Here is a 144,179-nt window from a genome sequence, read left to right as displayed (position 1 = left end):
ATTTTATTTTTTTGGCTAGCCTCACTCCCTAGCGTAGACACTATAGTTTCAACAATGGAGTATAGCTTTAAGACCAGGTATAGTTGTAACACTAGAGTATCATTTTGCCTGTTTCTAAATCTTGAAAATTGAAACCATGCAGAATATACTTTTTTTGTAAGTGGATTCTTTCATTATGTGCATGAGACTCATTCATTTTTTATGCAGTTGGGCATAATGTAAAATCTTCTAATATATGAATTAACAACTGTTTTCCATTCTGATATTGATGGGAGTTTCTGTTGTTTCCCGTGTCTGGTTTCTTTCTGTTACATGGCTATTTTGAACAAGTGCTGCTAAGCAGATTCTTATGCGTATGTTCTGGTAAATGTATGTATGCATTTGTGGTGAGTACATACTTACGGGTGGAATTTCTGGATCCTAACGCATAACAAAAGTTTTACACAGTGCCTGCGCCGTATAACACTTCCTCCAGCTATGTAAAAAAGTGGATCTACATTCTCATCAACACTAGATATTTCCTGACATTCTATTTTTAGTCTTTGGTAAGAGTACAGTGGTATTATATTTTGCTTTTAATTCCATTTTCTTAATAATGAGTAATGTTGAGAACTTGATTACAGTTTTGTTGTTCATTTAAATGTCCTCAGTAAAATTAAAATGTCTGTTTTTTCATGAAGTGTTTAATAGAGGGTGATGGATCAGTAGTTAGATGGATGGATGAATAGACAGGAAGGCAGACAGACAAATAGATGAGATGGACATATATAAATGATAGTTGAATAGATGAATAAACCAATTAGATAGATAGATGACAGATAGATGTAATTGATAAATTATATAGATAGATGATAGAGATGATAGATAAACATGATAAATAGATGATAGATAAATATGATAGATATGTATCTTTTGTTGGATATATTTACTATACTTATATTTTTCATTCAGTGGATTCTACTTTTAGTTCCTTCATGGTATCTTTTGTTAGATGGAAGAGTTTAATTTTGTTTTATTCCAATGTTTCCTTCTATAGATAGAAAGATTTTATCCTATTTAAATATTTTTACTTAGTTAGTGTCATAAAGATATTTTGGTTTTTCTCCTAAAATCATTATTATTTCATATTTTGCATTTAGGTGTGCAATATGTCTAGAAAGAATTTGTGTAAATGATGTTAACTGTCAGTAAAGATACGTATTTCCTCATACAGACGTCCAATTGGACTAGCACCATTTATTGTAAAGACCATATTCCATATTACAGAGCTATGTCTGGTACTGCATATCTTTGAGTATTGTTCTTCAGTTTCAAGATATCGTAGCTATGCATTTTCCTTTATATTTCCATAAAAGTTTTGCAGTCACTTTGTTGGTACATATTAGATTGTATATATCAGTAACAAACTACTGAGATTTTTATAGTGATCATGGTAAATCTATAAATTTGATAAGAAATGACATCCTTATTCATGAACATGGTACGTTTTTCTGATTTTGATTTTTAATTCATCAAAATAATATTTTGCAGTGTAGAGTATAAATGACTAGCACATCTCATTAAGATTGTTTTCAAATATATGATATGTTTGATATTGCAACAAAGTTTTTCATTATTGAATTTATATTGACTTGCTTTTCTGCCATATAAAAATTGATGTTTTTATATTGCTTTGTGTCTGGAAACTTTTCTAAATTATTTAAAATGGTATATCTATAGATTCTTTGAATTTTCTATGTGGGCAATGATGGCTTCTATGAATAGTAGATTTCATTTTGAAACATATATAAATATACTAATTCTGAATAAGTATTCTTTTATTTATTAATTCAGAAATATTTATATTATATATTCATTCTGATGCCATATATATATACACACACACATATATACGACATGTGTATCTGCATATCAGAAGTTCTGTATTACAACTATTCAGCTGGATCATGTGTCGTGGAGGCACGGAAGCAGTCACTGAAATTGCATGTCAATACCGTCTCAGGGTGTGGGTTTTTTCTAATAAAACTTTTTTTTTTTTTTTTGCAGAAACAGGCAGGGAGCTGGCCTGAGGCCTATAGTTTGCCCAATTTTGGCTTAAACCCACTAATACAGTACCAAAAAAAAGTCTCTAAAATATCAGTCCAATGTGCTTGTACAGTAAAGCAAGTTATGAAAATAAGATGAAATCAATTAAATAAATGGACAGAGAAAATATTTGAAATCGAAGTTTATTCTGAAAAAATTTGGTATAATCATGGCTTCATTGATCATGATAAAGATATACACGCCATCAATTAGCAATATCAGAAGGGAAACACAGGCTATCCTTGCAGATCCTAGGCATTAAATACACTAAATAATCAGACAAATGTGATGACCTACAGGAAACACACACCTTTTAAACAGTTGTCAAAAAAAAATTACAGTACAGGCATCAAATCAAGCCCATAGTCCATTTTTGTTTGCTCCTTGAGCTGATGATGGTTTTTGCCTTTTGGATAAAGTGTACGCAAAAAGAGAGAGAGAAAGGAAGAAAGAAATATGCATATATTACACAGATCATATTCAGCCCAAAAAGTTCACCTCTGCTTTAAAACCATCAAATTATCAAAGAAAGATTCTGTAAGAAAGAAAAACTCTCACACACTATTTATGGGAATGTCAATTAGTACAGCCACTATGGACAACAATATGGCAGTTCCTCAAGAAACTAAGAATAGAGCTACAATTTGATTCAGCAATCCTACTACTGGCCATTTATCAAAATAATAAGAAATAATTATGTCAAAGGAATACCTGCACTCTCATGTTTATTACGCGAAGATACAGAATCAACCTATGTGTCCATCAGTGAGTGAATGGATAAAGAAAATGTGGTGTATGTACACATGGAATACTATTCAGCTGCAATAAAGAATGGATTGTGGTCCTTGGCACCAACATGGATGAACCTACAAGATATTATGTTAAGTGAACTAAACCAAGCACAGAAGGGCAAATACTGCATGGCCTCACTTATATGGGAAAACTAAAATAGTTGAATTCATAGAAGCAGAGAATAGAACAGTAGTTACCAGAGACTAGGCAAGAGAGATGGGAAGGAGAGAGATTTGTCATTGGGTACAAAGTTACAATTAGACAGGAAAAATAAGTCCTGGTGCTCTTCTGCACACCAGGGTGACTATATTCCACAATAATGCATACTGTACTTCAATATATCTAGAAAAGGGCTGGGCGGGTAATCCTAGCATTTGGGGAGGCTGAAATGGGTGCATCACCTGAGGTTAGGAGTTCGAGACCAGTCTGGCCAGCATGGTGAAACCCTGTCTCTACTAAAAAATAAAAAAATTAGGTGGGCGTGGTGGTGCAGACCTATAGTCCCAGCTACTCAGGAGGCTGAGGCAGGAGAATCGCTTGAACCTGGGAAGTGGAAGTTGCAGTGAGCTGACATCACACCACTGCACTCCAGTCTGGGTGACAAAGCAAGACTGTGTCTCAAAAAATAAAAAAAATTAAAAAAAAATCTAGAAAAGGAAATTTGGAATGACAAGTATTGGAGGTGATGGATATGCTAATTACCCTGATTTGATCATTACATAGTGTCTATAGGTGTGAAAACATGACACTGTACCCCATTAATATGTCCAACTATTATTTGTTAATTAAAAACAAAATAAAACTTTTTAAAGTCCCCAAAAAGAATCTTCAGGGCAGGATAAATGGAAAGAATAAAATTTAATAGCCAGTATCCTTGTCTCATTTCAGATATTCATGGAACAGCTTTCACTAATAAATTATTAAAAATAATTTTAGGCTTACAGGTATTGGAAATATAGTTTGTCAGCTGAAAGAGGTGTTCTCATATTCATAGCATTGTGAAGAGTTTTATTAGAAATCAGTAATGGGTCTTATCAAGTGCTTTATCTTAAACCACTAAGATGATCATATAGTTGTTTATTCTGTTGTGTGGGGAATTATATTGAGGATTTTCAAATGTTAAATCAACCCTGTATTTCTGCAATAAACCTCAGTTAAACAAGATGCATTATTTATCTTATGTACCATAGATTTAGTTTGCTAATATTTTATCTATATTTGCCTGTCTGGATATGGTAGAAATTGTATTTAATTCAATTTCCATATTTGTTATTAGGTTAATGCTGTTCTCATAAAATGATTGGGAAGGTTTTCTTTCTTTTTTCATTCTCTACAAGAGTTTGTTTATGCTGTTTCTGCAGAAAGTTTTTAGATGAATTCACTATTGTGTCCATTGTGTTTGGAGATTTTTTTGTAAAATATCTAAACTAGTGAATAATTTTTAAAAGTTAATAGGGGTTATTGAGTTTCTACTCTTTGCTTTTTGTTGTTGTTTTTGTTTGTTTGTTTGTTTGAGACGGAGTTTCGCTCTTCTTGCCCAGGCTGGAGTGCAATGGCACCATCTCGGATCACTGCAACCTCTGCCTCCCAGGATCAAGCGATTCTCCTCCCTCAGCCTCCTGAGTAGCTGGGATTACAGGCACGCGCCACTGCACCTGGCTACGTTTTCGTATTTTTAGTAGAGACGGGGTTTCACCATGTTGGCCAGGCTGGTCTCAAACTCCTGATCCCGGGTGATCCACCTGCTCTGGCCTCCCAAAGTGCTGGGATTACAGGCGTGAGCCACTGTGCACGGCCTTGAGGTTCTACTCTTTAATTGTTACTTTTTGTTATATTATAAATGAATTTGTCCATGTCATCTAGATTTTTATTAAATAAGCATGTATTTGTACACGGATTCTTTTAATATAGTTTAGTGTAAAATGATGTTACCTTTGGTTTCTTAGTTTACTAATGGGGCCACCTCTATTTGTTTCTGGGATAGTCTTATGGGAAGTTTATGTTATATTACTCTTTGCAAAGAAATAACTTATTGCACTGTTAATTCACACTATTATTTGTACTGCTTATTATTTGTTTAATGTCTCCTCAGAAGTACAATATATTTTCTCCCTTTTGCTTTGTTTGCATTCTATTTGCTGGACTTTCTTCTACATTCGTGATTTAGATAATTCATACTTGTTTTTCAACTTTTCTTTTTTTCTGACATATGTATTAACATCCATACATTTTCACTAAATTCAATTAGAGCCTCATAACACCTGCTTGGACACATTTTCTTTTTTATTATTATATAGCTCTGTATTTTTTCTAAATTGCAATGTAATTTCTTCTTTGACCAGTAAATTATCTGGAAATGTATTGATTAATTTTCAAATAATTGGATATTTTGTTTTGTCTAGTTGATTTCTAAATTAATTTTACTGAGACCAGGGACCATTCACTGTGAATTCTGTACTTTGAAAATTGCCTAACCTTGAATTATGTTCCAGCATATTATCAAATCGGGCAGACGTTTCAAGCATTGTTAAAATGAGTGCATACTGACCAATTTTGTTAATCATATTGTTAAAGTTGTCTTTATCCTTACTTTTTTTTTTTTTTGCTAAATTTATATCAGTTTCTGCGTTCAGTATCATTCACTCTGATTTTGGATATCTCTCTCTTTTCTTTTGTTTCTGTTAATCTTATTTTTGGAGCTTTGTCATTTACATACATAAGAATTAAAATCATTATGTCTGTAATGGATTTCTTTATGAAACCTTATTTTTTGGCAATTCTGCTTTCTAGTCTACATAGGATAACATTAGGATAATTATTCCAATCTGGCTTGGTTAATGTTTACATGATATTCAACATATTTTTCTATTCTTCTGTTTAAAATATTCTGTTACCTTTGTGCTTAATATGCTTCTCTAGTAGGTAGCATATAATCATATTTTACTTTTTAATCTAGTCTGAAAATATTTCAAATAGATATTGAAATATTAGATGACTAACATCTAGCATAATTACTGACATATTTGAACTAAACATATGACATATGTATTGTACCACTATTTCTTTTTTGTATTATTTGCTTTATTGTATTATTATTTGTTTTTTCCCTGCCTGTCCTTTGTTTCTTCTGCTGCTGCCATACCATCTTTCAATAATTTTCATTTTTTTCTCAAAGTTCATATTCATATTTTTTTAGCCATTTACCTTCTTAAGTTGCTGAAGTCAATATAAATTCATAATTTTTCCTACTTCCCTGAACTTGCATGGACTTAGAACACATCGACTAAATAAACCTTAATCTATTCTTCTATCATCATGCATTTTTAAAGTGAAATTTAACTCACAAACCATAAATGTCACTATTTCAAATTGCACAATTTAGTAGCTTTTACTATATACACAATGTTGTGCAACCAACACCTGTCTCTAGTTTCAGAAGACTTTTCATTATCCCAGAGAGAGCCCCAATAACCATTAGCAGTCAATTCCCACTTACTTTTCCCCGGTCTCTGGTAATCAGTAATCTACTCACTGTCTGTGGATTGGCCTTTCCTGGACATTTTGTATAAACAGAATCATGTAATATATGGCCTTTTGTGAGTTTCTTCTTTTGCTTCATATAGTGTTGTCAAGGTTCGTCCATGGGGTAGCATGTATTGGTGCTTTGTACCCATGTATAGCTGAATAATATTCCCTTGCGTGGATAGACTCCCTTTTGTATAGGCATTCATCTATCAATAGACACTTGGGCTGTTTCTACTTTTTGGCTCTCATGAACAATGCTGCTTTGAACATGTGTGTAAATCTTTTGAGTGGACACTTTCATTTTTCTTTGAGTGAAATTGCTTATTCATGGGGTAACTTTATATGTAGCACTAGTTCTGAACTTTTGCAGCCTGATGGTGAGCAATGGAGGAGGTGAAAGTATTGGGAAGGACTATGAGGCCGGAAACCACCACTATTCAACATAAACTCAAGTATTTGACTCGAAGAACAGAAATGGGTCATAGTACCTATCCAAGTCGACTTTTTCAATCTGTTTCCACCAACAAGTACTTCTGCATTTCTCTTTTTCTTCTAAGTTATATATATATATTTGCTGACAAATGTGTTCCTATATACATAATAACATTACTCTCAAGAATGAGAGCAATGTTTTTTGTTTTTCATTACAGGTTTAAACAATTATAATCATGACTGTATATCGATATTGATATATATTGATCATATCAAATATACAATCATAATTATATAATTGATTATATCAATTATAATCATGACTTGATATTTCTATATATTTCTTTTATCCAAATCATTGACTATAATTTAAAAATAAATTGTTTCTTAGATGATCATTTTACATTTTCTAGGAATACCCTTTTATCATGTTCAAATATTGTGCATCTATAGCTTAGAGACAGATATTAATCAGTGATGAATGTGACATAGCTTTTATTTGCATCCATATTAAGCGAGATTGCTTGAATTAATTCACTAAATCATTAGTCTCATTGGTACCAAACACATAGCAAATAAATTCCCAGAAATATAGATAGAACCTCAAACACACACACACACTTGCACACACAAACACCCATTCCATTATACATATGTTAAAGTAGTTGTATGAATTCTCTTTTTCTGCTTAAATATTTTAATTAGATAATGCTTAATTTGCTTTACACAAAGTGATGATAGATCAGTGATTAAACTCATAATTCTGTGAGATGCACAAGTGACCCCTTTAAACGCCAATAGTTACAGACATAATTCGATATAATTAATTAGGTATTACAACTAAGAACACTCATGATGGGTTCAGAGAGAACTTGGCCCCGCCTTAAATTCATGCACATTATGTACTCATTTCTAGTTATTAATTCATTTCCAAATCTCCACATGTTAAAAACAAAAACACAATAACAAGTTTCCGTTTTACCTTTTCTTTGTGTCATATAACTTCTCCCTCTGGAGTCGAGTCACTTCTTATCCTATTATTCAAGCATCAGGACATCAAGATTGTTTAATAAATCATTAAAATTTTATTCCAAATTAATTCTAGAAATTAATTTTATTAGAAATTAAAATTTTTATTAGAAATTTCTCATTCTGTATCTGAATAGACATTTTTAAAATGTGACGATATTTTATTTAAAATATGACTCTTGTAGTTAATTGATATCTTTTTTATTTTTTTTGAGACAGAGTTTCGCTGTTGTTGACCAGGCTGGAGTGCAATGGCACGATCTCAGCTCACTGCAACCTCTGCCTCCGGGATTCAAGCGATTCTCCTGCCTCAGCCTCCCGAATAGCTGGGATTACAGGTGTCTGCCACCACGCCCAGTTAATTTTGGTATTTTTAGTAGAGACAGGGTTGCACCACGTTTGCCAGGCTGGTCTCCTCGCCTCATGTAATCCATCCGCCTCAGCCTCCCAAAGTGCTGGGATTACAGGTGTGAGCCACCGAGCCTGGCCCTATTGATACGTTAATAGTTTAAATGAGCCATTATCATTCTTTCTTTATATCTGTCTGATGAGGTATGCCTTTTAGGTTGTTAAAAATGGTCTGTCCTCTCTAAGTAATAATGTATACCCTGACTGTAAATCAAGTCTCACTGAATGAGCTACCTTTAGGCTGAATAAATACGTAAGGTCCTGGAGTTCAATTACAATATAATGCAGACTATCTGGTCCAATCGCTGATCATAATTTACAAGATGGTGATTAGAAATCAAAAGCAAACATGTTGCAATAATTACATTTTAAATGGTTTTAACAATTTTTAACTTTCATTTTGATTGTGTTTTAAACAGAATTGTCCATTTAACTCTGAGTGAATTGCCATGCTTGCTTTTATGAACTTTTATCCTGAAAAGAAGTTTAAAACAGACATCCCAAAAATGGAGCCTGGGATGAAAACCTCCAGACGGGGGTAGGTTTTAGATGAATGATTAAGGGCAAAATATCAGCTAAACTTTAATGGCAGGTGACAAATGAGTACAAGTTAAAATTGTTCTTGTCAAGTTCATATACAGCTCATTACTTTCTAGCCTTTATTTTTCCCCTGCTGGATCTTGAAGAAAAAGCTTAATTTTAAAATGGCAGGGATAATTTTGTATTCGTTCCTATTACCATTTCTCTCTGTAAAACCGTTGATTTATTCTTTGCTCTGCTATTCAAAAATTATTCTTTAAAAATCATTTTATAGGCTACTTAAAAGTTATCACAACTCAGTGCTATTAATAAGATACACAGCAGCCACAGAGATTAAAATTCTCTTCGTTTTTATTGGATTGAACAAGTAACTCCACACTGAGACAGATGCTGTAATTCAAAGCAGTCCCTTGAGCTGTGAAAACTTGTATGACAGGAGACCATTAAAAACTCAAAGTATTTTTGAAACTTAGAAAATTTTTCTTTTCTTTTCTGCCAGGCTTGGTAGCACGCATATGTATTCCTAGCTATACAGGAGGGAGACTGAGGCTGGAGGATTACTTGAGCCCAGGAGTTCAAGACCAGCTTACACAGCATAGTAAGAACTGTCTTTAAAATTAAAAAAAAAAAATTGAAAGCAATAAAACTTTCAATTTTTGTATGATGATGTTAGTATGCTGACTTACGAGAGTAGATCATTCTAGTATGTATGATATAGGCTTTCAAAGCTGGTACTGTTCTATGCTTCAAATACTATTTTTATTCATTGGGTCTCATGGGATTTCATCACTGAGTTGTAAATCAATAATCATAATGTTGAGAGGAAGGGATTACAAGATAGTTCTTCAAAGTCATCATTGCATTTCACATTAAACGTCATTCCGTTTTGGACTACAATGAAAAACATTGAACTTTGTTTACTTTGAAAACGAGTCTTAGTCTATGAATGCCTAGGTAGGGTCAAGAATGAAAAATGAGAGGAAGAGAGAAGCATCAGGAAGATAAAATGATCGATCTCACAAAACTTGCTATTTTTAGAAAGCATTATTCTAATTTTGAAACCAAAAAAATGGGGAAAAACAGAGTAATGGAATAATAGGATGTCTCATGTGCAAAAGCAACAATTTCAGAGATGATCTAAAACAATTTATTAGTTATAGGAAGAAATATACCTGAAAAGTGCAAAAACAAATTGGATTTGGCCTCTTGTCACTGAAATGATCTACTAAATCTAATAGCATCTATGTTCTTTTAGCCATTGTGTATATTGTATACAAATGTGAAACCATAACTCATATTTTACTTACAATAATTTCTTATAAACAACTGGCTATGAAGGCTTACATGTCATTTCTGTAGACCTTATAAATCTAATTCAAAGGAATTTTCCAGGAAAGATATTGAGATATATGGTTATACATTTGCATATATAATTATATGCATATGCCATATATATGTATATATATGAATAATAAACACATATGTAATTTGAAATTAATTTCTCTAAAATACAATACTCAGGGATTACTAATTTTTATAGGTTTCTTAAAAAGTAGTTGTAAGTTTTGAAACTCCATGTTTTATATGGATATTCAGTTATTTTATCACTATTTATTAGACATTCTTTTCCCATAAAATTTCTTTGGCATTCTTGCCAAAAATCAGTATACTATATAAATGAGGATCAATTTATGCCCTCTTTATTTTTATCCATTGGTAATTTGCCTTCATATACGATAATAACAGGCCCTCTTAATTCCTGACGTTGACAGTAAATTCTGGAATTACGCAGCCTCTTACATATGCAGTTCTTTTTCAACATCACGTGCCTCTTCTTGGTCCTTACATTTCCAGATAATGCTTAGATTACACTTGTCCATTTTTGCTTCAAAAGCCTGCCAGTATAACGAGTAAAATTGCATTAAATATATCAATCAATTTGAGAAGGTTTTGTATTTAACAGCCTTAGGTCTTCTAATCTATCCATGCACATGGTATATATTACAATTTATCTCAGCCTTCTTATTTTCTTAGAGCCATGCTATGTGGATTTCAGTAGAGAGATCTTGGATGATTTTTTAAAAATATTCTAAACATTTTGTTTGTTTGTATGCTAAGGTGAAAGTTTTTTTTTTTTTTTTGAAGTTTTACTTACAATTGCTAGCTGCTAGTAGGTAGAAAAAATGATTTATTTATATTGACTCTGTAAATTGCAACCTTGCTAAGTTCATGTAATGGTTTTATTATTGATTTTGCATGTTCATTAGGATTTTCTGCATTTGAAAACCATATTGTCTTTGGATATAGACAATTTCACTCATTGTTTTTTAATCTTTATGAAATGTGCCTGTCTTTCTTGGGTCATTGCAGTGGCTGAGACTTCCAGCACAATCTTGAAGAAATGAAGTGAGAGTGCATATCCATGCTGAGCTCCCAATCTCAAAAAGACAGTGTTCCATATTTCAATAGAAAGCACAATGTTCATATAAGTTTTTAAATTAGGTGTCACTAATCAAATTAAAGAAATTCCAGGTTGGATTATGGGCTCACATCTATAATTCCAACACTTTGGGAGGCTGAGGCAGGAGGATCACTTGAGCCCAGGAGTTCAACACCAGCTTGGGCAACCTAGTGAGACCCTGACTCTACAAAAAATTTAAAAATTAGCTGAGCATGGTGGCACACACCTGTAGTTCCAGCCACTCAGGAGGCTGAGGCTGGAGAACTTCTTGAGCCCAGGAGTTGGAGGCTGCCTTGAGCTTTGATCACACCACTGCACTGCAGCCTGGGCAATGGAATGAGATCCTGTCTATATTAAAAAAAAAAAAAAAAAAAAAAAGAAGAAGAAGAAGAAAAAGAAAGAAATTTGCATTATTCTTACTGTATGTGGAGATTTTATCTTTAATATTTTTGTGTCATTTTGGTAAGAAATTGTCATTCTGTAATTTACTCTTCTTTGTGATATCTTTGTCAGGAGTTGCTATGAAAATTACGTTGACATAAAATAAGTCTCTGAGTGTTCCTTCCCTATTTTCTGAGATAATTTTTGAAGATGTATGTAATTTCAGCAAAATTGCCAGTGTCAGGAAAAACATTCTGAATCTCTAAATCACTTAAGACATGGGTAAGCACATGGAAAATTATGCCCGGTTATGAGAACTTCCCAATACAAATGAAATCCAGCAACAGAGATATTTATATTCTAATCTAGTTTCATTGTGGCTGTCTTCTGAGCATGGCCCAGGCTTCTGCTTCTACAGAATCTCTCTTTAGCCTTCAGTCTCCTAATGCAGCTTGTTTAACAATTAATTAGACATTCCGGATGTCCAGGGATGTGACATAGTTGAGTGGTTAAATACATGGAGTTCAGACAGAGAAAGGGAAAGTTTCAAAACCTAGTGTGTCCCTTTGCCAGCTATGTTGTCCTGGAAAAGTTATTTAAACACTCTAAGTTAAAGTGCCACTGTCTTTAACACTGGCCTAATAATACCTTCTCAGTATAATATAAACTGAGTGTGTTAATGCTTACTAAACACAGTTCACAGTCCTGCTCATGGTGAAAGATGGTATTTTGTGCAATTTGGTTCATGTTCAGTTGTTTTGAAATAGCCATTTATCTTAGACTTTTTACACTACCCTTACTTTCTGCACAGATTTCTTGTAACAAATAGGTACTTTTTATTTATTTATTAATTTTTTATCTTTTTTTTTTTTGAGACAGAGTCTCCTCTGTTGTCCAGGCTGGAGTGCAGTGGTGGGACCTTGGCTCACTGCAACCTCTACCTCTTGGGTTTAAGTGATCCTTGTACCTCAAGCCCCCAAGTAGCTGGGATTACAGGCGTGTGCCATCAGGCCCAGATAATTTTTGTATTTATGATAGAAATAGAGTTTCACCATGTTGGCGAGGCTGGTCTCGAACTCCTGACCTCAGGTGATCCACCCGCCTTAGCCTCCCAAAGTGCTGGGATTAAAAGAGTGAGCCACTGTGCCTGGCCAACAAAGAGGTAAATTAAAATTGCATTAAATATATCAATTTAAAGTGTTTAAGCATGTTTAAGTGTTTCCTGTTTCATCAACACCGGATCTCCTCAGTACCAAATGAAACATATGGCAAAGTCCAAAAATAGCTTCATATAATGAAGTAAAATTAATTATATTTGAATACAAAGATAGGCAATGGGGCTAATGCCTTTATAAAATACCTTGCGAACTTGGATTCTGAACCTTATATTGTGAAACTGTAGTCACCGCTTAAGAAACATAGTAGCCGTTGCTATTGCTGCCTATTACAAAAACACATGGATCCAATATAGAAACAAGACACTGAAAGCTACATTTAATATCATTTCAATTGCTAAAATTGGCCTTGTCAAGAACTTGAGTAATCTAAGATGTATGCATGTCCTTATAGGTCTATAAACCTATTTCTCAATTAAAGAAGAAAGTCGACTGGTTGTTCTTTTCAGTCTTCCCACGTTGACAAGTGAAGTCAAGCACGATATTATCCTTGTTGTTTTGCTTTTCTTTTCTGCAAATATAATTTTCCAATAAATTCTAAAGCAAGTGGTGAGGGAGGCTGACTTCAGCTATTTTATAAAGAGTCTCATAACTTACATTTAATGTGCTGCCAAATGACTTTTTATAAGTGAACAGAAGTTAACTCTTCTGCAATCGTTTCTGCTAGTTATAAAACATCTTCAATTGCACACTTAGCACCAACCAAGTCATCTTTAGTTAAAGAATGCATTCAAGGCTGGGTGTGGTTGCTCACACCTGTAATCCCAGCAGTTTGGAAGGCAGAGGCAGGAAGATTGCTTGAACCCAGAAGTTCAAGACCAGCCGAATACCATAGCAAGACCCTGTCTCTGCAAAACTTTTTAAAAATTAGGTGTGATGGTGTGTGCTTGTAGTCCCAGCTACTTTGGAGGCTGAGATGGGAGGATTGCTTGAGCCCAGGAGGTCATGGCTGCAGTCAGCTATGATCACACCGTTTCACACCATTGTACTCCAGCCTAGGCAACAGAGCGAGACCCTGTCTAAAAAAATAATAATAACAAAAATAAATAAATACAAACATTCACCCCTTGCCTGCATTTGTCCGCCTGTCTATCTTGTTTTAAAGAGACACATCGATGAATTTATAAATGCTGATTCAGCTGATATTGATGAGGTTGCCCAGGCAACTCTAAAAGCACCGACCCACAGAGCTTCTGTCCTGTTATTTTCCAGCCCTGTAGGACTGTGAATAGTTCACCCGTTAGTTCCCCTACCTGAGACAATAACCTCTGAGAATTCCCCCTCATCGATTCAAAACCATCCTCTTGCCATGCATTTGAAATCTCTCCTGGTTTCCTCTTAGCACTTGAAAAGGACTTCTGTCTTCTTTGAACTTTACTTCCCTTGGTCTTCCCATCAATTATATTCTCCAGGGCATCTTTCGTGACTCAATCCTGCATTCACACTATTTTTGTCTCTGGTCAACATTATCAGCCTTCATTACTTCAGCTTTGCCTCTTTGTAGCTATCCTGGGTTGAAGAGTGCCCTCCTAAACTTCATGTGCTCTGGGAACCTCAGAATGTGACCTTATTTGGAAATAGGGTCTTTGCAGATGCAATTAATTAAAATGTTGACATAAACTCGTGGGCCCTAAATCCAATGACTGGTTTCATGACGCAGAGACAAGAGGAAGAAGAACACGGGAACATGGAGGCAGAGATTGGACTGATGCAGCCACATGCCGAGGAACACCTGCAGCCACCAGAAAATGGAAGATGCGAGAAGCAGCCTCCCCTAGGGCCTTCCATGGGAGCATGAGCCTAAAGACACCTTGATTTTGAGCTCCTCAGTTTATTGCAATTTATTCCAGCGCTCTGGGAAACTTAACGCTCTAGCTAGCTCAGCATTCACTTTCTCTATTTCCATCTGCCATTTCTCTCTTGAGCTCCAGACCAAAATTTGAACTCTACTCAAAGGATTAAAAGCAACTCAAATCAACATTTTTTTTAACTTTTATTTTAGGTTCAGTGGTCCACGTGTAGGTTTGTTATGTAGGTCAATTGCACATCACCAGGGTCTAGGGTACAGATAATTTTGTCACCCAGGTAATAAGCATAGTACCTGATAGGTAGTTTTTCCATTCTCTCCGTCTCCCTTCTTCCACCCTCCAGTAGGCCCTGGTGTCTATTGTTCCCTTCTTTGAACTCGTGTGTACTCAGTATTTAGCTCCCACTTATAAGTGAGAGCATACAGTGTTTGGTTTTCTGTTCCTGTGTTACTTTGCTTAGGGTGATGGCCTTCGGCTCCATCCATGTTGCTGCAAAGGATGATCTCGTTCTTGTTTATAGCTGTATAGTGTATATATGTATACATACCAGATTTTCTTTATCCAGTCCACTGTTGATGGGCATCTAGGTTGATTCCACATCTTTGCTATTGTGAATCTTGCTGCAGTGAACATATGCATGCATTGTCTTTATGGCAGAAGGATTTATATTCCTTTGGATATATACCCAATAATGGGATTGGGTCTGATTAACATTTCTAAAGCAAGAGGCATCTCCCTCCTCTTCCCAAAAACTGTGTGTTCCTTCAGAGCTTTCTATTTGTAATACTTTTCTTAACCCATTTTGGAATCCAAGCTAAAACCTCAGCAGAGACTGTCTTCATTCCATACTCGTGTTTATTTGGACCCCAAATTCCATGGATTCTTGTTTCATAGCTTTCCTCATTTAGATCCCCTCTTTTTATTGACCATTGCAATTGATCAAGATGACATCAATACTTAAAGAGTGCCACCCCCTGCTGGGCACAGTGGCTCACATCTGTAATCCCAGCACTTTGGGAGGCCAAGGGGTCAGGAGTTCGAGACTAGCTTGGCCACCATGGTGAAACCCCGTTTCTACTAAAAGTCCAAAAATTAGCTGGGTGTGGTGGCAGGCACCTGTAGTCCCAGTTACTTGGGAGGCTGAAACAGGAGAATGGTTTGAACCCGGGAGGCAGAGGTTGCAGTGAACTGAGATCATGCCATTGCACTCCAGCCTGGATGACAGGGCGAGACTCTGTCTGAAAAAAAAAAAAAGAGTGCCACCCCCTAAAAAAATATCACCTCTGCATTTTAATCATCCTGCCTGCTGCCAGCACACCCCTCCCCAGGCCTGCCCCTTACTGCCCAGAGGAAAAAGTCGAAACGTTGCGCCATGTAATATACACAAAAGCCAACAGGTTCTGCTGCCTGACCAATCTTGGGGTCTTGAGTTTTCTTGCTTTTCTTGAGATTCATGCTGGGATATTCCATCACTCCAATTTGCTTCCAGGCTCCTAAAGAACCCAATCCTTTGCTCTAGCTTTTAAAATTTTTATTATTATCAGAAAGTTGCCTTTTTTCTGGTCCAAACTTAAAAATTCTTAAAGTCCCACCTGAAATGTCATCTCTTTCTTCAAAGTCTCCCCAACACAACCTCTGTGACAAAATATCGGATCTCTTTCTACCCCTTTGGACCCAATATTCATTATTCATTTAGCCTTACCCTTGATTTTTCTATTGAGAGCCCTTACATGCTCTTCACTCAGCCGTAATCTAAACACTCTTCCAGGAAAAGAGCTCAAACTCATTCACATGTGTTCTCTCGCTGCTCAGCCTAGTGCCAGAGACTGAACACATACTCAATGTTTCTGAATAGAAGAGACTCATGCTGGAGTCAGACCACATCTCTGAAATCCAGTTGTCAGTGCAACAAACTATGATTTAATTGTTTTGACCTGGCAGGAAGGAATATTTCCTTCAAACCTCAAACACAGAAGACCTCAAAATTAAAGCTCTTCAAACGCATAAAATGTCTCAGCAATACAACAGACTCAGGGTGATGAGAGTTTTATGAAGAGTCAGAAGAATCATCAGAAATGGAGTAGATTCTAACATGTGGGGAAGGCTATGTTGTGTAACGTGTGGAACATTGGCCGACTTTCAGCTCCTTGGCTGTTGTCTTTGCCTGTGCTGGGTCTCCACATTCTCCTTGTAATTGTAATGTGTATTTGAACAGAAAGTCATTAGAATAGCAACCTGTAGGCTTTGTATGCAAGCCAGTGGTTTTCTTGCCAATTTTACTGCTAAACACATAAACTTCTAATAGAGAAAAATACCTCTCACTGTGGTGCGAAGTAAGCTATCATAAAGAATAGGTCGTTAGTGGTGGCGGTTTCTAGGAGCTGTGGTTATTATCCAAGAATAGAAGATGCTGAGGAAGCCATGATGGTCTTTGAGGGAACTTATTATTCTCAGTCAGCTACACAGCCAGACTGCCACCTCCAGAACTGTGTACAAAACATCCACCCTTTCTATTTCAATAAAGACAACAAAACACACAAAAATAGAGCCAGGATTCTCTCTGCCAAATCACAAAACTTCTTCACGTTTATGTTTTAAAAAGTATTAGATAGAGGAACAATACATCCCAGAGAGAATTTCCAAGACTGAATGCCAGTTCATTATTTTTATCATTCTACCGTCATAAAAAAAATTAAAAAAAAAAAAACAGTATCTGCTCTTAATATGCTATTTACAGACAGACACTCAGTGCCAGAAATAACCCTGATGTGAAATCGGCGCTTATGCATTATTCATGGTGTCTGGTTTATATTATTTCTGGCACTCATGAGAAAACAAAGAGCATGGTTCCTCTGGAGAATAACTTAGGACTCTTCAAACTTAAGATATCCGAGAGAACAATGCCAAACACCGAAACACAAGCAGAGGTCTGATGGAGTTGTGTGGTTGTCAAAAAAAAAAAAAAAAAAAAAAAAAGGCAGGAAATATACTCATTATGCTACGTTGCTAGATGAAGCAGGAAGGGACATAATGTTCTTTGCTCATCTTAAAAACATCCAAAGGGACAGGGAGGTTTATCATAATGATGTCAAAAAAAGCCCTAATATACCCCTATAACAACGTTACCTTGACAGTCATCTAGAAAACGCACCAAAGCACTAGATGTCAGCCAGGCGTGCAGCACGGTGAAAACAGAAAGGGCTCAGGCTTGGTTTCAAAGACCGCATGGGTGAGCCACTACTTGCATGACCTTGAAAAATCCCATCACCTGCTTCCTCATGTGGAAAACTGGGGAAACGGTCATACCTAGCAGGATTGATAGATGGTTTAATGGGGCACCTAACTTAGGACTGGGGAAATTGCAGGTAATAAATGGCCATCCTTCTTCTCTCTGTCTGTCAAGGAATGTGCAGACTTCAGGGAAACCCCCTTAGAATGCATGAGGAGGGCCTAAAAGTTTTATTATAAGAGGAAGTACCTATCCTCAGATGTGTTTGACCTTATATGGTGGAATGATGGACTGTAAGAGACACAGCAATTTCTAAAGCTCTTCTCGTTAGAAATTTTACAATCTTGTAGCGTTCTGCTCTGGCAGGCAATTTAGGTTTCAGTTGACATCAAAACGTGGATGATGAGTGAGGAAATCTCAATTCCCTTCTTGACTCTGCTTCTTATCAGAATAGTGACTTTGAATGGGCCCCTCCTGGCCTGCTTATCAGACGTAGCTCTCTCCAGCACGGGAGCATGCGTTTGGAAGTGTTGGCCGCCTGTTCTCATGAACGTGCCTTCTATCTTGGTTTTGTAGCTTGCATTCTGCTAGGCAACATTTCGCCTGCTTCTTCTCAGGGTTCTTTGATTTTTCTCTCTCCATGTCAAGATTTCTCCTCCTCATTTCCCAGCAGACAGCTCAAATGTATGACCAACAAAGAAGTCATTAGTTTCCCAAAAGCTCTTTTCCTGGAGTATTCATCAGTTGATTAAAGTTAGCATTACCCACCTGGTCCTTGTAGGGAGAGACTTCAGCAGCAGCCTTGCCCTTTTTGGTTTTCTCAGAATCCGATTCTCACTTTTTTTTTTTAGACAGTCTTTCTCTGTCACCTAGACTAGAGTGCAGTGGGGCAATCACAGTTCACCATGGCCTCAACCTTCCAGGCTTAAACAATCCTCCCAACAGCCTCCTGAGTAGCTGCGACTACAGGTGTACACCACCACACCTGGCTTATCTTTTATTTTTTGTAGAGATGGGGTCTCACTCTGTTGCCCAGGTTGGCCTCAAACTCCTGGCCTCAAACGATCTGCCTGTCTCAGCCTCCCAGAGAGCTGGGATTACAGATGTGAGCCACCGTGCCCAGCCAGACCGTAACGTCTGATTACTTATTAAAGCCATCCCTTGTTCTCTGTTCCCACATGGTGATGTTCCTCCTGTCCATTCCACCTGTGTTAGTTTCTAGAGCTACAGAAACAATATTCCACAAACTTGGCGGCTTCAGACAAGATGAATTTAACTCTCACAGTTCAAGAGACCACAAGTCAGAACTCAAGGTGCTGGCAGGCTGTACTGTCTCTGGGAGCTCTATCAGAGAATACTTTCTTGACTCTCCCAGCTCTGCTGGTTTCTGTCAGTCCTTGGGCTGTGGCCACATCACTGCAACCTCTGCCAAGATCGTGACTGTGCGTCTGTGTCTTTTTCTCCCTATGTGTGTTGTTCTCTGTGTCTACTTTTCTTCTCTTCTGTTTTTTTCTTTCTTTCTTTCCTTTTTTTTTTCTTCTTTTTTTGAGACAGGGTCTCTCTCGGTTGCCCAGGCTGGAGTGCAGTGGTGCCATGTCAGCTCACTGCAACCTCTGCCTCCTGGGCTCAAGTGATCTTCTCACCTCAGCCTCCTGAGTAGCTGGGACTACAGGCACGTGCCACCACGCCTGGCTAATTTTTGTATTTTTTGTAGAGACAGGGTCTCACTATGTTGCCCAGTCTGGTCTCAAACTTGTGAGCTCAAGCAATCCTCCTGCCCTGGCCTTCCAAAGTACTGGGATTGTGGGGATGAGCCACCCTGCCCAGCCTCCTCTTCTTATAAAGACACTAGTCATACAGCATTAAGGTCCCACCTATTGCACTATGACCTCGTATTAACTTACATCTTAATTGCATCTGCAAAGACCCTATTTTCAAATGAGGTCACATTCACAAGTACTGGAGATGAGGAATTCAACATATCTTTTTGAGGGAGACAAATCAGTTCCTAACAAATGAATAAATTGGTATCACTGACTCACTTTTCTCCAAATTCAATTGCATCACTCAACATTCAACATGTCTCCAAGAGTTCTCTTTCTTTAAAGACTCAAAAGCAGAAACCCATGCTTTAAGTTTTCCTTAACCAGCTCCCACAGCATAGCACTGTTTACTCTTCACTTACAAAGTTCTTTAAAAATTGAATTGCAGAAGAATACCTTGTTAGTCTACATCTTTTTTTTTTTTTTTTTTGAGACGGAGTCTTGCTCTGTCTCCCAGGCTGGACTGCAGAGGTGCGATCTCGGCTCACTGCAACCTCCACCTCCCTTAAGAATTGTTCAAGCAATTCTCCTGCCTCAGCCTCCTGAGTGGCTGGGATTACACTGTGCACCACCACACCCAGCTAATTTTTGTATTTTTAGTAGAGATGGGGTTTCTCCATGTTGGCCAGCCTGGTCTCGAACTGCTCCCCTCAGATGATCTACACGCCTCAGCCTCCCAAAGTGCTGGGATTACAGGAGTGAGCCACCATGCCTGGCCTAGTCTACGTATTACTCATCAGTTCTCCAGCTACATCAAGTCTTCAAGATTTGCTTGATCGGCACACCCTGTTCCTCTGCCCCACCACCAGTGCCACTTTTTGTCTATGATTCGTTTCCTAGGATTCTCATAATTCGAATAATCTCTCATCACTTCTTCTGCCTCCTCCCCACAAAAGATTATGTACATTATCTTCCTTCCTCTTGCAGTACTTTCTACACCTTTTATTTTAGCACTTGTGTCTTAGGGAAAAGGAAAATTTGCTTGTAGTCTCCGCACCATGTGTCAGACATGAGAATAGATGCTCTTCAGTCAATTTCTTGCTTACTTCTTGGGAAGATATCTCAGCTCAGTACAGAAGGATTCATCTCACCTCAAAGGCAAGAAAAGTAAGTGTCGGGTAGACAAATGTACTCAAGTTTGCATGGCTAAAATTTGGTGAAGCCATTGTTGCAACCTAAATCTGAGGCTGTTACTCATTCTATCAACCAAATTCACCCCTACATTTGTGGTTATGATGGGCTCCTTAGCACCAAAACAACATCCTATTTATCTTTGTATTCCTAGAGTTCATTAGTGCCTTGAACTTTCCCAGATGGAAAATGAGGATACAATAGATGCATAATCTCTCTGCCTGTTGCATTCTCTACGGGTGCAGGACCTTATTGATGTTCACATTCAAATAATGGTTTAGAGAATTCATCCAGAGTGAAAGCATCTTGTTGCAAATATTGCTTCCAAATTGATCTTTGACCCCTTAAATTTCACCACTGAGGACTAATTTCCATGTATACATATCTGAACCACTCTGAACATTTCTACTGTATCTACCAAAGTAAAAACCTACCAGTTTTTACTTCTAGTTTCTGCTTTGATTTGAAGAGAGAGTCAGATACTCCCCCCACAAAATAAATCAGAAAATACTGTGAAAACTGAAAATGAAAAAGCAGGGAAGTGAGGCAGCATCAACATTGAAATCCAGACTCTGATTAATAAGTACGGCTTGACTGCATCAAGCCATTTCCACTTGGGAGAGCTTTTAATGTTTATTATACACCAATTAAAATGCTTTTCCTCTCAGACAAATTCTAATGGCTTTGTCTGGATAAAGTTGATGCGTGAGGAAATTTTGTTGACCTTGTTTTTAGTTTAAACTTGGAGACATACTGAACTTTATTTAATTGGTATTTGAAGCAAGTTTTGAAGTGAAACAAATATAAATTGTTTCAGTGAGTAAATTAATTACTTAGGTTGGGATACTTTGTGTTCATTTTACCAAGTGTCTTCCCATATATTAACTCCCCGAGTCTTTCATAATACCTTAATAATGCATAATTAAGTGTACTAAGCCATGTATGTACATTTATGTATATATTTAAAATGTACACTGTGAACCCAAAATATCTGCGACAGTTCTCAATCAATTTCGAAAGTTAATTTTGCCACAGTTAAGGATGCACCTGTGACACAGCCTCAGGCGGTCCTGATGATATGTGCCCAAGGTAGTCAGGGTGCAGTTTACTTTTACACATTTTAGGGAGATGTAATACATATAATACATCAATGGACTCATGTATAAGATTTACACTGGTTTCATCGGGAAGGGTGGGACAACTAGAAGTAGGAAGGTGGGGAACTTGCAGGTCATAGGTAGTTTTAAATTTTTTCTGATTGGCAATTGCTTGAAAGAATTATTATTAGGTTGTGCAAAACTAATTGCGGTTTACTTTCCATGGCAAAAACAGCAATTACTTTTGCACCAACCTACTATCAGTAGAAAGGAATATCTGCATTAAGATAAAGGGTTGTGGAGACCAAGGTTTTGCCATGCAGATGAAGCCTCCAGGTAGCAGGCTTCAGATACAATAGACTGTAAAAGTTTCTTATCAGACTTAAGGTCTGTGTTAATGTTAATGCTGGAAGGGTAGAATGGGGCATGTCTGATCCCCTTCTCCTCAGTCATAGGCTGAACGAGATTTTCAGGTTAACCCCGGGATGTCCTTGTCTGAGAGGAGGGGTCCACTGAGATGGTTGGGGCAGGCCTTAGAAGTTTATTTTTGGTTTACAATACATACATACACATATATATATATATGCGTTACCTAAAATATATGTAACACATGTGTATATCATATACATACAGAATATTTTAACACCTATGTAATAGGTACTATATATTCATATAAGTAATATGTAGATATATATCATATGTGCATTAACATATGCAATATGTATGATTAGTATTACTAATATGTTATATGTATCATATGTAATAGTCTTAAGATGTATTTTTACAAAGTAATAATTATGTGGTAAAAATTTCAACACAATTCAATATATAAAATGAAATATGCTTCTTCCACTCCTATTCATAAGAGGCAAATATTATTACCAAGATTTCTTTTGTCCTTCAAAAATATACATATACATATACACACACGCAAACACATACACAAATGCATGTACAAACATTTATTTGTAAAATGTCCACTATCTTTCTCTTTAATATTTTTGCCCTTTTAAACAATACACATGCACACACACACACACACACACACACACACACCACCTACTTACACAAATGCATATACACACACACTTATTTGTACAATGTCTACTATCTTGGTCTTTCATCTTTCTACATATCTGTATAAGAAAGCACTGTGAGGATTCTCTCTGAACTTATCCTGGTTTTGGAGGGTGCCCGATACAATTGAAAAGAAAAACAAACCACTATGTCATAGCAGTTTTTCTTAGAAAGGCAATGTGTCCAGATAAAAATCTTTACCTGCTCAGATTCCCCAGAAGGCAGCATGCCCATCTGGAGCTCTTCCTAACCAATGAGACGCGAGTGGAAGGTGGTGGGTGGAGCTTCCAGGAACTGCCCTGAGAAAAGCAAGATGCTTCTGATTCGTTACACACTCCGGATTAAAACTATTCCTAAAACTGGAACTCTTGCCTCAAAATGTACGTGTATTTTTCATCATGATAGGTATTGCAAAATTCCTCCAATGATGTTACAGTAGTCTATATTCTCATCAGCTATTTATGAGAGAGTTTCTCCATCCACTCATCAATTCGCTGTTATGAAACCTCCTCTTTACCAATCTATGAAGTGAATGTTTAGATCTTAATTGACATTTCTCCCAATGTGATGAGTAATAGCTTATTTGTAAATTAAATCTTTTTGTTTGTTTGTTTGTTTTTGTGTGTGTGTGTGTGTGTGTGTTTTTGTTTTTTGGTTTTTTTTTGAGACGGAGTCTCACTCTGTCCCCCAGGCTGGAGTGCAGTGGCCGGATCTCGGCTCACCGCGAGCTCCGCCTCCCGGGTTCACACCATTCTCCTGCCTCAGCCTCCCCAGTAGCTGGGACTACAGGCGCCCGCCACCACACCTGGCTCATTTTTTTTTTGTATTTTTAGTAGAGACGGGGTTACACCATGTTAGCCAGGATGGTCTCGATCTCCTGACCTCGTGATCTGCCTGCCTCGGCCTCCCAAAGTGCTGGATTTACAGGCGTGAGTGACCATGCCTGGTCTTAAATAGTTTTTTTGTGAATAATGTATATTATCCTTTTTTTCTATATTCTTTATGTATTTGTATTTTAAAATATATATTATAGTTATTTTATATATTATAGACTTTAATACTTAATGTTTTCATGTATGCTCTGATTTTATTGATAGTACTTGCAATCTATTAAAATGTAGCCCAATATACCGACATTTTAACAATAGGTGAGTTCAGTGCTAAAACCATATTTACCACTTTCAGATCATTTAAGGAAAATCATTTCAAGCTTTTTTCTGGCACTGTATTGTACTCCTTTTTACTCTGAAATATTTAATCCAGAGGAAATGAATTTTAGTCTATATAAATGAATGACAGGAATCACTTTTCCCGCCTCAAGGGATACTCACTTACTATTAAAAATTTTCAAATGTGATGGAAGCCTACATCATACACTAGCTTGTTTTATGTTTTGGGATCTGTTCCTGGATGCACTATTTTATTGCAAGTATTTATTCAACTCTTCATATCCTAATCCCAACTCATTATTCAATTTCCAGTTATGCCAAAAATAATAATGACACCATAGCTAAAAATTAGGTACCCCCTACATATTGCGGGTTGTATGCATACTACATACAGGACAATATTTTAACTAGCACTTGTATACGAATCCCTTTCCATTTATACAAAAGACTGACAATATTAGTGATTTATTGTCACAATTGAAAAAATGAGAAAATACAAACACAACGATGCTAAGGAACTTGCCGTATGTCTTGAATCTAGTAAGAGGTAATGCAACAGGTGTACACAGGCATTTGGAGACCTCAATTTCTGCTATGAGCTTCATGCTTGTCTCAGGTATAAATAAAGCACTAATATAAATTAGATGGTAGGGAAAACTCCATGCATTATCAATCTGTTTCAGAATATTCTATTCTTCCCAGTTTATTTTTCTACAAAAGAGTCACCATATCTGATTTCTTTTTCCTTCAAAAAAAGTAGTATTTTAAAAGTAGAACTGCACTCACTTATGGCTTAATTTGTAGATAATTTATATCTAATACCAATAACTTGGGCACAATGATGGTGCTTGTTTTCCTTAATCCACGTAGATTGTATCCTCCTTTATAACATTGGAGTTACAATCATCCTCAGTATGTGAGACAGATAGTCTCCAGGACTCCTACTTACACCAAAATCTGAACATACTCGTGTCCCAAAGCATGCCCTGCAGAACTCACATGAATTGGACCTCAGTAAACTGAGTAAACTCAGTATACTCAGATTTCCCATCTCGTGAATACTGTGTTTTCAATCCACATTTGGTTGAAAAAAAAAAAAACTGTGCCTAAGTGAACTCTCAACTGTATTCTTTATAAAGCTTATGTGAGTTCTCTCATACGTTTACTCCTGAAGTCCTAGGACTATTATAATTTCGTCTTTAGTTTGTATTTGCTGTATTTTCTAAATTGTATGTGTGTATATAATTTGCTATTAATTTTTATGTATTCATTCTTTATCCTGCAGAATTACTGCATAACATCATGGCTTAAGGAAGAAATTTTTTATCAGTTTTGCATTCTTATTAACTGTGAATATTGCTAATGTGTTATTTCTTCCTGATTTTGTATGATTTTTAAAAATTGCTTTTGTCTCAGGTACGTTGTCTAAAACAATATCAAGTCAAAGTGGCTTTAGTGGTGATCACTGTCTCTCTTGAGATGCAATTCTTTCCTGAGGAGGACCAACAACTTTTATTCTGAATGTTTTTCAAAGATGTTTGAAACATAACAACATAGTCGGAAGAATCTCCGGTGGGGAGAGCTATGCAGTATCATAAGGATAACATCTCCGCCAGAGGCAAATGGTAGGCAGTTTCTCACTCTCACGAAAGATGGGAGTTTCTTTGTTTTTATTTTTATTTATTTATTTATTTATTTTAATTATACTTTAAGTTCTAGGGTACATGTGCACAACGTGCAGGTTTGTTACATATGTATACATGTGTCAGGTTGATGTGCTGCACCCATCAACTCGTCATTTACATCAGGTATAACTCCCAATGCCATCCCTGCCCCCTCCCCCCTCCCCACAACAAGCCCCGGTGTGTGATGTTCCCTTTCCCGTGTCCAAGTGATCTCATTGTTCAATTCTCACCTATGAGCGAGAACATGTGGTGTTTGGTTTTCTGTTCTTGCGATAGTTTGCTGAGAATGATGTATCTAGTTCAACCATTGTGGAAAACAGTATGGCGATTCCTCAAGGATCTAGAACTAGAAATACCATATGACCCAGCCATCCCATTACTGGGTATATACCCAAAGGATTATAAATCATGCTGCTATAAAGACGCATGCACACGTATGTTTATTGTGGCACTATTCACAATAGCAAAGACTTGGAATCAACCCAAATGTCCATCAGTGACAGACTGGATTAAGAAAATGTGGCACATATACACCATGGAATACTATGCAGCCATAAAAAAGGATGAGTTCATGTCCTTTGTAGGGACATGGATGCAGCTGAAAAATGGGAATTTCTTAAGCTTGAAGTCCCTCAGCTGCAACACGAACTTACTGCATGACAGGGAGAACGCAGGGAAAACTCACACACTTGAAGTTGAAGCTTATGTTGCCTGCTGTGCATGAGTAATAGTATCTTTTGTCTCTGTTTCAGGAATCTCATGTCTTCCATCAGCATTTATGAAAACATGCTAGGCTAAATGGTCTGTTTGCAAGGAGGGTGATATCTCAGATCATTCACCATTCTTGACAGTCTTGCACTCCTGTATTAAAGAGTTTCTTTAATACAACTGATGATTACAGTTAGCTTGATATATTTATGATTATTTGTCAACTTACCCCTGTTTTATCACCTGATTTTGTTCGTAAAATTCTCCTTTATTTTTCCTCTATATTTCTTATGAGAAAGAGAAAGAGTGTGTGTGTGTATACAGGATAAAACAAGATTTTGAGAGCTTGCTTTGAAAGAAGAATGAGTCAGCATGGATTATGCCTCATCTGTTTCCTTTTTGTTTCACGTTTTCAACCTTAAGATTTTAGGATTGTCTTCTAAATTAATGATTTAAAACTAGTTGAGTTCAGTCTTTTTATTTTTGTTTTTTAACTTTTATTTTAAGTTCAGGGGTACAAGTGTGTATTTGTTACATAGGTAAACTTGTGTTATGGGGGTTTGCTGTACAGATTATTTCAATACCCAGTATTAAGCCTAGTACACACTAGTTATTTTTCCTGATCCTCTCCCTCCTCCCACCATCCATCCTCCAAAAGTCCCCAGTGTGTGTTGTTCCCCTCTACGTATCCATCTGTTCTCATCATTTAGCTTCCACTTATAAGTGAAAACATGGGGTATTCGGTTTTCTGTTCCTGTGTTAGTTCGCTAAGGATAATGGCCTCCAGCTCCATCCATATCCCTGCAAAGGACATGATCTCATTAATTTTTATAGCTGTCTAGTATTCCATGGTGTATATGTACCACGTTTTCTTTAGTCTATCATTGATGGGCATTTAGGTTGATTCCATGTCTTTGGTATTGTGAGTAGTGCTGCAATGTCCATACATATGCATGTGTCTTTATAATAGAGTGATTTACGTTCCTTGGGGTATATGCCCTGTAATGGAATTGCTGGGTCGAATGGTATTTCTGTCTTTAGGTCTTTGAGGAATCACCACACTGTCTTCCACAATGGCTGAACTATTTACTCTCCCACCAACAGTGTGTAAGTGTTCCCTTTTTTTCTACAACCTTGTCAGCATCTGTTATTTTTTGACTTTTTAATAATAGCCATTCTGACTGATGTGAGATGGTATCTCATTGTGATTTTGATTTGCATTTTTCTAACGATCACTGGTACTGAGCTTTTCTTCATATGATTGTTGGCCGCATATATGTCTTCTCTTAAAAAGTGTCTGTTCATGTCCTTTGCTCACTTTTTTATAGGGTTGTTTGTTTTCTTCTTGTAAATTTGCTTAAGTTTCTTAGAGATGCTGGATATTAGATCTTTGTCAGATGCATCATTTGCAACATTTTTCTCCCATTCTGTAAGTTGTCTGTTTATGCTATTGATAGTTTATTTTGGTGTGCAGAAGCTCTTTAGTTTTATTAGATCCCATTTGTCAATTTTTGCTTTTGTTGCAATTCCTTTTGGTGTCTACATCATGAAATCTTTGCCTGTGCCTGTGTCTTAAATGGTATTGCCTAGGTTGTCTTCCAGGGCTTTTATAGTTTCGGATTTTACATGTTAAGTCTTTAATCCATCTTGAGTTAATTTTTGTGTATGGTGTAAAGAAGGGGTCCCATTAAAATTTTCTGCATATATGGCTAGCCAGTTATCTCAGCCCTATTTATTGAATAGGAAATCTTTCACCATTCCTATTCAACATAGTATTGGAATTCCTGGCCAGGCAATCAGGTAAGAGAAAGAAATAGAGGGCATCCAAATAGGAACAGAGGAAGTCAAACTATCTCTGTTTGCAGACAACATAATCTTATATCTAGAAAATCCTATAGTCTTAGACTAAAAGCTTCTTAAGCTGATAAACAACTTGAGCAAAGTCTCAAGACACAAAATTCGTGTACAAAAATCACTAGCATTCCTATACACCAACAACAGTCAAGCCGAGAGTCAAATCAGGAAAAACTCCCATACACGATTGCCACAAAAAAGAATAAAATACCTACAAATACAGCTAACTAGGGTAGTGAAATATCTCTACACAGAGAACTACAAACCACTGCTCAAAGAAACCGGAGATGACACAAACAAAGGGAAAAACATTCCATGCTTATAGATAAGTGGGAAGATTCAATATCATTAAAATGGCCATACTGCCCAAAGCAATTTATAGATTCAATGCTATTGCTATGAAACTACCATTGACATTTGCCTCAGAACTAGAGAAAGCTATTTTAAAATTCATATGGAATCAAAAAAAGAGCCCAAATAGGCAAGGCCACCCTAATCAAAAAGAACAAAGCTGGAAGCATCATGCTGCCTGAGTTCAAACTATACTACAAGGCTACAGTAACAAAAACAGCATGGTACTGGTACAAAAACAGACACATACACCAATGAAACAGAATAGAGAACCCAGAAATAAAACCACACACCTAGTTTACTCTTAATAGTACCTTTAAATAGGTTCAGTCTTTCCCATTACCTTTTTTGCCAGAACTACTCACCAACAATAATTTGGCTGAAGTACACTATCTTGTATTTCACATACTTAATACTTATATAATATACTTATATACATATAATATATACTGATATGTATATGTAATATATATACTTACAAGTATATATACTTATATAATAAGTATGTAAGTATATAAGTATATATACTCATAAGTATGTAATAAATATGTCACATACTTATTATATATCATGCACATTGGATCTCCCTACTTATTACTTATTTCTAGACTTTGTCCATTTTTTGTGGGGTTTTTCAGTATTCTTTTCCTGAAGTATTAGAGAAGATGTTTGAATAACAAGAAAACCAACATTTATGTGTTTTGACATGATATTGAAGACAACTTTTTCTACTGTCTCATTTTTTTGAATGACAACTATTCATGTTGTACCATTATATTTTTCCCTGAGAACAACACAATAAGTGAAAACTACTCTACCTTATCTTTGCCTAAGTAGACATGCTGTGGGACTGTGAAACTGCTTCTTCCACTATTAGCCAATTAGACAACCTCCAGGCTAAATGAGAGAAGGTCAAGAATCTACAGAGAAGTGCCCAAGGCCAATTATGAGGAATTCCTTGGAGGAAGGTTTATATTTTCTGTTGGAACCCAAACATCTGGCATGAAGAATTGAGAGAGATGGAGAAGACAGTTGAAAGATGGAGAAGAAGGCAGCCACCAAAAGGAATGAGAGCATGTCCTTCACTACAAATGAAGTGAACAGCACCTTACTTATCTACTATTATCTTTCTTATTCAGTATCTCCTCTTTCTGAAACCACCCCAACTTCACCATAGAACTGATGGTTATTATTTTGTTAATTTGTATTTATTTATTTTAATTTTATTTATTTTTGTTTTTTTATTTTATTTTTACATTTTTTATTCTTGTTATTAATTAATTTTTTGTTTTTACTGTTTAATTTTTTAAATATTTTAAATTATTATTTTGTTTTTAATTATAAACTTTTTTATTTTTATTTATTTATTTTGAGACAGAGTGTCACTCTGTCACCAAGACTTGAGTGCAGTGGCACAATCTTAGCTCACTGCGACCTCTTCTGCCTTGGGTTCAAGCAATTCTCCTGCCTCAGCCTCCTGAGTAGCTGGGATTACAGGTGCACACCACTACGCCCAGCTAATTTTTGTATTTTTAGTAGAGACGAGGTTTCACCATGTTGGCAAGGCTGGTCTCAAACTCCTGACCTCAGGTGGTCCACCACCTCAGCCTTCCAAAGTGTTGGGATTACAGGCGTGAGCCACCATGCCCAGCCTGTTGTTATTATTTTTAATCAACATAGAAATGATTCCTCCCAGTCTTAAAGCTTGAAACTCACATTGGTCTAATCTGATTTCCTTTCTCAGGAAACTGACCCTCAGGCCTCCCAGGTCGTATCAAGGAACTGAAGCTCCTTTTCCTTACCCACCTCCCTCAATTCCTGTAGATTCCTGCCCCAACGTATAAACCCCCAGTTTGACTTGGTTGCAGAGATGGATTTGACATTTCTCTCCTGTCCCCTTGGCTGCCGCACCCATAAAAGCCTTCTTCCTGGGCAACAGCTGTCTCCGTGATTGGCTTTCTTTCTGGTGAGCAACAGGACCTAAACCAAACCCCCGGTGTTTTGGCAACATTTCCCCTGTCGTGAGATCAAATCAGGGAGCTTAATATACACCTCCTTGAGGATGAAATATATGAGACTTACAGCTGAAAACTCTGAAAGTGACCTCTTGTCCATGGTTATACACTCCCAGCACAGAACAGGAAGGGTTTCTGTGCAAATTGGCATCCAAGAAGACAAATGATTGAAACTGCATCATTTGGTCAATTAAGCTATTGATACCCAAAGGAATATAAATCATTCCATTACTATTCACAATAGCAAAGACATGGAATCCACCCAAATGCCCATCAATGGTAGACTGGATAAAGAAAATATGGTACATATACACAATGGAATGCTATGCCGCCACCAAAAGGAACGAGATCATGTCCTTTGGAGGGACATGCATGAGCTAGAAGCCATTATTGTCAACAAACTAACACAAGAACAGGAAACCAAACACTGCATGTTCCCACTTATAAGTGGAAGCTGACGATGAGAGCACATGGACACAGGGAAGGGAACATCACACACTGGGGCCTGTTGGGGGATGGCGAGGGAGGGAGAGCATCAGGAAAAATGGCTAATGCATGCCAGGCTTCATACCTAGATGATGGGTTGATAGGTGCAGCAAACCACCATGGGACACTTTTATCTATGTAACAAACCTGCACATCCTGAACATGTACCCCAGAATATAAAATATAATAAAATAAAAAAGAAACTGCATCAAAGCCATAGGAGAACCCAAGGACATCTAGCTGAAGGAGACAGTGCCTGGAAAAAGAAAACTTCGAAAATAATTTTTAGTGAAAATGATGTCTCCAAACCCCAGCAATACCCCAGGAAAGAGCAAATCAGGGCTTTGAATCAGCCATACCCTCAACTGTGCAACTTTTCTACAATACCTCCTTCTTATGCCTTACCTGGGTGTGTTGTTTTTCACACTCCTACCTTGAAAGAAACGGGCACTGAAAGGTACCTGAGCAAGCAGACAAAAAGTTGCTTAAGAGTAAGTGGAAAATTAGAAAAATTTAACCACGGCTTTTGACTCCAGTTGTATTTCTGAACCGAGACTGGCTAGAACTAGGGTTTCTTAGTTTGTTTTCTGTTGCTTCTAACAGAATGCGTGAAAGTTGGCAATTTATAAACAAAAGAAATTTACTTCTTACAGACTTGGAGGCTCAGAAGTCTCAGGTCAAGGGGCTACATCTGGTGAAAGTCTTCTTTTTGTAATTTTTACTTTTAGAGACAGGATCTCACTCTGTCACCCAGGCTGGAGTGCAGTGGCATGATCATAGCTCACTGCAGCTTCAAACTCCTGGCTTCAAGGGATCCTCCCACTTCAGCCTCCCAAGGAACTGGCATTACTGGCACATGCCACCACACCTGACTAATTTTTTTTTTTTTTTTTTTTTAAGGCAGCTTCTCTTTATGTTGTTCAGGCTGGTCTTGAACTCCTGACCTCAAGCAATCTTCCCATTTCAGCCTCCCACAATGCTGGGATTACAGCTGTGAGCCCCTGCACCCAGCCTGGTGAGTGCTTTATTGCTGGTGGGGACTTTGTAGAATCCCCAGGTGGCACAGGGCATCACATGGCAAGAGTGCTAATAGTGCTGGCTCAGGTCTCTCTTTCCTCTTCTCATAAAGCCACCACTCCCACTCTCTTGACAAACCATAAATGCAATAACTCATTAATGCATTATTCCATGATAGCAGAGCCTTCATGAGCCAGTCACCTCTCAATACTGCTACACTGGAGTTTACATTTCAACATGAGTTTTGGAGGGGACAAATATTCAAACCATAGCACAGGACAAGCGAAAAACTTTAATTGGATAAGAGTTTTGATTTTCGTGATTAGACTGGACAGGATTTTTAAAAATCTCCTATATCAATAAGGCCTTATTGATATTTCCTAAAAAGGAAAAAAAGAAGGAAAGAGTAAGTCAAGAAATGACAGAAAAGAAAATATAATAACATGGCACCTTGCACCATCATGTCCAGAGTGGTCAATTAACATTGCATGTATCCATTTTCCCTTATTCTACATTTCATTTTGATGTTCTGACTTTCATATAGTTTGCACAAGGACAAGAGCATCTGATGGAAAGATACCTGTAAATGTAGAAAAATAATACACACTCTATTAACGGAGATAAAGGATGCAATTTAGCATCCACAGACAATGCTACAAAGTAGGAGATTGCAGCATTTTTCATTGTGAAGCCCCTGACGTTCCATCTGCATGAAAACTCCCAGCTGCCAAAAATACTCCTGCTGGGTCCGCTAGGAAAACACCAGCAAGCCTACTGAAAAACTCTACTGGGGGTTCATCTGAGAAAACTTTACCATGTTCTGCACATTCAAAGAACTGCTTTTGAACATTCTGCAAATTTTGGCTCCGCATTTAGTGAATTCTGTCTGATGTATCAGAAATATTTGTGTCAAAGGAAGGTTACTCCAACTGGAGGAAAGCCTTTTGACGTCATGGACCCCCTGTTCCTTGCAAATATGAGCTCTTTAAAGTTCATCACAAATGGCACAATGAGGTGACAATTATCCCGATTTTACAGATTTAATGTCAGAGGCCTGAAGCCTGGAATTTATACCCAGCCTGCTGATTCCAGAGTGTCTCTCCACCATACCAGCCTGCCTCTCTTTGTCTGCTACTGGCAGTGTCTGGCCTTAATGAAGATCGTGTGGATTTATATCTGTCTGGCCACTAAGGACACCATTCACGACTGTGAACCTCCTCTTGTTTTTTCCTTCTGAGTGCATTCTTTCAATTTCACCCCATAACTCATTTGGAAATGATGGCTATAGCTCTGGTTTTTACAAGGAGTTAACCCCCGCAAACAGCATTACTTTAGCAATCCATTTAAAGTAAATTCATCTGTAATGTCCTAATATGGTATGTTTTACTCTTACACATACAATGGGCAGTGTCAAGATTATTTCTTCCTTTCTGTGCTCTGAATGTGAATGCTAGGTCCACTATAATATATTAATTATTTGGTAAATATTTTTTCCTTCTAAAAATACGTATTACCTATTTTGAAATGTAATACATACTACATTTGATAATGACTTATCAAGTACATTACATTTATTGCATTACATGTATAGTACATGTGAGTGTGAATGTGAATCCTAGATTCACTATAATATATTAATTATCTGATAGATTTTTTCCTTTTAAAAATACATCTTACCTGTTTTGAAAGGTAACACATGGTACATTTGGTAATGCATTATAAACACATTAAATTTATTATATTACATGCATATTACATTTGTAATACATATTACAGATTATATAGCACATATTTTCATTTTTCACAATAGACTGTGCCAAGTCACAAAGTAAATGTAATTGGAAATGTGTTGGTTTTTCATTAAAACTCTATATCAACATGGTAGAAAATTTCCCTTTTCTCCCCTTTTCCTCGTTCCCTCTTTTTCTATAGTATCCAGTCATAAACATCACATATATAGTATGCCTCTCCATTTATGCTAGATTTGATACTTTTCCTTATAAAGTTGTTAAAGTTTCAATATGAGCTTCTTTAAGAATTTCACATTGAGTAGATTCATTTTCTCCATCTTATCTTTTAACTAATCATTGCTAATGCATAGAAATGCTTTTGGATTTATTAATTCTCATATGTTAATTTGATTGTCTTGAATTGTCTATGTATTTAATTATATTGTCTTTAAAAATGTAATTATAATTCATGCTTTCCCAAAATTATCTCTCTCTTTCCTTTTGAAGTCTTGTCTTAGTTCAGGCTGTTAACTAAATAAATTGAGTGGCTTACACAACAGACATTTATTGCTCACGGCTCTGGAGGCTGGAAGTTCAAGATCAAGGCGTGGCAGATTGACTTCTCTGGTGAGGGATCACCTCCTGACTTACTAGGTCCTCACATGGAAGAGAGAGCGAGCTCTGCTCTCTGGTCTCTGGTCTCTCGTCCTTTTTTTGTAAGGACACTCATCCGATTGTGGGCGCTCCACCTCCAAATGCCATTACTTTGGGGGTTAGGGCTTCAGCATGGAAACTTCAGGGGACACAAGAATTCAGTACATAGGAGATATGAGTGAATTCGAGGTTGCAGGAAAATGACAGGAAGAGGAATCCTTTCATTTGCTGCCAGTTTTAAGGATGACATCATTAAGTGATCCTCTAGATGTTGGTTTAAGGAGAAATAGTTGGCTTATTTAACAAACGATTTCATTAGGCCTCATTTTCTAAAAGGTTGTTTTATCTTTAATGCATGCTTAATAGTAGTAAATTCTAAACTGCAATTTAAAATAATATTTTGTTTATATTTAAAGCATGATAACAATAATGTTTGAGAACATTTTGGAAAGGTGGTGATGTAGGAGAGAGAATCTAAAATAAGCCATAATTCAATAGGCAGAGATATTGCAATTAACATTTTAATTGTAACTACTTCCTGCACACACTTGAAGTGCTTCAAAATGTTGACCTAAATATGTAATATTTTTGAATATTCTATTTCCTCATATTAAAATTTTATGCTTCTGGGATGATAATGTTTTTGGCCACATGACTCATTCTATTAAAATTCAAATTAAGTCATATTTTTTCTAGGTTTTTCACATCATTATTTACAAGTAATATTGTCACATGAATTTTATTTCTGTGGTATATCAGACTCTGGTACTAAGCTAAAGCTAAGTATATTTTCTGAGTAAAATTTCATTTTTATTTTGTTCTTTAAAAATTATTTCATCAGAGCTATTTCTTTATTAATATTTTAAAAACTGTCCCACTAATATCTGACCCAGTGTTTTTAGTAATGGCAAGCCTTTCGTTGTAGGCTTAATTTGTTGAGGTCAATTGTTGATAACATTTTATACTTCTCTTTGAATCAGTTTGATGTAGATCTTTGATAAATCCATTTAATTTAAGGCCAAAAGTGGTGTTGTTTCTAAATGTTACTAACATTTACATTTATAACAAATTTGGAATTGATCCATTTTTTTCTACTATATCAATATTTTGCAAACTTTAAAAATCACTCAGAAATCATTGTGGGGTTTGAAGGGCTGGGCTTTGTTTCTTTCTTTCTTTCTTTCTTTCTTTCTTCCCTTCTTTCTTTTCTTTTTCTCTCTCCCTTTTTTATTCTTTCCCCTCCTCCTCCCCCTTATCTCTGTTTAATTTTCCTCCCTCCCTCCCTTCCTCCTTTCCTTCCTCCCTATCTCTCTTCTTTCTTCCCTCCCTCCCTTCCCCCCTCCCTTCTTTCCTTTCTCTTTCCTTCCTTCTCTTTCTCTTTCTTTATTATCCATTCTTCCATTCCCTTTTACCTTCCTTCCTTTCTTTCCTTCTTGGCATTCAAGGAGGGAATTTTTTCTTGTTGGAATGCTATTTGACAGATGTTGTCATTCATTTATGTCCTCTGCAGCTGAGTTTAGCTATGAGCATAAAGTTGTAACAAGCTGCAGGTGAAGGAGCGATAAGGAGACCTCCATTGCACATTTACTCCTGTGCAATAATAGGAATAATTTATGACCCCTCTCCTCTTTAGTGAATGTTCGTGTATATTTTAACATAAGACTAGCAATCTTTGACAATGTGAATGCACAATTTACTGGATACCTCGTTGGAAATGATGTTATTGCTAAGTTACCTTTGTCTTAGTGTTCTTAAATCTGCAGGCAGCATTTCTCAAGAGTACTATTTGTCCACCACAGGGAGCTGCAAGCTGTTCCTTTGGCTCTAGCAAGAAGAAAAGCTAAGCCCATTCCCCTTTAATCTACAGCATTCAAAAGCTCTCTTTTTGCATTCATCCAAGACAAAAGATTACAATAAAATAAAATTTAAATGCATTCACTAGACTTACGGATGCCTTTAGACCTTCAGGCATACATGTTGAATGTTATTTTACAACTGCAAACATAAATCTCAGAATACTTTCTTTCCACAACTGCAAACAAAAATCTTGGAATACTTTCTTATTCCACATGACTGAAACTCCAGGAGCAGAATTCTCTGCTCCACCATGCCTTATGTTAATACCACCGTCCAATTTGTCTTTTTTAGGTTGATTCGATAAGTACTTAGTGTGCGCCAACACACTCCTCTACTTGGTCAGACTTATCAGGGAATGGAACAAATATTACATTCTTCTGATTCTTTTTTAGCTCTTTGAGGAATCACCATACTGCCTTCCACAATGGTCAAACTAATTTATACTGTCACCAATGGTGTACAAGTGTTCTCTTTTCTCCGCAACGTTGCCAGCATCTGTTATTTTTTGACTTTTTGATAATAGCCATTCTGACTGGTGTGAGACGGTATCTCATTGTGGTTTTGACTTGCATTTCTCTAAGAATCAGTGAGATTGAGTTTTTTTTCATTTCCTTGTTGACTGGATGTATGTCTTCATTTGAAAAGTGTGTGTTCATGTCCTTGCCTACTTTTTAGTGGGTAGTTTGTTTTTTCTTGTAAATTTGTCTAAGTTCCTAATAGATGCTGGATATTAGACCTTCGTATGATGCATATTTTGCAAAATTTTTCTCCCATTCTGTAGGTTACCTGTTTACTCTGTTAGTTTCTTTTGCTGTCCAGAAGCTCTTTAGTTGAACTAGATTCCAGTTGTCAATTTTCGCTTTTGTTGAGATTGATTTTGGCATCTTTGTCATGAAATCTTTACCAATTCCTATGTCCATATTGCCTAGGTTGTCTTCCAGAGTTTGTGTAGTTTTGGGTCTTACATTTAAGCCTTTAATCCATCTTGAGTTGATTTTTATATATGGTGTAGGGAAGGGGTACAGTTTCAATCTTTTGCATATGACTGGACAGATGGATATTTAAAGTAACCATAATAGCAATGTATTAAGAGATAATAGCATATATGTAAATAAAATAAACACATGGCAGTAATTACATAAGGAATGGGAGGGTGGAATTAAGAATACTCTCTTAAGAGGCAGCTCCATTGTCCAGGAAGTAATATCATGGTATTCAAAACATGACTTGTATTAACTAAAAAGATATATTAGTAATGCTCAGGAAAATACTAAGTTGTTTTAAAGTGTAATTTATATGCCAAGAGAAGGGAAAAATAATATTGTTTAAACTGCTCAGAATATCCCATGTATCCCCAAAATAAATACATCTACTATGTACACACAAAAGATAAAAATAATTTAAAAAAATATTCAACAAGAAAGCACTGACAGCCAAAAATGGGGAAAAAACAAACAACAGATATAATAAATAGGATTACAAACATGTTAGAAATTCATCCAAGTCTGTCACTAATCACTTTAAACACTCATGCTTATGTACTTCAGTTAAAAGGATGTGACTATAATGGTAGATTTAAAGAAAAAAAAAACACCCAATATACGTTTCTAAAGAAAACTCATTTTGAATTTAAAAACACAGATATGTTAAAAACAAAGAGATGGTGAGATATGCCATGCAAACACTAATCAAAACAAATCTGGAGTACCTAATGAATTTCATACAAATCAGACTTCAGAACAAGGAAAATTATAATGGATTAAAGTGCACTTTCTATAATATCAAAAAGGACAATTCTTCAAGAAAACATATCAATGCCAAATATGTATTTGCCAAAAACAGGAACATAAAATTGCATGAGGTAAGAACTGATAGAACTGAATTGAGAAACGGAATAATCCACTAATTTAGTTATATACATTTAAAATCCCCTCTGTCAGTAACCGACAGATGAAACAGCAAAATATCAGAAAACGTATAGTTGAACTGATCAGCACTATCAATTAACTTTTAACTCACATTTATAGAATAAGTCATACAACAATAGCAGAATACACATTTTTCTCAGGCTCACATGGAATACTCACCAATACAGAAAACATTCCGGGCAATAAAACACAACTTAACACATTCATAGGCATAGAAATCATACTAAGAGAGGAGAAAGTAAAAAACTGATCACACAGGCAGTTAGGGTAGGTTCTTGGTAAAGCTCCTTCAAACAAAGAAGATCCTGAAATAAAACTTCAGGCCCCAGATAAGAAAGAGCCTGAATCCTTGAATGGAAATGTTTACTCTGTGAACCCAGGTGAACAAATTCCACCCCTTTTTGGCACATTTCTTTCTCCTCGGCATGCCTTAGGCTCTTGCTTTTCACCTATTTTACATATGCCTACCTTTCTGTAATTGGCTGCAGGCTAAGTCTTCATTTACATAGGGTGAGTCATCACATCAGCTGCCGACTGGTCCCGGTCCAAGATCCTGGGCCAAGCCTTCACTTCTGTCTCCAATCGGTTCTTTACACTCTCATACCTCTTCCTAAGTGATACTTTCTCCAAAACAGCCTGCAGCCCAGTCAGCACATTCTTCCCCATCCCAGTCCGTAAAAACCCCAGACTCAGCCTCATAGTTGGCAACCTTCTTTCAGGCCCCCTCTCCACTGCAGAGGGCTTTCCTCTTTTGGTTGTTAAACTTTTGCTCCCACCTCACTGTTTGTGTCCACACTCCTTAATTTTCTTGGTCATTAGACAAAGAACTCCAGGTGATACTTCAAACAATGAGAGACTGCTACCTTGTGGTGCATTCGTGAGACTGTAACAAAACAAAGTATATTCTCAGCCTACAATAGAACTAAACTAGAAATCAATAACAGAAAGATAGATGGATATTCCCAAAATATGTGGAAATGAAATAATACTCTCTTGAATAACACATGGGCCAAAGAAAAAATCTGAAGAAAATGTTTTAAATATTTTGAATTCAATGAAAATAAAAAAATACAACTTATTGAAACATACGGAGTGCAAATGAAATTTTAAAGCAATAAATGCATATATTAGAGAAGAAAGATCTAAAATCAATAATCTAAGCTTCCACCTTGGCAAAGTATAGAAAAAAAGATACATTTAAATTTAAAGCAAGTAGAAGGAAAGAAATAAATCAAGGCATATAACAATAAATTTTAAAACAGCCTACAGAAAAAAAGCAGCAACCAAAAAAAGGTTATTTTAAAAAATCAGTAAAATTTAAAGACTTCTAGGTATACTATCCAAGCAAAAAGAGAAAAGACATACTCTAGTAATATCACAAAAGAAAGAGAGGTTATCATCAATGATTTCATGGACAGGAAAATGTAATAAAAGAATATTATTAAAAACTATGCCCACAAATTTGATAATTTCAATGAAAAGAACAGAATTCCTGAAAGACACCAATTGCTAGAACTCATACAAAGACAAATAGATAATTTGAATAGGCTTATATCTATAAAGAAATAGATTTGGTAATTAATATCTTTTCCAAAAATGTACCAGGACCACCTAGTTTAACTACAGAATTCTACCAAACCTCTAAAGATTAAACATGTAGTAGTCTGCTTGGGCTGCCATATGAAATACTACAAAATGTGTGTGGCTTATATAACACAATTTTATTTTTTTGCAATTCTGAACACTAGAAGTCTAAGATTAAAGTGTCTACAGGTTTGGTTTCTTCTGAGAACTCTCTGCTTTCTTGTAGATGGCTGTCTTCCCCCTGTGTCCTCATATCGTCTTTTCTCTGTGCAAACCCCAGTCATAATGGCTAACGGCCCCATCCCAATGACCTCATTTTAGCTTAGGGCCTCTTTTAGGGCTTTATCTTCAAGTAATGTCACATTCTGAGATACTGTGTGTCAGGACTTCAATGTATGAAGACTGCAGAGTGGCAATCCCACTCATAAGAAACAATCCCAATTTCCTGAATCTTTTCCATGAAATAAGAGCAAAGGGAACTTTTTTTATCTCATGCTATGTGGCAAGTATGATCCTAATACCAAAACCAGATAAAGACATTGCACAAAAGAAAAACTGCTGGCCAATGTCTCTCATAAACATAAATGCAAAAATTCTTAACATAAGTAATAGTAAATAGAATTGTACATGATAAACCAGATAAAGATAATGTACACAACTAAAACTACAGGCCAATGTCTCTTATAAACATAGATGCAAAAATTATTAACATAAGTATTATCAAATAGATTACTACCATATGTAAAAATATGTATACACAATGACAAACTGAGGTATATCCTATCTATACAAGGCTGGTTCACATTTGCAAAATCAACAAGCTAAAGAAGAAAAGTCATCAGATTATATAAATTGAAGTAGAAAAAGCATTTGATATAATTCAGTACCACTTCATGTAAAAAAACAAAACAAAACAAAAACCAAAAAGAAAACCCCAAAAACTCTGAGCAAGTTAGGAGTAGAGTCCTTAATTCCTCAATTTTATGAAGAATATCTCCTCACATCCTAAAGCTAATAACTTACTTAATTAGGAGAAACTGAATATTTTTTCCCTAAGATCAAGAACAAGACACGGATGTCTCCTCTCACTATTCCTAGTTCAAATTGTGATGGAGGTTCTAGGTTACGCAATAAGACAAGAAAAAGAGATACAAATTATATCAATTGGTAAGGAAGATAAAAAATTGTCTTTTTCCTTATAAATAATATGATTATGTACGTGGAAAATCCCAAAGAAAAAACTGCTGGAAGTAATAAGTGATTACAGCAAAATCACAGAATACAAAGTCAACGTAAATAGTCAATTGCTTTTCTATTCACCAGCAATTAGTAATTGAAATTTAAAGGTAATTAAAGGATTACTTAACACCATAAAAAAGCAATTGATTATTGGAAATAACCAGTGAAAAATCTACCCTTATGTTAGCGCTTTATGTATATGTATAATAACAAAATATTATAGACAACCTCAAGTCTATTAGTAGAGAGATGGCTAAACAAACCATTTTATAGGTATGATCATTTATAAAGCATAACACACAGAATTATAATACTGATCTGCATGTACTGTGATGCACCCCAAGCTACATTATATAGTATATAAGTACCATATAATGTTATTGATGAAATGCATCAGCTTGTCCATATGTTGTCTACAGGTATTTATACGTATACCAAATGATGATAGCTATCTCTCAAGAGGTGGCAGGGAAATGAAACCCTACAGAATAATAAAAAATTTGTAACTTTCACATGATTTCTAAGAGATAACTAGCATCATCACCTTCCTTACAGATGGGGCAATCAAAGCTCAGAGAATTACTGTTAACAGTGTTACCATCTACATAATCAGAATTACACTTGGTCTGCGAAGTTTAAAAGTTCATGCTCTTGCACCAGAGCCTCCTCATTTTATATTCATAAAGCAAGTAAAATGTATCCCAATGAGAGGTATTATCTAGAAGTAAAATATGACAGCATCATTGGAAGGGATATCATTAGAAGATCCATTTCCATATTCTAGGGCCATTTCTGATCTCAGTAAATGACCCATAATAAGTGATTTGTAGATCTTGTTATAAAACCTCCTAATAAAAATTCCTATAGAAGTATCCAACTCATTTCAACAAGAATTCATTAGCTTGTTTTACCAATGTAAGCAAGTTTAGAATTAAAGTTTCATAGCAAAGCGTTTTGGAGATCACAGGAGACCACTTGCAGGGCTGAGATGAGAGACACAAATTTAGAAATGAGAGAAGAAGACTTCAAAAAGTAGAGACTGGGCTCTAAAACAAAGGATGTTGAAGACCTGTAGCAAGGTAAGAAATAAAACAAAACAAAAATCAAGGATGTGCTATTTTCACTTTGGATTTTCTTATTTTTGTATATTCTTATTTTTCAGTATATCCCCCAAAATATACTGAAAAATAAGGATATACAGCCACCCTCAATAGAAGCCAGTCATGATCGCATACCTAAACTTTAAATAAGTGGGGTTGAATGCACAAAGAAATCTATTAATATCAGACTCTTTCTACTATCAGAACATTTCTACTAGCTAGGATACTGCCATACCATTTGAATTTTAATTTTCAGTTTAGAACCTAAGATTACTTCACTCTTCCTGGATATTACTTCGTCTATTTAAGAAAAATTTTGTCTTTGTTTCCTTTCTTCCTGCCTCCCACTCTCCCTCTTTCCTTCCTCACTCCCACCTTCCCTTCTTTCCTTCTTCCATCCCTCCCTTGATCATGTGAATTTTGTTCTGGCATAAATTGAATGACTCATCTGCCACAAAGTTGAATTCTAACACACGATGGTGCTTGGTTTCACATAGTGTAATCACAATTCTGTGCATTTTAAAATTACCTTAAGCAACACTGAGATCCACAACAGCAATGGAAATCATTAACATGTAGAGAATTACCATCGGTTGCCAAAATTCTTTCCACATCGACTGCCTATACTCGCGTCCTCTGCAGCCAGAGGTTGCTTTGTTTCCTCCTTTGGAAGCTACAAAAATTGCAAATGGTTGTATGATATTTAAAAACTACAGGGATGCCATCCGCCAAAGAGAATAGACTGGGGCCGAACAAGTGTATATTCTGTGAACTTAGTTTTCCAAAAAGTCCGGTTGAGTGTTCAGGGTCCAACTAGCTACCAAGTAATATGCCAGGGTCTGCAAACTGTAGAAGGCCAAACGATGGCAAACTGCTCTTCCATGCATTTCATCAATTCATGCATTTTTTCCTTTAAATAACAAGCCAGTTTTACCCTTTAGATTCAGCCAGCACAGCTTAGGGGATGGCACATGCATAAGGTATACTGCCAGAGTGGTGTACTTTGTAAAATAGAAAGAAATGAAAACAAAATAGAAAGAAAAACAAAGCAGATGATTTGCTAGGAACTCTGTCTGACTTGTAGTCTCTCAGCCCATAACATTGTCTCTAGCGAAGAAGAAGAGTTCATCTTGGGCTGTAAACAGACAGTAAATGGTAAGAAGTCTCAGGTTCTGAGACTTGGATAACCACAGTAAGAATCCCCCATGTTAGAGCATTGCAGAGCTCAGCTTTCCAAAGTGGAGATTTCTACCGAAGAGACAAGTTTACCGGTGTAGTGAGGGAGTTGGGTTTACGGGATTTTCCATTTTGCTTACCTTCTGTGTGCATGAAGATTTTCATTATCAAGTATACTATTGTCAGATCTTGACAAAATTCAGATTGCATAAAATGTTAAAGGGTATCTACAACCATTTTTTAAAGCACAGTTAAAAAGCTCTTCTCTTCTTCCTACCCCGTTTAATTCATCAACCTAGAAGATTTGGTTAAAGCCCTCTCTTTAACAGTTTAGAAGTGGTGTGTTACCATGGACTTTTGTTTGAGTGACATAAAATAACTCCTTGAGTAGCTTTGCAAGGAAGCATGTAACACTTTGCAAGAAAGCATGTAACTCTGTGTTCTGCAAATAACATCACAAGGTTGGGCACGGTGACTCACACCTGTAATCCCAGCACTTTGGGAGGCTGAGGTGGGCGGATCACCTGAGGTCAGGAGTTCAAGACCAGCCTGGCCAACATGGTGAAACCCTGTCTCTACAAAAATACAAAAATTAGCTGGGCATGATGGAAGGTGCCTGTAATCCCAGCTACTCGGGAGGCTGAGGTGGGAGAATTGCATGAACCCGGGAGGCAGAGGTTGCGGTGAGCCGAGATAGCACCATTGCACTCTAGCCTGAGTGACAGAGCGAGACTCTCTCTCAAGAAAAAAGAAAAAAAAAGGAACACTAACACCAGGAGGCCTTGGGATTATCCACCTATTAGTGCTGAGATTGAGAAGCTGTTAAAAGTGATCCTTCTTGCTCCAAGCTTGTGCAGGATGTTCTTTGGTTACAGCATTTTGTTGCATATTGACCATGTCCTTCATCTTCTCTTAGCTTACGTGTCAATTCACACTCATCGGTTCAGTTCCTGGTGTCTATATGAAGAGACTGGCTGCCAAAATCTTTCATCACTCTGCCTGCAACTATGAAAAAGTTAGTTCTAAAAAATGCAACCTTGCTATATTGACTACCAATAGGATTGGTTCAATTCTGTTCTATGTTCCAAATTGATATGGTGTGCATCTTTGCCATGCAGGGTTTGTAGGGGTTATTGCATCTCTAACTTCCCACCAATGTTTGAAAACATATTTAGATTTGTAGAACTTTATTGCTTCAGGCAGAATAAAGCATGTAGTTCTAACGGAAAGGCTCATGAATTCCGGCAATATCACTGAAAATCAATGGCCTTTAAGAGTATTTCCTATTTCTTACTATGGCTCACAATTTAAGAATAACTCGGCCAGGCGCAGTGGCTCAAGCCTGTCATCCCAGCACTTTGGGAGGCCGAGGCGGGCAGATCACGAGGTCAAGAGATCGAGACCATCCTGGCTAACAAGGTGAAACTCCGTCTCTACTAAAAATACGAAAAAATTAGCCGGGCATGGTGGGGGGGCGCCTGTAGTCCCAGCTGCTCGGGAGGCTAAGGCAGGAGAGTGGCATGAGCCCGGGAGGTGGAGCTTGCAGTGAGCCGAGATCGAGCCACTGCACTCCAGCCTGGGCGACAGAGCGAGACTCCGTCTCAAAAAAAAAAAAAGAATAACTCTGGCCAGGTGCGGTAGCTCACACCCTGTAATCCCAGCACTTTGGGAGGCTGAGGCAGGCAGATCTCTTGAGCCCAGGAGTTCAAGACCAGCCTGGGAAACATGGCAAAACCCCATCTCTACAAAAAACACAAAAATTAATTCATCATGGTGGCGTGCACCTGTAGTCCCGGTGACTTGGGAGTCTGGGATGGGAGGATCTCTTGAGCCCAGAAGATAGAGGCTGCAGTGAGCCAAGACCATGCCACTATACTCCAGACAGGGTGACAGAGCAAGATCCTGTCTCAAAAAAAAAAAAAAATGAAATAACTCCTATTGCTAAAGACGTATATGCTTATCAGGTTGAGACAGTGAATTCTCTCCTTCCCAATGACATTTCAGAATATTTGTTCACGGGACAGAACATATCAGGGATTGGTACTGGCTAGAAATTTCTGCTGAGTATTTATTACCCCATGGTAATAATTGTAAACCACAATTTAGAAGGTGTTTTTGAAAGCCACATTATTTTCCAAAGAGATAATTGGAAGATGGAAATGGAGGATCAAAGAATGAAATGCAGCTAAGATTTCTGAGAATTTCTAAAAGTTGAATTTTAAACCACATTTAAATTTAAATTTAAATTTAAATGGCATTCAAGATTCAGGACCCAAGAAAATATGTTTAGACATCCAAGCATGTAGATCATGTGCTACTAATATGACTCCAATAGAAATAATTTCTAGAAAATATGCTTCAAAAACATGACGATTGGATGCATACAGTTAGTTGTGATGTAAAAAGCAATATTAAGCCACAAACTGGTAACTGCAGTAGTAAATGTACATTTAAAAATTTTATTTTTAATTTTTGTGGGTACATAGTAGGGGTATATATTTTATGGTGTGCATGAGATATTTTGGTACAGGCATGCAATATGTAATAATCACATCATGGAGAACTGGATATCCAACCCTCAGGCATTTATCTTTTGTGTTACCAACAATTCAATTATACTCTCTTATTTATTTTATTTATTTATTTGTTTGTTTGCTTTGAGATGGAGTCTCGCTCTGTCGCCCAAGCTGGAGTGCAGTGTGATCTTGGATCACTGCAACCTCCACCTCCCAGGTTCAAGCAATTCTCCTGCCTCAGCCTCCCAAGTAGTGGGATTATAGGAGCCCACCACCATGCTTAGCTAATTTTTGTATTTTTAGTAGAGATGGGGTTTCTTTCGCCATGTTGGCCAGGCTGGTCTCAAACTCCTGACCTCAGGTGATCTGCCCACTTCGGCCTCCTAAAGTGCTGGGATCACTGGCATGAACCACGGTGCCCAGCCTCTTTTAGTTATTTTAAAATGTACAATTAATCATTATTGACTGTAGTCTCCCTGTTATGCTATCAAATACTATGTCTTTCTAATTTTTTTACAGCCATAGTAGTAAACATAAATGTTTAATTTTGTAGAGTATGTAGAAAGGTAGATTTAAAATACTGCATGGAAGATAGAAGATGAAGATGATGTTTAATGTGTTTTAAGACTCTTGTTTTTCAGGAGAAAATTAGGGATATTGATTAATTTTTTATATATATATACATGTTAACATTACAGAATTAACCATTAAAGATTACATGATTAAAAATGAAAGTGAAATCCCAAACCAATAGAAGGGGAAAAAAGGCTGATGAACATTATCAATCTAAGAGATGGTACCAAAAAAGAAAAAAAAAAGGAGGAACAGAAAAGAAAACTGAAGAAAATCATCATGTTATATTAAAGGTATGAAATGACCAAATGAATAGTCATATATGTAAAAAAAAGATGGAGAAAAAAACTATCTCAGCAGTTGAAGTGAATGAACTAGAGCTATTATATATGAGTTAATGTTATGTGAAAATGGTGTAAGCAGAATATAGATTCAGTTGAATGTAAAAAACATAACAAAGAGAAATCCTATCTATGATTTATGGTTCCATGTATGAGTATTTTGAAAATGTTCTCATTTGAATTGGAATGATACAAGACTGATTCATGAAAATGGTTTTCTGTTGAAAGAGGGAGACAGATTTAGCATAAGGTTCAAGGGATACTTCCTGTAACCATTTTAAAAATACAAATATCTAAACAGAAAGTTAATATTTACATTTATTAATTCTAGATGGTGGCTACTGGAATTTCATCATTCTTGTTTCATTTTTCTGTACTTAAAAGTATTTTAAAACATACAAACATATATCTATAGCAGGTAAGCATTAGAGAAACAGGGCAATGAGTTAAGAATGAAATCCACCAGCATGTGACAGCTTGAAACCTCAGGCTTTTCTTTTCCTTTTTAAAAATTTTTCATTTCCATAGGTTTTTGGGGAACAGGTGGTATTTGGTTACATGAGTAAGTTCTTTAGTGGTGATTTGTGAGATTTTAGTGCACCCATCCCCTGAGCAGTATACACTGAACCCAAAGTCTTTTATCCCTCACCCCATTCCCACCCTTTCTCTCCCAAATCCCCAAAGTCCATTGTATCATTCTTATGTCTTTGCATCATCATAGCTTAGCTCCCACTTATGAGTAAGAACATATGATGGTTGGTTTTCCATTCCTGAGTTACTTCACTTAGAATAATAGTCTCCAATCCCATCAAGGTTGCTGCAAATGCCATTAATCCATTCCTTTTTATGGTTGAGTAATATTCCATCATATATATACCACAGTTTCTTTATCCACTCGTTGATTGATGGGCAGGGAGCTGGAGAAACCACAGGAATTTCAATGACAAAGTGTGGTTGCAGCAAATATTCAAAATTGGAAAACAACAACAAAATATTTTGGAGAGAGATCATGATTTGGGCCACGTCCTCTCTCACTTCCAAGTTGACCTAAGCATGTGTGGTGATTAATAGAGGCAAAATAAGAGATAGCAATAGAAGACTCAACTGTTAATAAGTTTGTTAATTCTGGAAGCCCAAGTTGTGAAAATGTGGACAATATCTCAGACTTCATCAAGGTTCTGGGGAAAAAATGTACTAGACTAGGTAGGCACCTGATTCTTGTTGAAGGCTCTCCATAAATGCTGGTCAAATCAAGCAGGATTTTTCATTCATCATCTAACCTTCTCTGGAAACCATGAGGAGTCATTATAACAAGACACAACCTAAATGTTCATCAATGATAGGCTGGATAAAGAAAATGTGGTGTGTATCCACCATGGAATACTATGCAGCCTTAATAAAGAATGAGATCATGTCCTTTGCAGGGACATGGATGGAGCTGGAGGCCATTACCCTTAGCCAATTAATGCAGGAGCGAAAAACCAAATACTGCATGTTCTCTCTTAAGTAGGAGCTAAATGATGAGAACACATGGACACAGAGAGGGGAACAACACACACTGGGACCTTTCAGAAAGTGGAGGGTGGGAGCAGGGAGAGGATCAGGAGAAATAACTAATGGATACTAGGCTTAATACCTGAGTGATTAAAAAAATCTGTACAACAAACCCCAATGACACATGTTTACCTCTGTAACAAACTTGCAGGTCCTGCACATGTACCCCTGAACTTAAAATAAAAGTTTTTTTAAAAAGGACACGAATCCTAATATCGTAGGGTATACTATGTTTGAGACTAGGTCATCCAATCGCATGCCTGGTATTTATTATGTCATCTCTCTTTATTACATCACAACATATTATGTGTTAGCATTACTGCTTGAGTTTTACCCTAAGCTGATCAAAACACTTCTCTTTATCTGCTGGAGAAGATATAATGCATGGTCCCATAGCGTTGCTCTGAGGAGGCACAGCAAAGTTGCAACAGTTTGTTTCTAATAAATCATTGTTAGTAGTTTTCTCTGAAACCTGAGTCTCCAAAGGGACTCTACAAAGGAGAAATATAATCATGGTGTAAAAACAAAAACAAAAACAAACAACAAACAAACAAAAAACGCTGCCGGGCCCGGTGGCTCACACCTGTAATCCCAGCACTTTGGGAGGCCGAGGCGGGTGGATCACAAGGTCAGGAGTTTGAGACCAGCCTGGCCAATACGGTGAAACCCCGTCTCTACTAAAAATACAAAAATTAGCCCGGCGTGGTAGTGCATGCCTGTAGTCCCAGCTACTTGGGAGCCTGAGGCAGGAGAATCGCTTGAACCCAGGAGGTGGAGGTTGCAGTGAGCCAAGATTGAGCCACTGCCCTCCAGCCTGGGCGACAGAGTGAGACTCTGTCTCAAACAAACAAACAAAACAATGTATTATATGAAAAGGCTCAGGCAAAAAAACCATAATAATATTTAAAAATGTAGTACTGCAGATTGCATGCAAGAATAATTTAAACAACCACAGGTAAGTGACCAAAGTGATATTAGAAGTCACAAATTGAGTGGTATTTTTAAAACGACTGTCATTCCACAAAATGCCAACAGAGATGCAGGAAAAGGTTTGATTATAAAGAAACAGCATACTTTGTAATGTTATTTCAGTTTGTTTGCTTTTTTCATTATAGTTCATAAACAATAAAATGCATAAATGTCAACTAATGGCATGATGCATCAGGTTTACTAATTATATGTATGGAGGGTTAATTGGGAGTGCTAACTTTAGAACGTTAGATAGACCTTTTTTTAATTCTTTCAGGTTTGAGTGAATCTGATTCAACAATTTATGCACATATGAGAGTGTTTTGGCTGTTTGACTTAATCCTGAATTTGGATTCTACTGGGGCATTAACCACTTTTTTTCAGTGAGGTTTTTGAAAAAAATAAGTTATTCTTCAGCCACCTTTACATAAGTATTAGCTTCTTTGTAAGAAACCAAATCCCATAATGTTGATTACTGAGAGAACTGCATTTGCATCTGAGTCCTGTTGAACCACAAATTGAAAGTATGTTTAATATTAGAATCCGATGTAAATGAAAAACCAAGGGGAAAATAGCTCTGGAATGAGACTCTAAATGAAGAGTATCCTGTTGTAATTTTAATTCTATTGTTGAAAGAATATTATAAGCATATTCTAAACCTACTCTATCATTTTGGGAGCTGTAGTTTGGATACCAGAAAACTAGCTCTCTCTCTCTTTTTTTTTTTTTCCCCCATCAGCTAAAGAGCCAGGATTGTTGATTTTTTTAAGTAGGACTATCTATAAAGGCTAGGATCCCTAGAGTGGACAGTTCTCACTCATCTCAGGAATGTCAGTTTACAAAATGCACAACCTCTCGTTGTTCACCTAAATTCACCTAACTACTACTCCTGGAATACTAAGATACCAGGGCTTGTGTATCTTTCTGTCTTTTGAGTCACAAGTTCTTCTTTTAGCTTCAATCCATAAATATTCTGTAGTCATCCCAACAGGTAGAAAAATATTAATCAAATGGAAAGAAATTCTGCCACTAAAGCTCGAAAACCATGGAAAACATTTACCATGAAATGTCCTTTTTCAATACACTATAAACAACATACTTAAACAGGTATCTAAAAACTAATATCCTTGGAGAAGCAGATAAATTAGATATAGTCCAAAAACTGGAGAGCTTGACAGTAAGGTTCACATAGCCCTTCAATGTGCACATTGTCTTCTGAAATGTTAAGTTTAGGGTCAGTTCACTGAAAGGCCATATAAATGATATGTTTAGCATCTGTTTGCTGAAAGGCCATATAAAGTCCATTCAAAACTATAGGTTTCATTATTTCTAACTATTTTTTGTACCCATTAACCAACCCCCCAACTACCCTTCCCAGGCTCTGGTAACCATCTTTCTACTCTCTCTCTCCATAGTTCAATTCATAGTTCAATTGTTTTGATTTTCAGCTCCCACACATAAATGAGAACACGCGAAGTTTGTCCTTCTGTGTCCGGTTTAGTTCACTTAGCATAATGACCTCCACTTCTATCCATGTTGTTGCAAATGAGTGTGTTTTGGCTGTTTGACTTAATCCTGAATTTGAATTCTACTGGTGTCTTAACCACTTAACCACACAAATGATAAATACTTGAGGGGATGGTACCCCATTTGCCCTGATGTCATTATTACACATTGCATGCCTGTATCAAAATATCTTATGTAACCCATAAATAGATGCACCTGCTACGTGCCCACAAAAATCGACAATAAAAAATCAATAAAACAAAACTGTATGTTTCATCTGAGGCATTTTCATTCTCATCAAGTCTGTCAATACACTTTTTATTATCAAGAGCACTGACCGTCTTACAGCCCCATGTAATGTCAAAGAGATAAGACTAATTATTCTTTTTAGTAACAAATTTATTCTATGTGCGCCTGTCTCACTACCCTTCTAGCTCTCTGTTTTCCATATTTTCCCTCAAAGCTTTATGATTGTGCTGGAAAGTAAGAACTGCAGGGAGATACTCAGAAAGGTATGGATTTTGGAGCTAATCCAACCTGCATTTGAGCATTCTTAGTTGTGTGACTGAGGACGTGTGGTCAGCCCATTGTGAGCTTTGGTTTTCTCTTCTATGCTGAAAATAAATCGTGGTCTCTAACGCACAGAGGGAATTGTGAGAATCAAATCTTCTACATTTTCTTGCCCCAAGCCTGGCACCTCTTATATGTTTCATATGTTTATGGGTGTTCTCATAATTATGATTTTAAAAATAATTGTGGTTATCTTGTATCTAAAGTAAAACTCACTCTTTTTATTGTAGAGTTTGACAAGTTTTGATACAAGTAGTAAACATATTGACAATGTAACCCATGCGTAAAGTAGTGCCTCAACCTACACATCATGCTTTGACCTTCTGTCATCAACAAATGACAACAAATGAAGTTGCTGTCACTTCAGCCAACTGGTACCACTAATCTAACCACTAATCTCTCCATATAGTGCATTATCCAGAATATTTTATAAATGGGTAACACAATACACACCCTATTGCCACTGGCTTGTCTCACGTAGGTTAATACAGTTGAGGCTCCCCCATTGTTGAGTATATCAGCAATTTGTTCCTTTTGTATTGTTGGATGGTATTTCATTCTATACATATACTCCAGTTTTGTTTTGTTTTATTTAATCCTCAAATCCAAGGACATCTGTGTTGTTTCCATTTTTTCATGATTACAGTTACAGCCACAATGAATACCCAATGACAGGTTTTTTTAAATGAACATTAATTTTTTATTTCTCTTTGGTAACACTTAGGAGGGGATTTCTGGGTCATATTGGGTCCGGCAGTGATATGGACGGGAGGTAGGGAAATACTGTGTAGAAGAGGATGGTTCCCTGGCAAAAGCCACATCCTCAAGCCTGGAAACCCATGGCCCTAAATGGAAACAGGCATTCCTGTTTTCACACCCAAATGTTGCCTTTTGGCTCACAACACTCCCCTATTTTGTACCCATATAAGCCCCAAACCCCAGGCTCCATGAGCAGAAGAGTAGAGGAGTAGAAGAGCAGCACAGAAGAGAAGGAGAGAAGAAGAGAAGAGAAGGAACATCTGAACATTGAGAGGAGTTTGACTGGGGATGGTCAGAGAGGACATCAGTCACAGGACAGCCAAACTCCAGGGGAAGATCATCTTCCCACTCCATTCCCTTTCCAGCTCCTCATCCATCTCACTGATAGCCACCTCCATCTGGCAATAAAATCCCCTGCATTTACTATTCTTCAATTTGTCTGTGTGTCCTGATTTTTCCTGGATGCCAGACAAGAACCCGGGTACCAAGAGGGTACTGAGCTGGTTAACACTTAAGCAGTGTGGGGATGGCAGAGCTAAAAGAGCACTGTAACACACCCACTGGGGCTTCAGGAGTTGCAGGCACCCACCCCTAGAAGCTACCATGGGGTCAGAGCCCAAAATTACTCACCCCAGCTCCTGCACCTGCCTGTCTAAGTGATTCCCCTTCTATAAGGGGTTTGAGCCAAGGCAGCAGGACAGACATGCCACACTCCTGTCACACGTCCTGCAAGGTAGGTCAGGGAACTCTCCTGTTTCAGTAATACTTGCATATTTAGTTTCATAAGAAGCCACCACTCTGTTTTCCTGCGCCTGTACCATTCTGCATTCCCACCAACAACATACGAGGGTTCTCTGCTATTTCCCCTCCTCACTGACGCTTCATATCATTAGGGTTTTGTTTTAGTATTTTTGTTCTTGTATGTTGATTTAAATTTTAGACATTCACACTCATGTGTAGTAACATTTCCCTGTGGTTGTAATTTGCATTTCCTTATGGACTAAGGATGCTGTACATCTTTTCATGAGCCTATACTCTGTGTCATCTTTGGTAAAGTCTCTGTTCAAACAACTTGCCCATTTTTTAAGTGGATTGTTGGTTTGGTGTACCAGACTGTGCATTTCTTAAAACGGAATTTTTAAAATAGGCTTGATTGAATGATTGCCATGGAGTACAGGAAGTCCCTGTGCAACTCTCAAGCAGTTCCTCTCATTATTAACATCTAATGTGACTGGGGTGTACTTGTCAAAACTAAGAATCTGACATCATTGAAACAGCACCCCTAAGTACACTTCAGACCTTTGGTCAGATTCCACCAGCTTTTTATGAACTTTTTTTTTTTTCTGTCTCAGGATTCCATTGAGGGATCACACTGCACTTACTTGTCACCCCTCCCCCATCTCCTGTCTGTGGTCCTTTCTCAGCCTTCCCTTGCTTTTTCATGACGTTGACAGTCTTGAGTACCGTTCAAGTAGTCTGTGGAATATCTACCGTGCCACATTTGTCTCCTGTTTGTCTTCCTCTCCCAGCCCACCTACTCAATGTCAATCTTCTCTGGCAACACCCTCACAGACACACCCAGAAACAATAAATTACCAGCTGTCTAGGCGTCCCTCAATACAACCAAGTTGACACCTAATATTACCCATCACACCCTACAACTGGACTTTTCTGACAGATTCAAGAAACTTTGGATTTAGTTTATGATGTGTCCTTGGTTTTGCCGTGATTGTTGGAGCGATGATCTTCTTACCAGCTTTCTACATCCTAGTTTAAGCTAGAAGTCTAAACTTTTTATTTTGTAAAGAAGGGCTTCAAGTGGATCTGTTTAAACACTAAGTTTAAATTGCTGGCTTTCAGTAAAATGTTCAAGTGCATTTTTTAAAAATAGACATGTCCTTTAAAACAATTAATCTGGGTGAAGTTGTAGTTTCTGTCCATAAATTTATTATCTGTCAGGAATATTTATTAACATGGAGAAGGGGCTAGAGACCAAGCTGATGGGTAGGTGACCTTAGATCTAGCACCAGAGGTGGAAGAACAACTTCTAGAAAGAACTGAAAGTAATCTCCTTTAGTCTCCATAGGGCGACACAGTATGCAGTCTTTACCACAAAGTAGGTGTTCGATCTAGCTTTAACGAATGAACGAGTTACTTAATTAATAGTCTAATGCCTGTACTGTTATGTGTGGAATAAAAATCCAGCCATTATGAATTACAATGTTGTCTATAACCACTTCACTGAATCTGGAAACTAAGTGAATGCTCCAAAAATATTCCTGGTTATGTCTTTTTCCTAGTTCTAACCTGGTCGTATTAGCATTTCAGATTCATCTTTGATGGGTGAAAATCTAATTCTTTGCTCTCGACTTTTTTTGGTGGTGTTCCATTTTTTTAATGCACAGGAACTCAAAATTCTGTTCAATTCAGTGAGGGTCCATGAACTTAACTAGGCTAAATGCATCTCTTTACAGCTAGATTCAACTTCCAGCCTCAGCTGTGCTTCTCTTTGTCACACCCAGGTAAACATTTCTTCATAAAAGTTTTACTTGCTCTCCTCCTCAGCATGTTTTTGGAGAATGCCCCTTTTCTGGAATCAATGCCCATCACCAAATATCTGTCTGGAAAGACTGCATTTAGATATTTACATTTTCATGGCACCCTAAACGAACAAATACAGATGATTGAAGCATTTGCACTGTTTGAACAAATACCAGGACAAAGTTGTGGTTTCAGCACCTCAATATGAACGCTCATTATGCATAATTGACCCTCTCCAGGCGTTGGCAGCTGCAGGTGTAGTTAAAACAAAGCAAAGCCCTTGAGGGGGTCACTTGAAGATGCCAGATTTTTAAGGAAAAGTTCCCGTCTCAGCAACTCAAATCAACATCGCCACCTGCTGGCCGTTGTCTGATATGGCATGCCCCATGAAGATGGCACGAAGAGGTTTTGCAAATGTGCATTGAACAGTAGCAAGGCAACTTTTTACAATGCATATTAACATGTCCCGCGTTTAAGTATCGTGCTCAATGCACGCATAAAAATAGTGATAGCCCGTGCGAAAAGCATCATAGGTGACCACGGATCCCACATTTCTAGAAATACATAGAGTATTTGTTCTCGGACTTACCTGCATATTAGCATCACCTGGAACCTTTAAATTTTCACATTTCCGCAGGTGCATTTCAAAACACTTAAGTAAGTCTCTGATAGTGGGACTCAGAGGCATTTCTTCCTCCAAAGCTTCCAAGTGATTCTAAGGTGCAGCCAAGCTTAGAAACATAATTGAGCTTTTCTCTACTGCACGGCTTAGCTGAGAATGATGTTGGCATTTGAGCTACAGATTACATGGCCGGATGTCGAGGTAGGTCTGTTGTAATTAAAGACAGGTTTGGAAACCTCATTGGGTTAAAAGCCAGGCAGCAACATTTCTAGCATTACTTCTGTGAATTATAGCTGCTTGATGTGGGGCCAATACACACTTTCATCAAAACCTATTTCCTTTTTTTTTTTTTTGAGATAGAGTCTCGCTCTGTCTTCAGGCTGGAGGGCAGTGGCGCGATCTCGGCTCACTGCTACCTCCTCCGCCTCCCGGGTTCAAGCGATTCTCCTGCCTCAGCCTCCCAAGTAGGTGGGACTACAGGCACGTGCCACCACGCCCAGCTAATTTTTGTATTTTCAGTAGAAACGGGGGTTTCACCATGTTGGCCAGAATGGTCTCGATCTCTTTATCTCGTGATTCTCCCGCCTCGGCCTTTCAAAGTGCTGGGATTACAGGCATGAGCCACTGTGCCAGGCCCTATTTCCCTTTCTTTAAGGGTGCATTGGGCTGTGTGCTTTTTAAGGGATTTAACAGCTCAGAGTTCTGCTTATCTCTTTTTGTTTGAAAATAATTATGACATGAATCACAGCAGAGACGAAACATTGCAGAGTTAGTCTGAGTTAGCAGGTGTATTTCAGAGCATCTATTTCATTGGCAATAATGTTATATGAGGACATACAGAGCAGGTCATTAACAATGTTCAGTACTTTAAAGAGTGCCCGCAATAAATAATACTCCTTGAACCAACTCGGTTTTTGAAAAAACAGGAAGAGTCCACTGATCATGAAAACCTCCCTTGACTTTCTTGTCTAAAAACTTTTCAGATAGACTAGAATAAAGTTCTACAGCTAAAATGAACATAAAATCACCTGACCTATTTGCTTAACCTGCAAACACCCAAGAGGTTCACCTTGCCTGCTGCCTAGACAGAGCCCATTCATTAAGACGGGAATTGCAACAGACAAAGAGTAATTCAGGCAGAGCTGGCTGTGCGGGATATCTGAGTTTTATTATTACTCAAATGAGTCTCCCCGAGCATTCAGGGAGCAGAGTTGTTAAGGATAACTTGGTGGGTCAGGGGAAGCCAGTGAGCCAGGCGTCCTGATTGGTCAGAGATTCAATCATAGCAAGTCAGAGCTGCCTTCTTGCGTTCAATCAGTTCTTGGGTGGAGGCCACAAGATCAGATTGTAGAAGGACGGGTGCAGACAAAACCTCTCAGACACCGAGTTGTAGAAGGAAGGGCTTTATTCAGCTGGGGGCATCGGCAAGCTATCGTCTTAAAATTCGAGCTCCCCGAGTGCACAATTTCTGTCCCTTTGAAGGGCTCACAACACTAAAGATTTCATATGAAAGGGTCGTGATTGATTAAGCAATCTAGGGACTACGTGACGGGGGTTTCATGCACTGGTAGTCAGAGAGAAACAGAACAGAGCAAGGAGGTTCACAATATTCTTCTACACAATATAGAATGTCTAGAATCTATGGATAACATCGGTTTCTAAGTTGTGAGTTGATTTTTAACTACTAGGTTTAGGCCAGGCAGGCCCAGGCCTGGTTTTGGGCCTGGCACCGGGCCGCCTGTCTTTGGTTTCACTTCCTTGGTTTTTAAATTTTTTTATTATTATTATTTTTAGAACAGGTACTGAGTATAAAACAGTGTGAGACGGTCTGTCTCTTTCCTCAAGATGAGCCAGTTGAACTATCTGGGTGGGGCCGGCTGATCCATCAGGTGCAGGGTCTGCAAATCTCTCAAGCTCGGATCTTAGGAGCAGTTTAGGGAGGCTCGGAATCTTGTAGCCTCCAGCTGCATGACTCCTAAACCATAATTTCTAATCTTGTGGCTCATGTTAGCCCTACAAATGCAATCTAGGCCCCAGGCAAGGAGGAGGTCTGCTTTGGGAAAGGGCTGTTACCATCTTTGTTTAAACAATAAACTAGAAGCTAAGTTTCTCCCAAAGTCAGTTTAGCTGGTGCCCAGGAATGAACAAGGACAGCCTGGAGGTTAGAAGCAAGACGGAGTCAGTTAAGTCAGATCTCTTTCACTGTCTGAGTCATAATTTTACAAAGGTGGTTTCAATCCAACAGATAAGAAAACAAGTGGAGGAAAACAAATTAAGTGGAACATCCAACAGCCACTTACCAGTACAGGAGTTTACAAAAATCAACTCTCAGGCTATCTTCTGGGATTATAAAATAGACAATGGTGAAAACACGGATAAACCTGGAGGGATTATGTGCAGTGAAATCAGCCAGGCACAGACAGACAGGTACTGCATGATCTCACTTCTATGCGGAATCTACGAAAGAAAAATTCATAGAAGTGTAACCGCCAGAAGGGCTCCTCCTGCCAACTGCATAAGGAAAGACCAAGGCATTGCAGTAGAGAGAGTTTAATAGACAGGGGGCTGGCCAACCCACGTGGGAGGTGGAATTCATCCTCAAATCATCTTGTTCAATGCTTGGAGATCAGGCGTTTTTCAAGGACAGTTTGGGAGAAGAGGTAGAGGTGGACAGGTGACTGGTGCTTGCTGCTAATTGGTTGGGGCAGAGATGAACTCATAGGGGTTGAAGCTGTCCTCCTGTGGGCTGGATTGCTTCTGGGTGTGGCCACAGGGACTGGGTTGTAGGTCCAGGTGGAGTCACGGGTGTTAGACATGTAAAAACACTGGCAAGATATCTCAAAAGGCCAATCTTCAAGAGTGGTGCAGGAGTAATTGGGGAAGTTGCACATCTTATAACCTCTGGAATAACAGCTGGCAATCCTTCATGTCTGCGCCTTAGCAGGAATCAGGCTCCTCTCCTCCCTGCAGCCTGAAGGCCTCCCATCAGCTTTTCAAATGCAACTGCATTTGGGGGCAAGCCCTATTATTATTTAAAATGTAGCCTAAATGTCTTCCAAAGTTAGTTTGCCCCAGTAGCCCAAAAATAATTAAGGGAGAGGCAAGATGGAGGTTGGGTTAGCTTAGCTTACTGTTAGAATTTTCTCACTGAGATCATTTTTGCAAAGGTAACCCTCAGAAGCAGAGAGTAGCATGATGGGGGCCAGGGACAGAGGAGTGAAGAAAGAGAATGAGGAGATGTTGATTGAAGAGGAAAGTTCCAATTAGACACAAAGAATAATTTCTTGAAATCTATTGCACAGCATGGTGGCTATAGTTATTAATAATGTAATGTATATTTCAAGATTACTGAGGGAGCCCAGTTTAAATGTTTGGCCCCCACACACAAAAATACAAATAAGAAAGTGAAGTGATAAATGTGCTAATTAGTTTGATTTAATCATTTCATCATGTATGCATCTGTCAAAACATCACATTGTACTCCAGAAATAGATACAATTATTATTTAAACATAAATCAAATAAAATAATACTTTTATTTAATAATAAATGACTTAATAAAAATAATTTTACAGAAAATGTAAGATTTCAGATTCTTCAGCCTCATTCTGTTACCAGGAGAGGGTTCTTGGATCTCACGGAAGGAAGAATTCAAGGCAAATCCATACAGCAAAGTGAAAGTGAAAGGAAATTTTTTAGGAAAGTAAGGGAATAAAAGAATGGTGGCCAGACGCGGTGGCTCACGCCTGTAGTCCCAACACTTTGGGAGACCGAGACGGGTGGATCACGAGGTCAGGAGATCGAGACCATCCTGGCTAACATGGTGAAACCCCGTCTCTACTAAAAATACAAAAACAAAAAATGAGCCTGGCGTGGTGGCGGGTGCCTGTAGTCCCAGCTACTCGGGAGGCTGAGGCAGGAGAATGACGCAAACCCGGGAGGCAGAGCTTGCAGTGAGCCGAGATGGCGCCACTGCACTCCAGCCTGGGCCACAGAGCCAGGCTCCGTCTCAAAAAAAAAAAAAACAACAACAAATGGCTACTCCACAGACAGAGCAGCCCCCCGAGGGCTCCTGGTTGCCCATTTTTATGGTTATTTCTTGATGATATGCTAAACAAGGGGTGGATTATTCATGCCTCCTGTTTTTAGACCATAGAGGGTAACTTCCTGATGTTACCATGGCATTTGTAAACTGTCATGGCGCTGGTGGGAGTGTAGCCGTGAGGACAATCAGTGATCACTCTCATCATCATCTTGGTTTTGGTAGGATTTGGCCGGCTTCTTTACTCTAACTTGTTTTATCACCGAGGTCTTTATGACCTGTATCTTGTGCCAACCTCCTGTCTCATCCTGTGACTTAGAATGCCTTAACTGTCTGGGAATGCAGCCCAGTAGGTCTCAGTCTCACTTTAGCCAGCCCCTATTCAAGATGGAGTTGCTCTGGTTCAAATGCTGCTGACAATTCTACCTCCTGTAAGTTATGAGACTGTGAATAATTTGCTCATCCTGCTTGATGCTGTATTTTTTATATATAAAGTGATATCATTTTAAAGAAACTTGCTGGCAGATTGGATGAAATAAGGTATAAGAAAATGTTTTTATAAAAAATCTGTAATGTGTTATAAAGTACCATTGACATGTAAAGTGCTACGCCCACCTAAGTATTCTATCAAGTAAACCGGAGAATCTGAAGATTTATGTATACACAATTTAAAGCAAGTACTTATTCAGAATATTATGTGTGCAACATACTGTGATGGCCATATTTAAACACAAAGTGGTTAAGTCCCCGAAAAAGTATATTACCTAGATGAAATCTACAAATGTATTATAAGAATGGCAGGAATAAAACCAGTTTATCCACTCCTATCGATTGGTAATGGGACAAACAGAAAAACATTCTTGTTAGATTAACACTGGACTAAAACAAAGTTCAAGTTTGATAAATGCCCCTCTATAAGATTTTATATACCGGCAGTGAGGTTTTGGTATTTTTTTTCCTGTGTGATTAGTCTTCTTGGCAAAATCCCAAAATTATTTTATAGGTCTTCAAATATGTTTCACCCCCCTTCAAATAACTTACTGTTTCAGCTTTTTACCAATGATCAGGTTTTCACAAACCTCTTACAATATTTTTGCAAGGTATAATATTGTTGTGTAAATCACAGCAAACTAGACTTCTATTTGACAAACCCCATAGACAGTGGTGGTTCCAGAAGACTATAATAACCTTATTTTTAATGTACTGTGTTTCTGTTTAGATATATTTAGGTATGGAAATACCTACCACTGTGTTCAATTGTCTACAGTATTCACTACAGTCACCTGCTGTACAGCTATGTAGCCCAAGTGTGTAGTAACCTAGACCATCTAGGTTTGATATTCACACAGTGATGAAATCGCCTCACGATACATTTGTCAGAATGTAACTCTGTAGATAAACAATGCATGACTGTATTTTAGATGCTTCTACTTATCAGCTGATATTGGAGGGGAAAACATTGAAGGATATTCTGATCTTTGAGGATGTTGGCAGGTGAGAGGGATACTGTTTCTCATTTGCCTCCAAGTTGCACAACTCCATGGATAAGACCCATAAATCTATATTTGCCAGTCTTCTTGGCCGGGCGCGGTGGCTCAAGCCTGTAATCCCAGCATTTTGGGAGGCCGAGATGGGCGGATCACAAGGTCAGGAGATCGAGACCATCCTGGCTAACCCGGTGAAACCCCGTCTCTACTAAAAAATACAAAAAACTAGCCGGGCGAGGTGGCGGGCGCCTGCAGTCCCAGCTACTCGGGAGGCTGAGGCAGGAGAATGGCGTAAACCTGGGAGGCGGAGCTTGCAGTGAGCTGAGATCCGGCCACTGCACTCCAGCCTGGGTGACAGAGCGAGACTCCGTCTCAAAAAAAAAAAAAAAAAAAAAAAAAGGTTTTCAAAAACTCACCATCCTAATTTAAAGTTGACTGAGCTGCAAGCCTTTTCAAAGGTGTGTCTTCTCCAAAATTGACTATGATGAAAACTGCCACCCTATTCATTCATTTATTATTATCCTGTCTCCTTTTTTGGTTTTCGCCTCTTTTAGGAGTCTGTCTCTTCTTTGCCATCAGTCCTCTGAGGGTAGGAATCTGCCTCACATATTTTGATTTCCCCATGGCCTTTCACTTAATAGATGTTCAATAAATTGCTTCATAAATAAATGAACAAAGGAGGGAAAGAATAAGGGAATAGGAAACGACCTGAGGAAAAAAGTGAAACAAATTTGTTGAAAGTTCTTTTGCTTTCCACGCAACTATATAACAATTATTCATACACTTAATCTCTACTGATTTCAGAGATATTCTCATGAATGAAAAACGCAATTTGATCAATGCTTACCCAGGGAAATCAAAAAAGAAAGATTGTTCTTTCCTTACCTAACCTTGGCTATAAATAGATAATTATTACTTTGTCACAGAATTTGGGCTATTTCTACTGTTGGGGAAAACTTCAATGCAGTTCCTTTCACAGGCAGCAGAGTCATGATAAAGTAGCCCTTTAAGGCAGTCATTTCTTTTCTCTTCAACAACCCAAAATGTCTGCTCAAAAAACAGACTTTGGAAAAATCTAAAATGCAAGTTCCACATTTCCAGCTATTCACAGTTGAATTAATAAGCTTGGTCCAGTGAACTACAGTGCAGTAGATGGAAATCATTTACATTAACTTTGTTACTCTCTGGTAGAAAATAATGTGCCTCAATCCACATCACTATAAAAGGAGCCAGATCAGATTCACATAAAAAGCTAAAAACCAACACACAAGCCATAATGCTAGTGTGCCTATTCTGAGTAAGCAAATCAGGAGCTAATCTCACAATGCTTTGAGCTTCTTGAGTAGTTTCTTTTGCATAGTTGTAGGTATACAGGGCAATGAACAATGAGAGGCTATTTGCTGATTAACTGACCTCTGAGATTTACCCAGAGGGCAGTCTCTGCTTTTGTTTTCAAAATTAATGTGTCAATGTCCTCTAGCCAAAGCCCACCAAGAACACACAGGTACTTGAAAAAGTTGGGTTTATTACTTGGTTCAACAAGAGAGAGCAATCAACTTGGGTGTAGTTAGGCTAAATAGAGGCATCTTCAAAGATGTCATTGGATCCGAATCCCCAGAACCTAGAGGTATATGACCGCATGGGGAAAGGCACTGTGCAGAGAAGATGTAGAAAGGACTTGAGATGGAAGATCACCCTGCGTTATCTGGTTGTGCCCAATGTAATCACAAGAATCCTTATGAAAGGGAGATAAAGAGAGGTTTGGACACACATGGACAGGAGAAGGCAATGTCAACATGGAGCAGAGAGAGTTAAAGATGCTGGCCTTGAAGACTGGAGCGACGGAGCCACAAACTGTCCTCCCCTAGAGCCTCCAGAGGTCAAATACCCGGGACTTATTCTGGCCGCACTTGCAGTAGGCTGGAAATACTGTTAAAATGTGTATCTATACCTATATATATACACACACATATATATTAAATACATGTATATTTATAAATATATAAATATTTTATGTAATATGAATAATGTATAATATAATATAAAATATATAATATAATCTGTATTAATTATAATCTTGTATATTTATATATGAATAAAAATGTATAGATATATTAATATTTAGATACAATTTGTGTTATATAAATATGTATTAATGTATATGTTAATATGAATACATTTATATTTTAGATATTTATATAAATATAAGTCTATATTTATTATATAAATGTAAGTATATATTTTTATATATCTCTTTTATTCCAATGAATTTATTGCAGTAAAAGTTTCGCTTTCATTGCAATAAAGCACATATAATATACAGCTTACCGTTTTAACCATTGTAAAGTATATAGTTCAGTGGCATTAAGGATATTCACAAAATCGCTCAACCACCACCTCTATCTAGTCCCAGAACACTTTCATTACCCAAAAAGGAGCCACTCGCCAGTTCCCCTTCCCAGCCCCTGGCAACCTCCAATCAGCTTTCTGTTCACATCAAAAAATGAAAACCAAGACACAAACCAAAACCCAACTGTGAGTTCTGTGTAAGTCAATCAGGAATTTATTTCACAAGGCTTTGAACTCCTTAAGTAGTTTCTTTTACATAGTTATAGGTATAGAGGGCAATGAAAAATAAGCAAATAAGGACGTGGTGTCTCACCCTGTGATTCCAGCACTTTGAGATGCTGAGGTGGGTGGAGCTCTTGAGGTCAGGAGTTCAAGACCAGCCTGACCAACATGGTGAAACCCCATCTCTACTAAAAAAAGAATACAAAAAATTAGCTGGGCCTGGTGGTGCACGCCTGTAATCCCAGCTACTTAGGAGGTTGACGCAGGAGAATCACTTGAAATCCAGGAGGCGGAGGTGGAGGTGGAGGTTGAGGTGAGTGGAGATTGCGCCACTGCACTCCAGCCTCGGCAACAGAGCCAGACTCCTTCTAAAAAAAGAAAATGAAATGAAGGCATAGAGGGCAATGAAAAACATGTACGTGTGTGTGTGTGTATATATATATATGTTTGTATTTTTTATGATAAATGCTTTTTATTACATAATATTTAGTAGTCATGCTCAATCAGCAAGGTCAACAGAAACTTGTAAAGGTTCTGCTAAGTAATCTTGCACACTAATCCGTACACATTTTTCAATGCAGTAACATTAAAATAATCCTTAAATCCTTTATTTATACAGTTCTGCAAACCGGGGAATAAATACAGCCATGAACACACAAGAAGTTATTTTCTTAAAGCCAGTAAGACTAACAGAGACTAAAATGTATTGATAAGCCAAAGACTGACCCTGATCCTAATAGCATGAAACTCAAAGTAGCTCTTGGTTAGAAAAGTGCGGTGGAGGGTACGGCAAAGTGACACTCTATGTTCTCCTCCGTCGTCTATCCTTATTTTGGGCATTTCATATAACTGAAACAATGTCATACGTGGCCTTTGTGTCTTTCTTCTTTCACTGACCATGATGCTTTCAAGGTCCTTTCAGACCAGGGAAACCTTATCTATCACTGATGAACATGGAAAGTGACATGGTACAGGTGCTGTGGAAGACAACTTGAAGATCCCTCAACGAGACAAACACAGAATAACTGTATGACCCCAGAAACATTCCTGTTTTACTATGTGTTTTTCCTGGGAACACTCTCTAACAAATTTTCTATGAACCTCTGTTCTGAATATGCTTCTAGGGAACGCAAAGCAAACACCAACGCCAATGCACCCACTGAATTATGCAAAAAAAAAAAAAAAATCACATTGCTAACTGTCAGAAACTCTCCACAAAGGGTGTAGCTAAAGCTTTCCAACTGTGCTCATCCTATGGTTGCAAAAATTCAAAAAATAACAGACATTTTGTTGATCAGTGAGTATAGAGATCTAAAAAGAAGATACACCATGTCATGCTGTCATAGGGCAATTCTCACCCCATACATCACAACTTCCAAAATGTTCTGATGTTTCTTTTCTTTTTTGAGACCGAGTCTCGCTCTGTCACCAGGCAGGAGTGCAGTGGCGCGATCTCAGCTCACTGCCAGATCCGCCTCCTGAGTGCAAGCGATTCTCCTGCCTCAGCCTCCCGAGTAGCTGGGACTACAGGCACATGCCGCCACGCTCAGCTAATTTTTGTATTTTTAGTAGAGACGTGGTTTCACCATGTTGGCCAGAATGATCTCGATCTCTTGGTCAGAATGATCTCGATCTCTTGACCTCATGATCCACCCGCCTTGGCCTCCCAAAGTGCTGGGATTAGAGGCGTGAGCCACGGCACCAGGCCTGATGTTTCTTATCTCATTGTTGAAGCTAAGCCATCCTTCACGTCACACTTTTAATACAAATCACTGCTTAGTTTGATTTCTCTTCTTCCTGTATTGAATGAGAATTCGTCAAATGTCTACATGCCTATTGCAATGCTTGCTGCGGGTTTTTAAAGACCTATCCTTATATACCCTTGTGACATTTCATGGCATAAAACGTACATTTAAAAATAAATACATATATTTTTTAAATAAATGGGTATATATTTTGAAAATAATTATACTTTTAAAAGATAAGTATAAACATTAAAAAATAAATACATATATTTTAAAAGTAAATATATTTTAAATATATACATTTTAAAATAAATATATCTTAAAATATATATTTAAATATATATTTTATAAATAAATATATAATAGATATGTTTTTAAAAATATATATTTAAATATACATTTTATAAATAAATATATGTATAAAAATATATTTAAATATATATATTTTAAAAATAAATATATATATTTTGAAAATGTTGATGATTATAAAAATGTTCTTGGGCCTAGATAGAGGAGCTGGTTGCAGGACATTGTGAATGTACTAAATGCCACTGAATTGTATACTTTGAAATGGTTAAAATTTTAAATTGTGTGTTGTGTGTATTTTATTGCAATGAAAGACAAGGATACACACAAACACTTAAATATTTTAAAAATAAATTTCAGCAATATAACAAAGATATATAATTGTATCTGTATTATGTCTGTTTTATATATAAATAATATCTATTTATACAATATAAATTGTATAAATATAATTATACAATATAAATATATAACATACAAATAAGTAATATATCTAATATATAGTATACATTAGATATATACATACACATGTAGGTATATATGTGTGTATTTAGTAGTATATATATACACACACACAGGGAGTGAGAGTGATAAAGTGTTAAATCAACAGAAGACAAGTAAGGTAGCATATAATGTCTGATACCAAATATGTGACTCATTTCTCTCTGTTCAAAGAAAGAAGAAAATTAGACAACAGAGCGATGCCGCCAGACATTAAAAGTGATTATTTTAAGGTGTTAAGTTCATGAATGTTTTGTTTTGTTAAAAAAATTTTCTTGACTTGGTAGTTATTCGGGTTATGAATACAGAAGTTTGAATTGAACTGGAGCTCCTTGTGGATAAGAAATATTGACTGCTGGAAAAGCAAATCCAATAAGACTGCGTTCGGTTGACACCTCTCACAGAGAGTACAGATATGCCCCAAGTCTTGGTAAACCTATAGGATTTTATTTGAAACTTGGCAACACATGCTGAAATACACAATCATATTTATTTCTGGAGAAACATGTATGATCAGGAAGTATCATCTCAAGAAAATTTTAGTAATAACTTAGAGATTCTTAACCCAGAGCAATAATGAAAAATATAAAATGAAAACTACCTGAAAATACATAAGGACATTTAATGTGGACATACCTTTATATATTCCAACTGATTGCTTGTAAAATCAGAATCATGTGAGGGTTGAGGTTTGATCTCAAATCATTGGGTGTAACCTCATTTAAAATCTAATTTAAAAATCAGGGAATACATAGCAAAACAGGTTTTGAAAACATACTGGCTTGAATTAATGTCCTTGAGATGAATACACCTTTCTTTGAACTAATTGTAACATTTCAAGATTTTGCTTAACGACGTGTCCCTTAAAACTCAAGGGCCAGTTTATGCATAATGCAAAAAATAGATACAATACAAGAGAGAATGAAATTGGAACTGCAAAAGAATGAGAAATTTGGAAAAGATTAGCCTTGTGTCCTTGAAGTGTCCTGGAAATTCTTGGGTATGTACGAATCCTAGCGCTCCCCTGTAAAAGCATTAACTGAACCACTAATTAAACCTAGGATGATTAAACTCATGTTTCCATGAATTAGCCTTTATAATAGCAGGCCTTCCGACTAGGTTAAGCAGAAATGAATTTATTACCTTGTGGTTGTTAGTTAATGGAATTTGTGAGCACTTTAAAAGTTAATATGGATGTTTCAAAACCAAAAGTAACCCAGGCAGGAGAAATATCCAAGCCAAATGCAGAACTGTCCCCATAAAAACCCCTACTAAGAGACTCAAGTCACAGAACCCCTGGCCAATTACAGCTATCATCACTCAGATCTCACTCTGATGTAGCTGTCTGACATCACTTAACCACAATCAAGATCCTAACTCAAGTAAAAATGGGGGAAAATACAGTCTTTAGTGATCACCTTCTACTATACATGCAGACTTCCCAGGGCTGAAGTGACATGGAAAGACACAGTATTTCATAAAAACATTCCCATAAAGAAATTCAACAATACATCCATAAAAGAGCGAAAAAAAAAAAAGTTAATTTCAGTAACTTCAGTAAGAACCTGTTAAATATTAATCACAATGGGTGTGAATTTCAACTGTGTCCTATGAGAAATACATGTAAATCCTAATAATATATGTCTTAGTCAGTTCACGTTGCTATGACAGGATACCATAGACTTGGCAGCTTAAACAACAGGCTTATATTTCTCACAGTACTGAAGGCTGCAAATTCAAGATTAAGGAACCAGTAGATTCAATGTTGGGTGAGGGCTCACTTTCTGGTTTGCAGATGGCCACCTTCTTACTGTGCCCTCACATGGAAGTGGAAAGAAGTTCTGGTGTCTCTTCCTCTTCTTATAACAGCATTAATCCCAATATGATGTTCCATTTTCATGACTTAATCTAAACATAATTACCTCCCAAAGACCCCACCTCCTAGTACCATGCCATTAGAGATAAGGGCTTCAACATATGTTTTGAAGAAACAGAAACCTTCATCCATAGCAAAATGTATTAAATATTTATGAAAATGTGTAATAATTCTTGCAGATACATTATCAAATAAAACTGAAGGACATTATAGCCTTGTGGCTTTTAAGAAATATATAGACATAATGACACAAGGCACATTCTCAAATAAGACTGGTCCTGCAAAATTCTACTGCTATTTAATTTGCAATAAGAAGATAAATTCCATCAAGGGGAAAAAATCAATAGCAGAATCTACAGCAATTTAAAAAGATTAAGGTTTTATCAAAAGTACAAAAGTGACTGCATTTTAAAAAAGTAATCAGCTTGTGATTCCAGCAAGTGGGTTTAACTGGCAAGAATTAGCAATTTGGGGAAGAAACAATCTTTGTTTTGCACAGATTACAGCAGGAATACAGAAAAAGAAATGGTAACAATATAAAATAGATTGAGAATAGGCATATTACAAATTAGTCTGAAAATACCCATTCACTCACTCAAAGCAACATATATTTATTGATCAGTATTTATTTATAATTGCCATATAAAGATAGTAAAAATGGATATATCAATATAGACCTCATGCACTCTTAAGGAAATAATAGCAAAATAGAAACATTTTCTGTGATGGTGGAGGGAATTTTAAAGCCCCTTGGAGTTCATTTTGTTTTATTAGTGGAGCTGTTACAGAGAAATAGAACATTCATCAAATAGTCAATCAATCAAATAAAATCACCTGATTATCCAAGATGCTACCTAAAACTCCAAAACAATGTGGAAGAGGGATTATAGTTAATCACAAAAGATTTCCTAAAGGCTCTAAGTAAATGCTGAAATCATTTGTTATATAGGGCTGTCCAACACAGTTCCCACATCCAAACATGGGAGAGGAGAGACAATGAACAAAGGTCAGGTGAGTGGATTTTATATTCCAGTGTAGATTATATTGAAGTTGTACAGGGCTTGGAATACTAGAAAATATTCGCTGAATGACAGAAGGTGATTTTTAGAGATTGGCATGTTAGGAACAGAAAAGAAGAAGGCAATACAACTTTTGTAATGAAGATTCATGGTTTGGCCATAGCAGGGAGAGATGGAGGAAGGATGAAAGCAAGTTTCCTAAGGAGAAGAAGCATAGGAACTCAGGGGTACTGCCAAAAATAAAGATGAGGGCCATGCTAGTTGTGATGATAATAAGCAAAGAGTTGAATCATTCAAACACTTAGTACAAAGAGTTGGGTGGAGACAGACAATTATAGCAAGGGCGTTTGTGCTAGAGAATGAAAATTGGGTGCTTTCAAGTACAGAGAGGAAAATGGATATGTAGCAGCTCAAATAAACAAAGAAGACATGCTCATTCAGCCTCATAGAATGAGAGATGAGAAAGAAACATGATATGTCTCTTCCTAAGTTACCCCAAAGCTGATGCACAATTGCAGAAGGATGTCCTTATTCCTCTGCAAGGATCCCAGAGGGTGGAGGCAACAGTGTTTTCCCAAGGAACAGGGCTTCCGCAGACATTTGTTGGCCTTTATGGTTCAGGAAATAACATACACGAGTTTGTGTACTTAATTATCAGGTATCACACATTGATCGTATATGGACCACAGGTTTGAATTCCAGAATTGTCATAAAGAAAAGCAAGTTAGGTTCTGTTTCTCGTTGACATGTTACATGCTCCAGTCAAATGAAAGCTGTCAAACTCAAGCACAATCTCTGCATTGAGAAACATTTGGAGATTATATTTAACAGTTTGAATATTCTGAGAGGTAAACAGGAAGTGATCTTATTATTCATCAATAGAGGAACCAATAGTCTGTGCGACCAAGAGATCCTGTCTCTAAGAAAATTAGTCAGGGCTGGGTGCGGTGGGTCACACCTGTGATCCTAGCACTTTAGGAGGCTGAGGCAGGCGGATTGCCTGAGCTCAGGAGTTTGAGACCATCCTGGGCAATATGGTGAAACCTCATTTCTACTAAAATACAAAAAAAAAAAAAATTAGCCAGACGTATTGGTGGGTTCCTGTAGTTCCAGCTACTTGGGAGGCTGAGGCATGAGAATCACTGGAACCTGGGAGGCAGAGTTTGCAGTGAGCCAAGATTGCACCACTGAACTCCAGCCTGGACAGAGAGAGACTCTGTCTCTAAAAACAAAACAAAACAAAACAAAACAAAAAAACAAAAAACAGTTAGCCAGATGTGGTGATATGTACTTATAGTCTCAGCTACTTGGGAGGCTGAGGCTGGAGGATCACCCTATCCCAAGAGGTTGAGGCTGCAGCAAGCTATGACAATGCCACTGCACTCCAGCCTGGGCAACAGAGCAAGGCCCTGTCTCAGAAAAAAAAAAAAAAATGGAGGAATAAATAAAGTACTTATTGTTTAATAATATAGAGACTTATCAAGCAATGGTTGATATATATATGTACACATGTGGATATATATGCATGTGGATATATATGAATATATGTGGATATATATCATATATATAGTCCAAAAGGTTACAATGAAGCATAGAGAGAAAACTAATATATCACACTTGATACTGGCATTGCATATCAAGTAGGGGAAATGGTCAAATTAAGTAATGGTGCTGAGAAATTTAGTTTTTCACATAAAAACATAAATAAATGAAAATATGCATGTCACTTAGGTTTCTGTAAGTACTCTCTATGATGTCAGTACAATGGTGAAACTGCCTAGTGATGCATTTCTCAGAGTGTATCCCCCTTATTAAGCAATGTATGCCTTTCTGTAAATACATATGCTCTTTGATTTATGATGGGGCTATGTTCTGATAAACCCATCGTAAGTTGAAAATACTGTGTTGAAAATGCATTGAATACATCTAACCTACTGAACATCATGGCTTAGGCCAGCCTACCTTAAAATGTGCTCAGAACAATCACATTAGCCTACAGTTGAGCAAAACCATCTCGCAACACAGTTCACTGTGGAGTAAGGTCGCTTACCCTCATGATCTCAGGGCTCACTGGGAGCTGTGGCTCCCTGCTGTTGTCCAGCATCCGGAGAGAATGTCCTACCGAGTATTGCTAGCCCCAGAAAAGATCAGCACTGAAAGTTTTAAGTACAGTTTCCCCTGAATAGAATCATTTTTACACCATCATAAAGTGAAAACACTGTAATTTGGAGAAACTCTGTGTGTGTATAAGCACACACACACACAAACACACATTCACATCTCAACATGAATATACCTGAAAAACCTAATGTTAAGTTTTAAAAACAAGTTATATAAGATATGTATGGGTTGATATAACTGATGGAAGATTTAAAAACAAAATATACTTGAGGCCAGGAGTTTGAAACCAGCCTAGGCAACATTGAAAAACTCCATCTCTACTAAAAATACAAAAAATATTAACTGGACGTGGTGGCACAGGGCTGTAATTCCAGCTACTTAGGAGGCTGAGGCATGAGATTCATTTGAGCCTGGGAGGCAGAGGTTGCAGTGAGCTGAGATCATGCCACTGCACTCCAGCCTGGGTGACAGAGTGAGACTCTGTCTCAAAAAATAACAAACAAAAACAAAACAGAAACAATATGTGTGTGTGTGTGTGTATACATATATAGGTTTCATAAGATTATAATAAATATTATATGTTTTAGGTTTTGGACTTACATAGAACTGTAGAATAATTTACAATTGGAAGTAAGTATATATCCAAATGCCTAGAAAAGCCATAGATAGAAATGAGTGAAATATATATATATACACACACACACACACTCTAGATATATAGAAAGAGATAGTCTACATACATGTGATATATAACATATGTATATCTTACATGCACATATATACATATAAATACACATACATATGAGAGAGAGAGAGAGAGAGAGAAGAAAGAGATGGGGCCAGAGACCTGGGTTCTGTCCAAGGCAAATGATGGAAGCCACCATGATGTGAAATACATACCTTTGTTGTACAAAGCCACTCAAAATTTACAGTATATAAATAAATGCAGCTGCTATTTACTACAACTTCATACAGTTCTACGTGTTTGAAAAATGCAGTAATGTCCTGGGTCCTTTTATATTGATTTCAATAATTTTGAGTAAATTCTCAGAACTTAAGATACAGTCAAACTCAACATTAAAACGTAAGTATATTCTAAAACAAAGCAACATTTTTTCTACTGAAGTATTCGAGCAGACCATTGAGTTTTCCTAATAGCCATGTGGCCTGAAAGTATCCATATATCAATATTATTCTCAAAATGTGAAATACTTTTGCAATATGTACCATGCCATGATAGAGTAGTCATGGTAAATAAGTTACTTATCAATCTCAGTAGAAGAAAACAAGGTTAGAAAAAAAAAAAAAAAACTGGAAATTTTCTCCTGAAGTCGTGAGTACTAGATTTTAAAAGAAAATATAATGAAATAAAAATAGATCAGCTTTTAGAATCTACACAATATATGTCAGTGGATTTATTCAATAAGTTTATATTTTCTTTAGTGGCATGTGATTTTCTGATGATAGGCCAACTTCTGGTTTAAATGCCAAATCTTGTAACATCTTAGTAAACACTGAAAAGATAAACAAAAACTCATTTAAAATTGAAAGTGCTCATGTATTCATATGCTCAGGAGATTTTTTAAAATGAAAAGGAGAGTTATGCATTTAAGGATACTTTAAGGGGTAATTATTTTCTAAACCTTTATTTCTCTCCTGCCCCCATTTAATGAAGAAATAAGTCCTGTCCTTGAAGCTTGATGTTCTCATGAATATTCTTCAACAATTAGCCACTGGGGACCCCTTAAATTGAGAATTCTATAAACAGTACTTGAAATTACATATTCAAACAGTACAACCACTAATTCTTTTAATTGTTTATATTGACCTTCTTTTTCCAAGAAAATCATTCTCCCATAGAAAGTACAACATAATCTTTCCCAGACTAAAGAAGAGTCAATTAGATTTAATTTGTTCAATCAGAGATGATAAACAGATTTTAATTTGCCTTACAAAAGGAAAGGCAACATTATAGTGACTTTTGGTGGTGTTATAAAACATCCTATTGAATTGCAGTTGAGGGAAAAGATCAATGTGCAAGTATAGCATAATTGTTTTACTTAAAAGTGTAATTTTTCACATGGATACTTTTGGCCACTTCTAAACTCAAGAAATGACATGATAATCTGTTCACAATCAACAAATATTTACAACATAGAGAAGTTGAACTCAATATTTTTTCATTGTTTCTAATTAGACAGTTGTAAACCAATAACCACACCCACAATAAAATTAGCATTTTGGGAAGATGTAATGCTAGGAAGCCGGTAATGTACCTAATAAGTGAGTCACTTTGAAGAATGACAAACTCTGTCAATTTCAAAGCCATATTTATATTTTTAAATGTTCTTCATTCCATTGGCTTGCAGAAGGGATTGATATCTTTAAAACATAGATTTTCACTTTGGGAGGCCAAGATGTGAGGATTGCTTGAGTCCAGGAGTTTGAAAGAAGCCTGGGCAACATGACAAAATCTCATCTCTACAAAAAATACAAAAATTAGCTGTTTTGGTGGCATAGACCTGCAGTCTCAGCTCTTTGGGAGGCTGAGGTGGGAGGATTGCTTGAGCCTGGGAGGTGGAAGCTGGAGTGAGCTATGATTGCAACACTGCATGCCAGCCTGGACAATAGAGCAAGACCTTCTCTCAAAAAAAAAAAAAACAAGAAAAACAGCTAATCAACAAACTATGTATCTGCTCATTAGTTTATAATGGGGATTCAAAGTATTATTCATTATCATGTTGAATGAAAAGAATCAGTGTCACACAGGAAAAATTGGAGAAAAAGAAACCAGTACATGAAAAATTAGTCACCCATTCTCCAAAATTATTCACAATATATCCTAAAGGGATAGAACAGAGGAAAAAACTTCAAAGGCGCTCATATTGAGTTTGCATCCTTTTTGCATACACTCTGTGATCTAGAATGATATAGGATATTTTTAAGGAACTGGCTTTCTTGAAAATACACATTCAATATATGTTGAAATTTCACAGGTAATAGGTGGACATTTAGGACATACCATTGACTGGAGATGTATGTTTGCAATACTAGCCTGTTGATGCCAACTTAAACAATTTAAAAACTTCTACAGTGCTTGGAGAAATTAAATGCTGGTGTACTCTTATTCTTAGATAAATACTTGACCACATGGAGTTAATATAAAGTCGCTTGAACCCGGGAGGTGGAGGTTGCAGTGAGCCGAGATCGTGCCACCACACTCCAGGCTGGGTGACAGAGTGAGACTCCGTCTCAAAAACAACAACAACAACAACAACAACAAAACATCTTCCTAGGCTATCAAATCCTTAATAGTAACATCACTGTTTGCTAACATTTTGGAGGCAATATAAGAAAGACAATCTGCAAGAAATCAACTGTTTATAAATATGTTTAATCTATTTGAAAGGCAGTGAGATTGCATCATGCACTAATCACACAATCCTAAAATCCCACTTCTAAGTGTCTATCAAAGAAACATAAAAACGTATGCCTACAACAACTTGTACATGAATTCAAAGCAGCTTTATTCACAATATTAAAAAAACACACAAAACACTAAAAACAAACCATAGATTCATCAACTAATGAATGAATAAACATTTATCCATTTCACACAACGAAAACTCTTCAGCATATCAAAAGCAAAAAAAAGTAATAAATACGACAACATAGATAAATCTTAAAAAAAACACTATGCTACGTGAAAGAAATCAGACCCAAAAGTACGCGTACATGCAAGATGCCATATATACGAAATTCTAGAAAAGGCAAAACTAGAGGAATGGGAAATGGATCTGGGCTTGTCTGGGGCAGGGAGTTATGAAAAAGGATTGATGGCAAGGAGAATAAAGCAACGTCGTAGGATGCTTCAGCTGGTGTGCCTTGTTTGGCAGGGGTTACACAGAATAATAAAATTAACAGAACTCATAAAATTTACACTTTAAAAGGTGTTGTATGTAAATTGTGCCTCAGTAAAGCTGGAAACTGTACTATAAAGCTGAAAAGTGTATATTTTACATGAAACTTTCATGTTTAACTTTGTGCATTTTAATTATCTATTTGTTTATCCATCTACCCACTTTATAAGCTCTCTATTTACCTATCCATCTATCTATATATGTATCTATCAGCCTATCATCTATCTATCTATCTAAATTATCTGTCTATCTATCATACATCCATGATCCACTATCTATCTATCCATCATCCATCCATTCATTATGTATGTGTTTATGTACCTATGTGTCTATTTCTCTATTCATCCATTATCTCTTTATACTATCTAGCTAGCTATCATCTATCCATCATCTATTTATCCAACATCTATTTATCTATCTACCATCCATCCATTTATCTGTGTATCTATCTATCCATCATTCACCCATTTACTATTCATCTATGTCTATCATCTATCTATCTCTTTATCTCTCTATGTATCTATCTATTCTATAATGTACCCATGAGCCATCTATTTATCTATCTGTCATGCATTCATTATGTATGTATGTATGTATGTGTTTATATAACTATGTGTCTATCTCTCTATTCATCCATTATCTACCATACATCCATATATTTATTTATCTATCTATTCATTCATCATTTGTCCATTATCTATCTATCTATCTATCTATCTATCTATCTATCTATCTATCTATCTATCTATCTATCTATCTGTCTATCCATCCATCTAGCTGTCTACCTAACCTATAATCTATCTATCTATCTATCTATCTATCTATCTATCTATCTATCTATCTATTTTTCACTCTGACCTAAGTGTCATCCATGATACATAGAATGATTCTGCTCTACCCCTATAATGAAAAAAATCAGGTTTGCAGTCAAGAACCGGGGTAATCTTGCCTCCAACTTCTATTTAACCTCCTTCTCCCCTACAAAAGGAGACTCAGTCACCTCTTTGGTATGTCCAATTAGCTTTCTAAGTGTTTTCTACAACCTGTCTTCATATGATAGACTTCAAATAAAAATTGAGTCTCGTCACGACCTGGAAGGTTGGATTATTCACAAGGACCTATTTTCCATGCAGGACTTATCTTTTCCATCTTGCTCTTCTCCCTCTTTGACCACGTATGAGCCTTTTAACTGAGCTATATCATGTATATCTATCCAATTTAGCTTATTTCTCTTTTACATATGAGAAAGTGGGTTCGAAGAGATTAAGAAACATATCTACATAATGAGTGAAGGTCAGAGTCAACTAAATTGAAACACTGTGCTTTGCCCAACACAATAAAGTGGGAAGTAGAATACCATGTCTTACATAGCCCATGTCTGCAGTAAAATGCATTGTGTTCATTTTATACCCAGTTCTGGATATTGCTAGCATTTTATTGTGTCAAAGTCTATCACTGATATTTCCTTATAGCATCTTCTCTTTAAAAATGCATCATATTTTCACCTAAAATATGAAAAAGTGCTATTAAAAATTTATGTTATTATGGAGTAAAGTTTTATTTTATGCTCAAGCTCTGTTGGCCTTACCATAACTATCTAGGTGCTTTTGTCACATAGTGCATGGGGTTCTCCTGTTCAAATTTTAAGCCTGTTGGTAGGAAACCTCATTTCTATAAGAAATCAAGGGTAATAACCCCATTTTATAAATTTTCATCACAACCCATGTTCTGTTCAGGTAATCTGAATCAAATTGTATAGATACGACATAAATCTTACACACTACGAGATATATTTAACAAAATAAACAGTTTAATTTTTCTATATTGATCTATTTCTTTCCACAAATAGCATTTAAGTGAACACGCAAATTTAACTGAACATGGACAAAAACTTGAATTGATAATCTTAAATAACACTAATGCTTCTTGCATATTCTGATATACCTAGAGGAGAAAATTCCTCAAAATCTTTCTTTTTAAAGAAATCTTTCCTTTATTTTAAAGAAATCTTTTAAAAAACTTTTATTTTATTATAAATTATCTAATTATAATTGTATATATTTATGGGGTAAAGAGTGATGTTATGATATATGTATAAAATGTAGAATGCTTAAAATCAAACTGAATAACATAGGCATTATATCAAATACTTTTTTTGTGTGTGGTGACAACACAGGAAATGTACTCTCTTGCAATTTTGAAATATACATAATATACTGTTGGTGAGCATGTAAACTTCACAGGCATTATGGAAAGCCACATGGAGGTTTCTCAAAAACCTAAAAATAGAATTACTATACGATCCAGCAACCCCACATCTAGGTATATATCCAAAGGACCTGAAATCAATATGTCACATAGCTATCTACACTCAAAATCTTTGTCCTCATAGACCTAAATTTAACTATTGGTATTTAATATTGTCTTAGTCCATTTGGGCTGTGTGATGGTAATTAATTGTCAACTTGATTGGATTGAAGGATGCAAAGTACTGATTCTGGGTATCTCTGAGTGTTGCCAGAAGAAATTAACATTTGAGTCAGTGCACTGGAAAAGGAGGACTTACTCTCAGAAAGACCTGCCCACAATCTGGGTAGGCACCAACCAATTGGCTGCCAGCTTGGCTCGAAAAAGCAGTCAGAAGAAGGTGGAAGAACCTGACTTGCTGAGTCTTCCAGCCTTCATATTTCTCCTGTGCTGGGTGCTTCCTGCCCTCGAACATCGGACTCCATGTTCTTTGGCTTTTGGACTCTTGGACTTACACCAGTGGTTTCCCAGGGGCTCTCAGGCCTTCAGTCACAGACTAAAAGACTGCGCTGTCGGCTTCCCTGCTTTTGGTGCTTGGACTGAGCCACTACTGGCTTCCTTGCTCCTCAACTTGCAGAAGGCCTATCATGGGACTTCACCTTGTGATCGTGTGAGTCAATACTCCTTAATAAAATCTCTTTAATATATATATCTATCCTATTAGTTCTGTCCCTCTGGAGAACCCTGACTAATACAGGCTGCTATTACAAAATATCATAAACTGGGTAGTTCATGAAAAACAGACATTTATTTCTGACAGTTCTGTTGCCTGAAAAGTTCAAGACCAGGGTGTCAGCATGGTCAGGTTCTGGTTCTGGTAAGTGCCACTTTCTGGGTTGCAGACTGCTGACTTCTCTCTGGATCCTCATATGGCGAAAAGAGCAAGGGAGCTTTCTGGGTGCCTTTTAGAAGGGCTCTAATCCCATTCATGAAGCCCCACCCTCATGGCCTCATCACCTCCCAAAGGCCTCACCTCCTAAACCAATCACATAGATGATTAGGTTTTCAGCATATGAATTTTGAGGGAACACAAACATTTAGGCCATAGTAAGATATTATGTCATGTCAATAAATTATTGAATGAGCAAAAAATTCTTGAATGAGCAGTCCCTTATATTAACATCATCAATACTTTACCATGAATTACTTAAATACAGTATACAACTGGCAGATTTTCAAGCAGTGATGTTGGGCAGAATATAAAGGCAGTGAGTTCTGAGACTTTGAGAGAACCCAAAACCAGAAGAAGCAAACTTAAAACAGAAGACACAGTAATACATGTTATGAATAGTCACATAAGTATGGTGTTTGAGGGATTTCTTGGATGAGTTGTGTATTAGTCTGTTCTCATGCTGCTAGTAAAGACGTACCCAAGACTGGGTAATTTATAAAGGAAAGCGGTTTAATGGACTTACAGTTCCAAATGACTGGGGAGGCCTCATGATCATGGTGGAAGGCAAATGAGGAGCAAAATAGTCACATCTTACATGGAGGCAGGCCAGAGAGTGTGTGCAGGGCAACACCCCTTTATAAAACCATCAGCTCTCATGAGACTTATTCACTATCATGAGAACAGCACAGGACAGACCTGTTCCCCTGATTCAATTACCTCCCATCGAGTCCCTCCCACAACACCTGGGAGTTATGGGACCTACAATTCAAGACGAGATTTTTGTGGGGACACGGTCAAACCATATCAAGTTGCAAAGTGCCATTGTACAACCTCAGAACAGTGATATATCTGTCAGATACACAAGGTGATGCTTCAGTAACTAACAATCCCCCATCTCCACAGTGTAAGTCAACCAAGGTTTGTCTCTCACTCACTCTTCCTCCATAACAGGTTTCCAGGTGACAAGGAGACACTGTCACCCAGAGAATTCAGGGATACAGTCACATGGCTGTGAAATCTCATAAAAAAATACTGTAAAATTTTCAAAGTACTTAGCAACAACAGTGTCACTGTTGAAAACATTAAAAGTATTTTCAGTAGTTTTGCTGATAGAAGGCAGGAGAGGAAATGGTATTTAAGAAAATGAGCACCAAATAATCACATGTCTTTAGAGAATTGTAGATGAGGAGAGGGATTCATTAGGCACTATGATGGGTGTGTAGGATAGGGGTTTGGGAGGACTTAGAAAGTTGAACATATTTAGAGTCCAATTCACCATTATAATGGAAATTGCAGCCCTTGTAATTGTATTCCATAATATTTTTCTTCCTTCTTTTGCCTCTTCACTATATTGCTGAATTAAAATACAATAGTATTGAGGCTATTTGCACACAGAAGCACTCACTTTTAAAACATTAATTATCTTTTCTTAAATATTTTTGGTGTATAATTATAAGGGAAGATTGTTGGGAAAATATCATCAGCTTCACGAATTTTTGTACTTTATTCATTTCTCTATTGATTGAGTCAGGATCATCAGTTTTAGAACTGAGTCAATGAGAGAGGACTGATTTTGTTTCTTATGTTAAAATTTTCATTTATCAGCTGGCAGAATAAAGCAGGTAGGCACCTACTTGTTCATTATATTGCAGTGATACATTGGCTGTCTTTCTGGAGACAAGGAGATGTGGAATGAGTGAGATCATGATATTGTGTGTGTGTGTGTGTGTGTGTGTGTGCATGTGCCCACACAAAAACATTGGAGCCACAGTAAATATTTGCAACTGCTCCTCCTGAATTTACAAGACTACAGTGCATAACAGAATGGTCAACCTTTTATTCTCAATATTTATTAAAAGTTTCTTTTTGTTTTCATTCCTAAGAAGTAACTTTCCAAATAGAATTGATTCCCAAGTATGATTAGAGAAAAAAAAATGTTCAAAAGCACAGAAACAAAATTTTGAAATATAAGAAAAAGGACACATTTATTTAAATAAGATCATATGGTATATATAAGGTTGATGCAAAAAGTGGTTTTTGCCATTAAAAGTCATGGTAAAAGTAGTAACTATATCTATACATCTATAACTATAGCTACATCTATATTTATACTACATCTATATATATAACCATATCTATAACTATATCTATATGTCTACAATGACATCTATATCTATACATCTAGAACCACATCTGTATCTACACATCTATAGCTCTATATAATCACATATATGACTATAACTATATCCATACCTATAACTACATCTATAACTATAAATGTATCTATAACTACATCTATATCTATAACTACATCTAAACTATATCTATTCTTCATATATATCTATAACCATATCTATAACTACATCTATATCTGTAAGTACATCTATATCTACAACTACATCTTATCTATACTACTTCTGTATCTATATCTATGACTATATCTATATCTAGAAATATATCTATAACTACATCTGTATCTGTAACTACATCTATAACTATAAATATAACTATAACTACATCTATACCTATAAATATATCTGTTTCTATAACTACATCTAATCTATAATTACATCTATATTTATAAATATATAACTACATCTATATCTATAACTACATTTCTATCTATAAATATATTTTAATTATATCTGTATCTATATATATATAGATACCTATACCTATCTGTCTATAGATCTACATCTAGATTCCTATATCTATCCAACTACCTATGTATCTATACATTTGTATCTCTATCTCTATCTAACTACATATCTATAACTATCTATAACTACAACTACATCTATAAACATATCTACATGTATATTCATAACCATATCCATGCCTATATCTGTACATGTATTCATATATTTATACATTTGCAACAATATATATCTACATCTCTGTTATCTATGTCTATACCTATATCTATGTAGTTATATTTATATCTATCTATATCTAAATAACAGCAGTCATCTGTCACTTAACAATAGGAGTGTATTCTAAAAAATGAGTTGTTAGGCTGACTTTGTCATCATGGGAATATCCTAGTGTGCACTTCCACAAACCAAGATGGGACAGCCTACTACATACCTGGGCTGTATGGTGTAGCTTATTGCTCATAGGCTACAAGACTGTACAGCAGCATGTTCCTATACTAAATACTATAGGCAGTTGTAACACTATGGTAACTATTTCTGTACCAAAACATATTGCAGGGTAGTTGCAGAGAAAGGTACGGTAAAACAGAGAAAAGGTATGGTAAAAATATGGTCCCATAATCTTACAGAACCACCCTCATATCTGTGGCTCATTGTTAACCTAAATGTAATTATGCAGCCCATGATTCTGTATCTAAATCTATTTATATGAATACATCTGAGTCTATATAACTATATGATATCAATTGGATGTATGTTCCCGCCAAATCTCATGCTGAATTGCAGTCCTCAATGTTGGAGGTGGGGCCTGGTGGGAGGTGTTTAGGTCATGAGGACTGATTTCTCATAGTTTGGTGCTGTCCTTGAAATAGTGTGTGAGTTCTTATGAGATCTGCTTGTTTAAGTGTGTGACACTTCCTCCCTAACCCACTCTGTCTCTTGCTCCTACTTTTGCCATGAGACGTGCCAGCTCCTGCTTTGCCTTCTACCATGAGTAAGAGTTCTCTGAGGCCTGCCCAGAAGCCGAGCACATGCCAGTACCATGCTTCCTATATAGCCTTCAGAACCATAAGCCAATGTAGCTTTTTTCTTAAAAATCACCTAGCCACAGGAATTTTTTTATAGCAATGCAAGAATGGACTAATACATATATCTGTCTATAACTATCTCTATCTCTAGTTCTATCTCCTTCTCTATCTCCATCACATATGTCTTTGCCATAACCATCCACAAATGAACAGTGGGCATGCTATTTTTCTGATAAAGCTTTGCACTGTAATGCCATTTGGAGCTCCCTAGTGCAGGCTTTCCTAGAAATGAATTTTTCTGTGTTCTCCCTTATTCAATTCCTTTGTTATTCATTCATGTAGAACAGCAAGACTGGCTCCTTGCCTCATTGAGCCACTGAGATTCTCTTGAATACTCTGGGGTCCACTTCCACCCACTGGCCTACTTTTAGGGCTTTTCTGGTTGGCCGCTGCCAACATCTCTTTGCAACTGTATCCATTTTCCTCCTGATAAAAAATCTGTAGGGACACAGCAGAAGAAATAATACCAATCACAATCTTTTCCTGTATTGATGAAGACAATAGATGCATGGAAGATCTGAAAGTCAGACCCTACCTTGTGGTCAAACTATTGAAAACACATTGAAGAAAACAAGAAGATTCTTCCACTTTAAATATTTTCTGTATTTTTTCCTTATAGAGTTGATTTTTCTTTGCCTACTTTGAGGCTTTTATAACAATAATTAAGACGGTGTCAGCAATGAAGATATTTCCTATGTTAAGAAATTACTACCTTTGTGTTAGAGCAGTATCCTTCCTTCCTTTCTTCCTTCCTTCCTTCCTTCCTTTCTTTCCTTTCCTTTCTTTCCTTTCTTCTTTCCTTTCCTCCCTTCCTTCTTTCTTTTCTTTTCTTTCTTCTTTCCTTTCCTTTCTTTCTTTCCTTCCTTCCTCTTTCTTTCTTTCTTCTTTTTTTCTTTCTTTCTTTCTCTTTCCTTTCTTTCTTTCTCTTTCTTTCTTTCCTTCTTTCTTTTTCTTTCTTTCTCTTTCTTTCTTTCCTTCTTTCTTTTTCTTTCTTTCTTTCTCTTTCTTTCTCTTTCCTTTCTTTCTTTTCTTTCTTTCTTTCTCCTTCCTTCCTTCCTTCCTTCCTTCCTTGCTTCCTTCCTTCCTTCCTTCCTTCCTTCCTTCCTTCCTTCCTTCCTTCCTTCCTTCCTTCCTTCCTTCTTTTTCTCTTTCTTTTCTTTCTTTCAACAGAGTTTTGCTCTGTTATCCAGGCTGAAGTGTAGTCACACAATCTCGGCTCACTGCAACCTCCGCTTCCCGGGTTCAAGCAATTCTCCTGCCTCAGCCTCCCGAGTAGCTGTGATTACAGGCACCTGCCACCATGCCAGGATAATTTTTTGTATTTTTAATAGGTATGGGGTTTCACCATGTTGGTCAGGCTGGTCTCAAAGTCCTGGCCTCAAGTGATCTGCCCGCCTTGGCTTCCCAAAGTGCTGGAATTACAGGTGTGAGCCACCATGTCCAGCCAGAGCAGTACTTCTCAAACATTATTTTGTGTGTACATATGCATGTGTATGAATGTGTGTGTGTGCATGTCTGTTTACTCATGCAGCAAACATTAGAGCTACAGTGAATAACCCAGCTTACTTTACCTGAATCGTACAGGGCAATATTGCATAGCAGAATGGATGGCAATGCATTTTAATATGTTGCACTTAGGTGTCTTCAAGACGGCTCCTATTACTATAGGTCTTGGTGGACCTAAGCTTTTCATCATCTCCCAAGTGACACTGATGATATTAAGAAAAGAAAAAACCAAAACCAAAAACCAAAATCAGGGGCCAGAAAGTTATTAGGTTGGTGGAAAAGTAATTATGGTTTTTGCCTTTTTTTTTTTTTTTTTTTTTTTTTGAGACGGAGTCTCGTTCCGTCACCAGGCTGGAGTAGGATGGCATGCGCGATCTGGGCTCACTGCAACCTCCATCTCCCAGGTTCAAGCAATTCTCCTATTTCTGCCTCCCAAGCAGCTGGGACCACAGGCATGCACCACCATATCCAGGGGTTTTTTAAAATTTTATTTTATTTTTGGTAGGGATAAGGTTTTGCTATGTTATCCAGGCTGCTCTTGAACTCCTTAGTTCAGACAATCCTACCACCTCGGTCTCCCAAAATGCTGGGATTACAGGCCTGAGTCACCATACCCTGCCCAATCTGTTATTTTTTTACAAACTGTCTCTCGTCCTTTTATGAAAAGGACTGTTGTTGCAAAGACCCGGTGCTCTTATTTGTATCTTTGAATATGTTAAGTACACTTAATTAAATATCTTTTTCTGTTTCCTTGATCAACTCTTCACTTAGAATTCTTTGGATTATCAAATGTATAATTTCTATTGTATGGTGGGCATTAATTTCAAATGGTCATTGATTTTGAAGACACATGCATCAGTTTGGTTTATAGCTCTTGAACGCATCAATAATGCTTAGTTGTTGATGTTAAGTATGTGTTCATCATTAAGTCGATATTCTCTTATCTGTCTGATAGAGCCCTTGTTTAGACTTTCTAGTGTGGGATGCACATTTAGCTCTTGGCAGATTTTATGCTATTTAGATGGGTGATAGATGTTAGCCTTCAGACTCTTCATTTCTTCAAACTCTTGGTTTAGGTTCAGGGATACATGTGTATGTTTGTTACATGGGTAAATTGCATGTTGCAGGGGTTTGGTGTACAGATTATTTCACCACCCAGATAATAAGCACAGTACCCAATAGATAGCTTTTTTTCCTCATTCTCCTTCCTCCCTCTATCCTTGAGTGGTCCCAGTGTTTGTTTTTCTCTTCTTTGTGTCCATAGGTGCCCAATTTCGAAGATAAGTTTGCATGTTCTCTGTTCTCACCTGGAGTCAACCATCCCCAACATTGCTAATCTAATTCACATGAGTTGCTACAGGACCCATAAGTCCAGATTCTGCTGTTGTAATAGCCCAGATTCTCATACCTCGTAATCTGCCTTCTCCTTTTTCCCTTTCCCTGTTTGCAGTGCGTTGATTCTTCACACTTAACAGAACTTTGGTGCTTCCTCCAAGGTCTGGCTTCTTTCTACCTGTTTCCTGTCTATTACCTGTATGTCTGGTCTTCCAGAGAAGTCCTCATACTAAATACAGTCATTGCTATATACGAAAGTATGTGTACATTAATATTAGGTTGGCTGCACCAACTTAATACAATTTTAATCATTTCTATATGTTCAGTGCAGAGAGATATAGAACACACCATATACTTAGTTTATTATCAGGTTATCTTCATCAACTCACTCTTCATCTTTGCTCTCCTTCTGTAAATTAATTAGAACAAATGCGTTTCTACCTAGATATAGCCATTTCCACATACTTCAATGTAGTTATCATGTTTTCTGCTAATCCCAGTAGTATCTTCCAGGTGGAAAATTCTTTGAGGTCCTTCAAACAATTTTTTTTTTTTTATGGATTGCTCAATCATGGTGGCCATTTCAACAAAATAACTTAAAGAAATCTTTTAACTCAAGGGAACTAAGCTATGACCAATTTGCAGTTTCTTTTGTTTCCTGAAGTCTCTGGGTGCTCCCAAGAAGATGAAATCTTTTGAGCATTATGTACTTCACAGAGCATCTAAATTAATGGAACATGCTGAGGGCTTTTTTTTTTTCCTAACGCATCTATATGCATTTATTAGAGCCTGATTGCCGCAGTTGAATTGGTGTAAAGGGGTAGGTCTTTACCCAGACAGGATGGCAGATCACAGACATAAACACACACCCTGCCAGATTTTATGAGGGGGAAAATAACCCATTCCAGTAAGATGCTATCATGGATTTACACCAAGAGTTACTGCCTAGAAGGACTACAATGCAATTGCCTCTCCCACATATTTCTAACAGAACCCCTTGGCAGATTGAGCCCAACTCTCTGTGGCTGTATCATCCCACACATTCATTTTTCTTCGTCCTGCTTTGGTGCCATACAGATTCTTTCTGTGACTCCCCTTGTTCATGTTTCTTTGCCTCCTTATAGGATTTTAGATAAAGATAGTTTACTTCACAAATGTCAGTGTTGTTTAACTTACTCGTGCTGGACTTGGTTTTCTGATACATTTTGCCATCTGTCAAGAAGCCACAAGCACAGACTTATGCTGTTCATCTTTATTCACTTAACAGAGTAGTTCTTTTCCATGGAGGACCCTGAGATTGTATGACACTTTTCAATTTATGCAGAACTGTGCAATCATCTTTTTTGAAACTAAACCATTTTGGGGAACTGTGTGAATGCTTGCTGGGCAGACACCTCAGAGGTGGTACAAAGTGGCATAGACAGCCTTAGATGTGGCATCAGACTTTTCTGAGCTTCAGACCTAATGGAGCATATTTCTTTTATGGCTACTTATCAGGGCTGTAGTGAGGGAATCTGAGAGGATGTGTCCCACAATTCTGCGTAAATCAAAAACTCTCCTACAATCTCAGGGCCTTCTGTGTAAAAGAACTACTCTGTAAGTGAATGAAGATGAATAGTTCAGGTCAGTGCTTACAGCTTCATGACAGATGGCAAAATTGCTCAGGAAATCAAGTCTATCAAAGCTGTGTCCAAAATAGTTCATAGATTTCAATTTTATGACTGAAGGACCGCTTTAAATCAAAATCATATTTTGCTAGAAATATTAGTGTTGTTGAGAAAGTAGCAAACTTGGTTCCAGAAATCTCTTGGGATATATATATATATTTCCTGGGTAACTTCTGATTCCTATTCATAGAGCTGAGTCTCTCAAATTTGTGCAATGAATTTATTCCTCAAATGAAAATAACTCATCAATTTTTTGAGAGGGGTTTGGAGGAATAGGTGAAAAAAAAAAAAAAACCACATACACACACAGGCATACACATGCACACACTGCTATATATATAGAGATAGAGAAAAATTAGGTATCAAGAACTGGTTAAGGAAGATGAAAGGTAGAAGAAACCATGGCTAGTCCTTTATTTTCAAAATGATTTCCAAAGTGGACAATGGGCCCAAAATCTTGTCCTCAGCCTCCCAAAGTGCTGGGATTACAGGTGTGAGCCACCGTGAGCTGGAAACCATTGTCCTAAGTGAATTAAGACAGAAACAGAAAACCCTTTACTGTATGTTCTCACTTATAAGTGGGAGCTAGACATTGTGTACTCATGGACATAAATATGGGAACAATAGACACTGGGGGCTACTAGAGGGGAGAGGGAGTGGGGCAAAGGTTGTAAAACTAACTGTTGGGTACTATGCTTAGTACCTGTGTGATGGGATCAATTGTACCCCACACTTCAGCATCACATGATATACCCAGGTAACAAACCTGCACATATACCCTCTGAATCTAACATAGAAGTTGCAAAAGAAAAAAACATGTAGAAAATGAAATCCTCTTCCTCTCTATTTTCTGGAAATTGGATTCTGCTGGACTAGGGGCATCAGAACTTTATTGAACAAGAAGCCCACAAGACACAAGTCTTCTGAAATTTTTTCCCACCATGGTAATTTCCTCCTGGGCACCTGTTTTCCTAGATAGAACAAATGCATTCTCTCTTCAGGACATAGTGAGGCATGAACTTGCAACAGCAGCTTATGTTTTCAAACTCAAATCAGGATGACAGCAGAACCACTGCAGATAAATGACTCTTCATTTGAGAGGATGAGCAGTTTATTCTGAAAGACATGGAAACCTAAGACTCAGGAATATTAGTTAATGTTTGGAAGTACTTATGCTTAGAAGAGTGTTGAGTAAATCCTTGCTCTGCCTTCAGTAAGTTTTCAACATTATTTCTTTGTATCTAATCAAGTCTTATTGTTGTATCTGGCAACATTCATCTGCAACACTCTAAGCCTCTTTAATAATTTAAAGCAAAATAAAAATGCATTGAAGTAAGCACTACAGTACTTGCTTTTACCATAAATCCAATAGATTTCTGTTGAATATGTATTGCTAATTCTATAAACACCTTCAAAAATTGTTATGGTCTACATTAGCAAATGAACTGGGTACATATTAACAAATGTAGCTTGTCCTGTGTACATTTTAAATAATTTCATTCCAGGATAATTGGTTGTAAGGTGTTTCAAATTATACTCTTTGAGAAAAGCAGATCAATTTCAATTTAAAGAAACATTAAGAGTTGCAGGCTGTGCCAAGAATTGATGTTCATGTTGTAAATCAAATCTCATTTTCTGCTCAGAATTACTAATTTATTTTCTTGTTATCCTAATGCCTATTTAATCACAAATAAAAATGGGTATATGGTAAGATGTGCCTGTAAAATTTAATTTGCAATTTCGGACATATAACATATTTTAAATGTTACATGGCCAATCTCCTTTTCTTGCTATCCACACAATTTTGATATGTAGCTGATTTAAGAGGCATGAGGAAATTTACACTAAAAGTCTACATTCTGAGGATTGTATATGTATGTGTGGAGGTGGGGGTCTCACTATGTTGCCCAGGCTGGTCTTGAACTCCTGGATTCAAATGATCCTCTCTGTCAGTCTCCCAAAGTGCTGGGATTACAGGTGCAAACCAGACCCTTGAGGATCTTCATGTTGGTTATCTTGACAATTTTAAAGCAGACAGCATCTGAACTCTTCTTCTATCTTCTAAACATGTTCCAAATTCTACCACCTCAAGGATTTTTTCTAGAAATTATCAACGAAAAAGGTTCACATATGAAAAAGTAATGCCTAGCATTTAGTAATTCCTAATATTCTAGAGACTCTTGTTTGATGGGGATTACATTATTTTAACCTAAGCAATTGTTAAGTTGTGAAAACAGAGAAGGCTACTGCTAAGATTGACAATTAATTGAGACAGGAATTGTGCCTTTATGTTGCCTAGTTGGGTCAAAATTTTGCCTTAAGAGTGGATATCAGGGGAACCTGCTCCCAATATTTCAGTGTAGGTTCTTTCTATTTTCCCTAAGTGTCAGCTAGCTGAGAAATAAAGAGAAAGAGTACAAAGAGAGGAATTTTACAGCTGGGCCATCGGGGGTGACATCACATATCAGTAGGACCATGATGCCCACCTGAGCCTCAAACCAGCAAGTTTTTTATTAAGGATTTCAAAAGGGGAGGGGGTGTAAAACAGGGAGTAGGTACAAAGATCACATGCTTCAAAAGGCAAAAAGCAGAACTACTAATAAGGGTCTAACAAAGATCACATGCTTCTGAGGGAACAGGACAAAGGGAAAAAGCAGAACTACTGATAAGGGTCCAACGAAGATCACAAGGCAAAAGGCAAAAGCAGAACTACTGATGAGGGTCTATGTTCAGCGGTGCACATATTGTCTTAATAAACATCTTAAACAACAGACAACAGGGTTCGAGAGCAGAGAACCGGTCTGACCATGACTTTACCAGGGCAGAGTTTTTTCCCCACCCTAGTAAGCCTGAGGGTACTGCAGGAGACCAGGGCATATCTCAGTCCTTATCTCAACTGCATAAGACAGACATTCCCAGAGCAGCTGTTTATAGGCCTCCCCCTAGGAATGGATTCCTTTCCCAGGGTATTAATATTAATATTCCTTGCTAGGAAAAGAATTTAGTGATATCTCTCCTACTTGCATGTCCATTTATAGGCTCTCTGCAGGAAGAAAAATATGGTTCTTTTTGCCCAACCCCGCCCACGGTCAGACCTTCTGCTTGTCTTGCCTTGTTCCCTAAAAATCGCTGTTATTCTGTTCTTTTTCAAGGTGCACAGATTTCATATTGTTCAAACACACATGTTTTACAATTGATTTGTACAGTTAACACAATCACCACAGTGGTCGTGAGGTGATGTACATCCTCAGCTTACGAAGATAACAGGATTAAGAGATTAAAGACAGGCATAAGAAATTATAAAAGTATTATTTGGGAACTGATAAATTTCCATGAAATCTTCATAATTTGTGTTCCTCTGCCACGGCTCCAGTTGGTCCCTCCATTCGGGGTCCCTGACTTCCCACAACAAGTGGAAGTATCATTTCCTCCTATAACAAATTATACGTTCATAATTCCACAGTTTAATACATTATCACTGCATGAGAGTAAACTGCTACATTTTTTATTTGACAGTTGCCACAAAAAGTTTTCCTGGGCAGATATCTCCATTGTCAGACACTTCTGAAGGGAGTGATGCTATTTTCTAGCTTTTTAAAAAGAAAGAATGAAGAAGAAGAGCACAGTTTGGGGAGCTTTTGATATGGAGACAGGAGATTTCTAAAGCAGTTAGAATATAAGACAAATATAATCTATGTTTGAAAGTAGTAGGAATTCAACTGAAAAATAAATCCCCATGAACAAAAGTGCTGTACAGTCCCAAGAGTATAATCACACTGTAATTGCATGGCCCGACAAATATGACACTGTAATGGTGGATCCATGTCATTATACATTGGTTCAAATCCATATTCTGTACAACACCAAGGGTGAACCCTCATGTAAACTACGGACATTGAGTGACAATGATGTGTCAATATAGGTTCATCAACTGTACCAAATGTGCCACACTGGTGGGGGATGTTGATAACAGGGGAGACACTGCATATGCGAGGGCAGGAGATATATGGGATCTGTCTGGACCATCCACTCAATTACGCTCTGAACCTAACAGATATCTAAGAAAATACCTTATAAATGATATATAAGATACTATGCAATCACTTAAAAAAAGATAGTAAGAACCTAATAACAACTTGAAATAAATTAATTCATTCATCAAATAATTTCAATGATAATGTGTTAGTTGATAAAGACTCAAAGACAAAACACCAAGTTGTCTAGGAGATGGGAATGTTTATGTGATATTGTACTTATTGAGTCTATTACATTAATTGCTCTCATGACTGGCAGTTGGGGATCAGTTGATTTCTTTATATTTTCTAATTAAGGATATCTCAGAATCTCACATTATTTTTTTTAAATGAATGCTTAGTCTTTCACATTGTTTCTTAATTTCTGTTTTCATCTGTCAAAGAGGGTGGAGTGCACGTGTGTGTGTGTTTGTGTGTGTGTGTGTGTGTGTGTGTGTGTTTCCTGGGAGTTACATCTCAAAAGGCATAGGTGTCATTCATTTTTATACAAAAGTGGAACTTAGAAACAATAAAACCTGGCTGGGCTCGGTGGCTCACGCCTGTAATCCCAGCACTTAATGAAGTCAAGGTGGGCAGATCATGAGGTCAGGAGATCAAGACCACCCTGGCTAACACAGTGAAACCCTGTTTCTACTAAAAATACAAAAAAAAAAAAAAAACTAGCTGGACGTGGTGGTGGGCGCCTGTAGTCCCAGCTACTCGGGAGGCTGAGGCAGGAGAATGGTGTGAACCCGGGAGGCGGAGCTTGCAGTGAGCCGAGATCATGCCACTGCACTCCAGCCTGAGCTACAGAACAAGACTCTGTCTCAAAAAAAAAAAAAAAGAAAAGAAAAGAAAAGAAAGAAAGAAACAATAAAACCTGGCAGCTCAAAACCAAGAGAATTCTGTACTAGCTTAATTATAGCCTATGCAAATGATGGCATGCACATCAGACCCAAACAGCATTTAAAATTCTCTCCTTTCAGTGTCTGCCAAAGAGAATGGCATACACCACAAAGTAAAAATTAAAATGCTTGCAAGGGCATTAATAGGCATTTGCTAATGGCAAAATAATGACCTCAGACCTTATGAAATGTTTCCTCATAGAAAAGAAATACATAGTCTCTGACTGTTACCTCTGGTCAAAACCTCAGATCAGATATATACATCAATTTGAATGGCAGTGACCTAATGTAGCCTGATAAAGCATGCCAAAACTGGGATCCCTATGGAACCATCCCCGATGGGGAAGTGTACTCATGAGAGAGGACTTTCTAATTACTGGAAAATGTATCTTTGTCTTGGAGAATGCACAGGGTTTTACAAATCACTGTGTACTCTTTACATACCATGCCCTTTCCAATATTAGTCCTAATTATAGGGGGAAAGAACGTAAGCCTTTTCTTGGATCAAGAACCACCCAACCCTCTCATCCTTTTACATTGCTCCTTTATTTTGTCAGCTGTCCCCATCGATCTCCTCAGCACCTCCATTCTTGCTACCCACTCAGCTAGAAGGTTGGTTGCTATAGTTTGGATGCTTATCTTCCCAAACCTCATGTTGATATTGGATCCCCAATGTTGAAGGTGGAGCCTAACGGGAGGTGTTTGGGTCCTGGGAGTGGATTCCTCTTGCATGTCTTCATGCTATCCCTGCAGTAATGGGTGAGTTCTATTAGTTTCTGCAAGAGCTGGTTCCTTAGGAGAGCTTGGCAGCTCACTCACTCTCTCTATTACTTCCTTTCTCACCATGTGATCTCTGCACAAACCATCTCCCCTTCTGCCATGAACAGAAACAGTCTTAGGCCCTCACCAGTACACAGTCTTCCAGCCCCTGGTATCATGAGCCAAATACATTTTTTATCAATTACTCAGACTCAGTTATTCTTTCATAGTAACACAAAACACACTAGGACATTAGCCAAGCTCAGTGAATGAAGAGAGTCACTTGCTGAACATTCTAGGTGCATAAGCATTTGAAGGCTCTAAAGCGTCTGTTGTGAAGGTGGGGTGTCTTCATGTATTTTATCTGAATGAGGTTTACCTGCAGTGCTTGTTGAAGTACCAGAGTTTTTAGGAGCATTTCTCACCCATCATCAAAGAACTAATTCTCTTGGTGTAGAATGCAGGGATCTTTATTTTAGCAAACTTCCCAAATGGTGTAGTGAACACTACATTAAGAAAAACTTTTCCAGAAGGCAAACGATAAACTTTTTACCTTCAACCTGATGATGTGTGTGCTCGGGTCTGCTGGGTAGAAATTATATAAGGAGGAGAGGGCATGGCCTTCGTCTTGTGTCTTAGGAGTCAACGATAGCCTTCTCAATATTCAGAGTCCTTCTAATTTGAGTTTTCTATTTAAAATTATTGTTTATCTCTTGTAGCCACTGTATCTGTGAGTGGGCAGGTTAGATCACTCTCAGTCCAAGCTGAGGCATGAAGAAAAAGTGTGTTCCTTGAGAGAGGTAAGATTTGGTACAGACATTTATGTAGATAAAAAAAAAACTATTCATGACCAGCTTTGATTGAATAAATACGTGATTCACATTTTCATTAGTCTCAAACTGCCACATATTAAGATATTTGTGTTAAATACTCAATATATGAGTTTGTTTGGAAATGACACTAGTTCCTTTCAGTTAGAAAAATGTGGAGAAGAGCTCTGGCCTGAGAAGCTCTTGGCCTCTGATGTACACAAACTCACACACAAACATGCCATAACCTCAGTAACTTTCAGTAGTCTATATTGACCAAAGGGATTTCTAATTTCTGGGTATACTTTAACTTAAATTAAATCATCTCAGCATTTTGGACTAACTTAATTTATACAAAAATAAACGTGTGGAAACCACAGAATTCACATCTTTGCCGTTTCTTAGTTTGTAAGCCTAAGGCACCTATTATTTTAAGCCAGGCACAGAAAAACAAACAGCGTATGGTCTCATTCATAAGTAGAATCTAAAAACGTTTATATCACAGAAGTAGAGAGTAGAATGGTGGTTAGCAGGGGATGTGGGGGGTTGGGGAGATGTTTGCCAAAGGATACAAAATTTCAATTAGACAGGAGGAATGAGTTCAAGAGATCTGTTGTACAATGTGGTGGTTACATGTAATAGTATGTTGTATTCTTGAAAAATGCTAAGAGGGTGGATATAAAGTTTTCTCACCACAAAAATTATAACTATGTGAGGTAGTACATTTGTTAATGAGTTAAATTCAGTTATTCCACATTGTATATATACTTCAAACCATCATGTCGTCCTTGGTAAATGTATGAAATTTTCTTTGTCTATTCAATAAAGACAATAAACATGTAAAAATATATACCTTTCAGAAAATATTCACCAAACCCAAGTTACAATGTTAGTCAAATGTGGTTTCAGAGTGATCAAGTGGAAAAGCATTTAGAAAAAAACCTATATATATTATATTATGTATAATATTATTATATTATTATATAATTAATGTAATTCATATTATTAATTATTATTATAATTATAATTACATATATTATATATTATAATATATTGTATATATTATATATGTATTATATGTTATATATATATTTTGGGGAAGACTAATATAGACATGCAAATGCATACATGATTAACTGGGCAACTTTACCTAACTTTTTGAAACCAGCTTTCTCATGGATGTGTATAGGAGTAAAAATAAGAGACTTACTATTCACCCAAAATAAATCATATGTATCTTCTATGTGCTGGTGGATGTGTGTTAGGGCTAAGAACTGAAAACTCTCCTTCATGATTCTTTACTTGACCGGAAACATTTCTGTATTCCCAAAATCCAAGCATATGTCATTGCTGCTCTCAGCACAATAAACAAATTGCTACATTAAACATTTTTTAAATGGGTTGGGTGTGGTGGCACATGCCTGTACTGCTAGCACTTTGGGAGGCTGAGGTGGAAGGATCACTTGAGCCCAGGAGTTCAAGACCAGACTGAGCAACAAAGCGAGACCTCATCTCTATAAAAATAAATAAATAAATATGTAAGAAAATAGCCAGGTGTGGTGGTCGCTTGAGCCAGGGAGCTGGAGACTACAGTGATCCGTGACTGCACCACTGCACTCCAGCCTGGGTGACAGAGGGAGGCCTTGCCTCAAGAAGTGAAAAAAAAGAATTTTTGATACAGTTCCCAGAAAGTGGTTTTTAGGAAAGGGATACCCTATTCCCTATTTTTACCTTTAATTCCCCTTTCCTTTGTTTATTGTAAAAATTCACAGAGTACACCATTAAGACCCTGCTCTCTGGCCTGAGAAGCTCTTGGCCTCTTGTGCTCACAAACTCACAGACACAGACACACACACACACACACACACACACACACACACACACACACACAGAGGCATCACTCCCAAGCATGCTTATCAAATCCTGTATAGGGGGCTCATGCTTTGGGTACCTATACACATTGTCTCCATCACTCATTCTCCCAGAATAAACTTCTTCACAAAGCGTCTCTGGCAAACTGCTACATCTGGTTTATATTGGCACATGGATGTGCAGAATTTGATGCGTCATAATATCCGAGTCATGCAAACTGATTACTGGCCTTTGGATGGTGCCTTTCTTTGAGTTTTATTTAGTTATTTAATTTGATATTGCATACAATGCAGTAAGCATCTGCAAACCACCACACCAAACAAAAGTCAGTACCATGACAATACATTAATTTATTCAATGATCTCCTCACTAACCCATCTTTCCCTTCTAAGTTAATCATCATGATTGTCTTAATTCATTTGAGCTGCTATAATAAAATATCATGGATGTGGGTGGTGATATGGTTTGGCTCTGTGTCCCCACCCAAATCTCATCTTGAATTGTAATCCCTACATGTCAAGGGAAGGACTTGATGGGAGGTGATTAGATCATGGGGCTGGTTTTTCCCATGCTGTTCTCATGGTAGTGAGTAAGTTCTCACGAGATCTGATGGTTTTTAAAGAGGCTCTTCCCCTTTCACTCTCTCCCTCTCTCTCCTGCCACCAAGTAAGACATGTCTGCTTCCCCTTCCACCATGACTGTGAGTTTCCTGAGACCTCCCCAGTCATGTGGAACTGGGTCAATTAAACTTCCTTTCTTTATAAATTACCCAGTCTCAGGTTGTATCTTTATAGCCGTGTGTGAAAACAGATTAATACAGGTGGCTTATAAACAACAGACATTTATTGCTCACAGTTCTGGAGGCTGGAGGCTAGGATCAGGTTTCCAACATGATAGGATTCTGGGAGGATCGTCCTGGATTCTTCGTGGTTGCAGTCTGGCAACTGCTCATTGTAATTGTATCCTTCTGTAGCAGAAAGAGGGCCAATGAGTAATCTGGGGCCTCCTTAATAAGGGCATTCATCCCATTCATGAGGGCTCCACCTTCATGTTCTTATAACCTTTCAAAGGCCCCACCTTCTAATATAGATGCTCCTTGACTAACATGAGGTTACATCCAAATAAATCCATCGTAAGTTGAAAATATTGTAAATAAAAAATGCATTTGATACACCTCACCTACCAAACATCAAAACTGAGCCCAACCTATCTTAAACATGCTCAGAACACTTACCTTAGCCTACACATGGGCACAATCATCTAATCCGATGCCTATTATTTATTAAAGAGCTGAAGATCTCACGTAATTTTTTGAATCCTCTGCTAAAAGTGAAAGATGCAGTATGCATGGATACTTGAAGTACAGTTTCTACTAAATGTGATCACTTTCATACCATCATAAGTCAAATCATCCTAAGTTCCAATTGTCTGTACTATCACCTTGGGGATTAGGACTTCAGCATATGGGTTTTAGGAGTGACAAAAACATTCGATCCATAAAAATCATGAATCTTATGTTTAGGATATTTTTCCTTCCTTTCTTTCTCAAATGAGGCTTTGTTTGACTGGCATATACTTTTAAACATGCATATGCTTTTATTTTTATTGCCTTAAATTTTGCCAAAAAAACCAAAGAGCACACCTCAGTTTGGAATCTTGTTGAGCTCATGATTTTAGTTGAGTAAAGCCACTGCCGCGTTTTCCACAGTGGTGTGCTATGTGTGATAACAAGTGGCACGTGAAGATTTGTTATGTGAAGACACATGTGCTATTATCAGAGGTGACCTGCATGGTCTCTGGAGTTGGTGTTTGTGAGCCATGCTGCTATAGGCATTGGGCTACATTTTTCCCATTGGCTACTGTATATGTTTCAGTTGCTGTTGGGTATACACCTAGGAGTGCTGTGGTTAACTACAGGCTCTGGGGATGTTTAGCTTTACAGATCATGTTAAGCTGTTTTCCAAAGTTGTTGCACTGATTCACTCTTCTCACTCAGAATTCATCAGGGATACTATGGATTCACATCAGAACTTAGGCTTGACTATCAGCTGATTTGTTTCTATTTGCCAAACTTGTAAAATATTATCTGGCACATATCCTCATCTCATTTCTAATTTAAAGATAATGTGGCTGAGTGTGGTGAAGCTAACACCTCTAATCTCATCACTTTGGGAGGCCAAGGTGGGAGGGTTGCTTGAACCCAGGAGTTCAAGACCAGTCTGGGTAACATTGTAAGATCCTTTCTCTACAAAAAATAAAAATAAAAAATTAGGTAGGCATGGTGGTGGCCACCTGTATTCCCAGCTACTAGGGGAGCTGAAGTGGGAGGATTGCTTGACACCAGAAGTTGGAAGCTGTGGTGGTGAGCTGAGATCTTGCCACTGCCCTCCAGCCTGGGAAGCAAAGTGAGACGCTGTCTCTGAAAATAAAATAAGTGTTAATAAAAAAAGGACAAAGATTATGTGCTTCCATTTAAAGCAGTGTTTTCTCTCTTTTTTATATTCTTTTAGTCTCTTAAGTAAGTTCCATTTGATTTCTAATTTGCAGCGTATTTTGAGATATGAGAATTAAATATTATCAATGATTTTTCTTGTTCCATTTAGAGGATCCTATTTTCTCTCCTAATCCGAACCTGAAATAAATTTCATTTCTAGACTCTTTAATAAGAAATCTCTGCTGCACAGAGACAAACCCAGATGGGTCATGATATATTATTATTTATACACTGTTGCGTAAAACTTGTTAAAAATATCTTTAGATGTTTGAAAGTAAATTCATAAGTGAAATTGACGTTTTTTCTTTTGAGACGGAGTTCTTCTCTTGTTGCCCAGGCCAGAGTGCAGTGGTGCAATCTCGGCTCACTGCAACCTCTGCCTCCTGCGTTCAAGTGATTCTCCTGCCTCATCCTCCCAAGCAGCTGGGATTACAGGCATGGTGAAATGGATTTTTGATTTTCTTTTCCTTTTTCAAAGTCCCCATCAAGTTTCAGTGTTAAGGATAACACAACAGCCTTAAAATATGAGTTGGGACTCTTGGTTTCCTTTTTTTTTTTTTTTTTTTTGTGGTTGCATAAAACTGGGATGATCTGTTTCTTGAACATCCCATAAAAGTCATCTGGGCTTGATGCTCTAAACTGTTGAAAGACTTCAAGCCACTCCTTTTTTACGTCTTGGTAAGCCAGCCTTCACAAAATTCTGGAACCTTCCCTTAACCTTTGCCCCATGTCAAAGTGTTTGAAGTGTGATATTTTGTTCTTTTTAATCTGTATTTTATCTCTAGTTTTGCCCCTTCTACATTTATGTTTATGTGTTTTTGTCTCTTTACTCCTTAGTCAGTATTGCCTCACATGTGCCTCTTTTCCTAGTTGTTTTTCAAAGAACAACTATTGGTTATATTAAGTTTCTCAACTGCACTATTGGAAACTTTCATAATTTATATTTTTTATTTCTTCTCTTATTTGTCTCTTTCCCTTCATATTCTTGTGATGTGTGCTGTTGCTCTTTTTACTGAGTTTTTGTGTATGGGTGGGGGGTTTGTTGTTGTTTGTTTTTTGAGACAGAGTGTAGTTCTGTTGCCCAGGCTGGAGTACAGAGGTGTGACCAGGGCTCACTGCAACCTCTGCCTTCCAGGTTCAAGCGATCTTCCCACCTCAACTTTCTGAGTAGCTGGGACTACAGGAGTGTGCCACCATACCTGGTTAATTTTTGTACTTTTTGTAGAGACAGAGTTTCACCATGTTGCCTACTCTGGTCTCTAACTCCTGAGCTCTGGTGATCCACCTGCCTCAGCCTCCCAAAGTGCTAGCATTACAGGTGTGAGCCACCATGCCCAGCCCTTTTTATTGTTTTCATGTGAGCACTTGGATCATCACTTTTGAATTGCTTTGCTTTTTGCTTAAAATTTCTAAGGATATAATTCCTTCAATGAACCAATTTTACTTACCATAATATTTCAATATTTAGTATATCCATTATTATTTACTTCTAATAATACTTTAAAATTTTGCACAATTTCATCTCTAACCCATGAACTGTTTACCTAAGCATGTTCATATTTTTATTTAGTATGTGGGGATTCATTTTCCACTTTCTTATTATTAATTTATAAATTAAACTAATGTCAAAATAATATGAATTAAGAGTTAGACAGAAAGTATTGTCTCCACGATACTTTTTCTTTGATATGTGTGGAGAGTTTTTTATGGCCTAATAGGTGATCAATTATTGTAATACTCTAAATGCTTAAGAAATAAAGTGTCGATTAACATGGTCCATCTTACACCCACACACCTTATTATTAGATACTTTCATGCATTGCTTCAAGGTATTTTAGTTCTACCTACAATGCATACTACTTTGGTGATCAACTCCATGCAGGTCTTATTGAGTTCAGCCAAGTACATTAGCATCCTTCTGAAGTTGCAGAATTCTGTAAGCTCTCAGGAACAAACAGAAAATGTTGAGGGAGTTTATACATTTAGGGGCCAGTTTAGCAAACGAATTATGGGGACTTAAAGTCAATGCTTGTACATTTTACCTTTTCATCCACAAATGTGCAGTTGTGAGAAACAATTTGTCAGTTTCCAAGTCTCAGTGGGATGAAGCATCAGTCACCAAATTTGCTAAAAATTGCTTTTATTAGCTCTTCCACTTTTCCTGTCCTGTTGCAGGTAGCTAGGCATGAGCGGAGCAGGAGAGGGCTCTTCCCCTGCCCACCAGGAATGTCAGGCAGGAATAGGGTGATGGTGTGACAATGATCATATTAACTCTCTAAAAGGGATAAATTGGCAGCTGGCACCAGGAAGAGGCCATTTTCTAACTGTCCACACCCATTGCACTAAAGTGTCCATTGAATGCAAGCACCAAGGAGATGCAACTTCCCAGCCATGTGCAATAAGAGACAAAATGGCAGAGTGTGACCTTCCAGGGGCACTCCACCAGAAAAGGAAAGAAAGCCTCAGATGGGCATGCATAGAACTTGCTGAACACACTGCGTGTGCTCACTTCCCAAGGCTAAGGAGGGCACTGCGCATGTGGAAGAATGAATTGTCAGAGGTGCATCAGTTTGTGTCTGTTTTTTCCCAGCTTCTCTCAAGCTCCAAACTTCTATGCCACCTGGATTTTGTGTCTCCCAATCTGAGTGAAGACGGGTAAGGAGGAGTCACTGTGTCATACCACAGCCACGGTGGGAGAGAACTAAAAGCAAGTGTTATCTTGCCTTCTCTTAACATGTAAAGCCATTCAAGGCTGCCCCAGGATAAAGCCACCCTCAACTGCTTCACCCCATGAACACCCATTCATTGTGCCCTGCATCACTCAATTTTGTTTTTACTTCTTGTCCTCTCCACTTTTGAAGAACTGATCATTGGAGAAGTGGCCAGCAGCTTAAGCAGTCCAGCACCTTGTTCAGAACACCCACTGTTTGATGGACGATTCTGCTCGGTGCCTTTGCGCACCACTTACGTGATTCATCTCCCTGGAGTGCTCATAAGCTACAGTTCCCCTAGCAGGTGGAACAGAAAGCCCTTTTCACCAGGTAGTTAAACAGTCCCTTGTCCTTGCAGTATCTGGGCTCATTCTGTTGGTATATGCATTGAATATTGTATCTTTTCATATATAGCCTTTTCTTCTAGAATAGGAGGTCAGTCGGAAGTGATAGCTCACATCTGTAATCCAGGCACTTTGGGAGGCTGAGGTGGGAGGATGGCTTGAGGCCAGGAAGGATTTGGAGACCAGCCTGAGCGATACAGAGATACCCCATCTCTAAAAAAAAAAAAAAAAAAAAAAAAAAAAAAAGAAAATTGTACCTGTAGTTCCAGCTACTTAGGAGGCTAAGATGGAAGGATCACCTGAGCCCAGGAGGTCGAGGCTACATTGACCTATGTTCACATCACTGCACTCCATCCTGGGCAACAGAGTGAGACTGTGGCTCCAAAAAAAATAGATAAAATATCCATTAAAGATCACCGTCAGAAAATATATTTAAAGAATTTAGGATCTATGTCGAAATGACAATGAGAGGAACCCCAGAAAGTGAAACAAAACAAGGCAAAAGAAACAAAAGGTATGCCTAAATGCTCCAAACTGCTCAATCTATGGAAGTGATTTTGGGGGAAAAATGCACACACTGCAAGCATTTTAGTTCATTTGTTATGGATAGACACGGTCGGGTAACCCTAAAAATTAAAGTAATCACTTTACAGACTTGCATACAAAAACAAACATCCTCTGACTGACTTGTCCTTTTTATTTTCCAGGGACTGCATGTCTAATTGGCTGGGGGCCTTAGGAAGAGCTTATATTATTTTAACCTTTTAAAGCAAGTAATGTGAAGAAATGGATAATTACCACAGAAGAAAAAAAAATAATGACTACATTTACTGTTAATATTTTTATGATTAAATAGAAGCAAAGGTTAGTGACCATTAGATCAATTCCAAATAATTATTTGCTAGTGTATAATATGAACCTGTGTGTAAATTATTATAATATTTTCCAACGTGTACTAGATCGTTATTATTTGACCTATAACAAAAAATAATAAGATGTGGAAATGACTCAGACACCAGATTTTGTACTAGGAGCAGTTTCTTTTAAATTCCAATTGAATTTTGGTTCTTGCTTGTCCCAGCATGCACTTTGAACCTCTCAGCAGGACCCTGTGATTTTAGAGTTGAAAATCTCCAGATACAAGGTCTCTGTTTAAAATACTGGCTGGTGAGGCAGGAGGAGGATCACTTGAACCCAGGAATTTGAGGTTGCAGTGACCTATGACTGCACCACTGCACTCCAGCCTGGGTGACAGAGCAAGATCCTATCTCTAAAAGAATAATAAAAATAAAAATAAATAATAGAGGATTGCTCGAGCTCAAGAGTTTGAGACCAGCCTGGACAACATAGGGAGACCACAGGTCAACAAAAAATAAAAAGTAAAAATAAACAGATAAATACTGAGTGGCCCCAGTGAAATGATTTCTTTCACTGGAGAAATCATTCATTGTATTTCATTTTTATTGTGCTTAGAATAGTGCTTTAAAAATATAAATGTGTTGGATTGGGTTTTTCAAAGTAGTTTTACCTAAATCTACTCATGCAAATGAATGTTCTCTGCCATGTCAGTTCCCCATGGAATTTGAAATCCCCTTCCATTGATCTTGCCAAATTTCAGAGACATGAAAGCCTCCTCCAGATATTATGATGTGTTTGTACACATATGCTCTATCCACAGTCCTAGCACATCCTCTCAATTTGGCCACACAGTCACATTATTGAAGGACAAAGATCCATCTTCAATTTGTTCCTTCAACCTCACCCAAGCTATATCTTGAGTCCAACCTAATGTTTTCCTGCTGGAAACTTGCAGAACAAATATAAGATTCTCATAGGTGTAATCCATGATCTTCTCCAATATGGTATCCAACATGACCGACCGTGAAACATCACAGATGGAATCTAGAAGGAGGTACCACCAACATGAGCTAAAAGGAAGCTTAGTTTTGTTGCTCTTCTGTTTAAATTTGACATTATCTGCCCTCCCACCACTTTTCTGACGTAGACATATATTCCTCATCATTTTCATGTGCAAGACCCTCTCAATCCCAACTCTGGTCTCTGCATACTTGTATTGCCTCCACAAATGTGCACCTGCCTTCCCAAAACCCATTTCTCTAAAACGCATGCCTTAATCACTTATTTTGATTGTGCCAAGTGATAGAGAGGACACACAGAAGAGTAAAGACTAGGGTTTTTCTCCTTGGGCTGCTCATAGCAGTTGAGGTACAGGGTCATATTGCCGGGTATTGCAGTAGAGGCTAAACCAATCGTGCCCAGGAAATACTCAGGCATGGTGACAGTGACATGGATGGACCACAAGGCAGGGCTCCCTGAGGTTCACAATTCAGATGGAACCCTAGATGAGTGCAAGTTTAATCCTAGACAGGGGCTCTTTTTGCTCCTCTGGGAAGCAGCAAACCTGACTCATCCCTCTTTCCTCCCCTCACCCTGCTGATGCATTTCTGCAGTGACCCTGCTGTCTATATGGGGATTTGATGTCCAGCGGGTCCTTGATTCTGGCTGCTTTACTCTGCTGCCCACCCAGGATAGCCTGTCCCTGTGCACGCTAGCAGAGCTCAGACCCCAGGGCAATGCCTGCCCCACCACAGCAGACAAGTCCTTCCCTGACCCTGCTGTCATTTATGAGTCATGAGCACAAAACATGGTGGCCTTTGTCCCCAGCCTATAAATGCAAACGTTCCAGTCAGCCAACAGCCAAAACATCACATTGCCTACATCACAACGCTGCTTATTTATTAAAGCAAAACACAACATTTGACGTGGTTGTTCATGGAGGCATGCAACCAAACACAGAAAAGGAAGAAACAGAATTACTCACTACTGATGGGTTCTATTTTATTAACAGGTGAAGACACACTATTAATTTTACGATTGAGAATGTTATGAATGAAGAGAAACTGACAACTGTATAATTAGTAAGAGGAAATCTGCTTAATAACAATTTCTTGATTATCAGAGGAAAAAAAATCTCATAAAAAGGGACCATCCTGGCCATAGGATTTGAACATAACAAGAATGGTGATGATATTTGGAGACATTTAAAACCATTTACATACAGAAAGGTAAATAGACAAGTCCAATTCCACTAACAGGTCAGCCAGAACATGTTTATGGGAAGCTAATTTACATTTCAGTGACTTTATAAATATATATTCTGTAACTGAAATTAAAGGCAAAAAACATTTCTTACTATTCTGCCCTCAAACTCTCCATTTTCTGGGTCCTTGGTCTTTGCTTTCCTGACCATCATTAAATACAGAAGCACCAAATACAAATCTCAAACAGACGTGTGTTAAATGACCTGGTAAAATAACCTAATCATGTAGCTGGACTTCCTAAAATATTTCATGGATATAATATTTTTCAAGATCGCTTAATGCTGCAGATTTGGTTTCAGTGATTTAAGCACTATCACTAATGGCAGCACTTTTGCTTTCTCTCTGCAGTGCCTCCTTTAAGAAGGTATCAGGTTTAAACCCTGGAGAAAGACATCCAAAAAACAGGACAAGACTGCGGCAACCAAGGAAGCCCTGCTATGACTCTCTGCTTCGAGCCAAGTCAAATGACCCCTCGTTGCTCCTTGATCACAGAACAGGTAACAACCCAGGAGGTGCAGGTGTAGTTCAATGTGCTTTGTGGTACTTGGATACACTCCCTGTACTTAGGAAGGTACCCAATCCCATCTACTTCTGGCAACAGGTGTCTATGAGCACACTCTCAAAAATGTTCTCACTCACCCTTTGGGGTCATTCTGCTTTTCCATAAACTCTGGATAACTTTTAAGAAGAACAATGGCATTTAAGAGTTTGTAAAAGCCTCTCTTCAATCAGACTTATTTATTTACTCTAAGAAAGCCTCCTAAAATGTTTTCTCAAATGTGCTATTTCTAATGTAAAAGAAAAATCAATAAACCCATATGCATTTAGTCTTCATATGAGAACTCATATATTTTGGTATCATTTGAAATGCAAACTCAGATTTTTGTTTCTCCCTCAAGGAAAATTACAAGGAAGGCCATGGACCCTCCATAAAATATGTTAGCTTATTTTGTTTTCAAAAGAAAATGTAATTCTTTCTATTTTGACTTCATCCCTATTTTCAACCTTCCCTTTGGGAAAAAGGAAAGGCAGGAAGAAAATTTTGAGGGGTGTAATCACCAGAATAAGACTCAATACTAAAATATCCAGATAGAAATTACTCAGTTGTTTTAAACTTGAGGGAATATATGTGACATACTTATTGAATATACAGATATTTTCTGAGGAATCAATAGATAAGTTACAGCTTCTTAGACATGCTCCTACTACTTGACTTTTTTGGTAAAAATGTTTTCAGTTCTCTGATTAATTGCCTGACTTCTGCAAATTGCCTGACTTCTGCAAATCGTCTGACCACATCATTTATATCAGTTGCAACAAAGTGCTAACAGCCTGACAGGCAAAGTGATTGCAGTTCTTGGGAAGCTTATTGGCAAGTATGTCAAACTGAAATTTAAAAAAAGAAAAAAGGAATTAAAAGAAGTTGTTTAGCTATCATCTAAGGCAAAATGCTGTTTAATTGCTACTTTGTTTGACATATATAATTTTAAGGTTTTTTCATCAACCTATGCAAGAAAAAAATACATATATATATAAATATATGTATATTTACATATGTATTTATATTTTAATATTTAAATATATGAACATGTGTTTATATACGAGTTTTAGAAAATATATAATATATAAATATTTTTATACAAATACATAAATAATATATTAAAATATATTCATATATTATATATGTAAAAATTTAGGAAAAAATATATGTTCACATTATCCATGTAAAATATAAAATTTATTTTATATATGTTATATATTATATCTATATTTATATATTATACTTATTATCTCTCTATCTGGAGATCTGGAGTTAAGTTATCTATAAAAGCCTCATAGATCAGTGATAAGTCTGTGCATGTAAACAGAATGCTCATTCTTTTCCTAATGTCTATATTAAGGAGGCAATAACAGTTTGACCAGGTAGAAAAAAAAAGTGTAGAATTATATTTTAGAGATAATGTTAGATTGGTCTTAGGTAGAAATTTGTAGTTTTCTCATGTAGCATGCAATTGGAGTGATCTAGTTAGTACCATTATTTCATATTGACAGTTAAAAAAAAAAAAAAAGATGTCTTCTGAGTTCAATTTTATTTGCACCTTTAACCCAAACACTAGCAGTTAAGATTAATTATGTCTACTTTCCTATAATATTCGGTCTCTGACACAATTAATTCCTACTGATGTCTTCAGTTCTTTCATTTTGAGCTTGATCTTGGTCGAGCTCAAAAATGTGGATGTTGTCTTAGCTACTAAATCTCATGTGATAAGAGATTAATAAGACAGCTATACAGCAATGGCCTTCTCCTATAAGATCATTTCTGAAGACTACGGGTTTCTCCATCTATGACACATTATAAAAGCCCCAAAATGGTTGACGTCTTGCACCCTGCCAAGTTGGGGCAAAGGGGGATTATTCTGCTACCTAGACTATTCCAGACCTTGCTTCCGTGCTCTGATTCACTTTCTTCTTCATATCAGAATTTGTAAGATATTTCTCTGATTTGTTAATATACAATTCTCTACCCCCCAAGCTCAAACCCATTTTCTTTACTACTCAAGCTCAGTTCCGATTCAGGGTACCTTCAAGTCTGACATTTATCAGGCCCAGAGAACTTGCCGTCATGCCTGAAATTAAAAATGAAATCCCTTGAGATATTGTCTCTTTTTTTTTTTTTTTTTTTTTTGAGACAGAGTCCCGCTCTGTCGCCCAGGCTGGAGTGCAGTGGCCGGATCTCAGCTCACTGCAAGCTCCGCCTCCCGGGTTTACGCCATTCTCCTGCCTCAGCCTCCCGAGTAGCTGGGACTACAGGCGCCCGCCACCACATCCGGCTAGTTTTTTGTATTTTTTAGTAGAGACGGGGTTTCACCGTGTTAGCCAGGATGGTCTCGATCTCCTGACCTCGTGATCCACCCTTCTCGGCCTCCCAAAGAGCTGGGATTACAGGCGTGAGCCACCGCGCCCGGCCGAGATATTGTATCTTAAGAACAAAAAATAAAAATAAAAAAGTCTTTAGATTTCTTTAGGAATTGAATTCTAGAGTAAAATAATCTGTTCCCACGGACTTCATCTAATTTTTGTTCTGCAGTAGTACTTTATATTTATTACATAAAAGACAAAAAAAAGCACCCTAACATTATTTAATAAATAACTCTAAGTTTTAATTTTTTTAAACAATGATAAGAATTAGAAATGTAAAATTAAGTATGAAAACAATAACAGCTAGCCAAGTACCTTTTATGAAAATTTAAATAATGAATTTCATTATTCTATTAGCTTCCAGAAACCTCTTCATTATTAAAAATAAATTGTTATAGATATGACCTGAATTCTTTTAAATTTTTTATAAAAAGTTTTATGACCTAGACTATCGTCTAACAGGCTAAATGTTTTCTGTTGTCTTGTGAAGAACTATTTTTGGGTTGACTCTTCTTTCAATATTAATTAAAGTCAAGTTGATTGATAGTGTTAATCTAATCTCTTTTTTCCTTACTGATTTTTCTATCTGCTTTTTCTGTCAATTATTCAGGAAAGGGTATTTAAAATTTCCACTTAAGTTGTGAATTTCACTGGTTGTCCTAGTACATCTATAAATTTTTGATTTGTGCATTTTCAGGCTCTGTTATTACGTGCATAAAAGTTTAGGATTTTATATTCTCTTGTTAAACTGACCCTTTTATTGTTAAGAAATAACCCTTATTACTGAGGATATTCTTCATTGTGAAACATCCTTTTTGCTATATTAATATAGCCACACCAAATTTTATTTGATTAGGACTAGCATGATGTAACTTTTTCCATCATTTTACCTTTAATCACCCTGGGCCTTTATATTGAAACTGTGTTTCTTTTAGGCAGCGTACATTGGGTCCTGCCTTTTATTCAACTTGAAAAACTCTGCTTTTTATTGGTATTTTCAGAGCATTTACATTTTAGGTTATTATTTATATGGCAAAGTTTGAAATACCATCTCCTATTTGGTTTTCATTTCCTTGTCCTACTTATTTTTTCTTTTTTTTTTTTCTATTTGTGTTCTTTTCTACCAATTGAATTAATTTTATAGTTCTATTTTGTCTCTTTTTAAGCTTGTTAGTTGTAACTCTTTGTATTGTTTTAGTGGTGGTTGCTTTAGGGTTCATAGTTACATCATTAACTCATCATAGCCTATCTATTTTCAAGTGATATCCCACTTCACGTTACTGGAGTATACTCATCTAATAAGAAGAAGATTACCAGAATACACTTGCATATCTCTCTTCCTGAGCTTTGTGCTAATGTCATTAATTTTACGTTTACACATGTTATGAACTCCAGACCAGATCATACTTGCTTAAAGGATCAATTATCCTTTATAGAGATTAGTAACAAGAAAAACATGTATGCACTTACTTATGATGTCTGCATTGCTGTCATATTTCTTTAAACAATCAATATCTTTTAAAGAGATTTAAATAAATAAAAGATCCTACACATTAATGCAGTCACAAATTCTAGTGTTCTTCATTTCTTTGTATAAATCCACATTTTCATAACCACACCTGATATCATTTTCCTTCTGTTTGAAGGATGCCCTTAACACTTCTTGCAGTGTGGTCCGTGCTAATCAATTCTTTCTGCTTTTGTATTTTTGAACATGTCTACATCTTCTCTGATTTTAAAGAATATTTTTGGTAGTTGTTTGATTCTAGATTACGTTCCACTCCCACCCCCTCTAGTTCTTTAGAGACATCATTCCACTGTCTTCTTGTGGGCATTATTTTTCACATGAAATTTGCTGTAATCATTACTTTGACATATGGTATGTAACCTGTCTTTTCTCTCTGGATGCTTGTAAGATTTTCTTTGAATCATCACTTTTCAGCACTCTGATTATGGAGTACTATGCATTTCTCCTAAATACTGCTTTGGCATCATCTACAAATTTTATGTGTTGGAATTTTATTTGTGATTTTGGTGCTTTGAGTGGGCTGAGCTTCTTGAATCTATGGGATTATAGTTTACATCAAATATGAAAATGTTTTGTCATTATGTCTTCAGATATGGTTTCTGTGATTTCTCTTTTTCAGGAATTCCAATTACATGTATATTAAGGTACTCATAATTTTCCCACAACTCATAGATCTTCTATTCACTTTTTAAAATCTCTCTTCTCTGTATTTTTTTTTGGTAGGGTTTTTATTGCTATGTCTTTAAATTCACAAGTCATATTTTTCCTGCAAATTCTAATCTCCTGTTAATTCTGCTCAATGCAATTTTGATCTCACACATTGTAGATTTTATATCCAGATGTTTGATTTGGGCCTTTTATGTATCTGTGATGTCTTTATCTAACTTTATGAACACATGAAATACAGTTATAATAACTGCTTAATGTCATTGCATATTCTAACATCTGTGTCATTTCTGGGACCATTTTGATTGATTGATTTTTCTTCATCTTATTGATTACATTTTTATACAGTTTCCCATAATTAGAAGTTTTTCTTTGGATGCCATACCTTGTAAAATTTACCCATTTGGAATTGAATAGTTTTGTATCCTGTAAGTATTCTTGAGTTAACTTCTAAGATGCATATGTGATCAAATAGACACAGGCATGTCTACCAGGATAGACTACATTCTAGACCTGAAAATACATTGTATTAGTCCATTTTCATACTGCTATGAAGAATACTTGAGACTAGGTAATTTATAAGGAAAGAGGTTTAATTGACTCACAGTTCCACATGGCTGGGGAGGCCTGAGGAAACTTACAATCATGGCAGAAGGTGAAGGGGAAGCAGGCACCTTCTTCACAAGGTGGCAGGAGAGAGAGAGTGTGCACAGGGGAAACTGCCACTTTTAAACCATTAGATCCCATGAGAACTGCCTCGCTATCATGGCAACAGCATTTGGGAAACCGCCCCCATGATTCATTCACCTCCTACCAGGTCCTTCCCTCGACCTGTGGAGATTACAATTCCAGGTGAGATTTGGGTGGGGATACAGAGGCAAACCATATCATACATCTCAAAAAATTAGAAGAAAAATCCAAATAACACAATGTATGTTCTCTGACCACAGTAGCGTTAAATTACAATCAATAATTAAAACATGTCTAGAAAATGTCCAAATATTAGAAACTGAATAGCACAATTGTAAATTATCAATGGAAGAGTCAAAGAAAAAAAATCAGAAATCAGAAAGTAATTTGAACAAAATGAATATGAAACCACAATGTATGACATTTGCAGGATAACACTAAACCTGTACTAAGAAACTTATGGCTCTGAATGACTATATTAAAAAAGAATGAAGATTTTAAATCAAGGAGCCCTAGCTTTCACTTTAAGAAACTAGAAGAGGAAAAGCAAGTTAAACCAAAAATAAGCAGGAAAAAGAAAATAATATAAGGGAATGAAAATGAAATAAGGTAGCCAAAGAAATACCAGAAAGCTTGGAGTAAACAATATACCAAAATGATGTTCACATTCTGTATTAATTAGAGAAATGCTAGTTCAAATGAAAATAACGTAAGAACTGTTAACATCATTGAATTTGCAAGCATATAAGTAAGATTGCTAAACTCAACTCTTTTTTTCCCTTTTTTTTTCCTCTAACCATGGCTTTGTAGAGAAGAATTTTTGTCTACTGCCTCCAAGTAAGACTGCTGTGTTGTGCTCTTTCTGACCTATCATTTCTTCTTTGCTGAGATCTTCATCTTCCCTTTATGCTAGTGTTCCTCCAGCTACATCCCTCACTTCACGCTGTTTCCTCTCCACTCTGTCTCCCAGGGCACCTTACCTAAAACAACCAGCTTAATTATTACTGAGGAGCCCAAAGATCACCTGGTGGCCATCAAGCAGACCATCCAGAGGCCAGACTCCTTATCTGGGGAATTCAGAAGTAATTAGACTCCCCTATTCTCTAAAGCTGGTATAGAGTATCAGGCTTCTTTTCCCCCAAAATTGTAAGTAACTAGAATTTCTACTTACTCTAGAATGCATGCATGTCAAAACTCATCGTGCAACCCTTGCTGACATTAAGGCACCAAAATGTCTACAAATGTCATCATTTATCATGACCTACATGGCTACTATGGTGCAAATTACCATTCAGCTCCTGCTTTAAGGTCCTTAAATATTGATAAGGAAAATCCACCACGGAGAGCTCAGTCCTCTCTTGCTGAGGCACCCACTGCACTCTTCTGCAGAATTCTTTCCACCCAATAAAACTTTCTTTTTTAAACCCATACTGTTCTCTGTAAATTCTGTTTACTACCCTACTACCTGAGAGCTAACCACTTCCCAATGTTAGGGCTCTGACACCTTGCCAGGCAATTACCTCTTGGGTAGGGTTCCCTCCAAACTATAGCATATTCCAACATCTCACTGAGATTTTGATTCAATCCAAAGTCCATCCAATGTCAAATATCCGTGTCTGCATGCAACCTCAGCTCAACAAGTGTACTGTCACATTCATGGTTTCTTTATTGATTAAAAACCCACCGTTTTTTCCTAGAGTGGGCAGGTACTCCATATAAAGAATTGTACAAATGCAAATAATCTTTTGGTTCTAGTCTGTCAGTAGTGAAAGTGTCTAAGCCATTTTGGGTGTAAAAAAAAGAAAGGTGGACCTGGCGCGGTGGCTCATGCCTGTAATCCCAGCACTTTGGGAGGCTGAGGCAGGCGGACCACGAGGTCAGGAGATCAAGACCATCCTGGCTAACATGGTGACACCCCGTCTTTACTAAAACTACAAAAAATTAGCAGGGTGTGGTGGCACACGCCTGTAGTCCCAGCTACCCGGGAGGCGGAAGCAGGAGAATTGCTTGAACCCAGGAGGCGGAGGTTGCAGTGAGCAGAGATCATGCCACTGCATTCCAGCCTGGACAACAGAGTGAGACTCTGTCTCACAAAAAGAAAAAAGAAAAGAAAGAAAGTTGTCATCTAGTTACCTTTATTATAGCTAAGAACTACATAACATTATATAAGCCTCATTTACTTGTGCATATACTCATGAGTTTACATGTGTAAATATGTAAATATATGATAAATATGTGTATACCTCTATATGCATGTATTTATATCATATATGTATATTATATATACACACACATATATTTGGCTTATTGTATTTTATATGTGTGTCTGTATATATACATACACGATACAATTTAAGCAATGCTTATAATACAATAAGCAAAAACATCTCAGCTTGAATTGCAATGGCAGCATACCTTGGTCCATAAAATTTATAATATTTCAAAAATTTCTAGATAGTTGGAAAGCAAGAACTGAATAGTATAAAGGAGATCATTTCAGTAATGCAAAATTTTCCCCATCAAGTAAGTTCACAGAATGCTTACCTCATTAGAGAAGAAGAATTTTCAAATTCATAGATGCATATTAATGCACTGAGTGTTCCTGTTCCCCTTCCATATCCTAAATTTATATTTCAATTTACAGCCTTCCTATTTATTCTGCATTTTTATGTTTCCGTCTTTTATTTCCAATTCTAAAGAAATAATTCAATCTTTACCTAGTTAGTTCATTATTAGTGGCCTACAATGTTTGTTAGCACACAAAACTATGCATACCAGAAGGCACCTGTGGGGATGATTTAAAATTAAGCTGACATGATAATTATCAATGTGATACCATTTCACTTATGGTTTCCAAAAAAAAAAAAAAAAAAAGGCTTCAGGAACAAAAACAGAAAAGATGAGAATATCCTTTAAAACACTATTAACTTCAAAGCCTTGAATAAATATATGCCATAAAAACCTAGATAGCATCCTTAATTATGCTTCTAATTGTTGTCACCTGAATCACCAAGGGCAAAAATGCTGTCCTATTTCCCCAACTCTTCACATATTTTTGTTTGAAGCTTGTTGGTAATTCTAGGGAGTGCAGGAGCATCCCCTACAGGAAGCGCCAGGGCCAAGTTTAATTTAAACGTTTTCACGGTATCTTTTTCATCTGCTAATTTGTATTCACCCAGTGTGTTAACAGTAATTGTGTGGAGAGAATTAGAGAGGGCTACTGCAGTGGTTTGTGAATTACATCAATGTTTCAGCCCCTAAAAGGATTCTGCAATTTTGTCAAAGGATTTCAAAGCACATGCTGAAATACATACTACAATTTGTATTTGTTTGTTTGTTTCTATATACCATGTTTTGTTCATACGAGGTTCTCAAACATGTGTCTCTCTCTTTAGAATTGTAAAATTAAGCTTACATGTAGTTAATCTTAAAAAAGAGAAAGAAAGAAAAAAGAAATTCAGGGAGGAGCACATTCCCTTGTATTTCACGGTCAGCTTTAAATGCAGTCTTTCCCTAAAGCAGGAGAAAACGAATCAGTCCAAGAGCAAAATAAGTTGTAGAACTCTGTGCATGGTGTGTTTGTGTGCAGGTGTGTGTGAGCGTGTTTGTGTGTCAGTGTGTTCATGTGAGTATATGTGAGTTGGCAAGTGTGTGTTTGCAAATATTCTATCAGTGAGAAAAATCGAGTTTGCAAAAATTCAATCATCAGTGATAAAAATTATAACAGTAAGCTGAGCTAACCCACCCCTGATCTTGCCTTTCCCTTAATTATTCCTGTGCTATTGGGCCACAGGAACTTGGGAAGACACTTAGGCTACAGTTTAAATTATCATAGGCCTTGCCCAGAAACCCAATCACAATTGTAAAGCTGATGGGAGGCCATCAGGCTGCAGGGAGAAGAGCCTGATTCCTGCTAAGGCGCAGATATGAAGGATTGCCAGCTGTTATTCCAGAGGTTATAAGACGTGCAACTTCCCCAAGTATTCTTGTAAATAACATCACTATTGTGGAACCTAAGATTGGCCTTTTGAGATAACTTTTCAGTTTTTTTGCACATCTGATACCCATGGCGCCACCTGGACCCAGCAACCCCCCTCCTGTGGCCCCAACCAGACGCAATTCAGCCTTCAGGACAGCTTCAGCCTCCTAAGATTTCATCACTGCCTTCATCAATCGGCAGCAAGCACCTGTTACCTACTACCCCCACCCCTTCCCTTAAACTGCCTTTGAAAAGCCCCTAACCTATAAGCTTTGGATGAGATGATTTTTTTTATGAGAAAGGGGTCCCAATTCAGACCCCAAAAGAGGGGTTTTAGACTTCACACAAGAAAGAATTCCAGGTGAGTCCATAGACTAAAGTGAAAGCAAGTTTATTAAGAAAGAAAAGGAGTAAAGAATTGCTACTCCATAGGCAGAACACTGGTGTGGGCTGCTTAACTGGATATGCTTATGGTTATTTCTTGATTATATGCTAAATAAGGAGTGGATTATTCATGAGTTTTCCAGGAAAGGGATAGGCAATTCCAGGAACTGAGGGTTCCTTCCCTTTTCACACCATATAGTATAGGGTGACTTCCTGACATTACCCTGGCATTTGTAAACTGTCACAGCGCTGGTGGGAGTGTCTTTTAGCATGCTAACACAGGATAATTAGCCTAGAGGAGCAGTGAGGATGGCCAGAGGTCACTTTCATGGCCATCTTGGTTTTGGTGGGGTTTTGGCTTGCTTCTTTACCGCATCCTGTTTTATCAACAAGATCTTCGTGACCTGTAGCTTGAGCTGACCTCCTATCTCATCCTGTGATTAAGAATGCCAGACCTCCAGGGAATGCAGCCCAGCAGGTCTCAGCCGCATTTTACCCAGCCCCTATTCAAGATAGAGTTGCTGAGGTAGGAGAATCATCTAAGCCTAGGAAGTCAAGGTTGCAGTGAGCTCTGGTAGAGGCTGGGTGATAGGCGTAAGACCCTGTCTCAAAAAAACAGAAAAAGAGGAGGGTGCCTGACTCCAGAGTCCCCCAAGAATGCTTTTCAAGACACTGTTATTACAGATCAAGAGACTTATAATCTTTACTTTTCCAAGTTAGCCTTAATTTTTAAAACAACATAGTACTTTTAAATTGTGGTAAAATATACTTAACATAAAACTTACCATTTTAGCATTTTGTTGTTGGTGATGGTGGTGTTGGTGGGGGTGGTTTCGTTTCTTTTCTTTTCTTTTCCTTTTCTTTTTTTTTTTCTTTTTTGAGACAGAGTCTCACTCTCACCCAGGCTGGAGTGCAGTGGCGCAATCTTGGCTCACTGCAGCCTCCGCCTCCCAGGATCAAGCAATTCTCATTCTTCAGCCTCCCAAGTAACTGGAATTACAGGCATGCACGCCTGGCTAATTTTTCTATTTTTAGTAGAGATGCAGTTTCACCATGTTGCTCAGGCTGGTCTCGAACTCCTGGCCTCCAGTGATCTGACCCCCCTCGGCCTCCCGAAGTCCTGGGATTACAGGCTTGAGCCACTACGCCCAGCCCATTATAGCCATTTTTAAGAGTTTGGTGGTATTAAGTACAGTACATTCATATTGTGCAACCATCACCACTATCCATCTCTAGAACTCTTTTCACCTTGCAAAGCTGAATCTTTGCACTCATAAGAGTGCAAACAATAAGTTCAAATTTCTCACCCTCCACTGCACCAGCTTCTGGTAACTGTTTGGGTGAAGGAAAAGGGACAAGATGGAGGAAGGTGAACAAGATGGAGCAGTCCCTGTTGTTTCCGGGTTCTTCTTCACAGATTTTCCCGCGCCCGGGGAAAGAACCAAATCAACTGAGCATGCGCAGAATGACGTCAAGCCAAGGACACCGAAATTCAAGAAGCCACTCCTACACACACACCCCGAACTCCTCCCCTTCCAGTTCCCAGGCATAAAAGTCCGCCGCCGGCCGGAGCCGGGGTGACTTCTTCGGCCCCCTCATTTGTGGACCGGAGAACATCACCCGAGAGCGCCGGTGCGACTTCCCTGCCCCTCCCCCCACACCTGAGGACCAGAGAACTTCGCCCGAGAGTGTGTGCATATTTGCAATAAAAGACTGCCACTTTCTTATGTACTTTGGCCTCATGTTTAATTACTTAGCTCTCCTAAATTAAGTTACATTAAATTAAATCAAAACAGTTGGTGCAGAAACCCGACCCAGGAGGAGACCCTTCCTCAACATCCCCTAGGGGTCTAAGGAACCTCCTCCCCAGCGAACCGGCTCCCAACCCAACCAGCCACCAACACCGAACAAGTGTTCCAGCTTTCCACTGGTGCCGCTCTGGGAATTTCTTCTTCGGTGAGTACTCCCCTTTGTTAACCATCTCCGTCCGTTTCCGTGTCCTTGGCCTAGAGTCGTACGTACGCCCAAGGACATAGCCACCCTGTGGCGCAGTGAGGCCTTCAACCCGGAGACGTCCGTCTTGAAGTTCCTCAATTCTCCGTTAGTGGCTCCAGGAGCCCCCGGTCCCCAGCAGCGGCAAAGGGCGCTTTGCCACTGCGTGAGGTCGGTTTCCATTTCTGGTGGTTAAACAATGGGAACCTCACAATTGAAAATCCCTACGAACACCCCTTTAGGGTGTCTCCTCCAAAACTTGGAAGCCTTACATCTAGCTCAAAATTTAAAACAAAAGCGGCTAATTTTCCTCTCCACTGTGGCATGGCCGCAGTATAAATTAGACAACCAGTCTCAATGGTCACCAGACGGCACACTTGACTCTAACATTCTATTAGATCTCTCTAATTTCTGCCAGAGGCTCGGAAAGTGGTCAGAAATTATCTATGTGCAAGGCTTTTACGACTTGCGCTCTCGTCCAGACCTGTGCGCCTTGTGTTAAATGGCCCAGGTCTTGTTAGCCTAAACCCCTAAACCCGGCCCTTGGCCCCCACCTCAGCAACTGAGGAGGACTCCACCTCCATTTCAGATGGGGCCGACGGCAGGCGACCTCCCTCCCGACTTTCCAACCCCCCTCCCTATGGACTTCCTACCACCCCTCCCGACGCTCCTCCTTCAGCCACTCCTCTCACCCCTCCCTATGGAGCTCCCACCGCCCCGCCCGACACTCCTCCCTCAGCCACTCCTCTTACCTCTCCCATTTCCATCCACACTCACTCCAAGACCGCGGTAGCGGCCCCCATTAGTCAGCCCTCTACCAGTCAGCCTGCCTCAACCCCCTCTACCAGTCAGCCTGTCTTAACCTACCCTACTGGTCAGTCTGTTCCAACCTCCCCTGCTAGTTTGTTGCCCCCTCCCCCACCCCAAGAAGTTGCTGGAGCCAAAGGCGTGGTTAGAGTCCGTGTCCCCTTTTCCTTGGCTGACCTTTCCAAAACTGAAGAACGACTTGGCGACTTCTCAGCCAACCCCACCTAATATTCCAAAGAGTTTCGATACCTAGGCCAGAGCATATAACCTTACCTGGCATGACTTACATGTCATTCTTACTTCCACTTTTAACCCAGAGGAAAGAGCGTATTCTTGCAGCCGCCAGGCAACATGCACATCAATGGCATTTAACTGACGCCACTGTCCCGTTAGGAGAGATGGCTGTCCCGTCCATAGAACCAGATTGGGATTACCAACCGCAGCAGCCTGGCCGCCATAGGAAGGACATTATGGTTCAATGTCTCTTGGCCGGTATGCAGGCAGCCTCTAACAAAGTGGTCAATTTTGATAAACTAAAGGAAATCATCCAGCACCCAGATGAGAACCCGGCTTCCTTCCTAAATCGCCTTACAGAGGCACTAGCCCAATTTACTCGGCTAGACCCCACCTCCCCAGCCACAGCAGCTGTCCTAGCCTCCTATTTTATCTCCCAGTCAGCCTCAGATATTCGAAAAAGCTAAAAAAGGTTGAAGATGGGCCTCAGACTCCCATACAGGAAAATTGGCCTTCAAAGTTTTTAACTCCAGAGAAGAAGCAGCTCAGGCTGCAAACCTAGACAAGGAGAAAAGAAGGGCTGTGCTTCAGGCGCAAGCTCTAGTGGCTGCCCTCCAACCCGTGTTGCCCACTTTGCCGGCAGGGAAGACACAGAGCAAGTCTCCCAAGGGCTCCTGCTATAAATGCGGAGACCCAGGACACTAGGCAAACCAGTGTACCCAGGCCAAGCTGGCCACTCCGTCTCGTCCATGCCTTAAGTGTGGCACAACTGGGCATTAGGCAAAACAGTGTCCAAATCCTCGCCTGCCTACCACGCCGTGCCCAACCTGCCAACAGGAAGGACACTGGAAGTCTGATTGCCCCGCCAGCAGGGCAGGCATTGCGCCTCAACGTGGTGCCTCTCCTCAAAGGCCGGAAGGCTCCTTCCAGCTCCTACACCTGGACGACGACTGACGGTGCCCACACTCGGAGACCCTGATCACCGTCGCCGAGCCTAGGGTAACTCTACAGATAGCGGGTAAGCCAATTTCTTTTCTCATCAATACGGAGGCTACCTATTCTGTTTTGTCAACCTATGGAGGTCCTAGCCAGCCATCCACTATCTCAGTAGTTGGGGTAGACGGTAAACCATCTAACCCTCGCCAGACCCCAATGCTAAGTTACTGCCTGGACTATGCATGCTTTGCCCACTCTTTCCTCATCATGCCCTCTTGTCCCACCCCCTCTTGGGACGAAACATCTTAACCTAACTCAAAACATCTATTCCCCTTCCCTTTCTCCAGGTGGCCAGGTTCTACTCAAGGATCAACACCCTCCTCAAATTTTCCCGCTTCCTCACCATTCTTCATCTTAACTGACTTTTCCCTCATAAACCCCATAGACACCCTCCTTCCCGACCCATCCCCCAACCAGTAGGTTTCCCAACTTTTTACTCTCATAGAAGACCTAGCTTGGCAGGGTGCCCTTTGTGATTTCGGCAATGTTGAACTTACCCTCTACACCTTTGTCATCATTATTATGGTTCACTCTAATTCCCCTAGTTACTCCTACTAATCCTAACTTTGTATGGAGATTCTAAACCTGGTCTACAGACAACCAGATACACTCAGTCATGCAGGGCACTGCAGATTGTCCCCCCCCCCCACCCAGGGTTGTCACTCTGCCCTCTCCCTAAATAAAATGTGGACTCATTAGGCCAGGATGAAGGACAGATACAGGGAAGGAGACGCTATAACCAAAAGGCAGTAGAAAGCCCAGACCTCCCCAAGGGCCTCTGCGGCACTCAGTCCCTGTTGAGTCAGAGATAGGGAGAAGCCAGGAGGTAGGGGAGTTGGTGAGGGGAGCAGCCTTAATGAGCGGGAGGTGGAGAGACAGAGACAGAGACAGAGACGGAGATGGAGACAAAGAGATACAGACAGAGACAGAGAGAGGCAGAGACGGACAGAGACAGAGTGAGACAGAGTTGGAGAGAGAGACAGAGATAGAGAGAGACAGAGACAGAGGTGGAGAGAGACAAAGACAGAGATGGGGAGAGACAGAGATTCTTTTTTGCTACTCTACGCCAAACTCTTCATGGTGTAATTGCACATAAGCTCCCAGCAGGACCCAGACGGCCCCTGTTGGAGGCTACTTTTGGTGTAACCAAACTCTATCTAAAACTCTTAACCATACCTCCATCACCCAGTCCCTTTGCGTTCCGGTATCTTTAGTGCCTAGCTTAACCCTATATAGCGAAGGAGAATTGTCTGAACTAGCTTCCCAGCTCAGCTCCAGCAATAACATCCAAAAGCGGGCTGTTTTTCTTCCCTTAATTATCGGGGTTTCCCTAGCTTTAACAATTTAATGCCCCCTTAACCCCCGGACCACCGGTATGGCTACTGCCTGTAGTACAGCAGATGCTTCCATTCCTAATTCCCATACTAATCCTCTGCCTTATGTTATGTCTTGCTCCCATTCTAATAAAATTTCTCCGAGCCAAGGTCCAAGAGATCACCCGAGTCACCTTCAACCAAATGCTCCTGCATCCCTACACCCAACTGCCAACCTCAGACCCTAACTACGCCCCTTAACAGCAGGAAGCAGCCAGACAGACCACGGCGCCCTAAATTCTTATAATCAATAAGAGGTTGGACACCGAAATTCAAGAAGCCACTCCTACACACACGCCCCGAACTCCTCCCCTTCCAGCTCCCAGGCATAAAAGTCCGCCGCCGGCCGGAGCCGGGGTGACTTCTTCGGCCCCCGCATTTGTGGACCGGAGAACATCACCCGAGAGCGCCGGCGCGACTTCCCTGGCCCCCCACACCTGAGGACCAGAGAACTTCGCCCGAGAGTGTGTGCATATTTGCAATAAAAGACTGCCACTTTCTTATGTACTTTGGCCTCATGTTTAATTACTTAGCTCTCCTAAATTAAGTTACGTTAAATTAAATTAAATTAAAACAGTAACCACCATTCTACTTTCTGTCTGTGTGAATTTGCCCATTCTACATATTGCATAGCAGTCGAATCATAATATTTATTGTGCTGTGTTCTGGCGTCCTTCACTTAGCATAATGTCATCAATATCTTCAAAGGAGTCAGGACCGAATGGGAATTTCATCTTGGCCAGGTGCTGCTGCGAGGTGCTCATGGAGTCGTGACTACCTTTTGCGGAAAGTACAATCTCTCTTTCTCACAATGCAAACCTGCGATTTCTAGATGAGAATTAGTTACTCTATCTCTGGATAACCTACAATAAAAAATGAATATCTCATATTCGTTCTCAGAGCTGAACTAAGAAATACCACATACCAGGTGACTTAAAACAGCAGGCATGTATTCTCTCACAGTTCTCAGGTCAGAATTCCAGAATCAAGGTGTGGACAGGGCCATGCTTTCTTTGAAGGCTGTAGGGGATGATCTGTTTCATTGCCTCTCTCTTAGCTTCTGTAGGTGGCCAGTGATCTTTGGAGTTTCTTGGCTTGTGGCTGTGTCACTCCAATCTCTGCCTCCATCTTCACATGATCTTCTTTGTGTTTGTGTCTGTCTCTTTGTCTCTTCCCTTCTTATAAGGATACCACTCATCTTGGGGAACAGGTGGTGTTTAGTTACATGAATAAGTTCTTTAGTGGTTATTTCTGAGACTGTGGTGCATCCATCACCGAGCAATGTACACTGTACCCAATGTGTGGTCTTTTATCCCTCACTTCCTTCCCACCGTTTCCCCGAGTCCCCAAAGTCCCTTGTGTCATTCTTATGCCTTTGCATCCTCATAGCTTAGTTCCCACTTATGGGTGAGGACATAGGATGTTTGGTTTTCTATTCCTGAGTTGCTTCTCTTAGAATAATGGTCTCCAACTCCTTCCAGGTGGCTGTGAATGCCATTAGTTCAGTCTTTTTTATGGGTGAGTAGTATCCCATGGTGTATATGTGTGACATTTTCTTAGGATACCACTCTTGGATTAAGGTCTCACCCTACTCCAGTATGACTTCATCTTAACTGTTTATGTCTGCAAGGACCCTGTCTCTAAAAAAGGGTACATTCTGGGGTCCAAGGGATTAAGATGTCAACAGATCTTTTTGGGGGGATCACAATTCAACAAATAAAAGCCTACATTCTTCCTCATTATATTTGGACATCACAGGCAGTTGAGCTTTCTTCTGCCTTAAGAATATGGAATGGTGTAGGTCAAGCTTGGCCAACCCATGGCCTGTGGTATGCATGCGGTCCAGGACAGCTTTGAATATGGTCCAACACAGATTTGCAAACTTTCTTAAAACATTATGAGATATTTTTGCATTAAAAAAAAAAAAAACTCATCAGCTATCATGAGTGTTCGTGTATTTTATGTGTGGCCCAAAACAATTTTTCTTCCAATGTGGCCCAGGGAAGCCCAAAGATTGGACACGCCTGGTGGAGTGGCTTCCAGGCAAGAGGTTTCATAAGCCTCACACCATAGCTCTGTTTTTACTAGAGCCGACACACACTCTCTCTTGCTTTTAGCAGAACTGACACACACAGGTAAGATCAATGCTGTGGATAGTTTTGAGGAGGCCCCGAGCTTATCATGAGGGTAAAATGTGCTCAGCATCAGCAAGTGTCCTTCCCACCTCTGGACATGTTTGAGTCCAGAGAATGTCACCTTTATGTCAGGGACACAGTTTCTCCCAGAAATTTCATTCTTCAATTTTTAAACTCTTTGTCCTCTGGGTTGAATTTTATGCCATTAACCGTGAACGTTTTCCATTTCATGCTAGTTTATAGTTTATAAAATACCTATAATGAAACGCTCATTTTTTACCTTCCCAACAATTCTCTGTGAAATAGGTTGAACAATTATCACTCTCTTTTCAGTAATGTCATTGAAACCTAGAAACGCATTAAATAACTTGGTAAAAGTCTCCCAAGGTTTAGAGTTGGACAAGGCACAAAAATTCAGGTTATCTTGAATCCATTCTATGACTTGAAATTATTGTTATAGAAAAAAGTATGTCATTGAAACAGAGAAAAAAGGAACATTTATATAGTTTCTGTAGATGTCTGCTTAGTTTTACATTAGTAATCCTTTCTCATCATATTAGCACCTTTATTTAATCATTTGTTCTTTTTCTTAGGACACCAAAGCCCTATTTCCTTCTTTATTCATCTGGAGACAAAGTCTTGCTCTGTCACCCAGGTTGGAGTGCAATGGTGCGATCTTGGCTCACTGCAACCTCCGCCTGCTGCATGCATTCAAGCAATTCTCCTGCCTCAGCCTCCCAAGTAGCTGGGATGACAGGCATGCACCACCATGCCTGGATAATTTTTGTATTTTTAGTAGAGACGGGGTTTTGCCTTGTTGTCCAGGCTGCTCTTGAACTCCTGGCCTCAAGTGATCTGCCCGCCTTGGCCTCCCAAAGTGTTGGGATTAGAGGTGTGAGCCACCATGCCTGGCCTTTTTTTAAATTTGTGTTTTTACTTTTTGTAGGGCATTTGCAAAAAGGCATCCTAAAACATAGGCTATCACATGAACTTTTTACTCAAATCCTTTGGTGTGGCGTGAAATTAAGTTGAAAACTAGCACAATGATTGTAAGCCTGATTAGTGATATCTTGCTTCCACACTAAATTACACAGTTGAGAATTTTACAAAGGATTGTACAGGAGACAAGAGTTGGTCATTCAAGCAACAGATGGTTCCACGTACTTATTTGTGTTCAGCTAAAAATTAAGAAAAAAAAAAAAAAAGTTCAACAAAGATTAAAGATTTTGTGAGAGCGATAGATTTTAGTAAAACTCTTTCATTATTTTCCCAGGAATTCTCATGAAACAGTTTTAGCATGTGTATGTTGGGGGTGGCTGGAGATACAGACATTTGCTAATAAAGTTTCTTTTGAAAATATTTATTGATATATTTATACACATTTCTGGGGTAGAAGTGCAATTTTGTTACATGCATAGGTTGTGTGGTGGTCAAGGCAGGACTTTTAGGGTTTTCTTCTTTGCTAAAATTGAATAGGGCTGGACTTTCTTCCACTATTTTTTATGGTGGTAAAACATACATAATGTGAAACTTGTCATTTTAAGCAAAGTGTGCAATTCTGTAGTATTAAATATATTCACAATGTTTTGCAAATATTACCTCTATCTATATCCAAAATATTTTCTTACTCCAAAAAGAAAATCAATACTATTATGCAACAACTTCCCATTTCCTCCCTCCCTCCTTCAGCCCCCAGTAATCACCAGTCTCCTTTCTATCCCCATGAATTTGCCTTTTCTAGATATTTCATATCAGTCAAATCATACAATATGTGTTCCTTCATGTCTGGTTCCCTTCACTGAGCATAATATCTTCAAAGATCTTCCATGTTGTAGAAGAACATGGCATGAGTCAGAGCTTCATTAATTTTTATGGCTGAATAATATATTCCATTGTGTGGCTAGACTCCATTTTGTTTGTTCATGTATTGGTTGATGGACATTTGGATTGTTTCTATCTTTTGACTATTGTGAATAATGTTTTCATCTCTTTGCATCCCTGTTGTTCATTTTTGAAGTTATATACCTAGGATTGAAACTCCTGAGCCAGGTGCTAATTCTGTGTTTAACTTTTTTTTTTTTTTTTTTTTTTTTGAGATGGAGTCTCACTCTCTCACCCAGGCTGGAGTACAGTGACACGATTTCGGCTCACCACAGCCTCCACCTCCTGGGCTCAAGTGTTTTTCCCATCTCAACCTCGCGAGTAGTTGGAACTACAAGCAGATGACACCACACCTGGCTAATCTTTTTAATGTTTTGCACAGATGGGGTCTCACTATGCTACCCAGGCTGGTCTCAAACTACTGGGCTCAAAAGATCCTCCCACATAAGCCTCCCAAACTCCTGACAGTACAGGTGTGAGCCACCATACCCTGCTTGGAATAATGTTAAATCAAGGGATTCAGTGAATCAATGTACCTGTTTTATAAATGTAACAATGTGGCCAGGCATGGTGGCTTACATCTGTAATCCCAGCACTTTGGGAGGCCAAGGTGATCACCTGAGGTCAGGAGTTCGAGACCAGCCTGGCCAACATGGTGAAACCTCGTCTTTACTAAAAATACAAAAATAAAGCAGGTGTGGTGGTGAGTGCCTATAGTCCCAGCTACTCGGGAGGCTGAGACAGGAGAATTGCTTGAACCTGGGAGGCCGAGGTTGCAGTGAGCTGAGATTGTGCCACTGCACTTAAGCCTGGGCGACAGAGTGAGACTCTATCTCTGAAAAAAAAAAAAAAAAAAACCATGTCACCGTGCATGTATGTGTGTGTGAATCTGTGTCATCTGTAGCAAACTATAGCAAAGACAAGGTGGGGAATAAGGAATTCTAGGAGTAAAACTACATTACATGGACCATGAGACATAATTATTTAATTGCATCTCACAACTGTGTAAGATCTCCTAAATGCATGCATTGACCTACTAAATGTTAAAGGAAGTACTGGAATCTGCAAGACACTAAGCTACTTGGTCACAGAGAGGGGTTAGAACTAGAGCATCAACTCTCCACCTTCTGTTTTACTGTATTTTTCCATTAGTTCTTCAAATGTGTAGCCAACTATAGTCCATTCCACTGTGAGGATTGTCTGTCTGTGCCATTCACTGCATCACTTGATTCCTCTTCCTGAGAAAGTCAACGCGTTAATAGATTATCACTCTGGTTTGTCATTTTGAGTATCTCATTTTCATTTTAGAACACCAGAGTGGCTCTCTCCTGGCTCTTCATTAAACAATCATTAAAATCACAGGTTTGAAGGTGTCCATGCCTGAGCTTCAGTTATCTAATTGCTGTCATTTGCTGAGTGCTTTTGTTACCTGAGTTCAGAGAACAGATGCTCCCCAACCCCAAACCAAACCAGACCAATTTGCAAAATCCCTTTTTAATAGCACATTTCTCTGTATATCTGTTGTTATCCATTTCTTTGTTTCTTTGGGGACACCATACTGATGGTAGACAAGAAACCAAAATTCCCATCTTGGCTCAGTTTTACAATCAAGGTGAGCCTTTGGTAATATAAAAATATCTCTCTTCCCTATGACCTCCCTTCATCCCCCTATCCTCTCTCTTCCCTCCCCTTAACTTCCTTCCTTCTTTCCATTTTCTTTTGATAGTCCTTCCTTTTGATTTCCTTCCTTTTTCCCTCTTTCCTCCCTCCCTCCCTCCCTCCCTTCCTTCCTTCCTTCTTTTCTTTTCTTCTTTCTTTCCTTCTTTCTTTCTCCTCCTCCTCATCCTTCTTCTTCTTCTCCCCCTCCTCCTCTCCTTTCCTTCCTTCCATCATTCCTTCCTTCCTCCCTTATTTTCCCCTTCCTCCTTCCTTTCTTTCATTCCTCCTTTCCTCCTACCTTTTCTATTTCCCTTCCTTCTGTTTTCTTTTGTCCATCCTTTCTTTTTTCCTCCTTCCTCCCTTCATTCATCTGTCTCCTCTTCTTCCCTCACTCTTTCTGCCTCCCTCCTTCTCTCTCTCTCTCTCTTTCTTTTCCTCCCTCCTTCTTTCTCCTCCTTCCCTCCCTTCCTCCCTTCCATACCTATCTAGAAGCTACACATATCTTGCTCATTTATGGAATAATAAGCATGACAAGTGTTATCTCCCCCTCACCGGGTGGTGTGGAGGTCACGATGGCGAAAATGACATCACTACTTTTTTCAATCTTCATTTCCAGGTGTGTGGCAAATATAAACTGCTCACCACAAAGTCTGACAAATAATAAGTGTTTTGGGGAAGAACATTATTATTCGATGGATGAGGTAGATGTAGCTGACACCCAAGGCTACACAGACAAATGGACAGAATTACATTCTAGGAGAGGGATGAGGCGCAAGCTTACAAATTCATACCTGTCAGAGATGAGTTGCTGGAATACAGCCCTGACTTTGATATTGGTTTGCAAACCTGTGTCTCCCTGTTTGTGATTCTTTTCAGAATGTGAGGATTCATAATGTTTACTTTCCAGTTCTCCTCTAATTTGATAGACTGTTTTATTCGAAAATACTTTTAATCAGGGTGTTCTCTCTCATCTTCCTGTCTGGGACCTACACTCGCAAGTTTGGGTTCCAATAAAGAAACAGATAACTACAGACATACAGAGAAATGTCTTATTAAAAAGGGATTTTGCAAATTAGCCTGCTTTTGTCCTGAGTAGGGGAGCATCTGTCCTCTGAACTCAGACAACAAAAGCACTTAGCAAATGACAGCAATTAGTTAACTGGAGCTCAGGCATGGACACCTTCAAACCTGTGATTATAATGATTGTTTAATGAAGATGCATGTCAGTTGTTCCAGACACCCCATTCTCAGAATCCCCTTGTTCCTCACAGCATTGACCTTGGGGCTATTATCAGTTGCATATTTTTTTCTCTGTCATCATCACCACATTAAGAATAACTTTAAGTAATATCTTTACGCCAGATAGCTTGTGATGAGATAAAGGCTAAACCTGGTCTACACAAATTGAGTGTGGCTTCCATGGAATGTGTAACTACAGTTCCACTGATGGATTCTCCCTACAGGTTAGGGATATGACTCATTGGGGTGGCGATGAACAGTAATTAATCTGAGTCTCCTCCAAGGAGAAACGAAATGTTGCTTTGGGGGAGGCCTTTGACAGGGCACAGTTGTAAACTTCGAGAAGATAACAATTACAGGTTTACACTCTCAAAGTGAGAAGCCCGTCCCTGGAAGAGGCTGATGTATATTTAGCTGTCTCCGGGGGCTTTGAGGGTATTATCTTATATTAAAGTCGATGATTAATTATCATGGTGCTTGGAGAATCATTGAAGCACAGCTTGCAGCCCGAGTTGATTGAAAGTCCGTGTCCAATGTAATTACCAGCTTGTCTATCAGATTTCTCAAAATAGAACATGAGAACTCGCATGGGGCTGTTTAAAATATTCAGATTTGCCTTATTTGGGATCTCAACATTGAAAACATGCATCCAAAGAGAAATTACTTTCAATATTTGTTCCCCAAAGTTTCATGATGGCATTGATGGCAAATATTTTCTTAGCAGTGAAAGGACCATAACATAAAAATAAAAATTTAAAAACTGCTTTATATTTAAATCATATCTCATCAATATGTGTAGTGGATGCAACAAATAACACAAATTTAGAAAATGTTCAGGTTTAATTGGAAAGGTTATAAGCACAGAAATTAAGACACAAATTTAAATATTTCTATATATTTAACCAGATCCATATAAAGTTCAAAAATATGAAACAAATGCATAGTTACAATTAATTGAATTTGGAAGTCAGACAAAAATAATAAATATACCATCCTTTGATTTTTACCAGTGTATAAATATAATGTCAATGCAATAAAATAATATGCAACAGCAGAAATAAAATGGGCACATGAGAGAAACTTGCACACACACACATACACACACAAGATAAGTGGTTAAAATATTTTAATCCAAACCCACACTTTCTTTAGACAATTTTTCTTTTTCTGTGACATTTCCAATCCATGGACTGTAATGAATTTCTGGATAGAGCCATGCTTCTCAAATTTCTAGCCAACTGGAGAATTATACAACATGGTGTGATCTTGTCTCTCGGAACGAAATCTCCATCACTTAGTGGTTTTAATCAATGTAGTACTCCTCATCCTTTTACTTTCAACTCATTATATGGAAATGATTTAATAATAATTCCTGCTTTATGACATATTCTCATTTGTGAGATATAAATCATTCCCTCTTCTTTTTCTTTCCTGCCTCCCTTTCTCCTTCGCTCACTCCCTCCCACCCTTCCTCCCTCCCTCCTTCTTTCCTTCCTTCCCCTATCCTTCCCTCCCTCCCTTCTCTCCTTTTCTCTTTTCTCCTTTCTTTGTTCATCTCTCCTTTATCTTCCTTTACTTTCTTCTACTTATACCCCACATTCACAAAAATGTCACCTAGACAATATGTTATAACTACTCGTGATTTCCCCTTTCCATTTCTCTGCCTTCTTGGTTTAAAGTAAGGGCCTCCCACCCCTCCCATTAAATTTGTGGTTGTTTTAATTTTATTGCTTTAATTTTGATAAGGTTTGTGTATATATTTTTTTTAGACAGGGTCTTGCTCTGTCTCCCAGGCTGCAGTGCAGTGGCATGATCAAGGCTCACCGCAGCCTCAACCTCGCCAGGCTCAAGTGATCTTCCCACCTCAGCCGCCCAGCGTTGCTGGGACCATAGGTGCACATCACTATCCCTGGCTAAATTTCATATATTTTTGTAGAGATGGGGTTCGCCATGTTGCCCAGGCTGGTCTCAAACTCCTGGGCTCAAGCACCCGCCTCAGCCTCCCAAAATGCTGGGATATGTATATATTATTTAAAAATATATAAAAATATATACTTTTTAATCTAAGTTTAAAACTTAAAGCATATTATGCTGTTTGTAATATGTTTGAACTTATTTAATATGTTGCAAAGTTTCATGTATGTTTTATGCTATCTCCTGGCTGATTTATTTTGATTGCAATGCAATATTTTGTTACATTAATCTACTACAAAGTTTCACCTATAATTTGGGCTGAGCCCTGGTTGATTCCTTTTTGACCAGAGTATATTTCGTTGTAGTAATATGCTAATATTCTGACAGCCCAGGATTAGCAGTGAGGTACTGCCTCAGGAATGTAAATTTCCCACAAGTTTAAAAGAAAGCAAAAATGTCTTTGTGTAGGTAGAAACAAAAGGAGTCCTGTTAGCAACTCGTGTGAGGAATTAAAGATTTTTTAAAAATATCATATGGTTTACCTTTCAGATACATAAGGCAATAATGACAATAACAAATAAACAAATTGAAGTTCTTTTTTGTTTTGTTTGGTTTGGTTTGGTTTTGCTTTGTTTTATTTCTGCATAAACAGTAACAAGTCTCTAAAGGAGCTTATATTAGAAACAATACATCAACATTTACTAAGGAAGCCAAAAAATGGACTGAATGCTTCGGTATTCCAAATACCCTTTTAAACTAACAAGTTGCTTGTTCCTGTTCCTGACATCTAAAACAGTCTAGGCACTTGTATGTGCTTAATTCATATTTCTTAAAATGAGGAATGGGTCATTATTCATAAGAAAGTGAAGTCATAATTTTTTCATTGGATAATTTATGTTATAATGGTGTCCTCCATAATTGGAGAAGTTGATGAGGAGGATAAATAATAAAATGACTACTGGGAGATTTTTACCATCACTAAGTTCCTCTTTATGCCTTTTTTCATAGAGGGCTTATATCATCTGCATTATGCAAAGTATGCGATAAACAATGCTAATGATAAATATAATAAAAAGTGTACACTAATACAACAGCGTTGGTTTAGTAAAGGAATACTGAGGCCGGGGATGGTGGCTCATGCCTGTAATCTCAGCACTTTGAGAGGCCAAGGCGGGTGGATCACCTGAGGTCAGGAGTTCGAGACCAGCTTGACCAATATGGAGAAACCCTGTCTCTACTAAAAATACAAAAATTAGCCAGATGTGGTGGCGAGTGCCTGTAGTCCCAGCTACTCGGGAGGCTGAGACAGGAAAATTGCTTGAACCCGGGAGGCGGAGGTTGCAGTGAGCCAAGATCGTGCCACTGCACTCCAGCCTGGATGACAGAGTGAGACGCCATCTCAAGAAAAAAATTAATTAAAAATAAATAAATAAATAAAATAGTATAAGAATACAGAAAAATATATTTTCTTCCCCATAATGGCAATTTTACAGGTTTTTTATGTGAAGTTGCATTGCTTTATTAATGGAAACATGTAAGTTTTATTTTAAAGTAATTCTTTCTCCACCTAGGGTGTATAAAATGTTGCCCCTGAAGTAGGTGTGGTCTGTAGGTTGAAACGGAGGCTAGTAGCACACTTTTGCACAGTATGAGCTCTAAATCCCCCTATGGCAAATGTAATTCCAAGAAGAAAGCCCTTTGTGAGCTTGGCTGTTGGAGATATGCAATCGATACAGGAAGACAGTTTACATATATTCCTTTACTCCCAGTTCAATTACAAGCCCATAGAACATGACTGGTGCATGAATATTTGCTAATTAAATCTACTCTGATTTTTTAAATTAGGAATTTAGCTGTTGCGTTCAGTCACCGAGTCTTGCTACTATTTTTATTGCAGAGACCTACTACTTAGAAGGCACTTGAAAACAATGTGCTAATAATAAATTGTGAATAATAAACAGCAAAGACATGACAGCTGGTGGTGGCATTTAAATCCCTAAAAATCATGTTATTATAATTCCTTGAGTGCCTACAAGGTTGCAGACAACTTGCTAAAGATTTTCCATTCATTAGTTCATTAAATCACTACAATGGCATCCTGAAGTAACTCTTATCCCTGTCTTACTTGTGAGGGAATTAAAGTCCAGGAAGATTACAGCACTTTGCTTGGGATAGTAAATAGCCTAACTACGATTAGAGTGGAGGCTCTCATATCTATGCTTTTGATTATGATCATTGCCACATCCTTGGAATGCATCACTAACATACCCTTATGACCATAAAGGAAGCAACTCTTCCTTTCTTCTTCCTAGCCCCTGTCTCTCCTTTATTGATGACTGTAGTGGCCAGAAAGAGAGCATGATATACTTATTCCAAAGGATGGCACATCTAGCTTTCCTGAAAGATGCAGTAGAATGCACCATGACTTGGGAGCAAAATGCATCACCCCTAGCTTGGATCAACAGTGAACTCCAGAGGAAACTGCAGGTGCTGGGCTTGAACTCATGGTGACTTCTAGGAAAGGGATGAAAACTGACCTTCTGTGATAGATTGGATCCTTTGTCCCTCAAAGCCATCCACTTCTTGACTTCTGGTATCTGAATATGTTCCCCTACATGACAAAAGCCTTTGCAGATCTTACCAAGTTAAGGATGTCAAGATGAGAAGTCATCTTCAATTATCCAAGGGGGCTCACTCTTATCACATGGATCCTTATAAGACATAGACAAGAATGTCAAAGAAGAGAGGAGATTTGATGATAGAAGCAGAGATGGAATGATGTGCTTTGAAGATAAAGGAAGAGACCATGAGTCAAGGTAGACTCCAGAATTGGGAAAAGTTAAGGAATGGATCCTCCCTGGAATCTTCATAAAGAACCAGCCATGCTGACTCCTTGCATTTAGCCCCTTAAGATTCATCTCAGACTTTTGACCTCCAGAACTATGAAAGAATCAATGTGTGTTGTTTCTTAAGCCACTGGTTTGCAGTAATTTATTGTAGCAGCAACATAAAACTCATATATCCACCCATCAGGCAAACTTAGTCACCTCTTCATTGTGGAACAATTTGGAAATGATTTCTTTTTTGCATTTATCAGTAGTCTAGTAATTTATCTAAAGGAGAGCTATGCAACAGATTAAACTGCACAGGCTTTTCTAGCCAGTGAGTACTGTACCTCCCTTGAAAAACCAGATGACTCGGAAAGTTCCTAATTGTTTCAATCAAAGGCAACTAAAATGTAAGCCAGGCCTCTTTGCATGTCTCAAGTCATGCAACTCAGAACTGCAGTTTATAGATAAAGAGCCCAAAACACACTGAGTTATAAATTGGAGACTTTTTTTCACTCTTCATTTCACCTAATACATATTCCCTACAGGTAACTGAAACAATCTCTGGAGATTTGTAAGGACTGATTTTATTTTCTCTCTCTCTCTTTCTTTCTTTCTTTCTTTCTTTCTTTCTTTCTTTCTTTCTTTCTTTCTTTCTTTCTTTCTTTCTTTCTTTCTTTCTTTCTTTCTTCTTTCTTTTTTCTTTCTTTCTTTCCTTCTTTCTTTCTTTCCTTCTTCTTTCTTTCTTTCTTTCTTTCTTTCTTTCTTTCCTTTCTCTCTCTCTTTCTTCCTTTCTCTCTTCCTTTCTTTCTCTCTCTCTCTTCTTTCTTTCTTTCTTTGTTTTTTAGAGACAGGGTCTTGCTCTGCCACTGGGCTGGAGTGCAGTGGCATGATCACAGCTCACCACGGTCTCCAACTCCTTGGCTCAAGAAATCCTCCTGCCTCAACCTCCCAAGTAGCTGGGACTGCAGCCATGTATCACCACATCTGGCTTTTTTAAATTTTTATTTTAAGAGATGGGGTCCTGCTATGTTGCCCAGGCTGGTTTCAAACTCCTAGCCTCAAGCAGCTCTCCTGTTTTGGCCTCAAAAACTGCTGGGATTACAGGTTTAAGACTTGATGCCTGGCTCATTTTCCTTTTGCTTTTTCTTTTCATCTTCTCTCCTCCCTTGAAAATGCTAGTGTGCCGTGCTATATAGAACATGATTCTAACACAATTGTTCACAAACTTGAGAGAATGTCAGGAGCATCTAGAGAGCTTGAAAAAAACACAGATCACTGTGCACTGTCCCAGAGATTCTGATATTGTGTGTCTGAGGTGCAGCCAGATAATTCATGGCACCAGGAAATTCCCCAGGGATGACAATGCTTCCTCTCTTGGTAGGACACTTTGGAAACTACTATATTAGTTTTTAGTCTACTTGAATGAACCAATGCAATGATTACCAACCTGGGGTATTTTCCACACCCCTGCCCGCCCCCCACCCCCCACAATGACACTTGGCACTGTCTGAAGACATGCCAATTGTCACATCTTTAAGGAAGGAGAGGTATTGCTCCTGGCATCTAGTGTGTGCAGGCCAGAAATGCTGCAAATCATCCTAAAATGCAAAAAGCAGCCCCTACCACAAAAAAAAATCATCTGAGGCAAAATGTCAGTGGCTTTGTGGGTAAGCTATTAGGCTGCCTATGTTGATGTCTTCACATGCTGTAGCTTTGCACCTTTGAGTAATTTGCTGAATGCCTCTATACCTACCTCCATTTACTAACCAATTAAAAAGAAATAAAATGTTAATAGATTTGTACAAAAGATGAAGCGAGATAATGCTACAAATTGTCTAGCACATTATAAACTCACAGTAAAAATGGATTGATGTAAAATATATCTCTCCACTTCAATTGCATGCTATTTCCTCCTCAAGAAATGTATGACAGAATGAAAATGGGCTGAGGTGTTTTCTTAGTTGAGAAATCTCCCGTAACAATCTCCCAAATTCTCACCCTGCAAAAATGATCATTGACTCATCCTTAAATGATGGGTTTTGAGAATTGTGAAATGACTTCTTCCTTGCCCCCTGATAGAAACCATCTGATACTGCCCTGGAAAACAAACAAACAACAACAAAAAACAGAATTAGGATCAAACCTCCAGAAATCAGTTCCACTTTCCATTTTGCAGAATCAGCAAGCATATCTTATTTGTAGCTCTTCACTGCATATATTAAATTTCAAAAGGCACCCACCAGGGTTAAAGACTCCACATAGAGATGTCTTTTACACAAGTTTGTCCGTGGTTTTGCTAGGTACATATCAGCCCTTGTTTAAGCATTGGAAATGCATTATTAAGGACTGCGTGCATGTGTGATTTAAGAGGGGTTTTTTTTTTTTGAAGCCTCTTGATATTATAAAATTTATGGTTTTTCAAATGGCGTCCTCCAATGTCTTTATCTCTAGGGCCTGCTGTTTTGATATTTAATACATGAGAAGTGTCAGATAGAACGGGGAGTAGGAGGATTGCCTATCAAAATTACAAATGACATGGAGCCATTATCCTGGGCAACTTTTCAAAGAAAGTAGCAGAAAATACAAGGTGCTTTTATGGGGCTCTGATACCCCTCCGCTTTGAACTCTGTCCTCAACTCTTAATTGCTAGTGGAATGTGTCTCCAGATGAGCCCTTTGATAGCTTTGTCTTTGCAGACTTAGCCTACAGGGGAGTAAACAGCCTTTATTTTTTGCATAAGAGAGTCTTCAGATGCAACATTTATAAATACAAGAAGCAACCTGTAGGGCACAAAAAAGAAGAAAAGATGATTCTGCATGTTAATCGGGAGAGACTATTCCGAGCCCTGGTGCCTGAGTAAAGATGAGGAAGAGGGACCGTGCTGTGCTTCTGCAGACACTTGCCTGTCTGGAGCTGAATTTACTCAGCAAAATTGACTAGGATTATCTGATCTGAGTTAGTTTCTCTCCGAGGCAGGTGTGGGCACTAACATGTCTGTTGGGGCTCCATTGCTATAATGGAATATGGCAAGGAGAGGGCCCCTAGGAAGTGATTATTCTGAATCTTCAGCAGTTGTTATATCTGTATTTTTAAAAACAGGCTCAGCTTTTAAATGAGTGCCACTAAGAAAGGGAATCAATGGCTTGGATTTCCTGAAAACATTGTAAAACTTCACCACGCTAGTCTGTGCTCCTGTGAGTGCTGTCTTCTCTTATAACTGTGGAAGCAATATTACAACAATTACATGAAATGTCCTCTGTAACCTACTTTTCCCTGGTTATTCTTTTACTTCTATAAAGTATCATTCACATCTTTTAATGTGGCCAACCAGATCCTCTGAGGCATAGAAACACGCCATCCATTTTCTTTATAAACTTTTAATTAAAAGAGAAAATAATTTCCCAAGTCAAAAGCGACAAAGACAAAAATGGACCACCCAAATTGATCTTACATTCTGTTCTACAGATTCCAGATCTCTCTTCCTTTTAGCAGCTAAACCACATAGAAAAACTAAAATCTCAGACTTTACCACTATACAATTTATCTATGTAACCAAAAACAACTTGTACCCCCTAAGCTATAGAAATAAATATATTTCTTCTGTTCATCTTCGCTCACACGAACGTTAGATTCTCTTACCTTGACCGCTACAAATACTTATTTGTTTCTCTGTGGTGAAGTCTTAGGGCAATGCTACTAAAACATGACTGTATATCCGTAGCATGCCCTGTATAAAACCCTTTAGTCTCTTCCTATTGCTGTAGGATCAGGAACAATCCCCCTAGCTTGGCCTATAAGAGTCCCCATGATTCTTCTCTCTACCGAGTTACCCTCTAGCTCAAGCAAATTTCTCTGTTCACCAAATACTTCCTTTATTCATCAGATACTTACATGACACCAGGTATATTGCAACTCTCATATTCAATGCCAGGAATAATATGATAAACCCATCATACAGAACCTCACACTAAACATGGGTTCCATGTTTGATGAATGTGCCGTTTAATTTGGGAAAGTGGATTCTCAGTGAGAAGGCAGCCTAATCTGCTGGTTCAGTATCAAGAAAGATAAATAGGTCAGTATTGGTTACCAAGATATAAGGATCAACTCATTTATCTGACTTGCTCTTCCTGTATTTTCACCAACTGTTTCTTGACTATGACTTGGTCTCCATGATGGGTGTGCTCAAAGGGAGATCCAGCCCAGAAAGCCAAGCACTAACACCTACCCTCTTGGTTCTTGTATTTATTGTTATATAATAAAAAATGCTGTATGAACTTGGGCTGTCACTTTACAATAGTTCCTTACCAAGCTTTCATAGCATTGTGAGCACACATGGACTGAAGCAGCAAATAATGAAGGAACAGGCTGGGTATCACAAATACATAGACCAATCCAGATATATCCTTTTCCTTCTCTTGCATTTAGGGATGCTTCATTTGATTTTTTACAACTTTAAATGATATTTTTACAAATTTTGCTTTGTCATTTATTTCACTAGAAATGGATTTAATCAGAAAGAAGATCAAGATGAAGGATACAATTCTAATTAAAACAACATTAACCAACATTAATTTAGGGAGTAGTGGCCAGAGGAGGACTGGAATATTCTAGTAGTCTAGGTTGGCTAATTTCCTTCACTTATTTTTACATGCACGAATAAAGCATGCCTCATTTATTGTTTGCACAAACTGTATCAGTGCTAATATTATAGCTATATAATTGAAGGATGGAAGAAATGGAGAAATCATCAGAAAACTCCAGGCAGAGTTTTCTTCCTATCTCAAAGCTCTATCTCCTGGGTGTGCAGGATAAATAAGCAAGAAGGGAACAAGAACAGTATTTGAAAGTCAAGAAACACTCGTATTCTGACAGGTTGCCACAGAGGTAGTGTCTGTAAGCTTTTCCATTTTTCTCTTCAGATGAGAGCTCTGATTCTCTCTGGCACTTTGCTGTAAGATGCCTGGAGACAGATTAAACCTTCAGGAAACTTATCACAAATAAATTCACATTTAATCATCACAGGCTACCAAAGAAATACTCTGCTTCCTTATAATATTATACAGCCTCACAGCTCCATGGATTTACTTTATTGAAAAAAGTTAAAAATGGTGATAATAACTGAATAGAATTAAGGAATCGGAAAATAAAGGCACACTCCCCAAAGTGTGCCTTTAGTTGTCTTCTTCCTCCCACAGTCAAAAGGCAAATGGAAATGTGGATTCTGCACCCAGTGATCTAACCACCTGCTGTCAGGGTACAGTTGGGATTTCACTGCCCAGCACAGCAGTGCGCCCCACTGTGCTTCTGAGAGACAAAATCATCACCAACCGTTCTTCCTCTTCCTGTCATCATTATCTACTAACTATGATTTAATCCAAGCTGCAACTTACGTTTCTGCTGTGTTGACCATCTCTCCCCACCCTCTCCAATGCTTTGAAAAATGTGCATTATTTGTGGTCAGCTGAAGATGAAATTGGCAGACAGGCCAGTCTCTAAACTGCCAAGAGCCAGGGAACAGCTGTTTTAAAGAAGCTACTTTACCAATGCGTCCAGCCATGTGTTGATGGAAGGGTCTCGTGCCCACAAATTCATAAACACTCCATTTTTCCGTGTAGTCACAGGTTCCATCTACATAGGTGTTAAATATAAATGGCATGCATCATGCAACAGGTCTGTACATTGCAGAACCGTAACAGGTTTGGCTTGTTTTCAAAATGCACATGAGACTTTCCCTGTATTGCATAGTGCAGAGTTGGACGTAAGAGGACAAACACTTGAGGGTGAGTTATACTCACCATCTAAGAGTTCAGTAGAAAGTCTATCCACTAAACTTACCACCAGCTATACCCATCTGTAATAGCAATGGGAGTAAGTTGTGAATTCTACTTTTATCATTAATTACCATTGCTATTTTTAACCGTCATTTCCTTAATAATGAATTTGCACAATGTGTCTTTCAAAATAATCATATTTATATCATGAAAACATATGGTATAATTACTCATTACTGATATCTTAATTAAAATCACAGATTATATAATTGAAATATTGAGATAAAGCTGGCAATGCACTTGATGCAAATATCCAATGTGTATAGGCGCCGACAGCATCAATTCATGAACTTTGACTGATTCTTCAACACTCAAACCTATCTTATCTCCAGATAGGTAGATATATTTTTCTTACTTGCATAATTCTGTTCTTTACTTTTTCCTGAATTTGTCTGCTTTTTATAACTCACTGTGTTGTTAAACAGGCATTGGAAAGTAAAATATTACTTGGAGGATGTCAGCCACACTCTTGTGAGTGTGAAAGAGCAAAATAAATAAAAATGAAAAAAAATGGAGAAGATGGTTTGCACAAGCAAGACATTTTAATTGCACTTATTCTTCCAAAGGGCCATCCTTCAAGCAGGAGAATGCAGGGAGAGATGAACTAAGCTGGCATCACTGTGGGTCCATCACAATTAAGAGCGGCCACTCTTTATATTGAAATCAAGAAGGCATGGAAAAAGACAAGGTGAAAAAATGGTAGTGAAAAACCTGGGATGCAGTTTGATCCAAGTAGAGATGACCCAATGACCAACAACTTCAGTAATAGAGGAATTTTTACTTATCTCATGTAATAGATCCACAGAGGTAGACTGGTTCTGATTTGGTGAATCCCTCAGAGACATTATCTTGGGTTCTTTATCTCACTTCTCAGCATGTTTTGTCCTATGTCTGTGGTGGCTACGTGTTCTATGTCTAGGTGTTCAGTTCACCTGATGGCATCTGAACACCAGTCAGCATGATTTCACACATCTGTGTACATGGCTGCAAAAGGGTTGGAATCCACTTTTCCTTTTCTTTCTTTTCTTTCTTTTCTTTCTTTCTTTCTTTCTTTCTTTCTTTCTTTCTTTCTTTCTTTCTTTCTTTCTTTCTTCTTTCTTCTCTCTCTTTCTCTCTCTTTCCTCTTTCTCTTTTTTCTTTCTTCTTTCTTTCTCTCTTTCTTCTTTTTCTTTCCTTTCTTTCATTCTTCCTTCCTTCCTTCCTTCCTTCCTTCCTTCCCTCCCTTCATTTTTCGTCTTTCTTTCTTCCTTCCTTTCTTTCTTTTTCTTTCTTTCTTTCTTTTTCTCTCTCTCTCTTCCTTTATTTCTTTCTGACAATTCTGACAGGGTCTCACTCTGTTGCCCAGGCTGGAGAACAGTGCTGCAATCATAGCCCCCAGAGCCTCGGCACCCTGGACTCAAACAATCCCCCTGCCTCAGCCTCTGAAGTAGGTGGGACTACAGGCTTGCACCACCATGCCCAGCTAATTTTTATATTTATTATTTGTAGAGAGAGGATCTTGCTAAGTTTCCCAGGCTGGTCTGGAACTCGTGGTCTCAAGCTGTCTTCCTGCCTTGGCCTCCCAAAGTGCTGGGATTACAGGTGTGAGCCACCGCACCTGGCCTGTGTTCCATTTCTCTGATGTTTGACTGCAGATAGTGTCCAGGCTTCAGCCCCACCCTTTTCTCTTCCGCCTCACAGCAGGGCAGTTGGGTACACAAGTGTGAGTCCTCCCTCCTTGTATGACAGCCGGAAGTGTACCAACACCAGCCCTTCATCACATTAAAGCCCCAAGTCAGTCTTTCTTGGAAGCGTTACCCATTTTCAGATACTTGGGAAGCCCACTCTGCCCTTCCCAGAAAGCCTCATTGTGCAAGCAATAAATTTTTCATACCTTTTTGGTGTGTGTGTCTGGGTGTGTATGTAAAATTATCAGCCTCAACAACCAAACCAAATTCAGTGTGGTGGTCAATCTTAGTTTTGTAGGGCACCCATACGCATTGCATGTTTACATCAAATATATATATTTTTTTCAATTCAAAAGACAGCAAAATTATTTGCAGAGACTGCTTCCTTCAGACTTCATTATACGTCTTTAACCATAAAAACCTTTCGTGACTTTTCCTAAACTGGTCACTTAAGAAAGGGAAATGAGATTCTCTTCTTTGGCTAAGACTCATTATCCTTAGGCCCTGGGCTAAGAAAAAGCTGTGTTTGACAGGGCATTTGATTAAACAATATCAGCCTTCAAAAAATGAAAAGAGAAGAAAGAAAGTCTGTTCAGTAGACACCCATGAGTATCTACTACAAGCAATGTAGCAGAAATGTGTCCGGACATAATGGGTGTTGAATAGCAGTTCTTTCCTGTAGTTCCAAGTAGCAAGCAGTGAACAGCATCTTTAATTTAAAGTTGTGAACACGAAAAACAGATAACCTAGAAGGGCACTGATTTACAACACTGTGCTACAAGAAAACATGGCTATTTCAAAACTTTTTGTGCAAGATTCATGTATTCTGATAATTTATTAAAGAATGCACAATATCGTGGAAATGCACACACACAAAATTAAATACTTATGGATAAAAATACTTTGAGCTCTTTGTGATCATGTGGGAAATTAGTTAGAATTAGATCATCACAGCTTTTAAAAATGACAGGACATGTCATTTAAAAATTCATTCATTTATATAAAATTGACCAACTTGTGTTAGTATATTTTGGCCATAATTATTTGTGGAAGAGCCATAATTCCCTAATTTTACACATACTCAAATTGATTCATTTGAGTTCTGAACAACTAAAGACCTAAATCAGAAAACATGACAAGACCTTTTTAAAATATGGTGCCTCTGGTTGTCATAAAAATCTGTCATAACATAATATTGGAAGTCTGTTAAAAGCATCCTACTTCAGAACATTAATCAATATTGAAAAGAAAATGAGTGTTCTTGGTTGTAAAAAAAAAAAAAGATTTTAAAACATTTTCTTAATCGTTTTAATTTAAGCTTGAAGTAATTTACAGTTTAAAGGAGACATTATCTGAAGCATGTGAATTCTGAGATAGATTTCAAAACTTTGCATGCAAGATTTGTGTATTCTGATAATTTATTGAAGAATGTGTGATACGGTGGATATGCATGGGGAAAGTGTCAAGTAGTTATAGATAGGTCAATCTGTACCCCTGGTGTCATGTACAGCCTGAGATAGCTCACAGTCTAGCTGCATGCTTGATGCATCACTCAGGAGCCTTGTAGGGTCCTAGTTTATGAATGTTCATGTGCAGTGCCCCTGAGGTCCAACTCAGAGTCATTTGCGTAGAAGAAAATATTTATTTCTGCAACACAATATTATTAGGAATGGTATGTTTTCCAGGCAAGCTCACGAAAAGCTTACCAAAAAGTATAAGATACAAAACACTTTTGATTGACAACTTTACAACCTAATATGGTTGTAATCATAGCTAAATAAAATAGATTAGAATTGAGTAAGAAAAAAAGTTTAAAATCATCTTAAATGTTAACACATAAAAGAAATTAATTTTATTTTGACAATGATGAACTGTCAGATGTAATCTGTTTGTTTGTTTGTTTGTTTGTTTGTTTGTTTTTGAGATGGAGTCTCACTCTGCTGCCCAGGCTGGAGTGCAGTGGCGCAGTCTTGGCTTACTACAACCTCTGCCTCCCGTGTTCAACTGGTTCTCGTGCCTTAGCCTCTCAAGTAGCTGGGACTACAAGTGTGCGTCACCATGCCCAGCTAATTTTTGTATTTTTTTTTAGAAGAGATGGGGTTTCACCATGCTGGCCAGGCTGGTCTTGAACTCCTGACCTCAGGTGGTCTGCCCGCCTCAACCTCCCAAAGTGCTGGGATTACAGGCGTGAGCCACCGCATCCGGCCCTGAGTTAAATATATCTTTAAAAAGTACTCACTTAAGTTTTGTGGTGACCAGAGTGTTTTTGTAGATATTCAAACTATTTTCTGATATGCCAAGATAACTTAAAGATAATGCCATGCAAGGAGTCATGATCTTATAAAACTTGACATATAAAAAGTTGGACTTAGGAAGACCCCATTGGTTTTGTTTCCATTTATTTCTCACGCACTGGAATTAACAACGTCAGAGAGTCCAATTCCTCTCACATCTTTGTCTTGTTTTCTCCTACCAGCCACCCTTTGGCGGTAGCGCAGATCTTGCTAGACTGTTTATGGAATCATTTGCATTTCCCTTAGTAGTTTCTGACTCAACATATTTGAAAGTGATTCTACTCAAGGAAGTCAGGCTTAGGTCATGTAGGGCCCCCTTCAGAGGTAATATGTGGGCTGAGATTTGAAACAGTCATGCATATTTTGTTTTATGATTGTCTTCTTCCAAAAAATAGTAGAAATGCCTTTTTTTAAGCGCTTGTCTCCAGTTTCACCAACAGGTATTCCTTACTGATACAGATAACAGGGCAATAAGTGCCTTATCTTGTGGGAAATCTCAGTGCATACAGATATTTTCCTTGTACAATGACTTCAGTCATTTCATAACTCCTAATACAACCATAACTCTTGGTCGACATAACCTTGGAATCTGAATGTTTGATGTTTGTGTTTGCCCATCTATGGGATAAATACCTTCAGTTCTTGGCAGGGCTCTTTCTTTGGTGATTATTATAAAAAAAGAAAAGCACTACTGGTTTCATCTTAAGTGAGTGTAATTATTTTCTGCCAGGTGGTTTGTACAAATTCCATGAAACTGCTTTATTCAGCACCCAAAATTAAAGTTTAAAACCATCATACAACACATGTTACTTGTTCAGTAAAAATTTGAAAACAGATTTCATAGAAATGAAGACCATGTTGGAGTTTTTTAACTTTGCAAGGAAATTATTGATATTAATATAATATTTACTACGATGTGATATTTCATTATGTATAGCCATAGATTCTGAGAATGTATTTTTTTCCAAAATTAGAGATAACTCACTTTGTTTTGCTAGTTTTCACTTAGATTTGATTTTCTAAGATATAAGCATCCATAAATAAACAACATCTAAAGACAACAAAAGTCCTACAAACCTGTCAATGTGTCTTTCTGTTACCACTTCATATTCTCTTTCTTACAGTGTTAGGCAACATGTGAATATTATTATGGGGATTTAAGCACTTGGATTGTAATGCTTCTTTGCTTTTGGTGGGAAGTGACAGCAGGGGCAGACAGTGAGTTTTGTCCACAATTAGACATGTATTTCAAAATGATGAAAGTTAAGCATCAATTAACAATATTTTTATTTTCACTTTCTTGAAGACCATGAGGATATCCTTAAGCATGTTGAGACTCCTACTAACGGTATTCAGATCTAAGAAGTGGAAACTGAACACAGAGCAGTTTGGAACAGGAAAGATTTTATACACTGAAATATTAATACAACCTGTTTTGCAGGAGATGGGGTCCGTCTTGTGGATAATATAGGGTTCATTTATTTTCCCATTCTTGTTGACAAGTACCCATAATAGAAACATAAGAGTATAAAGAAAATGAAGAAAAAGGAGAAGGAGAAGAGGAAGAAGAAGGAGGAGGAGGAGGAGAGGAGGAGGAGAGGGGAAGGGGAAGGGGAAGGAGAAGGAGAAGAAGAGGAAGAAGAAAAGGAGGAAGAAGAAGAAGGAGGAGGAGGAGAAGATGAAAGAAAGAGAAAGAAGAAAGAGAAAGAAAGAAGAGGAAAGAAAGAAAGAGAAAGAAAGATAGAAAGAAGAAATAACAAATGAAGAAAACAGGACTTACGGTCAATTCCAATGTAACACCCATTATAAATTTTAAACTGTTATTTGAAAGTGGACAATCTGTTGGGATACAAGTGTTAATATTTTGAGATAGAGACTGGTAGCTTTGTTTTAAGCTTTTATTTCTATTTTATTTATTTATTTATTTTGTGACACGTTCTCCCTTTGTCACCCAGGCTGGACTACAATGGGTGCAATTATGGGTCACTGCAGCCTCGACCTCTCAGGCTCAAGTGATCCTCCTGCCTCATCCTCCCCAGTAGCTGGGACCATAGGCGTGTGCCACCATGTCTGGCTAATTTTTGTATTTTTAGTAGAGATGGATTATCCCCATGTTGCCTAACCTGGCGCTCAACTCTTGGGCTCAAGCCATCTGTCAGCCTTGGCCTCCCAAAGTGCTGAAATTACTCTGGCCACTGAACCCAGCTGAAAGTTTTGTTTTAAAGAGAATTCTAGGGATGAAGGTCTAAACCATTGTTCTCCATTCTGAAATGCATGCTTTTAAGCCCAATTAAATAAATTTGTCCGGAATATCTGATGATACCTGAGGTTCTCAACTAAAAGTTCAGTGTGATAAAATTCTATAGTAAGACACAAAAGTCCCATAGAGAGTTGTGCATATATGCATTGCTCCAGAGAGAGGCCTGATATTATTATTATTGTTGTTGTTGTTGTTGTTATTTTGAGAAAAGATCTCACTCTCTTTCTTGGGCTGGAGTGCCGTGGCACGATCTTGGCTCACTGCAGCCTCGAACTCCTGGGCTCAAGTGATTCTAAGGCCTCATACTTCTAATTAGATGCTCCAATGCTCTGTGATCCTTAAAATAGTAAGAACCACTAAAAGTCCTTTTTTAAATTTTTTCTTATTTTAGAAATGAAGGGATGAGACTACACTGACTTTAAGGTCAGTTTGAGTTCTATAATTATATGCATCTATAAATTTTGTAATGACTTCTTAAAGGCAAACTTCCTTTCTTCAGTACCTTATCTTTTCATAGCCTTTAAACAACTCTACAGAGAAATAAATCATTTTGACCCAAACTAGGTCAGCACTGAAGCAGAATTCCATTTGTCAGTGCCCACAAATTCAAGATTCTCTTTGAAGAATGTGTCAGAAACCATGCTTTATTGGATCACAGAGAAATATAGTTTAGAACTCATAGAAACTGCTGCTTGAGTCATAGGAAAATACCTTTTCAAAATAAAAATAGTGCCAAATTATATCACATGATTAAATGATCATTTTCTTCAATTGATGAACAATTTTCAATATATCCATTAGCAGAACAATTACTGTTTGCAAAACTACTTATAATGCACATTTATATAGTGGTTTTTCTTTTATAATGAGTGTTCACCAACTTTAAAATCATTTAATTTTTATTCAATCCCACTGCCTTCCAAATGCTTTCAAATATAGTCGCATAAATATGAAAATAGGAAGCTATCTTTATCAGCATTTGAGGGAAAATATAATAACATCACGAGCAGTATCACATTAGTAATGTCTACACAATGTGGTGCAGAGAGGAATGCATTGAAATAAGTACTGATCAGGCCAAGATTCATGGCAATGGAAATTTAAAGAAAGATATTACCAGAAGCACAGCTGCAACAAAAACAAAAAGCAAAAAACATACCCCTATAAGCTTGTGATAGCAAGGAACCAAGTCTGTGTATATCATGGAGATATGGGTTGGCACTATGACTACTTGCTATAAGAAAGAACATCAGTAGATACTTAGAGTTGCCACACAGAGTTGCTGGTTCAAGTGCGCATCCATTGCTCAATGGATCTTGCACAGTTCCTTGGCAT

This window comes from Theropithecus gelada, chromosome X, assembly GCF_003255815.1.
Source record: "Theropithecus gelada isolate Dixy chromosome X, Tgel_1.0, whole genome shotgun sequence".
NCBI lineage: Eukaryota > Metazoa > Chordata > Mammalia > Primates > Cercopithecidae > Theropithecus > Theropithecus gelada.
The sequence above is the reverse complement of the archived record's forward strand: the minus strand, read 5'-3'. Positions refer to the sequence as shown.